A 135,564-nucleotide genomic window follows, 5' to 3' on the forward strand; every position below is an offset into this window, starting at 1 on the left:
TCTCGCTCTGTAGTATCGATAACTTTGGTGAAAAAGGAGGAATGCCAGGATAATACCCAAGTCAAGGAAGAGCGGATCGTGCATGGCAATGTATTTGTGGTCCACGTCTATGATCATTTTACCGTTGTATCTATGCATTCGTTCTTTACTCGGTTCGAATATGAGAAGGTATCGGTTCTTTTTTCGAATGGTACTGAGACAGATGATACTACCGTGATTAAAGTTAGAGGGGTGATGAGCCTCATCGTGGCTAAGGTTCCACATGGTGATTGGATGAAGGCTGAATACAATCAAATCACTGAAGATAATTGTTGAAAAAGAGCGAGGCAAATTCTAGAGTTCTCTCGGTATACATGATCCAAGATATTTTATGAAGCTTCTAAAACTATTTTTTCCATAGTAAATTAGAATAATTATCTAGATGGAGATATTTTACATGAACTTTCTAGAAACTAGATATTTGTAGCATGGTATGGCTAGGATCTTGCCAAGTGTCAGTTCATCCAACGGTTTTGAATGCCTCTATAAGGTACTTGTCATGATATACACATAAGTAGGAGCATGGTAGATGAGAGCTAGGAGAGTAAGAGCTAGGAGAGTAAGAGAGAAGGGTGAGTGCTAGGTTAGCCATCAATCAAAGTGTGTTGTGTACTCTGTACAATATTTTTGGTTTTGTAATAAAGAATATCTTTTTTAAGTAGTAGCCTCCCAGTTAGGTCTTTAGTTTCTAAGTACATAGTACATATTAAGTTGTGATTTATCTGAAGGTTGACTCTGTCACCCGGGATCACTGATCCATCTGAAGGTTGGCTCTGTCACCTGGGATCATAAGGGTTTGGGCTTCATCTGAAGGCTGGCAGTGCCAGCCGGAAGCCAACTTCATCCAAAGGTAGGCTCAGCCACCCAAAAGTGAGAAGATGGTTCTACCGTCGAAAGGACCCAGTGCACTAAGTAATTAGAAATTAAAAAGGACTGACTAACTCGCGTGAGTTGTGCTAGCTTAGGTCCTCAACCTAGTGGGTATTAGGGCCACCCCGATTCCCAAATTACTCTTGTGACACGATACAAAAAAGTTTCTCATTTGTCAATAAAATAATGTATACCATTTTACTTTATTCTACCTCTTCAAGTTCGATTCAAAACGGTTATTAATTGTACATTTGTTATTGGCAGTTGCCCTACTTGCAGATGCATCAATGCAAACAGAAAGAAAATGACTGGGTTTGATAAACAATTTGCCTTCCATCTCCGTTTTGGAGGAAAGCATGTTTTACTAAAGCTTCAAAGAAACTGTATTCTGAACATAGGCAGCGGGTCATTGGTACCCCTATCTTTAATATGGATGCAAGACTTGTTGGATTCGTTCATTTTTGTAGGAATACATTTGATGTCAAGCTTGCTGCGAGATCAGAAGTATTGTCTTCCAATCTGAATAAATGGCTAAAGGGTAAAGAGTTGAAAGTAAGAAAAATATTCAATTCCACAAAAATTCTTATTGTTTGGTTCCAAAATAAGTCATTTTGTTGTGTTTTGTGTTTTTTTGTTTATTTTCTCAATTCAGAGGACCACATCGCACCTTACATTAAGAAAAGGTGGCCCAGTTCGAAGAGTTAAAACAACATTTGTCTCATCAAAGGTTGGAGGAATAACTGGAACTCCCCTTTGCATATTATATTCCTAGTGTTGTTCCTGTGGCATACATATTTCATATTATGTGAACTGTTCAGTATGCATACATTTGCATATTTCAGTGCATGACTTGTTACTCTGCAAGCGAAGTGCTAGATGATTGAGATGTTTGGTTGTAGGCGCAACATGAACTGCAAGGAGGAAGCATGGGTGGCTTTCATGGGCCCCTTTTGGTGCCTTCCTCCTTTTTTTTCTTTGTTGGAGGGGGAGGGGGGATGGACCGTATGCATCTGTCACTTTGATAGCTGAACCACTTTGCATTGTCGATTGATAGACATGTGTACCCAAGTCATGCATATTGCACTGACTACCGAGGAAACCTGCATGGATTTTTATGAGGGCTTCCTTATATTAGTATAGAGAGTGGTAGTTTCAAGGGTCTTGTAGTGGCATTTAAGACGAGTATTGAGCAGTTTTGCAGCACTAATTTTCCTTCACGGGGATTCTCTCATGCGCAATACAAACTGCACATTGTGATCTGTCGTATTGAAAACAAACTACAATTTACGCGCACCATTGCCGCGTTTCTGTTGCTTTTGTTACATGTTAGATGGCCCCCATTTTGTTATGGTTAACATGCTCAAATGAAATAGCTTGACCAAACTAGTAGCTGATGTGCTTGGTTTTGTAAATCAAGTGACTTAATTAGAGTAAGCTGTGCGAGGTTTGCAATGACAGTCCTTGAAATCCAATTATTAAAGCTTGATGGAAAGAATTGGCTGAGCTGCAAATCTATGTGTCTTGGTACTGTAGGAATCTCTGTTGTTTGTTAAACACTCAAGCCCAGTTGTAATCTCGAGGAGTTTATAAGATTGATTGACCTAAGATGCTTAAAGCGCATCTACGTTTACCTTTTCTTTTATCTATATCAGCATTTGCATTTATTTCTGGGGCTAAAATGGTGTTGCCGCACCTGATAGCTCTCGTCACTAGACATTTACATGTCTTTGTACAACATTTTGACATAATCATATTTAAATTGAACAGAGTCCGATACATAAATATAACGGTAAGCTACGTACTCATATGAAGTTTCATACACACATATGACATGGTTAATACGACATGGTGTTAGGTATTGTGATAATTTAATTATTACAATGAAAGTCTAAAGTTGCATCAGTACATATTAATATATGGTTGATAATTGCATCGTACATGCATGTACGATTGAGGTTAAGCACGATGCCATTTCCTTTAAAGGCTCCTGATTAGATTGAATCACTTTTATCTTCTGCTTGTTAAGATTAAAACACATAAATAAAAGGAAAACGAGGCACAGTGAGTTAGGTAGAATCAAAATAATATAACTGCAGATTTGCAGATCGCTTTGATTTAGCACTATCTTTTAGTGAACCTAAATTGACTCTATTTAAATACACCTTTAGTAAATTTGCTCTTTTTTCTTGAATTATAGTTTAGCTTATCTTTGATGATCACTAAACAATACTCTAGTTTATAACAGCCATTTTACTTTGATTTGTTATCACTAACATAAGCCTACTGCTGTATTACAAGAAAGGAAGTTCGTTAGTACTGATGTATTGCAAGAAAGGAACTTCAGTAGTGCAATTGCTATTAATAAGTGAGGAGCATTGTTATTTTGTTTACAATATATTGGAGAACTGAAAGGCAATGGATATGGCATAAGTAATTAGAATTTCTTTCAAAGACTAAAAATCATAGAGTCCAGCCCTTATGGACGCAAACAATGTAGTTATTGTGAGGAGTTCAATTATTAGAATTGTCTCCATTATTCCATGGCATATTTAATAATTTTGTTCCAACAGTATTACAGTAATGACATGGCCTGGTCTTGTGATCTTGCTAGCAGCACTACAGCTGCATTATTGCTCTATACCAACATATCATGGTAAAGAAGACTAACTTTTTCAGCAACAGGGAGGGGCGCTTGTGAAAAAGATTGTGCAGCTTTTCTGGTACAATTGGATTTGGACTCTATCATTCACAATTTTAAGTTCAATATGCACTTGAAAGCCCTGCTGTGCAATGTGCATTGGTCACTGTCCTGGAATTATGCATCTGCATGCAACAACATTGCTAATGAAGATCTTCATTGGAATATTTCACCTATCAGTAGAGAGTGATCTTATTTGAGAATTTGGATATCGGAGGCAAGCAATATATCACATATACAAGAAAAAGAACCTAGCAATCACAATAAATATGCAGGTTCATGATGATAATCGCTCTTCGCAAATGAATCATGGATAAAAGAAAATAATGATTTCTTAAGCTATCAGCCTATCACATGTGCATGATTCATGGCTTGCTGCCATTAAGCACTCCACGGCACCAAGATCACAATGTTGCACGGCTAACTGTTGTTGAAAATACAAGATTAAACAGCTAAGTGCCAATGAGCAGTGAACATCTGTGCCGGTTCTGAAGGCCGAGCATTCAATGTGCCATGGTCCTGCAGCGCTGTCCAGGACCTTGGAAAAGATGGCATGTCAACGGAAGTGTGGGTGTGAGGCGGCATGCATGGGAGTCGTGTTGGAAGACATTGCAGCGTGTGAGGAGGGAGGTAGAGGCAGCAGCGTGCAGAGGCGTGGTCGGAGTAGGGCCTCGCTTGGCTCCTTTCGTTATCCTCCCGGCCAGACCAAGGCGAGCAACCTAGGCGGAGAGGATATTGGACACCTGGGGCTCGATCTAGCCAGAGAGGATATTGACCCGATGACGAGGGACCTTGATCTAGTGGCGATGGCTGCTACGGAGGCGTGCGGTGTCTTCTACAGATCGCGATGGGGAGAGTGGTGGGAGGAAATGGTGGTAGCAGGAGGTGGCGACTCATGGGAAAGAGGTGGTGGTTGGTCACTGGAGGAGGCGCACGTCATAAACGGGATGGTGACACCTTCTGCAAGATGTCAGGGGATCGATGAGGGCAACTGAGGAAAAGAGAACGGGATGTGAAATATAACGGAGAAGGACCTGATTGCAAGAACTTGCGATCCAATACTTCTCAAAGTATCTGGATGTATACATCACAAGAGTGAGATTAGACGGTTTGTACCCATCCATGGTTCAGGGCCTGTTTAGTAGAGCTTCCTCTTATCTAAATTTTTTGGAGGGAGTAATTCTCTAAGGAAAATGATTTTATGGCTGAAAGTGATTTTCTAGTAATTCTTTAGGGTAAACTCTATGGAGAAAATTATTATGTGTGAGAACTGAATCAGGGGAATCTATTTTTTTTAGATCCTATCATCTAGTTCATTTTAGAAAATTACTCTCACGGAATCACTCTGTGAGCTAAAAACTGAAAATTGCTGTTTGAAAGAGCTTCCCTGATTCTACTCCGGGAGCTCTACCAAACAGACTCTCAATCCAACATCTGTGACGCTGATGGATAACGTGGAATGGCGCCTTTGCGAAGAAACGCCCATGTTTGAGTAATATAAAGATTGGTTGACATCAATCAGGATAATTCTTGCATGGAAAATTTGACATGGTCTGTCCGAGTGCATTGTTAAGCATTCGTCCAGCTCCATTGAGAAGAAAATCTTGTGCATTTCATCTACGCTGCATAGTTTCCATCTCAATAGTTTCTCACGTATGGTTGTATTGTTTTGCTGATGTTTTTGATGCCATAGACTGCAACTATGTCTTCAGGCACATAGAAGATAGAAAGGAAAGACATAATTTATGTATGGAGTGTATGGTATGTTTATCATGTTTTGCTACAGAAATGTTCACTTCTGACTTGTAGGAGTAATTTTTAGTTTTCGATGTTACTTTATTGATACGTGTTGATATTTGGAGCTGCACTTCCCTATTTTCTAACTCTAGTTTGTGATTTTTTATTTACATTCCTTTTTGCCCCTATATGTTGCCCCCTGTATGTTGTACCATTGTCTAATTGAAAATCTATGTTCTGACAGGGGATGGTCGAATCGTCAACAGGGCAGTCTTCATAACATACTAAGTAAGAGGATTCTCTGCAAATCACTTCTCGAGTAGCAAATTTTCTTCCGCCATTCACATCTCATGATATTGTGCAAATTGATCCCTATTTTCTTATCCATCTTACATAGATCCCCTTCTTCCCCAAAATCATCGTTCACGTAGATGTGCGCCGCCACCTAGCCAGCGAGCTTTGGAGCACCTAAAGGGCTGGGAGCACTAGATACTCTCTCCAGCACCCTCGAGAGAACACAGATCAAGTCGTGCGAGCAATGTCTTTCGGACGGTGTGCTGCAACTCGGTAGGATCAGGCGCGTGATAGATCAGCGCTTTGTAGCTACACGTGGCCGGCTCCTCCATGCACTCCGCATGGTGGCGCCCCGCATCGTGGACCCCCTTCTTCCCCATTCACGTCTCATGATATTGTGCAAATTGATCCCCGTTTTCTTATCCATCTTACACAGACCCCCTTCTTCCCCAAAATCATCGTTCACGTAGACGTGCGATCGATCAGCGCTTTGTAGCTGCACACGGCCGGCTCAGCTCCTCCATGCACACCGCACGGTGGCGCCCCGCATCACGGACCGTGGCGGCGGGCATCAGGACACTGAGCAAGGAGCCGGACCTCCCGGTGGCAGCTGTAAAGGAACACACGTGCTGGCATTTGGCCACGATGTGGACGATGCCCTCAAGCCCAGTGCGGCATCGTGGGTGCCGTTGACTAGGACCGGTCCATGTATTGGTTGTTGCTCGCCTTCGACTCGGATAAATGTCAACTTGAACGAATCCGATTCATCATCTAGGCTACTTTCCTCGGACACATCTATCCTGCAACGCAATGTTACTAGCCCATGCAATGGGTTGCTCGTCTAGTTGCCCCCCCCCCCCCACCCATAGTATTTGTTGGATTGTGATCCAAATTTTTATTGTTTCATATAAGAACATCTTCGACTCATATTTCGGAACAGTTTGTATTAGACTCGAGCCGTATGTTTCTACTCTATAAATATATCTTGTAAGCTGCAAGGAGAGTTGAGACGCTCATTGTAATCCTCTGTATTGTACACATCCCTTATACAGTGAAGATCGCCGATTGGCGCCCGTGGTTTTTTCCTGCAAGGGTTTTCCACGTAAAAATCGTGTTTCATGCTTGATTATGTCATGCTTGATTTCTAACAAGAGGTACCAAAGCCAGATTGGATCTACATGAGTACACAAGAAAAAATAAATCGGTTCAGTTTCGCTGAATCGATTCCGCCATCGCCTCGGTCCAAACTACATCGCCTTCGTCTCGCCGAATTCACCGCCCTTCGTCGCTGCGTCGAGATCTGTCGCCGTAGCGCACCACCGAGTCCTGCGGATTTTGCGCCACGCTTCTTGCCCGATTCTTCTGCGGCTTCGTTGCACGCGCTCGTACGTGAGCCGTCGGGATCCAGCTGTTGCCGGTCTCTATTGCGCCATACGACTTCGCCAAGGCCGGATCACCTCCTCCCCTGTTGCATATCACCGAGTTTTTTTGCGCTCGAGCTTTGGGAGTTGCACCGTACTACATGTTGCATGCTCACGTCTAGAGGTGCCACATATCTGCCACCAAGCCAGGCCATCAATTAGCCAAGGCCCACGCTCTCTCACGTGAAGAGAAGGAAGCTGATCCTGTGCTCTCTCAAGTGAAAAAAAAAAGAAAAATCAAATTTTGCTACATGCACCCGAGGAAAGGTACAGGAGATTGGTTTATGGTTTGATTGCTGCATGTACACAAAGTGTACAGGATTTCTGCAGTTTATTGCTTCGTGCACATAGGGTTGTACCAGAGGGTTGCGGCTATTTTGTTGCTGATTATTCTTCATCATGACTTCTTTGAAGTATGATATTTCGCTGCTAGACCGAGATACAAGGTTTACTCTATAGCAAATCAAGATGCAAGCTGTTCTTACGCGTACTGATCTGAATGATGCGCTTGATAATCTTGGAAACAAAGATCAAAGGTCTTGGTCCGATGAGGATAAAAGAAAGGATCGTAAGGTTTTGTCACAAATTCATCTTTATTTATCAAATAATATTTTGCAGGAGGTTTTGCAGGAGAAAACCGCTGCTACTCTATGGTTAAAGCTGGAATCAATCTGCATGTCAAAGGACCTGACTAGCAAAATGCATATGAAGATAAAGCTATTCACGCACAAATTACAAGAGGATGGTTCTGTGTTGAATCATCTTTCGGTCTTTAAGGAGATCATTATTGACCTACAATCTATAGAGGTAAAATATGATGATGAGGATTTGAGTCTTATTCTTTTGTGCTTATTTTCCAGTTCTTTTGCAAACTTCAGAGATACCATATTATACAGTCATGATACACTCACTTTGAAAGAAGTTTATGAGGCCTTGCATGCTAAGGAAAAGATGAAACAGATGGTGTCTAGTGATGGCTCGACTTTCAATGGAGAAGATTTGATTGTGCATAGTAGGACAAAGGAAAAGAATTCATATAATAGCCAAAGAGGTAGAAGTTTGAATGGTTATAGGGGTCGTTCAAAATCCAAAGGCAAGGAAAAATTATGCAGGTATTGCAAGAAAGATAATTATGGTATATCTGAATGTTACAAGTTGAAGAATAAATAGAAAGAGGAAAGGTAAATCTAATGAAGAAGGTAAAGCTTCTGTTGCTACTTCTAATAATAGTTCTGATAGAGAGACTCTCGTTGCTTTTACTGGATGTGTTAGTAGTGGTGATGAATGAATTATTGACTATGCTGTGTCTTTCTATATATGTATACATAGAGATTGGTTGACCACTTATAATTCTGTTCAAAATGCTGGTTCTGTTAGGATGGGTGATAACAACTCACGTCCAATTGTTGGAATTGGATCAATTATGATAAATATGCATGATGGTATTGTTAGAATCTTAACAGATGTAAGGCACGTTCCTGGTATGAAAAAGGAATCTTATATCTTTGAGTACTCTAGATAATAAAGGGTATTATTAGTCAGGTAGATATGGTATTTTAAAGGTGAAAAAGGTCCCTTTATTGTAATGAAAGGTAATTTAAAGTCTGCCAATTTATATCATCTTCGAGGCACTACAATCACAAGTGATACCGCTGTAAGTCCATATTCATTATCAGATTCTGATGCTACTAATCTATGGCATATGCGTCTTGGGCATATGAGTGAACTTGGTTTGGCAAAATTGAGCGAGAGTGGTCTTCTTGATGGACATAGCATCGACAAGTTGAAATTTTATAAGCATTGCATTTTTGCAAACATAAGAGGGTGAAATTCAATACTTCAGTTCATACAACAGAAGGTATTTTTTATTATGTGCATTCTAATTTATGGGGATCATCTCGTAGGCCTTCGCTAGGTGATTCTCGTTATATGTTAACTATTATTGATGATTACTCTAGTAGAGTTTGGCCTTATTTCTTGAAGTATAAATCAGAAGCATTTAAAGAGTAGAAAGTTATGGTTGAAAGGCAAACTGAAAAGAAGGTAAAGAAACTTCGCACTGATAATGGGATAGAATTTTGTTCTGATGAATTTGATTCACATTGTAAGTCTGAAGGCATTGTGAGGCACTATACTGTTCCTGGTACGCCACAACAAAACGATATAGCTGAGCGTATGAACAGAACTATCATCTCGAGGGCCCATTGCATGTTGTCTAATGCAGGTATGTATAGACGTTTTTGGGCTGAAGCCATTTTCACTGTTTGTTATCTTATTAATTGATCACCAAACATTGCTATTGATAAGAAAACTCCAATTGAGGTATGATCTAGTTCTCCAGCTGATTATTCAGAATTGAGAGTTTTTGGTTGTCCTGCTTATGCTCACGTTGATAATGGTAAATTGGAGCCTAGATCTGTTAAGTGCATCTCTCTTGGATATAAATCTGGTGTTAAATGTTATAAATTGTGAAATCTTGCCACACAAAAGGTGGTGATTAGTAGGAATATTATCTTTAATGAATATGCTATGTTGTCTAATTCTCCTGTTCAGAGTCAGTAGAGTTCTAGCGTGCAGGTGGAACATTTTATTAATGCAAAAGGTACACCAGATGTTGTTGTCCAAAATACACTTATTTCTGAAAATTTATTTATTGATCATGATTCGTCTAGTGTTCTACCTTATTCTCCCGTTGTATAGCCTACATAATATTCTATTGCAGTTGACAGGCCTAGAAGACAAATTAATCCACCCAGGAGGTTAAATATTGTTGCCTATACTTTGAGTTGTGCAGAAGAAGTTGAAGGTAATGTAAAACTTTCGAATTATAATGAGGCTATTACTTTTTCTGATTGCAATAATTAGATGACTACAATGCAAGATGAAATGGAGTAACTTGAAAAGAATGGTACTTGGGATTTAATCAAATTGCTAAAAGAAAAGAAGCATGTTCGTTGCAAGTGGATTTTCAAAAGAAATGAGGGTATTTCTCCTATTGAAGCAGCAAGGTATAAAGCAAGGTTGGTTGCTAAAGGTTATAGTCAGATTTTAGGTATTGATTATAATGATGTCTTCTCCTTTGTTGTGAAGTATAGTTCTATTCGCACTTTACACAATATTGTTGCTATGCGTGATTATGAACTTGAGCAATTAGATGTTAAAACTGCATTTTTACATGGGGAGTTAGATGAAGATATTTATATGGATCAACGTAAAGGTTTTGTTATTCCTAGAAAAGAAGACCTTATCTGTAAATTAATAAAATCTCTTTATGGTTTGAAGCAATCCCCTAGACAAGAGGTTTGACTCCTTTTTGCTTTCTAATGGTTTTAAACGTTCTGATTATAATAGCTGTGTCTATTTGAAGATTGTTAATAGTTCAGTTATTTATTTGCTTCTTTATGTCGATGATATGTTGATTTCTACAAATGATAAATCAGAAATAGCCAAATTGAATTCACAATTGAGTAGTGAATTTGAGATGAAGGATTTAGGTGCAGCAAAAAAATTCTTAGCATGAAAATCATTAGAGATAGGAAAGTTGGCAAGTTATATCTTAGTCAATAAGGCTATATTAAGAAGGTCCTTCGTCGTTTTAATATGCATGATGTAAAACCAGTGAGTGCTCCGTTAGCTGCACATTTTAAATTATTTTCAACATTATGTCCTGAGTCAGATTATGATGTTGAATACATGTCTAGATTTACATATTCAAGTACAGTTGGTTCACTTATGTATGCTATGGTCTACTCTTGTTCTGATTTATATCATGCATTGAGTGTTGTTAGTAGATTCATGGCTAATCCTGGCAAAGAGCATTTGGAAAACTGTTCAGTGGATTTTCAGATATCTGCGTGGTACTTCTAATGCTTGTTTGCAGTTTGGAAAATCTGAAGATGGACTTGTTGGTTATGTTGACTCAGATTATGCTGGTGATTTGGATAAGAGGAGATCTCTCATAGGTTATGTTTTCACCACTGATGGTTGTGCTGTTAGTTGGAAAGCATGTTTGCAGGCTATTGTTGCTTTATCAACTACTGAAGATTAATATATGACTATTTCTGAAGCATGCAAAGAAGCTGTTTAGTTGAGAGGTTTGTACACTGAGCTTTGTGGAGATAATTCTTGTATTAATATTTTCTGTGATAGTCAGAATGCTATTTGCCTTACAAAGGATCAGATATTTTATGAAAGAACAAAACACATTGATGTGAGGTATCATTATATTCGAGATGTCATTACTCAAGGTGATATAAAAATATACAAGATAAGTACTCATAATAATCCTGCTGATACGATGATAAAGTCAGTTTCTGCTACTAAATTTGAGCTATACTCAAGTTTAGTTGGTGTTATAGTTTGAGTCATAGAGACTTTTGGCGTCGGTAATATTCATTATTGAAGGGAGTTCATTGATGATTCTTTATTTGCTACCAGATGGAATTCGTCTCAAGGTGGAGTTTGTTGGATTGTGTTCTGAATTCTTGTTGGGCCATACAAGGGACGCATTCGGCCCATGTTCCGGAACAGTTTATATTAGACTCAAGTCGTATGTGTCCACCCCTATAAATATATCTTGTATGCTGCAAGAAGAGCTGAGATACTTATTATAATCCTCTATATTGTATACATTCCTGATATAATGAAGATCGTTGATTGGTCCTCGTGATTTTTTTCGTACAAAATTTTCACGTAAAAATCGTGTTTCATGTTTGATCGTATCGTGCTTGATTTCTAACAATTTCCACGGGCAATGGCGATGTGCTAGGCGGCCAGAGAAAATCTAGGCAGGCTTGGGCTTCCGTGACGCGCCTGTACGTACCTAGCTTCGTGGGAGACGGCTACTTGTTCTTGTTGCCAATGGCCGAGATTTGCTGCGAGGAAGCCAAGTCCACGCCGGCCACCACCGCGACCGCAGCTGCAGTCTATGCCACGGCCGCCGCCGCCATGACGATCGCCTCCTCGGCGCTGGAGAGGAGGCGACGCAGGTTGGAGATGAGGCGATTTCGCATCGGGAGTGACCTCGAGCCACCGATCGCAAAGGACGTCCGTGCGGGCAAGCGGCAGAGGCTGGTGCGCCGTCGTCAGCCCCACCCACGTCGTCGTCGCTAACGCCGGCGACTCCCGGGCCGTCCTCTCCCGTGCTGGCGTCCCCGTTCCTCTCTCCATCGACCACAAGGGTCCGTATACAGTTTTCTCGCGTCATGGGGCATTGCGCCTCCCGTATCTACGTAACTTGTCCATGACCTTGACGTGCTCAATTTCTTGATTCGTTCAGCCTGACCGCCCTGACGAGCTGGCGCGCATAGAGGCGGCGAGCGCCCGCGTCATCTACTGGGACGGTGCCCGTGTTCTCGTCGTCCTCGCCGTGTCTCGAGCCATAGGTGAGCTCTAGTTTAAATTGCCTACGTCAAAAGTTCGTTTTTGCCACTCGCCGAATTCGGACTTACTGGCGTTTGGACGCGCAGGTGATGGCTACCTTAAGCCGTATGTGTCGTCGAAGCCGGAGGTGACGGAGCGCACCAAAATCGACGAGTGCCTGATCCTGGCCAGCGACGGCCTGTGGGACGTCGTGACCAACAAGATGGCGTGCAAGGTCGTCCGGGCCTGCTTCCGCATCAACGGTCCGCCGGCGCCGGCCACCCAGCCGAACGGCGCGCTCCCTAACCCCGGCCGACGCGGAGGCCGACAACGGATCCGCGGTGGTGAAGGGCATCACCAAGGCGGAGTCCGACAAGGCGTGCTCCGACGCGGCCATGCTGTTGGTGAAGCTGGCGCTGGCCCGGTGTAGCGCCGAGTTCCACCGACAATGTCAGCGTCGTTGTCGTGGATCTGCGCCGTGGGCTGTGATTCTTGGAGCAAAATCATATGCTCCATGATTGTTTTCGTTTCTTTAACCTTTTTTTATAAAATCTAAGCAAATCCCTCCCCTCGATTTTTATCATCCTTTTGATTTGATTTAGTTTTGATAGTTTCTAATCAGATGAATATAATAGTATTTTTTCTTCTCTCAAACGAGGAATTAAAAGGAACAATAAAATGTTAATCTCTGCCTACTGATAGTAGTATGTACCGTGGCACTAGGAAAACCAATCGATAAGCACACCTTTCCACTCGTGGATCAACATGCCGAACGTCTATTCAGGGATAAGCCCACATCACTCCAATAAAAGTAGATTAACGCAACGATAGGTACAAACATTGGTGCATCATCTCGCAGGAAGCTTGAGAAAGGGTTTACTTCTCGAGTAGTGCTGCTGACTAGTTTCTCGAGTTGCTTGAGCAATTGGGAGTTTCTTTTCACATGTCTTGATCAAAGAGGGTTCAATGAGAAAAAGTGTCATTGAGTGAAAGAAGTAGTTATCCAAGGTACCCTCAGTATCAAAATAAATGGTAAAATTGGATCTTATTTTCAAAGAAAAAAGGTGTTAGATAAGGTGACCTTTTGTCTTCTTTCCTGTTTAATATTGCTACTAGTACTCTTGCTAAAATGTTTTCGATGGCAAAACAAAATCAGCTTATTATAGGGTTGATACCTGATTATATTGAAAGTGTATTGCCATTCTTCAATATGCAGATGACACAATTGTGCTCTTGAAAGACGATGTAGAAATGGTAATCAACCTAAAATTGCTTCTTTACAATTATGAAGCCATGGCTGGTCTCAAAATTAACTTTCAAAAAAGTAAAGTTCTCATGATAGGTCAAGAGGAGGAAAATAAACTTTTCTATGTCGAAATATTCAACTGTGTCATTGGTGAGTGGTCTATTAAATACATTGGGGTTTCAGTGACTTGCAATAGACTTCAGGTGATACACTGGTTACCTTTGGATGAGAAGCTTATAAAGAGACTGGATGACTGGCAAGGTAGTTGCCCCTTACAAAGAGATTGGATGACGGGCAAGGCAGCTACCTTACCCTTGGGGGCAAGACAACCCTGGTCAACTACAGCCTGAGCAGTGTTCTCATTTATCACATGTCCATATACCTCTTGTCCAAAACTATTCATGCTAAGTTTGACAAAATTAGGAAGAAATTCTTTTGGCAAGAAGGCAATTAAAAAAAAGATATTATTTTGTCAAGTGGACTAAAGTTTGTAGTCCTAGAAAAAAGTGATCTTGGAATCCAGAATCTCAGCAAGCTAAATATCAGTTGTTATGTGAATGGTGGTGAAAACTTGAAAATGAAAATAAGCTGTGACAGTAAATTGTGGAGAAAAAAGTACATTAAAAATAAATATATTGCCTATTTAAAGTCTAATCCTAAGCATTTCCCTGTGTGGAATGATTTAATAAAATCGAGAGTTAAATGGTACACAAGCTCTTACACTCGCTCGGCTTGGCTCGCGAGAAACGCGATGGAAATCCGTTTCCTAAGCCAGTCTCACAAAACGATTTTGCACGATTGAGATCTGGCCTAAGCGCTCGATCAGGCAACGGAACACGCTGCAAGTACTTGCAGCCTGCTTCAGAGGCTTCATCTCATCCATGTGCTGCAGCGTCTTTGCCTGGATCATCTTTTCGAAGAGGAGATCGATGGTTTGCTAACTCGGATTAACCATGCTGATGTCAGTGGCTCCGATATTCATACAACGGCTCTATTGTTCTATCTCCTTCACAATCATGGGTACAAAGTTTCGTTAAGTACAATATATTCTATTCCAGTTTGAACACTCAGTTGTGTGCCGCCGACTCACGCATCGACATTCTTTCCGACTGCGCCGTCGTAGATCCGTGCATTGCCACTCGTCGCCACAAGCCGCTCGCGCCGCCGCTCGGATCAGCCCTAGCGGCCGTCGGCACGCTCGCCGTCTGCCGGCCAACCGTTGCCTGGCCGCTCGCCACAGTCGGCCCGCTCGGTCAGGTCCGATCTAGAATCACAGTTGGACCACATCTAGAAGGGCCACAGAAGACCCCTTGACCTGCTGACGTCACGGCAGACAACAACAGCGGCAACTGTTCATACTCATGGCTGATGTCATCAATGGTACTGTTCTCCATACTATTCACGGGATTTGTTCATCGCTGACGTCGGCAATGACGTCATTTATTTTCTGAACTTTCACCTTTTTATTGCTACACGCACCTAGCTAGCATATGAGGAAGTTTGCGCATATAGTTTTTGAGCTGAAATTTTTGTGTGCACCCACAGCATACCAGTAGTCTTATTTCCTTCGGAACCTATCATATTTTTTATCTATAATTTTTTCTTCAATATGTTATACGTTAAATTTAATATCAAGAAGTTTGATGATAATATCAGTTTCCTCATATGCTAGGTTCAGATGGATGCTGTTCTCAGAGAAGTTAGTATTTGTAAGGCATTGTGTGCAAAACTATCAGGCATGATAGACGACGCATGGGAGGAATTGGATCAAAAGTTAGTTTTGTTAAAAATAAATCTAATGGTGAGGCTCTGATCAGCACTACTAGTTTGAGGAATCGAATTGCTTGATTATTGATTCGACTTTCACTCTTTTATATATGTCAATATAAAGAGTGGTTTTTTAGTTATGATCCTATTGGTAGTGGTGAATTTATGATTGGTGATGAGCCTCTACTTGAAATTGCTGAAATTAGTTATGTTCAAATTAAAACTCATGATGGTACTGTTAGAACCTTTACAAATATTCACCACATTTCCGGAATAAAAAGAATTGGGTATCATAAAATCTCTGAGATATAAATATGTTGGTAAAAATGATATTATTAAGTTTTGGAAACATAGTTGTATAAAAGATGTTCGCATAATTTAAAAATTGTAGTTATATAATTGCTCGTGCATGTTACTAGTGGAGAAAGGAATGGCCAGCAGGAGCTGTACGTGGAAGCGAGGACAGGTTGGCCTGGATGGGTCCAATTTCTGTTGGATACAGAGTCACGTGGTTCACGTGGTAAAGGGCCCCTCTAGAACATTTCATAAAAGTAGTAACAAGGATTTTATAATTTAATAAAGCTTTTCTCGTATGCGAAAAATGGTGCTCTGGGTGCTCTATATAAATTAACTATGGCATTATGATAATAAGGAAAGCGCAAGTGCACATCTGTACCTAGCAAGTTTTAAGATGCAAAGCAGTATGACGGCAGCCTTTTTCTTGCAACCACGGCAGTGCTATGAAAGTTGTCTTCTTGCAACTGCTGCATCACCACGACCAAGTATTTTCTGGAGGTGGCGGCAGCAGCAGCAGTGCACCATGTTAAAGTGCTCGCAAGTGGAGCAACAGTCAGCACAAACATTACATTATGATAATCGTGATGAGAAGGTTGATGATCGCTTAGGCAAAAACCCTTGCAATTTTCACCCTTCTATATGGGGAGATTTCTTCCTTCACTACTCCAACCCAGCAGCTTCCTCGGAACAGCAGGTTGAGTTATTTCCGCTTACCAACAGCTTATCTTCCGATTTGTAATTAAGCTAAGGATTTTGATTGATAATAATGATGGAGTTGCTAGTGTTCTATAATTTTCATATGATTCACTAATCATAGAAAGGTTTAAGACCACTCCATACTTGTTAATATGCTCAGCTTAAGTACTGTTTTCAGCAGACATGGATGGCAGAACGAGCTGATAAACTGAAGGAAGAAGTGGCAAAAATGATAGCAAGTTCAGTTACTTGTAGCCTTCATCAGAGGCTACAACTCATCGATGTGTTGGAACGTTTGTGCTTGGATCACCTGTTCGAAGAAGAGATTAATGATGCATTGATTCAAATTAAGACTGCCGATGTCAATGATTGTGATCTTCACACGGTAGCTATGTGGTTTTATCTGCTTCGTAAACATGGATACAGAGTTATACCAGGTAAGATAGATGGAATTTCAAATGACTGTGATCTTTCAAAAATTTCAAACATTATCCACGGTTCGTGCTATACTAAGTCGATATTAGACTGGTGCAGCTGAGGTAAATACAGCGAAGTAGAAGAAAATCATCGTCAACTGAGACAAAAAACCACCCGAATCAATAAACCTTTATAGAATAACTTAGAGGGTAGAATGGATGAAACAAATTATGACTCCCATCACAAAAAAGAGAAGTCTAATTTTAGGTTGCATGCAGTTGAACTATGACAACTTTTGCCACAAGTATATTTTTGTTTATTGTGATTGACCATTTCAAAATGGCATGATAGAGTTGTCTCAATTTTTTATTATATTATAATTATTTATATTTCACAATATATTGCAACAAAATTACTGGTAAATTTGCATTAATTGTGTTAATGAACAATAGTTCTTTTTTACAAAGAGACTACGGTGCACGAATCGGTACTGCAACTTGCAAAGTTGAACTCTAATATTATGCAACTTCATCATCAGAAAGAGCTTAGAATCGTTACAAGGTGAAGCACTATTGTTATTTGAAATTGCATTCCATATTAACCTTTCCAAAAAAACGAATGATCAGTACTAATTAATATGGAGGGCTGGTGAACGGATCTGGGTTCGAGCTCCAGCGGTTGCCTCCGGAGATGCTTGCTCAGCACCTCTGTTGCCGGATGGGTGTGGGCCTCCTTAATGAAAAAAGAAAAGAAAAATTAATGTGGAGGCAAATATAGATTTTCATAATTTAATTTTGTATTCTTTAATTGAGTTTTCACATTGGGTTTGATGCACTTTACCAAAGATAATTTTTTTCTTAAATTTACAGCTGGTGGAAGGATCTAGCGATTGAATCAAGGTTCCCATTTGCCCGAGATAGAATTGTAGAGTGCTATTTATGGATGTTAGGAGTATACTTTGAACCATGTCATTCACGAGGCCGAATAATGTTGACAATGGTGATTGCCATTATTACCATACTTGATGATATGTATGATTCCTATGGAACTTCAGAAGAGTGCGAGTTACTTACCAAGTGTCTAGAAAGGTTTGTGCAGGCTTGCCACATGACAAGAAAGATTATTTATATCCCGACTTAACAAAAAATCATGTTAATCTTTACTACAAACTACGAAATGAATCACTAAATTAAAACTGATGACATGCTGTTATTAAATATATATATGTAGATCTTATATGTGCCACTAGAATATATATAAACTTATTTATATCTAGTTGAATATATAATAGGCCATTTCGTATATGAAACTATAAAATATTCTATGTTCTATATGGTATGTACTAAAGAAAGTCTTTGAACATGAATTTTGAGTGTCTATATATTCATCAAAAATTTTGACAGTGGAATGTATAATTACTCCTAGACACGATTCAAATCATATAAAAATCTACATAGTTAATAACACTTTCCTATTGTTATGGAAATATAAATTCATATGTTTATTAATGATTAATAATGTCCAGATGGGATAAAAAAGCAGCCCATGATCTCCCGGAGTGCATGAAATTTGCGCTCGGGAAAATCTTGGATAGCTATCAAACCATTGAACAAGAGCTGGCACATGAGGAGAAATATCGCATGCCCTATCTAAAAGCCTTTGTAAGTTACCTTTCCCATCTTCATATTTCATCAATTTATCTTTGATTATCGAAAACTATGTAGTTACTGTCCATAACGTATATTTAGTTAGCTGTATACTTGCATGTAGTTAAGCTGATGCTATCCGGACACTACTTAAAAAAAAAATAACCCTTCACTGTCGGTCTATAAAGTAGTTTCACTGCCGGTTTTGGAACTGACAGTGAGCAACAGACAGTGATAATCCTCGATTATTATTGTCGACCCGGGGACCGACAGTAAAAGGGTTATCATTGCCGGCTGAAGGCTTCAGTCGGCCGACTATCATTGCCGGTTGAAGGTTTCAGCCGGCAGTGATAGTCGGGCGCCGAATCTATCTTTTTGGGGCTAGAAAAATTTAAAAAAATATTTTTGCACTCGACGAACCGTCACGCCATCGCAAGTCACAAGTCACGCGATTTTTCGCACGTGCGGTTCATGGCACTCGAACTTGGAAGCTTTTGGCTCATGCAATACATACTTGCTATCCTATCGTAGAATTACTAGTGATAACATTAGTATATGCAATCCTTTTGATATCTTATGTTTGAAATTTCAAACAATTATTTGGATATCTACATGACATCAAATGAAAAAGTTTTCAACTACAAAGTTGTAGATCTCGTCGAGGGCTACAATTTTGATATAAATTTTATCAGTATTCAACTTCGTATGAAAAAATTATGAATTTTTTTAAAATAAACTGTCATCCACTATCGAGCATCACTGCCGGTTCGTGGCTAGAGCCGACAGTGATAGTGGATTTTCACTGCCGGTTGTTTTCGAATGATATTTTAGTGCCAATCCTTAATACGAAACGGCAATGATATTCTATCACTGTCGGCTTATAAGAAACCGGCAGTGATGGATCGATATATAAGCCTATTTTCACAGTAGTGGCAAAAGCATGTTTATATATATGTGAAGTTTCTCCGTGTACTGATTGACATAGATCTGCAGACAGTAGATATGGTTAGAGCCTTCAACATGGAGGTAAAAATGCGTGAAGAAGGCTATACTCCAAGATCAGTTGAAGAGCACCTACAGTTTTCAATATGGACTGGCGGATGTCACCTGCTCTCATGTACATCCTTCGTTGGAATGGACGATATAGCAACAAAGGATTCTTTTGATTGGGTTTCTACCATGCCTAAAATGGTAAAGGCACTTTGCATAATTTTGAGACTATTGGATGATCTCCAATCATATGAGGTAATATTTCTCATCCCTCAGGAAACCTCTGATCTTTGAATCCTAAAAATTAGCGCAAAATGTAATTTCACGTTCAATCACGAATTTTGCATCGAACAAAAAACATAGCTCTGTGCTCTAGCAATAATGTTCAATTATTGCTTGACATATACATTATCATCTACCTTTCTTTTTAGCAAAATTATAAATGTTCAATTACATAACTAATTTGTACATGCAGCGAGAGCAACTCACGCCACATGTTGCTTCAACCATCCAAAGCTACATGACAGAGCACAATGTCTCGATTGAAGTGGCACGCAAGAAGATACAGGAATTGAAAGAGGAGTCGTGGAAAGATTTTAATGGCGAGTGGCTGAATCCTGATAATGCACCGCCAAAGCAGCTCCTGGAGAGGATATTCAACCTCACAAGAACAATGGAGTTCTTCTACAACTTGGACGACAATTTCTCGAACAGTCAGAACCTCAGGGATACCATCCTCTCTTTGTTTGTGGAGCATTTTGAGGAATATATATGGTACCACTGAGGTTCTGACTGTTCTGCGCACATGATTGTCGATGAGGGTCGAAGCCATACTTATCAGTTGATCTGTGCACATGATTGTGATTTGAGCTACCGAGTATGTTTGGTGTGTATGAAATATTTTTTGAAAGAGTTGTCTCGAATTTCAGTCATGCAGATCGACCTACTATTTTGTGATGTTCACATCTCATATTGCTGTTATATATGTCTTTTGTTTAAGAAAAGGGTGTACACATATTTGACCAAAGTAATAAGGCTGTCATTCTGAATGGGGAGGCTGCATCATGTTGAGGCAAGCATCTAGACATAAAGTGTGTGCGCCTATCTCTAACAATCTAAACGCGGACACGTTCGCCGCTCCCGGTGATGTCCATGTCGGTTTTTGATTGTGAACCGTCGGATTACTTTATTAGCAGATCAGGATCATCTGATACAGTCTGTTCGCCCCGCACCATGTCACAGGCTTTCGGAGGCTTCGACAAACTTCTCCGCTCGCCCGGCCGCTGAGAAAATCCCCCGCTCGATCGTTTCTCTGCTCGCCCGGTTGCCTCTCCAGTGCTCTCCTTCCTCCTTGGGCTATGTTTGGAAGTAAGGGGAGGGAATCCCAGGGAAGGAGATCCCTTAGGGGGTTTTTGAAGGCAATTCATTTCCCTAGGGGGATATTCCCGTCCTGGTTTTTTTCCATGCGGCTGTTTGGGAACCAAGGGGATGGAAATCCCAGGGAACAAAAATGATCTAAAAAATCAGAAAAAATTCAAAAAAAATCAATAATATGAGAAACTCATTATGCATCTATCTCAGACATCACAAGATCATGAAAACAAGCACAAAGGTTATATTCCACAAAATCACATAATGTTGTATACCACAAAAGCACATAATCCTCAAAAGGCTCAGGTGATCCTCAAAAGCACATAATTCCAGTCCTCAGATTCATCACAAGATACAGAAAACATTGTTGTGATGATACATATTCATCACAAGATATAAGATCAGAGGCATATTCATCCAGTCCCCAGATTCATCAAGTCAGATTAGTGTCTTGTGCATAGGAAACTGCATCTTTTTCAGAATGGAGAACACACTGATGAGTTAAGAACCATCATCTAGCGTGTCGTCACCGAACAGCTGGGCTGGATCTGCATCATGAGGAGAAAATGTACAAAAACTATCATCATTATCGGATCCAATAATTATTGAAGTAGACAAACTAGTTCTTCCTTTCGGCATGCAAGGCATATATCCGAAGAAAATTACAATAATTGCTAGTGCTGGAATGGAATTATAATGGTGAAGCTATTTCTATTCCTAATAAATATTCAAATAATTGGACCAACATTGTCATGAAACTGCATAAGAGGTTTTAATATCTGAAATCGAATCATTTGTGACTAGGATTGAAACTAAGTAAGGACAATATTTGAAATAGGCGATTACTCTAAAAAGAAAAAAGTTTGCTAATTGCTAAATCTACTGACACTTTCTCATATGAAATAATAAGCTTGCCTCAAGCAATCATACGAAACAAAATAGCAGAATAATGAGCTGAAGCCAGCAAAGCAACCTAATAATTTTAAAGGCAAACACAGCTATACATCAAGACAGAAATGGATTTGGCCTGAAGCATGTTTAGTTCGATCTGTGAAACCTGACACTCATAGCTCAACAGAAAAGGCAAAAGGAAAACAAAAGCCTTTATTCCATCCTGTTTGCAACAGCTAGGAAGAAACTCGTACATCATCCAAATATAGTAGTTCTCCTTTATTCCATTGCTCTTGATCGAATAAGTCCTAACAAGAATAATCTTTTCACAAAAGTCAATAGTTGAATACGTTCATTAGAGGACAAGGTCTTATGCTAGTACTCTGTCAATTCAGAAGAAAACATCCTATAAATTCAACTTCCAAGTGAGGAAACTCTAGCCAAAATAGATAATATGAATCCGAAAACAAAATACAGGACAAGAGCAATTGTCTAAGGATGCAGAAATTTGAAACAGACAGTTGAACAGACAATTGTCTTAATGTGATAGCATAATTCCTAATTATCAATCAGTGAGATATTGAAAGGACAATGATTCATATGAAGGATAAGATGCAACATCATGTTTCATAGCAAATAGACCGATTGGTGAACTATCTGGTAGGTATAGAAAGCTATAGTTGAGTCTCATTGTCTCAATACAGTATCTATCTTATTAAAAAATAAGATTCATCAATTCTAACTTACAAATTAGTGTCTACTTATAAACTCCATCTGAGAATAGTAGAGTATAATATGGCTCATAACATACTACTCGGAAATTATAGTTGTACGATTTGAGTGCTTTACTCAGCAGAATGATGTCAACAGCAAAGTTTTCCTAAAAGTCTTGTGAGCCTTATCTCCTACATGGCAAAACCCAACTGGTCAAAGAAAAACTTGGTAATAAAATGGTAGGCTTCATAAGGTAGACAAAAGTTGGTGACAAAAATGAATTGTCTTTTCAGGATGTTGATGAGGTGGAGACGGGCTGAGTCGCGAGCGAGCGCCGCGAGGACCCCCCTGTTGCGGGGGAGGAGCCCCCCATCTACAGAGGTGGGACGAAAAATCCGTGTGAGGATGGCGTCGGTCGGGCCGTAGATACCCGTCCAATGGGCTTCCAAACGCGTCCTGAAACTGGCCCGTGGATTGTTTCCGGGTGGCCTCGCTCCTGGAAAAAAGCCGGGATCCTAGGGGGCTTCGGGCCTGCCAAACATTGGCGGCAAAAGGATCCCGACCTCTTCCTCCCCCATCCGTCGCCTCACCCTCCGCCTCGGCCTCCCGGGCTCCGAGTGACGCGACCGCGACCGCGATTGCTCTGAGGACGTCGCCGCTGCTCTCTCCCTACTGGCTCCCCCCAAGACTACCGCCACCTCCAAGCGCGCCTACCCCGGCTCCTCCGCCCACGGTGCCGGCTCGGCGGTTGCGGGCGCCACCACCAGGACCGGCGAGTACAAGGCGTCCCCCCGCCGCGCCGCCGCGCAAAGGTAATTGCTGGCAGGTACCTCCGTCGGCGCGCCGGATCCATATCCCATCGGCCTCCGCTGCAGCCCTCCTTCCCCAGCTCGCACACGTCTCCCTCACTGCGGGCGAGCACATGCGAGGTAATGCCCCCGACAACAAGCTGCTCGAGGAGCTGAGGAAGGTGCACAACTTCTTCCTCCGCTCTCCCTTCCGCGGCGCCCTCAAGGTCAACAACAAGCTGCTCGAGATGTACGCCAAGTGCGCCGCCATGCCCCATGCCCGCAGGACGTTCGACAATATGCCTGAACGGAACATGGACTCATGGCATATCATGATCGACGGCTACTCCGTGAACGGGCTTGGAGACGAGGCGTTGCGGCTGTTCAAGCTGATGAAGGAGTGCATGGCGCCGACCAGCCACACTTTCGTGCTCGTGCTCAATGCTTGTGCCTCCCCAAGGTGAGCGCACCGGGTGGAAGCCTGTTTTGATCGATTCCTACAGGGTTTTGCATTTTGATTTGGGGATTTTTGAACTACGTTTTTGCGGATCCGTATGGGCGGCGGCTCCCTGTTTGCTTGGTCTGAGAAATTTGTGCTCCTGGAATCTCCCTGTTTGCTTGGTCTGAGAAATTTGTGCTCCTAGAATTGTATGATATCTGGTTTCGCGCAGAATAACAAAGACGGGAGAGCATTGCAGTTCTATCAGAAGATGGAGGATTGTGCACCTAATAAAATATCTATAGTTGATGTTATCTGTGCTTGCACTCGACTTGGAAATATTAGATAGGGAAAGAGCATACATGGGCATGTCGTCAGGTCTGGTCTGCAAAATTATCTTTTTATTTCAGCATCACTTGTTGATATGTACTGCAAGTGTGGAAGACTGGACATTGCTGTCACAGTATTCAAAGCTCCTGCTGAAAAATCAATTGCTGGCTGGAACTCCATGATATCAGCTTTTGTATTCCATGGCCATGGGTTCAAATCTATAGAACTTTTCTGGAAGATGAATGATTCTAGAATGAAAACCACAAAAAACACTTTTACTGCTCTTTTGTCAGCTTGCAGTCACTCTGGACTTATTGATAAAGGGTGGAAGTATTACCACCTTATGTCAAAAATTTTTGGGATTATCCCAACACCAGAACACCATGTTTGCAATGTAGACATGATTGGACGGGCTGGTATTTGCTCCATGTGGAGCCTGAAAATAATAGCTATTATGTAACTGTTTCAAACCTTTATGCATACAAGATAAAAGGATTGACGAAACCCTGTGGTCATAGCATTGTTGATTAAACAGTGGATCAAAAACCATATAAGCTATACAGTGCCAAGAATGACCAATGCGAATTGTGGGTGCCATAGGAGATGGTTCAATACAGGTATATCCCTTTGTTGCATTGTCACTTTATTCTTGATATGATCTCTTACCTGTATACTGTGTCCTACTTGATCCCAATGAATAATTTATATGGGATTTTATTAGCTTTCCTGTATGTATAACTTTGCTCCAAACGAAACAATCAAACTTCCACCTATTTGAAATATTTCATTATATATTTATGTGTTTTCTTACTGCCTTCAGTGCTGAAAATATTGGGGTTCCGCCAGTCGCTGAAGTCATATGGTTTAAATAGATTAGATCAGTTCAATTTGATTCCTCAATGTCCTTTTTTAGAGATGTCAATCAACTGCTTGAGCAGTTAATTACAAAGTAATACAATGTGACTGAATGTAGTTGTTGAAAATGCCTATATATGATGTCTCCATCATGATCTCTGAATTTTTCATAATAGTTGCTGCTGCTCTAGCAGCCTAAAAAATTGGATTTTTCAGCATTCCTTTTTCCTGGATTTTATTTGGATTTTTTTCCTCGTCAAGACGGAGCTGCAGGACCCCTACAACGTGCTCGACAACTGGGACATCAACTTGGTCAACCCCTGCAGCTGGAGGATGATCACCTGCTCCACCGACAACTATGTCTTTGCCTTGTACGCTACGCTCCTTTATTCCTGATGATTCCGGAGAGGACCAACAATAGCTGATTTGAGTTGATCTTCGTATGCTGTGTTTGCAGAGTTCTACCTAGCTAGAGCTTGTCTGGAAAATTGTCGCCAGGCATCGGCTATCTCACCAGGCTGCAATCTGTGTAAGTTCATTGATCTCTTGTTGTTTACCCATAGCATTTTACATTTGACATTTCTTAAAGTGGATCAATCTGGTTGATTGAGCACTACTTCATAGGTTGCATGCACTACTGTATTAGCTCTCTCAGCCATTGGTAGAGCAAGCAGGAGGATGCCGGGGTGGGTCGGCGGCGGTCCAAATCTAGGAGAAAGGAATGAGCTGGGATTGTGCAGCAGTCAGTGGAAAACATGAATGAGGATGAACTCAAGTCTGCCATCTATTACCGGCATGAAGTTCGTCATGACCCACTGGTAAGGTGATCACCATCTTATCTCAGCTCTCCTCCATTGTAGTACATCATCTCTTATTAGGCACAGTAATAACTATGAAAGCTTTCTTGCTTTAGTTCTAGACCTTGAAGTGTTTAAGTTGTTTTCTAAAATGCCAAAGTGAATGTGGAAAAGTTAAAACTGCAATTAGCCTCCCTCAAACCAAAATTATATATTGGCCCATCTAATTTTGGTGACAAAATAATGTGATGTGTTAATTATAGTAGTGTGGTCACATGTAATTGAACCAGCATATCTATTTACAGTTCCATATCTACTTACCTACTAGGCAGATATCATTGAAATATTGCTCTCAAAGAATAATGGAGAGTGTTCCTTTCATGAAATGTTATCTATTTTTTGAACACAACAAAGAAATGTTAATTATATCATTTTGCTTTATCAACAATATGGTCCTCTCAGCACAACAGATGAAGCTAATGTTTTGTATACTAGGCGGATTGGCGCGCCTATGCCGCGCCCATTTTTTGTTGCACAGAGCATGACAAAAGAAGACTAAAAAAATTGGGTTCACTAATTTTGGTCTTCTCAATATTTATTTATGAATTTATCAATATTTAACACATTCATTTAATTATAGGGAAAACAGTAGTACTTTCATGCATGTACATAATTTTAATATTTAGATGGTAGTAATACGAATCTAAAAAAATTTGTGTCATATTTTTTTGAGTTATAGATATTTTTCTTTGCATTTTAGATTATTTCAGCTGATTTATCAATATAACTAATATTCATTTTGACAATTTTCTGGAATTTCCTGATGATGAAAATTATATTATATGTTTAAATATATGTATACATATGCGGGACCCACTGCTACAGTAGCTACAGTACTCGACCTCCGATTCTCGGCCCTTTAGGGCGTGTTTGGTTGGAGGCCCTATGTGGCCAAGCAAAATTTTGACCGTGCCCAATAAACCTGACCTCCATTTGGTTGGAGGCTAAAATTTTAGCCGGCCAAAATTTTTTTATAACACAGCTGGGCAAAACTCGGGTGGCCAAAATGGTCACCTTAATTTTGGTAAGCTAAATTTTGGCTTGGCCACGAATCTAACGGAGGCCAAATTTTGGCCGGCCAAAGCGAGGACAAATTTTGGACAGAACCAATATTTGGCTTGGCTACATGGGGCCTCCAACCAAACACGTCCTTAATATATGTAATGTAATAGATGCCTATGTAGGTATAGACAGAATTGACAAGGTGGATCGAGATAGGAAAGTATGAATTTTTCCTTTTTTCCTTTCTGAATTAATTATGGATATTGTAGTTTAGATGTACACTTCTAGCTTGAGAGATAATGCTACAGTTTTGTACACTTCTAGCTTGAGAGATAATGCTACAGTTAAGAAAATTATGAAAGTTCATCATCTTTTACCTGAAGTTCTTACAGCATTGATGTATCTGAGTAATTATTGGGCATGGAACACTGGTTTGTGGATCAAACAAATGGAACTCCAACCGCAGCTAACTGTAAGCATCCTCTGATGGAGAAAGGCAATCTGGATAATTTGAGAACAATATAACAGTATATCCATTGTCTTATACTTGCAAAGTAGTGTGTTTATTACAAAGGTCTAGATAAAAAAAAAAACAGGTAGTTAACTATTGAAAAATGAAGATAAAGAAAAATTGAATGTTTGTTGCTTCCTCTTCATGAGAAAAAAATTCAATTTTATTAGGCTTATGAAACTCAGATCTGAACGGTAATCTGAATGTTAACTTATTACCACCACTTCTGGCAAGAGTATAATTAAAATCAGGTACACTTTTGTCCTATAGTACTATAATCAAATTAGCTATATTCCAAGCAATTCTCTGATTCGAAATAAATTTGACGTAAACATTGTGTAAATTGCTCATGCATTGATCAGGCAACATTTGTTTAGAGCAGTAGGTTGGGGAAGCACTTTGTAAGACCGAAGAGTTTGAGCTGTCAAGTTATTTCGTAAAGTGAAACACTGGATTATTGACGTGTCAAAACATTTATAAATGCCATCATCTCAATAAAAAAAAGAGTTTGACATTTGAAAAGCAAAGTAGTCCTCAATCTTCACAGCTCAAATGATGCAATTAGAGAATGATTGGTACACGAGCAAATGTAACCATGTTGCACTAAACTGTGTGTAACAATGTCTGAGAAGTAAAATGTATTTCACCATCCCTTGTGTGGCAGCAACTGCTGGAAAGGAGTGCATAGGAGGGTATGCGCAGCTCAAAGGCTCATACGTCAAACCATAATTTGGAAGCATCCTTAGCTAAGATATCTTTTCTCATGGGCATGGGTGTATCTTGCCTTTTCAAAGCATCGTGCTGCATTACTTGCTGTTCAATTAATATTTATTACCACAGAAAGAGTCATCTCTACCCTTCTTTCACATTCGGTTCAGTAATAACCGATAGTGATAATATGTTACTATCGATTCATAAGTTTCAGTGTATATAAAAAGTCGAGCCAGCAAGAACCGGTAGTGATAGTGATTATCATGCTGGTTTATTACACGAATCAGAACCGACAGTGATATTAGTTCATCAAAATACGTGTCTTTAATAACCGGTAGTGATATAAAAAAATCTATACGTTTTCACACGCTCACCTGCTCGTCTTCTCTCGAGCACTTTTAAATATTTCACATTCGATCCCAAGCTCTCACATTCGACCCTTCCTATGAGTAATTGTTTAAATTGTATTCTAATTAATCATTAGGTGATCATTTACACAATCACGACCACAATAATTAATCAGAATTCAATCTTGGTAGTTTCGGCAAGTGTTTTATATTTAAGATCAGAACAAGAGCCTTTACAACATGATCCATCACATCAAAGTATAATAAAGAGCGAGTAATGAGATTGTATTACAAGTCTTTAGGTTATTATAGATTTTCATCCATTTACAGAAATATATGCTAGGATGACAAAAGCAAAACTTAACCTCCTAACTGCTTAGAGATACTACGCAGTGGAATAACAAGTCTATGGACAACAAAAGATGGGTGAAGTCATTTGCCCTGAGGTATCACCCTAAAACCTCGCCACTCGAGTAGTTTGCACTAATGGCCGTCACCTACATCGGCGGGCGTGAAGTAACCAAACACAAGCTCCTCCTCACCTGTAGTACATGTAAAAGCAGTGTGGGTACGAATGTACTCGCAAGACTTAATTCGTAATGGGTACATATAATAACCTGTCGGTGAATCAGGAACCGGGGGTCCCCGAATCCCGAGGCCAGGCCAGCAATCCGCCACGTGACGCCATCCCGCGGAGTCTCCTCCGCAAGGTAAAAAAGATTAAGTCCCGGGAGAGGGCGTTTGGGGCCACAGTCAGTGGTCCCCGAGTGCCCAAGTTCCCAGATGATCTGCGAAGTCTAAGTACCGGGAAGAAAGTGCTCGAGGAGGTATGCGGTGGCCCCCGAGCACCCGAGTTCCCCGACGATCAGGAAAGCTAAGTACCAGGAGAAATGTGCCCGAGGCCGCGAGCGGTGGCCCCCTGGGTGCCCAAGTATCCCGAGGACCCATTGAAGGAAGTTCCGGGAGAGAGTGCTCGGGGCTGCATGCAGCAGCCCCCGAGCACTCGGTCCCCCGAGGATCCATACAAGCGTGCCCGGTTGAGAGTGCTCGGGGAGGTGAACAGGGGAACCGAGTGTGCAGCCCCCGAGCACTCGGTCCCCCGAGGATCCATACAAGCATGCCCGGGAGAGAGTGCTCGGGGAGGTGAACAGTGACCCCCGAGCACTCGGTTCCCCGACGACTCAGAGAGCCCCTTGACAGTGGCCCCCGAGGAGCCCACTGATGAGGTGTCAGCCAGTCAAAGGCTCAAGGCCGTATTTAAAGAGCGCGCGTGGCCTGTCACCTCCAACTATTCCCGCCATGCTCGGTGTCAGTTCCTGCCACATTCTGGCAGGAGGGCGTGGGGTCATTGAATGCACGGGTCCCATCCCGTGCCATCCGGCCCGCCTCGGGATAACGTCGTTAGGGCCGAGGCGTTCCGTCTGTCGCGCTGCTGTGGCAGGAGAACAAGACAGGGCGGGCACGCTAGGCTGCTCTGCGGCTGCCCGGTGGGCCCTCTCCACGGCGCCCGTTGCTAGTGCATTTATGGCGACGGATGACCGGGCGTGGGACGCATTTTCCACCCCCGGTCACTTCGCACAGAGGTGATGATGATGCCCTTTCCATTTATGGTGTCTCAAAACTCGTGCCCCCCTCCCGTTCGGGGCACGCTATTGCCGGCGGGTATTTAAAGCCGCCGGCAGCATGGACAAAAAAAAAGAAAGGAAAAAAAAAGAGGAAAAAAGTTTTGGAGGCTTTGGAGAAGTTTTCGAAGTAGCGAAGAGAAGAGAAGATCGAGAGCACCCAAAGCCAGCAGATACACGCAGACTGAAGAACAAGGAGCCCCAGGCTCTAAGTTAGACAAACATTCTTGTAACCAGCAACATCCTTGAGGGACATTCTCAAGGCATTTATAGTATCCATACAGGAGTAGGGTGTTACGCCTCCGTGCGGCCCGAACCTGTCTAAACACCAGTGCATTTACTCCGTTCCGCACTAGATCATTGCACCCCACCGGCCGTCGCATTCATACCCATTTATTTCTCCGGTGAACATATTCAGGATCATCCCCCCAGCCGAAACTCTAAAAAGGGGTCCCTTAGGATCCCTGCGACAGGAGTTAACCCTCCGACATAACCCGACTCCAAGGATTATGCATCTGGATGAGTTACCAAGGAATTGGCCACAAGGTTAAGTAGATTCATATGCAAAAATAATTTTGACACAAAAGTGTGAGCATCTACACTTAACCACATATACCCTTCTATTCTAAAATCCATAACATAACATATCTGTAACAGAACCATCTTATCTTATCAATAGTCATCACCAATTAATTCCCAACATACCATACATCATCCCATTTCGGACTCTATGACTGCTGCAAATGGATAGAAGCATGCTCATGATCAAGAGCGCAGCAATTCGAATTGTTCTAACACCCTGCAGGGGGTACATCTTTACCCACACGACTTGGGTCCATCCTCTTGGCCTTCAAAATAACCTTTCTCGTACCCAGAACTATCCACTTGCACATGCCCTTATAGCACCGAGGTTACTATGAGCGTGTCCCAGACACCTCCGGCTCCCCGTCACCTTGCTTCTCCCATTCTTTTTCCCTTACGCGTCATAAGGCCGCAAGGCAAGCATCACCGCAGTGTACGATACTCAACTCATCCGTCTATTATATGAATATGTGGTAGTACGGAAAGTGCTAAGTCCAGCTACAACAACGGTCGTTTCTTAAACGACTCAGGCGGACCTATAGCATCCAAGACTCCATTCTCGAGCCATACCTATTTCCCGTCCAAATCTCGCCTCATTCTCACGATCTCATATCTTCCAGCAACATCATTATCTTTGTGAACATCAATAAGACCTAGGCTCGCGAACGATGGTTGAACCACTGCTCGACTTCTACCGAGAACCTATGCATTGCTAAGCAACTCGAATAACTTTTAAGTTAGACAACCACAGTGTTATGGCAAGGCTACAAGGATAGGGATCAGCAACAATTCAAGGTAGAAGTAATGCATGAACATAGGTTCTACCCACATACTTGACATAGGCTCGCTAGCATGCATAACATACATAGGTGATAATTTATCAATTTACATTCCACATGATCCAAAGTATAAGGTAGAATATGCTTAGATGCTTGCCTTATTGCTCCGGTGCTTCGCTCATGAATTCTGGTTTGGTGTCAGCTTCGACCACATGAACTATCAGCGTGTCACTCTCTAAACAATCAAGAATGCACTAAATAAACCAACAAATGATGGAAGAGGAAAATGCTTATGATGCATGATTGTGAGCGACATGGAAGGCATCACGTCTCGAAAGCATTCGTAAACGAAAACCAACGACACAAGCTATGAAAAGTTTGAACCTCATCTAAGACATCCTATGTTCACTAGGTACTAGACGGCTGGCGGTCGGACCGGGGATCTGGCGGTCGGACCGTACAAATCGAGTAGAGAAGAATTTGGTACTGAGTAGGCCTGGCAGTTAGACTGGATGTTTGGCGATTAGACTGTGGCTGGTGGTCAGACCAGCCCTAATGGTGGTCTGACTCTTGACTGTAGAGTTTAACTGATATTTTGAACCAACTTAGCCTCAACTGGCGGTCAAACCGGCCCTAGTGGCGGTCAGACCACTCACCACTAGGCCCTACTGGCGGCACTCAGTGAAGTTGCCTGCGAAGGCTTCGACATTGCCTTCGACCACAAAGGGTACCAAAACGCTCCATGAGACTAAATGAGTGTTTCTAGGGTGGTTTGGATGACATGCTACGGGCCAAACTCGAAGAACTCCATGAAAGAGATCTAGAACTCGGGTTTAGCTTGGGTTTCTCGGTTCAAACCAAAACGGCGATTGGCTAGAGCTTAGAATCAACGAAAAAAAGGTAGGGGAAGGCTCTCCTCGGTGTTGGGAAGATTTCTATTGGATTAGACAACTCCAGGGAAGCTCCAATTTGTAGGTCGGGCTCCAGGGAGGTGATTGAGCCCGAGGTGGAAGAACTCACGTGAAAACATCTCCGGCGAGGGAGAAGAGGGGGGAGAGCTTGGGGAAGCCTTCGGGAAGCTCAGGGAAGTCCGCTCTGTCGATCTCTGGTCGTCAAGGACGTTAGGGATGATTCTCTCCTTCTCTCTCTAAGGTTGAGTTAGGAAGAGAGTGAGAGAGAAATAAACGCGAGAGAGAGAGAGAGAGAGAGAGAGAGAGAGAGAGAGAGAGAGAACGTCGGTTGATGACTTAAGTAGAAAACTCTTTGTGCTCTGGCGGTTAGACTGCAATGGGCGGTCTTGTGCTCAAAACCTTTTGCGCCCTGGCGGTCAGATCGCGGGTGATCTCAGTTAGACCACGAGGGCTGGTTTGGTGCTGAACACCTTGTCTCCTTTTTCCTTTTTTCCCTTTCTCATTCTATTCTTCTTTTCCAAAGCCTAGGGGGTACTTCTAACTAGCTCTAGATCATTTTCGCTCACAGGTACAACTATACATGCGACGGAATTTGTGCAAAACAAAATACTAAGGTGATTATGCTCTCTTTACCTAGATTAGGATTTTGGGATGTGACAACCCTCCCTCCCTAAAAAAACTCTCGTCCCAAGATTCGACTACTTCAAGGGGAAGGTAAAGAGGGATTTGGGATGGTACTCACAATGTTCCAAATAGGTTAGGGTAATTGGAGCGGATTTGATCCTCACGCTCTCAAGTAGTTTCATCTTCCGTGTGGTTACTCTATTGCACTTTGACAAAGTTTATGGATTGGCATCTGGTCTTACGTTCTGCATCGTCCAAAATCCGAATTGATCGCTCGCAATAAGATAGATTCGGTCGTAGGTCTTAAGTTGCAACTTCAATGGCTTCGGTTGGGACTCGAAGATATTTCTTCAATTGCGAGACATGTAACACATTATGCACGACAGAGAGGGATGGAGGTAAACCCAATTAATAGGCAAACTTGCCTCGTCGGGCAATAATTCAGAAAGGACCAACATAACGTGGCGTCAACTTTCCTTTTATTTGAAAACGTTACGTTCCTCTGAGAGGAGAGATCTTGAGATAGACGAAGTCTCCAATTTTGAATACAAGCTCACGCCGACGACAATCGGCATAGCTCTTTTGATGAGATTGAACTGTGAGAAGATACTTGCGAATGGTTAGGACATGTTCTTCTGCCTCTTTGATCAAAGTTGGGCCCAGAAAAGCTCTTTTGGCAAACTCGGACCAATTCAACGGTGTTCGACATTTCCATAGAGAGCTTCGAAAGGTGACATTTTAATATTGGATTGGTAGCTGTTGTTGTATGAGAACTTCTACTTCTTTCCATACGTGAGAGCACAAGCTTGCAACATGTCTTCATGAAGGCTTTGTTTAATAATCAACCACTATCAGCAACGGGGCTATTTGGCGCGGCAATGCCACGCCATCTTTCTAGTAGTAGTGCTACCGTGGGTTGGTATGATGATAGCACCATCTGTGAAGTCACAGTGGGAACAATAATCTGCAAGATGGTGAACAGTAATTTGCACTGGTACTGTAGCAATGCAAATGCGAGTAGGAACGTATTGGTAAGAGAAGTACTGTAGCATCAAATCATGTCGTCCATCTCAGATCCAAGGTTCACGGAGGAGTGAAATCAGAGGATGTGGATGCAACACCACAAACTGCAATAGCAGAAGTGTTCTCAGTTTCATGGTCATTTCATAGGTGGGGCTTTTAGAGTATTGCATTACTGGGCATCCCTTTCGAGGCTGGCGAAGGTATACTGACAGCCACCATGAGCGATGACTTCTGTTGTTTTTAACAACCGGGCCGGGGGACGTAGATAGATAGGCCTATCAATGTATGCGGACGATCGAGCCACGTGGGGACCACAATTCACTATGGCCCGGGGGTGAAGGTGTGGGCTTAAATCAGTGCCCACACACGCTAATGCTTTATTTGTAGGTGTGTGTGAGCCATCCTTGTGACATTCCATGTTAAATCCTTGATCATGTAATGAAAATCATGAATATTAAAAACCTTTTATGAATTGGTTATATTAAAAAACCTAACGTCCATTTCAAGTTAATTTGATTAATGTTTAAATTAAAATCATGATTTAAATTGTGCATTTCGTAACATATCATATTTTGATTTTATTGGATTTTTCATTGGTTTTGTCATTTGAATTTTTACTTTGATTTGAATTGACCCTAAAGTTCATATTCAAATTTGCTCTTTTAAATAAATAGCAAAACAATGTTTAAATCTTAAAGCTATGGACCAAAACCTTATCTTACCTAAAGCCCGAACAAGCTAACCATCAATCGGCCCAGCCCAGCATCCATCTTTTCCTCTCTCTCTCTGGTTCTTTCTCTTTCGGCCCAATCACTCACTCTCTCTCTCTCTCTTTCTTTCGCTGACGAGCGGGCCTGGGGACTATTGCGTCATCCCTCACCTCCCGCTAGGAGCTAACGCAGCGCGCACGGCATCGCTCAGCGCCGTGCCCGTGTCCCGCTCTGACAAGCTGTTCCCGCGTCTCTCTTCTCTCTTGCTTTTGCTGCACCCGCGCCTCCTCCGTACGACCTGCGAGCGACGTCGAGCCACCTAGTGCGAGAATCTTCTGGAAGCAACCAATCCATCTCGCGTAAGGGTTACCTCTCAGTGCGATTGGTGTCCTAAAGTTTAGACTTCACCGTGCGCCGCCGCTTTGCTCAACTCTGGCGACGATTAACCGCCGCACCGCCATGATGGCTTGGACTGAGGATCTCCCACTCATGTTCGCCGTAACCTGTAGATCGTCCTAGCTGTGTATTCGGACCCGATCCGTTGATGCAGCTGCCACCCCTGCCTGAGTGGAGGCCGAGTGGGTCCCACAGACCCCACCTACCATCCTCTGTTTTGAACATTTAAACCGTTGAAAACATTTAAACCTTTGAAAATTCATAACTAATTCAAATTTAAATTCTAAAAATGTGAAACCAACTTCATTAATTTTCTAAAATTGTACTCTAACCAATAAAACTATGTTAAATTGCATTTGGAGTTCTTTTGGGTCTTCCATTTGAATTTGTATTTGAATTTAAATTCCTCTTTAGTATATCTTTATTTATTTCTGTCATAAATCGTAATGCATAGACCAAGACTACGTTGAAGAAGATCAGGAAGACCCGGAACCAGCCAAAGTTTGAGGAAGGTGAGGAAGAGTATCAAGCATGCCCTTTTAATCCATTGACCATATTTATCCCAATGTTTCTGCGTAGATGAATAGTATTCACAACTGCTTTACTTTAATTTACTGTTTTTGATTGATTAAGCCCTTGATTGCATGACCTGTTGATTGAGCCACTGCCTTGATTGATTGAATCCCTGTTTATACCATTGTTAGCATATGATCCTAGTATATATTCATGCTTAGGATTTATTTATGCTTACAGAACTGCTTAGCTTGCTTGCATGAGATACTGCTTCCATTTATGTACCATCACATTTCAATTATGTTTTGTATCTGTGATGGTTTTGTATCTCTTGGTTGTGTGCGTTGGGCGGGGGAAAATGGTAAAACTGTTGGCGGGGGTGAGATGGGAGGTACCTTGCGTACTGTGCCGGGGGATGATCTGGAAATCCCCAAGTGGAGCATCTATGGCAGATAGAGTGTGTTTTGGGTGGAGGTGGTTGAAGGTGCTTGCCCCAGCCGCTTAAGGACCGAGTCTTTGTGTTGTATACGTTCTCTGGCCTTATCATACTAACCACACGCCCTCTGTGGCGAGGCTTAGATATCTGACTGATTAGGGGAGGTATGAATATTGTTGGAGATCGGGGATGTGACAGAGGATGAGTTATTGTTCTTTTGGGAGGGGAATCCACTAGCCTTTGCCTTGCGAGGGGGTCGGGTGGTCACACCCAATACTACTACAAGGTCCTAGAGCTGAATCTTAGAATTCAGGGGGGATGATCCAGACCTGTTAGGCAGGATAGTACGCCCCCCTAGCTGGAGAGTCTCTCTATTATGGTACCCAGTTGCCAGGATCCCTTAGGTGACGTTGGGGCCATTTTGTGTGGGTCTAGATGTACAAGTTCCGCAAAGTCTTAATCTACACATATAGTCATGTCCACAGTTATGGACATGCCTTGGTTCCATCCTCATCGACTAGATTTTTGGGGTGTTACTTCTGGTTCTGTAGAAGCAAACACATATCTTCAACTCCAATTCTAGTTAGTCCATAATCAATATGCTCAAATGAAATTCCAAATCAATTCAAATCACATAAAGCTCATGCAAAACCGAAGATCATCAAACCAAATAAATACCAATGTCAATCACTCATCACAAATAAATCAAGGTACATTTCAATTTGGTTTCTCAGCAGGCTTGGAATGCCAATTGGACAGTGCACAAGCATGCTAGATTTGTGGGCATGGACTCGACGACGGCCTTCGAGGCCTGGGGGTTGTCGTAGGGGTGCCGACATGTGAGCACCAAGGGTTTTGGGGAAAGAGGAGGGGAGAGGGGGCCTGGAGATTTGATCGTCACCTGGGAGGGGATGGTGTCGGTGAGGGGTAGCGGGGAGGGGGCGGGGGAGGGGCGCTGGTGGCAGAGATTAAAGGCATCGGTGAGTGGCGGGGTCCCCCAGGCTGGATCTGGCATCTGTAGGGGGGTTCTGTGCGCTGGTGGCTGGCTCCCTGTAGATCTGGCTCCACGGGTGGTTCTCCTCCATTGGGGGCGGGAGGGCGGGCCTCGGGGGCCTGTCCGGTGCCCCCCCTCGCTGATGGTGGCTCAGGGCTAACGGCGGTGGCTGGCACTGTGTCGTGTCAGTTGACTTGGGGCCGGTGTGTGCTCTGCCCTCGATGCCTCGGCTGCTCCTCCCCTTCCTGGATCTCCGTTCTGGCCTGCGAGGGAGTGCGCTTGCCCGACCGCGTGCTGTGCTTGACGTGGTGCTTTCAGCTTGGTTGCGTCTCACTGCATCTTCAGTAATCATTAGCCATTCAGTGCCATGATGGCTCCTCGCCTTGCAGGATTCTCTTCATTCCCTCCGGTCCGGCCCGCGGGGGGCGTCGTGGCGTGGGGGCGGGCTTTGTGGCGACATGTGCTTGTGGTGGCTGGGTCTTCAAATGGGGGTTAGGTTCCCGAGCAAAAACATTGCCTGGCTTTTTGCTTGAGCCAACAGCGGTGACGCCCTCGGGTGCCACTTCCTCTTTGGAGGCATTTGTCGAAGGTGCTCCCCCCTTTTGTCGTGGGATCTCTCGAGTGAAAACCTTGTTCATGATGGGACTAGCGATGATGGTGCCTGGTGTGTCATGACCTCCCTGGAGGCATCGCTATGAAGGATCTCACACTGTGTTCTGGTGACCGATGGGTCATAGCGAGAGCCTAATTCAACGACGGTTGTGACCACTTCGGTCCTCTAAAGGGGCAAGTTGTTTGGCAGGGTCTTTGATCTGTTGGTGACACGCCTTTCTGCCCACGGGCGACCTCTGGTGGAGTTAGAGCTGTTATGTCGGAGCATCCAATGAGCTGTGCAATGATGACATGAGGTTGCCGCGGACGGGGCATTGTCATCTACACAGAGGCTGAGGTCTGCTACCAAAAATCGGAGCTTCTTGGGCGCAGTGTGCGACGAGCTTGGCAATGATGACTCGTTGGTGGACCCATTGGCGGACTCTGTGTGTGTTGTTTTACTGGTGTATTGTGATGTTTGGTTTTTGTTGTCAAGGAGCTCAAGTCATTTGGTTTTTCACCGGTTGGCCCTAAATCTACCGTGTAGTTGTTGTTAAGGTTTTCGAGCCCGATTTCCCTCATAAACTGTGTCAACTCTCTTCTTCTATAATAACATCGGGATCTCTGGTTTTGTCCTTTCAAAAAAAAGGGGTGGCAGGGAGGGGGAGAGCGAAGGGGCAAAGGCAGTGGAGATGTGGCAGTGTTGAGGGAGGGCTGGGCGGCTGGAGAAGATCGGGAGAGGGCCAGGCGGTGGAGGAGTGGAGGAGATCGGGAAGAATAGAAGGATGGAAAAAAACACTTCGGGAAGAAACTATTGGCATTGGTGGGTTCTTGTGCACTAGATTTCAAGGAAACTTGGGACGATTCACTCTCACTAGTTAGGTTTGCTAATAATAATAGTTGTCAATCTAGCATAAAAATAGCTCCTTATGAAGTATTATATGGGAGAAGCTGTAGGTCCCCAATATGCTGGGAAGAAATTGGTGAAAGAAGATATGTGGGACCTGAGATAGTAGAACAAGTAGAGGAAAAGGTACATCATATTCGTGAACATCTCAAATCAGCACAAGGTCGGCAAAAGAAACAAGCATATGTTAGATGAAGGGCATTGGAATTCCAAGTTGGTGATTTTGTCTATTTTAAAGTTTCCCAAAAAAAAGGGTACGAGACGTTTTGACTTACAAGGAAAGCTAAGCCCCCCGCCCGCTATGTTAGACCATTCCAAATTATGGGTAGGGTAGGACCGGTAGTATATCGTCTAGAGCTACCAACAAATTTGTCCGGAGTGCACAATATTTTCCATATCTCCATACTACGAAAGTTCCTTAGAACCCCTTCCGAAATAGTTGAACTTCCATTAATATAGCTTGAAACTGACTTGTCTTACGAGGAATATCCTATCAAAATACTTGATACTAAGGATCGAGTTATGAGGCGCAGAACCATACGATTTATAGAAGTACAATGGAGCAACGACAACGATGAGGAAGCAACTTGGAAAAAAGAGGAAGATCTATGAAAATGCTTTCCATATCTATTTGCAAATAATGATTAAATTTCTAGGAGAAAATTTATTTAAGGGGGAGAGGATGTAATACCCCATATTTTAGAAAGTGCTAATTATCTAATATTAATTACCACTTTGAATAATGAATTCTAATTAGACTTGAGAACTAATGATAAGCTAGCATGTATAGTACCTCACTAGCCATATTCTTCAGTTAACTAATAAACGTGCATGGTCATTTGTTTGTTACCTGCGTGCATTTGTGCCTGAATGTTTGTATGAACGGCTGCTAGAAAAGATTTGTAGTTTGGTCCGTGCATGATTGATGAGGTTATGCTGTCAGATAGAGAAGGATTTATCTTGCTTGCCACACTAGTTATTGTGTGACCTTGCTTCATAAGGCTACTTCTAATGCCTTTTATCTTAGCTGATATCTAAGAGGAGAGAGAGTAAGACATTGATGTTAAAAAATAAGTTTCCTATTGTCGGAGGGTGAACTCCTAAAGCAGGGATCTGGAGGGACCCCCTTTGAGATTCGGCCGGGGGGATGATTCTGGATCTGTTTTGCGGATGAAATAAATGGGCGTAAATGCGATGGCAGGTGGAATGGAATGATCGAATGCAGAATGCAGTAAATGCACTAGAGGTTTTTAGACAGGTTCGGGCCGCACTGAGCGTAATAACTTACTCCTGTGTGGATGCTATAAATGCACTGAGAATGTCTCTCAGGGATGTTGCTTGTTACAAGAATGTCTGTCTATCCTAGAGCTTCGGGCACCTTGTTCTTCAGTGGTCTCAGCTTATGTGTTTGTACTGGGGTGTTCTTCTGTCTTCGGTCTTCGTTCGGGTCGGAGCCGTCTTTCCGTGTCCACCGGCTCCTCTTAAATACTCGCCGGCGGTAGCATGCCCCAAAAGGGAGGGCACGAGTTCCAAGGCGCCATAAATAGAAAAGCAGCCATCATGGGCTGCTGCATGAAGTGACGGGGGGTTGAAAACGCGCCCCCGCCCGGTCTCGGACGTCATGATGGCGTTCTGCAATAGGCGCCACGAAGAGGGCCCACCGGGTAGCCACCGAGCAACCCGGCGTGCCCGTTCGGTCTTGTACGCCTGACCCAGCAGGGCGGTAGGCGGGGCGCCTTAGGCCTCTCAATGCTATCCTGAGGCACGCCGGATGATGCGGGATGGGATCCGTGCATTAAATGCCCCCACGCCCTCCTGCCAGAATGTGGCAGGGACTGACACCGAGCGTGGCAGGAGCAGTTGGAAGTGACGGGCCTTGCACCCTCTTAAATGTGGCATCGGGTCTTTCACTGGTTGACACCTCACCGCTGAACCTCTGTGGGGGCCACCGACGAAGGGCTTCTTAGGCCATCGGGGAACCAAGGGCTCAGGGGCCGCTGTTCACAGCCTCGAGCACTCTCTCCCGGAATTCACTGTTCAGGTCCTCAGGGAACCGAGTGCTCGGGGGCCGCTGTTCACAGCCCCGAGCGCTCTCTCTCGGAACTATCTTCCTTGGGTCCTCGGGGTACCCGGGTGCTTAGGGGCCACTGTTCGCAGCCCCGAGCACACCCTTCCCGGTACTCGGCTTTTCGGGTCATCGGGGGACTTGGGTGCTCCGGGGCCACTGTTCATAGCCCAAGGCACTTTCTTCCCGACACTTGGTCTTCGCGGATCATTAGGGAACTCGGATACTCGGGGAACACTGTTCATGGCCCCGAGCGCCCTCTCCCGGGACTTATTCTTCTCGCGCTTCGGGGAGATCATCCCCGCGGGTGGTCACCATGTGGCAACCTGCTGGTCTGGCCTCAGGACTCGGGGACCCCTGGTTCCTGTGTCACTGACAGTAGCCCCTGGGCCCATTGGCAGGCGATGGCCCAGAGCCTGCGGATGGGGCCCTCGTCTTCATCGAGGCCGAACCCAGCACCGATGCCACGTGGCTGATTCACAGGCACCGGTTCTCTCTAGCCTGGGCCTTCCGTACGGCCCAGCGGGAAGCCGAACGGGCGCACGCCCGCCCAACTTCCGAGGATCGTGATAACGAGGCGGGTGACGCGCGTGGCAACCGCGCAGATCGAGGATAGTGCACCTGGCAACCGCTGACAACTGCGCAGGCCGAGGGAGATTCACCCCTTTACGCCACCTTTGCGATCAAGCCTTCGCCTTCTTCTTCTTCCTTGCGCTCTAGAGCTTTCACCCTCCCTTTGGCCCGTAGCAAACCCTTCCTCCCCCACCGTTTCAGCACACTCCCCACCCCGAAACAATGCCGAGGGCAGGAAGCAGCCGCCGTGAGAAGGGGGTCGACAGCATACTGCCAGAGTCACGGATCGTCAACGAGGAGGGGGCAGATAAGGTGCGGAAGATGATGGTGCCCGAAGGCCAGCGGGAGGCCTCGGTGGTGACACCAGCGAGCTTCCCGCCTGTCACGGACCGACTGGAGCGTCTCGTCATCTTCGTCTCCTTCGTGGCGGCTGGACTGGTGCCGCCTTTCTCGACATTCTTCCTCCAGATCCTCGACACGTTCGTGATTCAGATGGCGCACCACAGCCGAACTCGGTGGTCATTTTGGCGATCTTCGCGCATTTCTGCGAGATGTTCATCGGAGTGCCACCGTCGGTGGTGCTGTTTCGCCACTTCTTCGTCCTGCGGCCAGCCGGGAAGAAGAGAGGCTTCTCCACCGCAGACGTCGCCGGCTGCTGCAACTTCCGGTTGTGGGATTGCTTGGCGGAGCTGTACATCCCCCAAGTGCTACGGAGCAAGTGGGATGATTGGCAACGTGACTGGGTCTACGTCGACGTCAGCCCCCACGATCACCTCACGCTACCGGAGGTGGCGTCGGAACCCAGAGGTCGATCTGGGAGACAGCGCCAGCGGAGGATGAGCGGATGCGGCCAATGCTGAACCGCATCGACGACCTGCACCAGGCAGGGTTGACATCAGTGATGGTGGTGGCGGATTATCTGCGTCGCCGCCTGGCGCCTCTGCGGGAGCGGGCCCGCCCCTGCTGGATGTACACCAGACCTCAAGACATCACCAGGACCCAGATCGGTGAGGACTGGGACCTGGATGAGGCGGCGCTATCGGGCTTACTCCAGGTGGTGACCGGCGTGGAAGATCTGACCCGGGCGGTGCTACCCCGGGAGTAGTTGGCGCTCTGTGCGGACCCAGGGCGGGTGGCACTGCAAGCAACGCTGCCCGAGTTCGACGCCCAAGGTCTAGTCGACCGGCCGGGGCGCCGGAACCCCGGGACCATCCAGATCCCTGGGGTGGATGAGGAGACGGGCGGAGCCCGAAGGACCGGCGGTGGGGATGCCGCAGGTGGCAGGCCATCGGCGGGCTGCAGGGAGGCTGCGGGCGACCGGACGCAGACCGGTGGCAGGGGTGCAGCGGGCGGTAGGTCGCACGCCGGCCGTGGGGCTACCGCAGGCAGCAGTCATCAGGTCGGCGGAAGAGGCGCCGCCGGTAGCGGAGCGACGGCCTCTGGGGACAAGGGAAAGCGCCCCTGATGTTCGTACCCTAGCTGTCATCCTCGTCATCACCGTCGCCTCCACGGCAGCGGTTGTCGGTGGGTGGCGCGAAGGAGGGAGGCCGGGGCGGCCAGTCGTCCGGCGCGGAATCCGCGACGGAGGCGAGGTCCAGGGCGCAGGAGCCCGGAGATCAAGGCCGGTGCAGGAGCGCGTCTACAGCGAGTGCCCAAGCCGGCCTGCCGCCGGAGACGGGCTCCATGGCGGAGGCGAGGCCCAGGGCACCGGAGCCCGGAGACCAAGGCCAGCACAGGAGCGCGTCTACAGCGAGTGCCCAAGTTGGCCTGCCGCCGGAGACGGGCTCCATGGCAGAGGCGAGGCCCAGGGTACCGGAGCCCGGAGACCAAGGCCGGCACTGGAGCGCGTCTACAGCGAGTGCCCAGGGCGCCGGAGCCCGGAGACCAAGGCCGGCACGGAGCTGCTCGCCAGGGAGCGGCTGGTGCACACGCGGGAGGACGCCATCCTGCCACGAGAAGGCTGTGGAGGCCTCCCAGGCAGACTTAGCCCGCCGGAACGATGAGCTCGAGCGGAGTCACGCCGAAGTCCACCGTCGGGAGGAGGAGGTCGCGATCCGTGAGACTGACGTCAAAATCACGGCGACGGCTCTGGATGCCCAGGAGGAGCAGTTAACTCACCGTGAAGCAGAGGCTGCCTCGGTGTCAGCGGCCCTAACTGCTCGGGAGGAGCAGGCCACCAAGTGGGAGGCCAAGCTGACTGCTCGAGAGCAAGCCCTTGCTGCCCTCGCCGAGCAGGTGAAGCGGGGGCAAGCCGAAGCCCCGGCGACCAGCGCCGTCCCGACCAGCGTGGCCGGATAACCCTTGAGGAGCGGCTGCAGATCGCGAAGGACGAGCTCGAGACTGTCACCGCCGAGCGGGCCAACGTCAAGCTGATGATGCAAGACATCCTTCGGCAAGCACGGAGGTCCGTGAGGGTGGCCGGGCTCGGGCGAGTCAACGTGGGTGAGAAGGGGATGGATCAAGACACCATCAGCCACATCACCCTCGGCTTCGAGGAGATCAGCCGACAACTGAAGGCTCTTCCCCGGGCCGTGCAGGAGTTGGCCTCCCGGGAAGGGCGTGCTCTGGCCCAAGCGGTGGCCGAGCACGTCCTGGCTTGTTATCGGAGCTGGGACCCCAACTTCTCGCTGGAGCCAGCCCGGCAGGGGGTGGTCGAGGCTGAGGAAGGGGCCGCTCGGGAGGCTGTCCAGGGCGTCACCGTCGAGGTGGCAGCTTGCTTCACACGGGAGCCATCACCGGTACCGAGTAGTGGCAGCAGCAGCGAGGACTCCTCGCCGCCTCCAGAGCCCGCCGACCTAGATTAGGCTTTTGTATTTTGTTTTCTTTTGACTTGTTGTAAATATGGGAGTGATCCCTCTGAATAGCTCCTTTTCTTGAATATAATGGAAGCCTTTCCTTGGGATCGCAACTCCAATGTTGTCTTGATGCTTGATGAAGTCTTTTCTCTTTTCACTTGGTGTCCTGAGGAGTACTTAGTCGGACCGAGCCCGACCTTTCCCCCACCGAGAACGAAGTCGCCCCGACCATTCATCACCCGAGTAGTGAGCCCTCTCTGCTCATTCAGCCCCTGAGCCCTCGCGAGTCCGCAGCGGCTAAGTCAAGAGACAAAGGCATGAACTTCCTTGCTCGGGAGATAGGTCGATCTAGCACGGAGCACGCCACGACCAGTGAACGCTTTCCCACTTTGCGACCACTCAAACAGGCAGACCGGAGACACGTGCGGGTAGAAATGCAACCCAGAGTCCCCACGGTCTGGTGGTGCCCGGGCTAGGATGGACCGGACCGAGCACCGACAGCCCGCCCCCAATGTCTAGGCTCCCGACCGCTCTTTGCTCAAGCGGTAGGATTACCCGAGAACCCCAGAGGCTCGGTAGTGCCCGGGGTACTGCCAAGCAGGTCGAACACCACAACCACCATGAAGGACATCGGTCAGACATTGCCATTCGTACGGTACACCTTTCTACTGTCTGTTCTGTCATTCTGGAAAAAGCGAACACGTGGGTAGCGTTTTGTGCGTGAGGAGACCATCTCGCCGAAAAGATTAGAATGTGAGGGCCTCGAGGACAACTCGGGAACAATAGATTGCTGAATATGTAAGAATGTAAATTTGTACGACTTTAGCCACTCACCAGACAGCTGTCAGCCTTTCGGCCGACCGATCCAGGAGGGGTATGCGCTCCGAGCTTGGGGTGCCCGGGAGCTTGGTTCCTTCGGTCGGAGTGGCTAAGCACTGGGAAGTATGAGAGGGAGCCCGGGGCCAGGCGGTCCCAACCACTCATGCCCGAGCGGTAGGACTACCCGAGGACCCCCTAGGCTTGAGCAGCGGCCTGGGCACTGAGGCCCTTGCGGTCGAGCTACTTTTATTCTCGGTTGTTGATCTGTAGCTTAAGAAAAAAGGAAAAGATTCTTTGTTTGGTGTGCTCTGTTAGTGCGGTACTCATTATAGACTGCTCTCATTTTTTACCCGAGACCTCTCGAATACCCAGACCGGCGAAGTATACAGACAGAGGCATAACCCAGAGGTCCTATGGTTCGGTGGCACCCAAGAAGGACTAACCAGACCGAGCACCGACAGCCCACCCCTGGGGTCTGGGCTCCCAACCACTCTTTGCTCAAGCGGTAGGATTACCCGAGAACCCCAGAGGCTCGGTGATGCTCGGGGTACTGCCATGACACCGAACACCACAGCCTACCACAACAGACTTAGGTCAGCGGCAGCTGCCTGCGCGCATACAAATCAGGATTCTTTTATAAACAGCAAAAATGAGAGAGCATGTTTTTCTCGCACAATCGAGCATCTCACCAGACAGATTAAACATATGGATTTTAGAGAGAAAGTAAAATTTGAAACAAGAACTGGACAATGATAATATATATTGACAATTTTGTACAAGACTGGGTGACTTACATGGTTAGTGGTAGCCCCCGGCCAACTTGGGCGGGGGGACCCCTGGCCAGGTTGGCCCGAGCACAAACATGCCACCTATGGATAGAACTTGCGCAGATGCTCGATGTTCCACACGTTTGGGAGCGGCTGCCCATCCTCTGCAGCCAGCCGAAAAGAGCCTTCTCGCGGGACACCGATCACGGTAAAGGGGCCTTCCCACATAGGGGACAGTTTATTCCTTCCTTCGCGCGATTGGATGCATCGGAGAACTAGATCCCCCACCTCGAGAGACCGGGCCCGGATGTGACACTGATGATAGTGCCGCAGGCTTTGCTGATATCGGGCTGCTCGGACGACAGAATGTCGCCGGCGCTCTTCCAAGTAGTTGTTGTCGTCGCACCTTCGCTATTCCTGTACGCCTTCGAAGTAGGCATGCACCCGAGGGGAGCCAAGAGTGAGCTCAAAGGGGAGGACCGCCTCAGCACCATACACGAGGAAGAAAGGAGTCTCCCCGGTGGCGCGACTTGGCGTGGTCCGATTGGCCCATAGCACAGCAGGTAGCTCATCGATCCACCCTTTCCCATGCTTTGCGAGCACGTTGTAGGTCCGGGTTTTGAGCCCCTTCAGTATCTCAGCATTGGCACGCTCGACCTGCCCATTGCTCCGAGGATGAGCGACAGAAGCGAAGCAGAGCTTGATGCCGAGGTCCTCGCAGTAGTCCCCGAACAGGGCACTTTTGAATTGAGTGCTATTGTCGGTGATGATCCTGTTCGGGACACCGAAGTGACTTGTGATACCGCAGATGAACTAAAGCGCCGTGTTCTTAGTAACCTTGATGACTGGAACCACCTCCAGCCACTTGGTGAACTTGTCGATGGCGACGTAGAGGTACTCATAGCCCCCAATCGCTCGGGGGAATGGACCTAGGATGTCCAGCCCCCAGACCGCGAAGGGCCATGACAGGGGGATGGTGTGAAGAGCCTGAGCTGGCTGGTGAATCTGCTTTTCATGAAACTGGCACGCCCTGCAGCGCCGAACCAACTTGGAAGCATCCTGGAGAGCTGTAGGCCAGTAGAAACCTTGCCGAAAGGCCTTCCCGACCAGCGTGCGGAACGACGCATGGCCACCACACTCGCCCTCGTGGATCTCAGTGAGAAGCTCACTGCCTCCTGCCCGGGTGATGCATTTCAGGAGGACACCGTCCGTGCCGCGCTGGTAGAGACCCCCCTCTACTATGGCATAGCGTTTGGACTGCCGTGCAATCCTCTCGGCAGAGGCATCATCCCCGGGGAGGAACTTTTCTTTCAAGTACCCTCGGATCTTGTCCATCCACGAGGCATCTTGAGAACCGCCGACAAGTGTAGCGCACTCGCCGAGCGGCGGCACCCTGACGGGGCTCCCCACTGAGGGCGCCGCCTGGGTCCCCTCAACTAGGCTCGAGGGTTCCCCTTCATCCTGGTCGGTAGGCAGGACGGATGGCCGTGTGAGCCTTCTTCAAAGACTCCGGTAGGGATGCGCGCACAGGAAGAGGCCAGGCGAGAGAGGTCATCGGCCAGAGCGTTGTCGCGGTGAGATATATACCGCAGCTCCAGGCCGTCGAAGTGCCTCTCTAGACTCCTGACTTCCGCCACGTACGCCGCCATTTGAGGATCCGTGCACTGGTACTCTTTCAACACCTGGTTGACCACCAGCTGGGAGTCTCCCTTGACTAGGAGGCGACGAATCCCAAGGCCCACCGCGGCTCGGAGGCCAGCGATGAGCCCCTCATATTCCGCCATGTTATTGGTTGCTCGGAACTGCACCTGCACGATGTACCAGAGTTCTTCACCCGTTTGGGAGGTGCGAACCACTCTGGCCCCCGCACCTTTCAGCGTGAGGGAACCGTCGAAGTGCATAATCTAGTACACGGGCGCATCGTGCCCGAGATATGCGGAAATCTCTTCTTGGTCGATCTCGGGGACGGTCGTCTACTCTACCACAAAGTCAGAGCGTGCCTGGCTTTTGATCGCCTGGCGGCTAACAAAGTGCAGATCAAACTCCGCCAGCTCCACCGCCCACTTGATGATGCGCCCAGTGCCTTCTCGGTTCTGGAGGATCGGCCCCAGTGGGTACGTGGTAACCACCGAGACCTTGTGCGCCTGGAAGTAGTGGCGCAGCTTCCGGGAAGCAACGAGCACGGCATAGAGTAGCTTCTGGGCTTAAGGGTATCTTGTCTTGGCATCTCGGAGGACTTCACTGACGAAGTACACTGGTCGCTGTACACGGTGGGCCCGGACTGCGGCTTCACCCGAGGGCTTATCACAGCCCCCGAGCTCAGCGACGTGGTTGGGGCTGGCCGAGTGCTCAGGCTCGACTCCCTGGTCGGGAGGTGCCAAGTGCTCGAGCTCGACTCCCTGGTCGGGAGGAGTCGTGAGGACTAGAGACTGCCCGGGGGCGGCCGGGAGCTGGGACCCAGCACCTTGCCCTGAGCACTCATCACGCTCCACCACCAGTACCATGCTCACGACCTGAGGAGTGGCCGAGACGTAGAGCAGTAGAGGCTCACCCTCGGAGGGGTTCACCAGTACGGGCGGCGAGGTGAGATATTTCTTCAAGTTGCGGAAGGCCTGCTCGGCCTTAGGCGTCCAGTCGAAGTGACCGGTCTTCTTCAGGAGTTTGAAAAGGGGGAGTCCTCGCTCCGCGAGCTTGGAGATGAAGCGCCCGAGGGCCGCCATGCAGCCGGCGAGGCGCTGAACTTCCTTGAGTCGAGCCGGGGATCGCATCTGCTCAATGGCCCGGATCTTTTCTGGGTTGGCCTCGATTCCTCGGCTAGAGACCAAGAAACTGAGGAGCTTGCCCGCAGGTACCCCGAAAACACACTTCTCGGGGTTAAGCTTCAAGTGGGTAGTGTGGAGAATGTTGAAAGTCTCAGCCAGATCTTCAAGTAGGGTGGCGCGATCTCGGGATTTGACCACGAGATCGTCGATGTAAGCCTCGATGTTGCGGCCAACCTGTGAGTCAAGGGTGATGCGCATAGCGCACTGGAAGCACGACCCAGCGTTGTGCAAACCAAATGGCATCGATACATAACAATAAGTTCCCACCGGAGTGATAAAAGAAGTTTTTTCTTCATCCTCTATGGCTATGTGAATTTGGTGATAACCAGAGTTTGCATCTAGAAAACATAAAAGATCGCACCCCGCGGTTGCATCTACAATCTGATCTATACGGGTTAAAGGAAAAGGATCTTTTGGGCAAGCCTTGTTTAAGTCGGTGTAGTTGATGCACATACGGAGCTTGCCGTTGGCCTTCGGGACGATAACTGGGTTTGCCAGCCACTCGGGCTGGAGGACTTCTCGGATGAAGCCGGCGTCAAGGAGCTTACTTACCTACTCCCGGATGAACTCCTGGCGCTCGGGCCCTGCCGCCGGACTTTTTGCCTCACCGATCGTGCGTCCGGGTGCACGGCGAGGTGGTGCTCGATCACCTCCCTAGGGATCCCGGGCATATCGGACAGTTGCCATGCAAACACGTCGACGTTAGCCCGGAGGAAGGCGACAAGCCCGCTTTCCTATTTGCCGCCCAGGTCACCGCCGATTCGGATGATCTGGGAAGCATCTTCGCCCACCACGACCTCCTTCGTAGGAACGGAGGCGTCGGCGGCGAGTCGGGGTTTGGATGAAGAGGGTCCTGGGCCCCCTGGGTAACCCTCGACCTCGGGCCGAGTATAGCTGCTCAGCGTAGGAGACGGCGCTGCCGGTCTCGGCGGACACGGAGATGGGGCTCGCAGGGCTCGGCATCTTGACCGTGAGGTACGCGTAGTTGGTGACCACCATGAACCGAGCGAGCGTCGGGCGCCCGAGGATGGCGTTGTAGGGGAGGGGGAGTTCCACGACATCAAAGATGACGTTCTTCGTCCAGAAGTTATCCCGGCTCCCAAATGTCACGGGCAACTCGACCAGCCCGAGGGGCAGGGAGTGCCCGGGCGTCACCCCGTAGAAAGGGAGCAACTTCTCAAAGACCTCCCGGGAAAGGAGGTTCAGGCCTGCACCCCCGTCAATCAGCACTCTGCTGACCTTTATGTTGCAGATGATGGGGGACACTACCAAGGGTAGTCGCCCCACGCCTGCAGTACTTGCGGGGTGGTCGGCCAGGCTGAACGTGATCGGGGAGTCCGACCACTTCAGGGGCCTTGCGGCCTCAGTGCTCGGGGTCGCCGAGCACACCTCGCGCCACATGGTCTAGACGCTGTGGCGGGAGGAGAGCGTGTACGTGCCTCCGTCGCTGAAAGCGATGGTGTGCTCAGGCTCCTAAAAACTGAGCTCTTGGTCGTCGGGGGCAGCTCTGTCGTCGCCATCCCTGCGGGGCTCCTCGCGGTCCCTCTGGCGTTGCTCGATGAGACTTTTGACCGTGCGGCACTCCGTGAGGTCAAGCCACTTGGTCTGGTGGATCTGGCACCACTTCCCCGGCTCAGGCCTCGCAAGAGCGGGGGCCCTTGCGGGAGCAAGAGCCCTCGCGGGAGCCGGAGCCCTGGGAGGGGCTCTGGTCGGAGCCCTTGCGGGCGCGGGCCTTCTATCGGCGGCCGCCCGGCGCGCTGGCCGACGGTCAGGCTCCTGGGTTGGCCCATGGGCGAGGCCCTAGGCCGGCTCGATGGGGACAGCCTCGTGCCTCCTTCTCTTTTTCTTTTCCCGCCTGTTGGATTGGGAATGATCTGGTTGATCGGCGGCAGGATGCTCAGGGCGTGGAACATGGCACGCCCGAGCCTCCGCCGCCTTGGCGCACTTGTCGGCCAGCATGAAGAGTTCCGTGGTGGTTTTGACGTCGTGCGTGCCCAGCTTCTCGAGCATTCGCTCATCGCGGACACCCTGCCGGAACGCGATAATGATAGCATGGGGGGTTATCCGCGGGATGGTGTTGTGGACCTGGCTGAAGCGCTGTATGAAGCGCCGCAGCGTCTCCCCCTCCTGCAATTTGATGACATGGAGGTCGCACTCCAGGCCGGGGCGTGTGAATGTGCCCTGAAAGTTTGCTACAAACTGGTGGCAGAGGTCATCCCAGGAGCCGATGGATCCTGGGGGTAAGTTCATAAGCCAAGTGTGGGCAGAGCCCCTCAAGGCAACATGGAAATAATTGGCCATCACCTTTTCACTGCCGCCAGCCGCTTGGACAGCAGTGGTGTAGATTTGGAGGAACTCGACGGGGTCGATAGACCCGTTGTACTTCTCCGGCAGTTCTGGTCGGAACTTGGTGGGCCATTTGACCCGGCGGAGCTCACTGGTGAAGGCGCGGCAGCCTATGCCGTACCCTGCTACGCGGGCAGCGCCCTTGGGCGGCAAATGCCAGCAAGTCGGGGAGCCCCGGCAATCATGGGTCGGCATGGAGGAGGCCTGGTCCTCAGCTTCAGCCTCATGCCAGGACTCCTGTTGGCGCTCGAGGGTAACACGCGTATCTTCGATGGCCCTCCGCTCGTTGAGGTGCAAGCGGAGGTCCTGAGCTCCGGTAGTGGCTAGGGGGGCGGCACTCCGCTTGGAGGTCACCCGGCCAGTTCGACCGCCGCCTGATGATGGGTCGGTCTTGGCTGCGCCGTGGTGGGAGGTAACCTGGGAGCTTTCGGCCAACACCTGACGGTGGGCCGTGCCCACCAGAGCGGACGTGTCCTGGAGCCAGTGACCTTCTGGGGTTTCCCCCGCCGCCGGGACTGGCGGGTGCCTGAGGAGAGCTTGCGCCGCAAGCAGCGCACTCCCAGGACTGGCCTTGCCAAAGGCGAGCTTACGCCGCAACAGCGCCCGGCGCTGTCCAGACGTGGATCTAGTGGCAGGAGTTTCTACCGCCTGCTGAGGGTTAGGCGATGCGCTAGCGACGGCGGTGGCGGCTCTGCTGGGCCCAGCACCATGGTCCCCATGAGAGGGGAGCACCGTGCGTGCGGACCGTGACTGTTGCTGAGGAGCAACAGCGACTGGGGCCTCCTGCGCGAGGGGCTCCATTTCCTCACTGGAGCTGGAGCCGGTGCGTTGGAGACGATGGCCACCTACCATTTTTTCTGCAGGAAAAATGAACAAATTCAGGGATGCAACCCCCCTACCTGGCGCGCCAGGTGTTGGAGGGTGAACTCCTGAAGCAGGGATCCGGAGGGACCCCTTTGAGATTCGGCCGGGGGGATGATTCTGAATCTGTTTTGCGGTTAAAATAAATGGGTGTAAATGCGATGGTAGGTGGAATGGAATGATCGAATGCAGAATGCAGTAAATGCACTGGAGGTTTTTAGACAGGTTTAGGCTGCACTGAGCGTAATACCCAACTCCTGTGTGGATGCTATAAATGCACTGAGAATGTCTCTCAGGGATGTTCCTGGTAACAAGAATATCTGTCTATCCTAGAGCTTCAGACTCCTTATTCTTCAGTGGTCTCAGCTTCTGTGCTTGTACTGGGGTGTTCTTCTATCTTCGGTCTTCGTTCGGGTCGGGGCCGTCTTTCCATGTCCACTGGCTCCTCTTAAATACTCACCGGCGGTAGCGTGCCCCGAAAGGGAGGGCACGAGTTCCAAGGCACCATAAATGGAAAAGCAGCCATCATGGGCTACTGCGCGAAGTGACGGGGGGTTGAAAACGCACCCCCGCCGGGTCTCGGACGTCATGATGGCGTTCTGCAACGGGCGCCGCGAAGAGAGCCCACCGGGCAGCCACCGAGCAGTCTGGCGTGCCCGTTCGATCTTGTACGCCTGACACAGCAGGGCGACAGGTGGGGCGCCTTGGGCCTCGCAATGCTATCCTGAGGCGCGCCGGATGATGCGGGATGGGATCCGTGCATTAAATGCCCCCACGCCCTCCTGCCAAAACGTGGCAGGGACTGACACTGAGCGTGGCAGGAGCAGTTGGAAGTGACGGGCCATGCGCCCTCTTAAATGCTGCATCGGGCCTTTCACTGGTTGACACCTCACCGCTGAACCTCTGTGGGGGCCACCGGCGAAGGGCTACTTAGGCCGTCGGGGAACCGAGTGCTTGGGGGCCGCAATTCACGGCCCCGAGCGCTCTCTCCCGGAACTATCTTCCTTGGGTCCTCGGGGTACCCGGGTGCTCGGAGGCCACTGTTCGCAGCCCCGAGCACACCCTTCCCGGTACTCGGCTTTTCGGATCGTCGAAGGACTTAGGTGCTCGGGGGCCACTGTTCATGGCCCCAGGCACTTTCTTCCTGACACTTGGTCTTCGCAGATCATCGGGGAACTCGGGTACTTGGGGACTACTGTTCATGGCCCCGAGCGCTCTCTCCTGGGACTTACTCTTCTCGTGCTTCGGGGAGATCATCCCCGCGGGAGGTCGCCACGTGGCAACCTGCTGGTCTGGCATCAAGACTCAGGGACCCCTGGTTCCTGTGTCACCGACACATATGCATATATATATATGTTTCTAGTTTCTTGAGATCTCTCAAAGCAATTAATTGTCTTCTAGTTATCTAGGATTGCTCAAAGAGCTAGTGTCTACCATAAGAAACAAGCTCCTTCTCTCTTCTCTTTGAATTGCTTGCCACATCAGATTTTTGCTTTGGTGGATATCTAATTAATATTTAAGACATAAGCTAAGGTAAAGCATTGGGAGAAGACTAAATAAGCTATTTGTTGTGGGGCCCAACTGTCATAGGAAATAACCAATACTACCGGTCACCTGCTTCTTCTTGCACCAATAAAATAATCGGCGTTGGCTGAGAAAGTGAGCCGGAGAGGAGGAGACAAGACTGGTTTGTCGATGTATTTTCTTACCGCAAACGTGTCACGGCTGCATTTTCTCCTAGCGTTAGGGTGTTGAAGTTTTTAATTGGCCGAGTTGATCCATTTCACTGCCCGGTCGAATGACTGCACGCCCGATGACCCTATAAATAGGATCGATCGTCATGTATAGTCCGCACATCCCAGAGTTCGAGTCAAACAGCTGAAGGCATTGGTAGTGAGCAGTACTTCGGTGCAGTGATTGGTGCCGTTGTACAAGTGGCTCGCACGGTTATACAAACATAGTTGAAGAAGCTGCAGAAGTGCTGCCGGAATACAGCTAGAAGAAAGCAGCTGAAATAAATATTAGTCAGGCCGTACTAATTAATGCAAGCGAGCTATATGATGTTGCCCTATTTAGGGCCTGTTTGGGTAGATGAATCATTTCTAATTCTCGTCGGATTCTCTGAATCCCTGCCAAACGGTAAAAAGCGAGAAACGTTTTATCAAACATCTTAAACGTTTCTCATTTTAACACTACGAGAAAGAATCACCCAAAAAGATATTTCTCACTGATTCTAGTTCATAGTTGTTTTTATGGAAAATTTGGATTTGAAACGGCTAGTAACCAAACGGTTTCAGCAAGTGATTCTGATTCAATAGGGAAACGTTTTTAAGTATCTGGATCTGAAACGTTTTTACGTGAATCGATCTCTACCAAACGTGCCCTTATATTATGTTACTTTTATAGTTATTGTGTTATTACATTTTTTATGCCTTTTGTATTTAGAGTTGTTGTGCTATTTATAATTCGCGTACGTTTTACATTCGTAGTTGTGGGGTTGCTTACTTTTCACGTACGTTTTATATATACAATTGTTCTGTTTGCTACATTTTGTGAGCTTTTTATATTTAAAGTTGTTATGCCATCTACATTCCGCATGCATTTCTATTTATGAAATTATATGGTCTTCGTATTACTTGTCAAACTGGTGTTGCGATGGTAATAATATTGTATTGGTCACGGTTCAGTTATAGGGTTGTCAGAGTTCTCCACAAAAATAGCTCTTGTTCTGAATAGGTACTAGGTGATGGATCTGTAGGAGCGATTAGTACTTAGTAAGTCAAGAGATGTATTCCTTAGAGGGGTAGAGTGTGACATTCTAGTTGATATTGTGATGTTCGAATATCCCTCTATAGAGTGTAAAAGTGTGAAATTTTACCCCTCTGACTCCGAGGTAGGGAAGCTTGCAGTCACTTGTGGCATCAATTAAATATTTGTTTTGCTAATACATATACTCATTTATTGAGTATGATTTATCACACTCACCCTTGTTGTATCTACCTTTTTACAGCTTGAAAAATATGAATTAAGCTAGGTGGGAAAGAAAACGACTAGACGTAGCAAGAGCTTTATATATTTGTTTTCACTCGCATGTAAAAATTGAGCTTTATTTAAAATATTACTCAAATATAAATAAAGATGAAAAAAAATGGTTGTGATTCACTTCTTGTCTATATTTACTTTTAGCTTTATACCGTTATAAGTTAACTTTTATAATTATATAGTGACCGTCGCGTCTGGACCTGGTCAGGGGCGTGACACTGGCAATAGCAACACGGGCGTGCACACGCGCACCCACACTTGCATGCACATGTGCAAGGCCACCACACAATGAACAGGGGCACACTAGTGCCGGCCACTGTGCTACCCTAAGTGAGGATGCGCTCGCTAGGGAGCCGAGGAGGAGGACCCGAACCACCACACAGCCGTCGCTACTATAAAAGTTATTTTTTAAGACACTTAGATTTTATTTCTACAGGCGGTTCATAGGACCAACTGCCTGAGAAAGTGGCTGCGGCCCCTTTACGACTGAGGACCGCCTGTGAAAACTAATTTTCACATACGGTTTCTTATGTGAACCGCCTGTGGAAATAGCTTCATTTCCACAGACGGTTCACATAAGGAAACACCTGTAAAAATGGTGTATTTTCATAGGCGATTTCTTATGTCAACCGCATGTGAAAATGGAGTATTTTCACATGTGTTTCCTTACATGAATCGTTTGTGAAAATGGAGCTATGTCCACAGGCGGTTCACATAAGAAACCGCCTGTGAAAATTAGTTTTCACAGGCGGTTGCTTATGTCAACTGCCTGTGAAAATAGCTCCATAAATAGTGCATCGTCTCAAGTAGCTCACAGGCTATACTGTTGTCCGAACAGTAGAGCTCTCAAGTGGCGGCAGATTTGAAAAATAGGGGGGAAGGTTTTATTTTTGAATTCCTTGGAGGAGCCAAATAAAGTATGAGTATCTCATACCTAGCTTGCATTTTTTTTTTAAAGTTTAGATTTACATTTAAAACTAAATTAGGGTTTAAATGTGATCTAGAGATGCTCATGGTTCTTACCATTTAGATCATCAAATTAGCTCAAATTTGTTGCCAATATTGATTTAATTGTGTAGATTCATATGATTCTAGCATTATATTTTAAAAATGTAGCTAGAATTTGATATTTTTTAGCCTTAGGAGGTTTCATCATGAATGAAGATTTTTCTCTAGATCTAGATCTCTAGGGAGAGGGAGTAATGAATTCACATTATTTTGAGCCATAAATTTACGCCAATGTAAATTCAATTGTGTAGACATATTATAATCATAACAAGCCCATTTTTTCCTTTTTAAAAAAATCTTTTAATTCTGATTTTCAAATTAATTAATTAATTAATGTATCTAATTTTGTGGTTGAAGTTAAAGATGGACAGAGCATGGATGTACGATGCGCCGAGACATGGAGAAATATACATCAAAGGATTCTTTGCTTTTATTGAAGCCGTTGAGAATGATGCTTTGACTAAGAAGACAAAGAAAATATACTGTCCATGTTCTAACTGTAAGAACCAGAAATTGTGGGACAAATCAAGCATAATCAAATCACACTTGATCTTGAGAGGTTTTGTTGAGGATTACAAATGTTGGTCCAATCACGGCAAACAACGTACAAGCGAACCAAACGAGGACATCGATGCTGATCAAGTGGATGGTGATGATGAGGGAGCAGTCGAAGGTGACACTGATGTTATGATAGATGATGATACTGATTTTGTTCTAGAGGAAATGCTGCACCACGCAGACCGCATATTTTAAGGGACACGAGAGGTTTAGATAATTTCGAGGCATTACAGAAGGCATGGAAGTAACTTTTGTATGAAGAATAGAAGGACTGTGATAAGGAGTTTACGGTGTTGCATTCGGTGCTTGAACTTCTAAGGTTAAAGGCCAGCAATGGATGGTCCGATAAGAGTTTCTCGGATCTGTTGAGTCTCTTGAGAAACATGCTTCCGAAGCCTAACTCCTTGCCCACCACCACTTATCAGGCGAAGAAGCGTATCTGCCCGTTGTCATTGGATGTGCAAAAAATACACGCGTGTCCGAACCACTGTATCCTCTACCGTAAAAGCCTTGGATAGATGTCCAGTGTGCAATGTGAGTTGGTACAAGAGGAATGATGATTGTGAGGACGAAGATGTTTCTGCCAATGCGAAGAACAAGAAGAAGAGTAATGCTGGTCGTGACGAAGAAGACACTTCTTCCAACGCGAAGAAAAAGAGAAGAAGTCCTGCGATGGTGATGTGGTACCTACCAGTGATCTCCCGCTTGCAGTGTTTGTGCTCGAACCCTAGGGACTCTGAATCGATGCGTTGGCATTTCGATAAGCTCAAGAAGGATGGAACTAAGCTTCGACACCTCGCTGATGCTAGCCAATGGAGAAAGTTCAGTGCCATATATCTAGAGTTCGCTGAAGAACCAAGGAATGTAAGGTTCGCGTTGAGTACCGACGGAATGAATCCTTTCGGTGACATGAGCACCTCACATAGCACTTGGCCAGTGGTCCTGGCCATCTACAACCTTCCTCCATGGCTATGCATTAAGCGGAAGTACCTTATACTGTCCATTCTTATCGAAGGACCGAAACAACCTGGCAACGATATAGATGTGTTTCTAGAACCATTGATGGAAGATATGGTGGAACTGTGGAACGAGGGGGTCCCAGTGTGGGATGAGTTCCGACGACAGTACTTCACGCTGATAGCCATGATTTTTGTTACCATCAATGATTATCCCGCCCTTTTTTCCCTATCGGGACAGGTTAAAGGGAAGCAAGGATGTGCAGTGTGCTTGGATGAAACTGCGTCTGTGTACCTTCCGTACTCACAGAAGGTAGTGTACACGCGACACCGACGATTCTTACTCAGAACTCACAGATACCGCAAGATGAAGAAACATTTTGACAACATGGTTTAGGAAGATACTAGCCCAAAGCCTCGCAGTGGGGCACTAGTGTTTCAAATGGTCAGTAGCATCAAGGTTGTTTATGGGAAGCCATCGAAGGGTAAAAAGAAGAAGAAAAGTGAGACATCGACCATCACGGTGTGGAAGAAGATGCCGATTTTCTTTAAGTATTTGCCCTACTGGAAGGACTTGGACGTCCGTCATAGCATCGATGCCATGCACGTTGAGAAGAATGTGTGTGATAACATGCTTGGCCTTTTACTGGACACCGGGCAAGACAAAGGATGGAATCGAGTCACGTAACGACTTGGTGTATTTTGAAATCAGGCCAGAGCTACACCCTGAAGATAGACCAAATGGAAAAAATTATCTTCCCCCGGCTAGCTACTCTCTGACACCTGAGGAGAAAAAGGCACTATGCAAGTACTTACGTGGGGTGAGAGTCCCGACTGGCTACTCATCCAACATTAAGAACCTAGACTCGATGAAATATTTGAAGCTAATTGGCATGAAGTCTCACAATTGTCATGTGATGATGACGCAAATGCTCCCTATTGCTATCAGGAGTATCAAGGCAAGATACATAAAGGTGGTCATCACACGGTTGTGTCACTTCTTCAACGCAATTGCTCAGAAGGTGATCAATGCTGAAAAACTGGGTGCTCTACATAGTTACTTGGTAGAGACTCTGTGCAAACTTGAGATGTGCTTCCCTCCTTCCTTTTTTGATATCATGGTACACCTCTTGGTTCACATCGTGAATGAGATAATTGCGCTAGGCCTTGTATTCTTGCATCAGATGTATGCGTTTGAGCGGTACATGGGCATTCTCAAGGGCTATATACGGAATCGTGCTCACCCAGAGGGTTCCATGATCAAGGGCTACAGTACCGAGGAAGTCGTTGAGTGTTGCATCGATTACATAAAAGATTCTAATCTGATTGGTGTACCTGTATCTCGACATGAGGGGAGGTTGTCTGGGAGAGGGACCAAAGGAAAGAAAAGATTCATCGATCATGATTACAAAGCAGTGGGAGAAGCACATTTCACTATCTTGCAGCAATTTCAGTTAGTGGCGCCGTACGTCGAGCAACACCTGGATGAGCTCCACACAAAAAATCAAGTCCGCTCGTATGATTGGATCTTGAAAGAGCACAAGCGTCGCTTCACCACATGGTTCAAGAACCAAAACCTTCCGGATAGTGAATCTGTAGATAAAAAATATGAAAATGTTGGCTTGTGGCCCATTAAGTTTAGTTACGTCATGGCAAAAGTATGACATTAATGGGTACACGTTTTATACCAAAGCAAAGGACAAGAAGAGCACGACCCAAAACAGCGGCGTTCGGATAGAACGCTATGACATAACAGAGGAAAAGGTTCATAGATGAAATATGGGAACTCGACTATGGAGTGAATCTGCAGATCCCCGTCTTTCGGTGCAAATGGGTTAAACACCCAAATGGCGTGGCGGTGGACAACTACGAGTTCACAATTGTTGACCTCAGCCTTATAGGGCACAAAGATGACCCGTGGGTACTCGTTGATCACGTCGCACATGTTTTCTATATAATCGACCCCGCGAATGAAAAGAAGCATGTAGTTGTTGCTGGGAAACAAAGAATTGTTGGAGTTGAGAATGTGGAGGATGAGGAAGAATACAATCAGTTCGACGACGTGTCGCCTTTCGGAGATCCAGAAAAGATTAAACTTGTAGAAGCAACCCTCGATAAATCTGTGATGTCCTACATGCGCCTTGATGGCGTAGGCAAAACAGTTCAAGGCAAATAGTACCATGTTATTCAAATTATTTTCCAATGTGACAGAACCTGAAATTTGTATAAAATTAGGATAAACTTTAATTTGTATCAAGGACTTGTATTCATGATGTAAGACAGATTATGCTTTAATTTATATTTAGGGCAATTATATGCTTTAATTTAAGATGCTTTAATATGTAATAGAAACAAGTTGATGTCCGGTATTTACACAATAACACAGGTCGGTGATGAAGGGGAGCCTGTTGCACCTCGTGAGGCTTGCGCCAAATTCCGCAACAGTTGCAAATTTCTTGTCAAGGAGTATGTCCCAATCACTATAACTGATTGGCGGTTGCTGCCGGATGAGACGAAGGAGTTCCTTTGGGCAACATTGCAGAGAACCATTTGATTCCTCTCGGGAACAGTGGAAGCAGCCAAACAGAATGCATTGAAAACTATGGGAAAGAGCTTCCAGGACTGGAAGAGTGAGCTGAATAAGGAATTCGTGAACAAGAACCTGGTACCCTTTAATAAATATGGAAAGATTACGCCAGACCAATGGGCAGAGTTTGTTAGGCAGAAGACCACACCTGAGGTTATCAAACTAGGTGAATCGTTCAAGCACCTTGCAAAGAAGAACAAGCACCACCATCACCTGGGCCCGTTCAGTTATGCCCCCAAAATTCCTGATTGAAGGAGGCAAGAATAAGAGGCTGCCCGGGCTGGATAACCCAACCCTTTGGAAAATTGTGACGAGTGAAGCAGGAACTGAGTCTACGCTCGGTCACAACGAACTGAGTCTGGGGACTTAGCCTTTAATAGCCTCGAGACCTTAGAGGTGACCCAGACCATCCAAGGAATTGCTAATGAAGGGTCTCTAGTGCCCGACAGGGAGAATGACCTGCTTACCAAGGCCCTGGGGAACAAGGAACAACCGGGTTGCACTCAAGGCATCGGATCAAAAGTGGGCTGGAAGCATGGATTCCCAGACGCCACGGGCCAATACAAGACCCGTAATAGATATAAGAAGACCCTAGAGGAACAGATATAAGGACAGGTTAAGGTCCAATTCATGAAGATGTGGAATGAAAAGGAGAAGGAAAGGGCGGCACTAATGCTGATAGAGCAACCAACCAGCCCAGGCTTTCGGAGCAGCGTCGGTCCACGCATGTCGATAGCCAGAGATATCATGTGGATGATATCACAGAGGCTACCCCTTGCATTCTACATGTTCCGGTCGACAAGGGAGACTTTACTATCGAGGCTACCACTGGCCAAACCATTCCAGGCCGTGTGTTTCACAATCAAGATATTCCAGCCGGTTACGCCAAGGTACAAGTGGACTCGGTGCAGCCAGTTTTCATGAAGTACAAGCTTAACATCAGCACACCTGAGGGTATCGAGATTCTCAATGAGGCTGTTGGTAACTTCATTCTGTGGCCCAGACGGGATATCATCTTTAGCCGTCAGAAGTCATAATCGCCAGCATCACGGCTGTCCCAGTGCACAACATCTCTGCCTCAGGCACCTCCGCCCTAGAGCCAACCCTCTCCCCCTCAGGCACCTCAGCCTCAGAGCCAAGTCTCTCTGCTTTAGGCACCTTAGCCCCAGAGCCAAGCCTCTCTGCCTTAGGCACCATCGCCCCCGCGCCCGCTATCTCCGCTTCATGCAACTTCGCATCGTGCTTCACCGTCTACAACTCTGGTACTTCTGCCTCCAGCGTCTCCGACTCTGGCATCTGTGCCTCCAGCATCTGCGCCTCCCGCACATCCATCACCTAAGCATCGGAGAGTCCCTAAAACGATTACCCCATACGAGAAGACTCTACCTGATCCGGTGAAGAGGTGGCTTCTGTTCTCAAAAGAAAAGGCATCATCCGCTCAGGAATCTCCAGCGAAGGGCGATCTTGCGAGAGAGACCGGCAAAACATTAAGTATCCCTCAGATGGATTTATTGCCTACACCGGATGTTCCTGAGAAATATGAGCATGGCAAGCTATTTCTGCCATCATTTCAACTCCAAGAAGGTCCATGGGAGATGAGGAAATTCCACGAATGGTACATGAGGGAATGTCACGTCGGGTTCTCTGTAATCACTGCTTCTGTCCCCGCTAACGTTTATCTAAGCGGAGACTCCTATCTCATGTTGGATTTTAAGGACATGCACACTTTATTCCATCGTGAAAAACTCGACATCAATCTCATAAGCTTGTGGTGCCTGTAAATGCCTATAATCTACCCCTACGTTCATATATCTACCAATGTATGTTATAGAAGCTAATGACTAGTGACTTATTCTGTAGGATGCAATTTAATGATGTGGAAAAGTTGAAGAGGCCTGTTGGATTCATTAATCTGCAACGAATTTCCCAGCCCAACATGGTCGTGAACTTGAGGACTGATGACCCCCAGATGAAGGGGAAGAGTAAAAAGGATAAAGCAAGGGTCCTAAAAGACTTGACCAAATCAAAAATGCTCAAAATGTTAGCCTACATAGGAAGGGCTATGCTAGAAATGCAGGAAAAGGACTGCATCTTGACTCCCTACAACTTTAAGTAAGTGTGATACGTCATGAACCTAACATAAGTATTCAACTTAGTTGATCGATCAAGAATCTAACATAAGTATTCATGTAGCGACCACTATATTTGTATAATGCTAATGCCGAAGTCAAGCAGACTCGTGGTCCTTGACTCAGCCGATTTTCAACAAAAATCCTACCAAGATTTCATTGACGTTATACAGAGGTAAAAGAAATCCCCATACATAAAATTCTTATAAATCATTTATGAATTGATAATTAATTATTGGCATTTGAATAGGGCCTACAAATGGTACGTAACGAAAGGTGGGATACACGATATGGCCAAGCTGGATGCGATGGCGGTCCGTACACACTTTCTGGTAATAACACACTTCTAATGCTTGCATCTTGCTATTTATGACGAAGAGTCTTATTGAATTAACGAATACGTTGCGTTTTTATTTGAAGTGCCACAAGCAAGGTTTCAATAGCGTTCTTTGTGGATATTATGTTTGCGAGTTTCTTAGGGTAAATGGGAGGTACACAACGAACCTTGAGGACGTAAGTCATCATTGCGCATGCACATTCTTATTTGGTTATGTTTTCGTTGTCAGTAGTATTTTAACTCTTTTAGTTGTGTTTTCAATCCAGGCACAGATGGTCCAAAATAAAACCGACCAATCTCTCACAGACAAAGATATCCAAAACGTCCAACATGACATGTGCTGGTTTATTATGCACGAAGTCATCCACAAGAATGCCAAATTCTTTGATCATGGAGGCGAATTAGCTAGCCATCCTAGGCTTTGTGAGTGGGAGAAGAAAGACTCTTAGCAATATAGGCTTGTGACGTTGTGAATATTATTGTACTTGTGTTAAATATTGAAATTTGTGAAATCTGTGATGCCATGTGATGCTATTGATATCTGTGATGTTATTGAAACTATGTGAAATCTGGAGGGAATAAAATATATTCTAATTATTTTTTTAAAAGAAATACATACCATAGGCAGCTGGCTTAAGGAACCGACTGTGGAAATACATTTTCACAGGCGGTTGACTTAAGAAACTGCCTGTGAAATCCATTTTCACAAGCGGTTGACTTAACAAACTGCCTACATTTCCACAGGCTGATGACTTAAGAAACCGCCTGTGGAAATACATTTTCACAAGCGGATGACTTAAGAAACCGCTTGTGAAATCCATTTCCACAGGCGGTCAGTTTTGCGCCTGTAGAAATCATTCATTTCCACAGGCCTTTGTTCCCAGGCGAGTGCGCTAAACGCTTGTGAAAAGGTGTTTCCACCCGGCTATGTAGTAGTATTATGTAGTAGTGCGCTAGACTGGAGGGGTCTGACATGACACACATGGGCTTAAGGGTGGTCGAGGAAGAAGAGTAGAAGAGGGCCAACATTCGGGACTACGGATGAAAACGATTCAAAAAATCGGTAAAGATCTCAATCACTTTCACTTTCATATTTTCTCTCACAAGCAAATACGATAATAATAGTATTAGAAACAAATACGGCATTGGTATTACCGGAAAATCAGAAAGTATCATATGGGACGGAAACATATCAAAATCGATCGGGAATTGATAATTCAGAACGGCGTGCATGATAAATTATAGTCAAGTGTTTAACACAAATAATAAATTCATACATGATATATATGATTGACATCTCATAATTTACACTAAGACCCGACTGACTACATTACAAGGATATGTTCAAATGTTAGTAGAACTGTTTTAATGACATACAACCAATAGAATAGCATATGTCTAACATAAATGACAAGATTATGTATAGGGTAGATGTAGAGACGATGTGAGAAAATGAGTGAGATGTTGGGTGGCCGGTAAAGAAAGCCGTAAAAGTAGTCAGAAACGGTAGAAAAGTGAAAATGATCGGAAATTGCCCAAACCATTTTCAGTTTTATATTTTTTTCTCGGAATCAAAATTGAAAATGATAAATAGGAAGTTGTCAGAAAGAGATACAGACTATCATTTTTCAGTTTAGATGAAAATGATCTCCAACCGAATGGGAATTTCTATTTTTGTTTTCATCCCTATCCGGGGCACACCACCACTGCCTCCTCCCAAACCCTACAACACGCAACCAGGCACCAACTATAAGGATCGGCACCAACGGGCGCAACATGAGGATAGGAATCGGAGGAGAAGCGAGAGGACAACAGGAGTCAGGTGAAGTAGAGTAGAGGGTGGAGATGGAGGGGGTTGAGTTGCAGATGGGGAAGAGGAGAGGGGTCCCCGGTCCCATTTGTATGTGAGGAGGGGAGCAATGGTGACACCATGGTGTGCCCGAGCCACGCGCGCACTAGCTACCTTGAGCGGAGAGGCCATTGGATACCGCCACCACCTCCTAGTGCTGCCCCCTCACCCTCCTCCTCTCTCTTTGCCCTATCATCAGGGGGGCGATGCAGGCAAGAAGATGGCCAAGCAGGCCCAACTGGGTTGCTCCACCCGTGGGCCTTGTAGTGGCCTAGTTGACTGCCGGCCTATTCTTTTCCCTTTTTTCTCCTTTTCTTTTCCAATTTTTTTTCCTTTTTCAAATTTTCCTTTTACAAATCCTCGCAATTTCAAAATAAAAGGAAAATTCATCAAATTAGATAACAAATGATACCATCAGATTCATATGTTAAACTATTTTTTATGATCATGTTTTTACCTAATTAACAATATACCATAACAATATGTAGATTTTGTGATAAAAAAAAGGGACAACTAGATTCGTATTTTAAAGTTTTCCTATGGTCTTGTTTTTATTTAATCAATAATATAGTATAACAAAAATTAATGATCATGGTTCAACTTTGGAGACCGCACCAACATAAGCCGCACCTTACGAAGGGAGCACACATTCATAGTGGCCTCTTGCAGCATTAATTAAGCTACCTTCCCAAAACATGTATGGTATTTTTTAGATGAAGTAAGTATAATTTTCGGTCTCTATACAAACAAGACGTCAAAACATTTTATAAATGTAAGCACCTGTGCCGAGTCTGGGACTCAAACACAGGTGGGCAAGTTCCACCGCAAGGACCCGAATCAACCGAGCTATTCTCAGTTAAAAAAAAGTATGATACTTGTAATAGCCAATGGCCAACATGCAGAGGCGGACCGACGTTGAGGCTTGGGGGTGCACAGGACACCCAATGATTTTTTGTTTTTTAGTGATCCATCGTATGTAACAGGTCTATAGGCCACCCTCTAGCTTAACAAATGGGACACCCGAACCTCTAAACTAATAAGTGGGACACCCGGTTATTTTTGTTCTGGGTCCGCCACTGCCAACATGGGCAACTTGATCAACAGCATGCTTATACTTATTGCACAAAATCAGAGAGGCTACCTCTGTTTGTCACTCTTGGAACAAGCAGATCCCAGCATGCACGCAGTTGCAACTTTGGCATAATGTTTACTGCGGTATCAAGTTGTCAAACTATATATGACATGGCATTGTTGGATTGTCATTCAGATGCATGCTGCAGTAATTTTGTTTTACTTGGAACAAAATTCAGCTGGGTGAAATTCAAAAATAAAAAAAAGGGAGAAGGTTTGTTGCTACTTGCTTTTCTTGAGAGTCGAAATCAAGTCCTCTATACTATAGTAGACCAACTGAGCTAGGAAAAAGGTGACTGTTTGTTGATAGCAGGAAATGGCAAGCTGTAGATATTATGTGTCTTCGGCTTTAAGAGCGAGTTGAAACCGTAGAGGCACTGCTGTCATTGCGGCGATCTGCTTGGCGACAAGAACTCAAAGCTGCTGCTGATTCGACTCATGTTTGATTTTGAATCAGAAGTCGGAACGCTCCTGACTAGGAAGGGCTGCGCGGGGGTCAAGGTGCGACAGCGAAGCTCGGAGCTCGTCAGGAGCTTGTCGAAGGAAAGGTCCGATCTGAATTCAAAGGAAAGGGAGCCAATTATTGGAGAGAAAAAGGAAGAAGTATTGCCGACTATTGTTGCTAAGGTCCTCAAAGACGAAGTTCCGGTGGTTGGTTCGAATGTGGGCAGCACCGCATCCACATTATCAATGAACAGTAGTATATCTACAGTAGCAGCAATGTACGGTGGTGTGTTTGCAATAGTAGCGCCAAAAAACAACAGCAAAAGCCGAACTACAGCACTGTTCGAATGTGAGAATGATTAAAGGGAAGGTGTCCTTGCTGCCTGGAACAAAGCCACAACCCCGGTGTTACCCTCTCAGTCTCTATCATTCACAAAAGAGAAGGTTGCGGCGGCTACGTATGTATGATCTTAGAGGGGCTAAAGCTGAGAAGGTGAGAGATGAAATATTTAATGAAGTGAAGCCTATAGTGTCTATCCAGAAAGAGTGGAGAATAAAGCCAGTTGAGACACTCAGTAATGATGAGGTGGACATGCTAGATGACGAAGGGTCGCCGGTGATTAAAGATGGCACTCCACCTCCTGAAGGTATGGATATAAATATGGTGTTTTCATTGCCTTTGGAGTTTCGGGTTCTCAATGAGGGAGTCACACAATTATGTCTTGGTCCTAATGAAGCTATTTTTGAGAAGCCTAATGAATCAAGTCGACACTTGAAACCATTGTATGTTAAAGGGCATATCAATGGAACGCCGATATCTAGAATGTTGGTTGATGGTGGAGCTATGGTGAACTTGATGCCATACTCAGTTTTTAAGAAGTTGGGGCGAGAGGACGGTGAGCTTATGAAGACTAATCTGATGCTTAATGGCTTCTTGGGTGATCCTACAGAAAACAAGGGTGTTATTTCTATGGAGCTTACTGTTGGAAGCAAGACTTTGCCTATGGTTTTCTTCGTTGTCGACGTGCAAGGTAATTATAGTGTGTTATTAGGGTGCGATTGGATACATGAAAATCATTGTGTTCCTTCTACCTTGCATCAAACTTTGATACAATGGATCGGCGATGATATAGAAGTTGTTCAAGTGAACACATCGGCTTATGTTGCTTTGGCCAATGCTTCAGCTGATTGGCAGCATTTTTGTAAGATCCTGTGTTTGTTAGGTTTAGATCTTTTTGGTTATGATTATGTAAGTGTCACTAAGGATGGTTTTGTACCCATGTTTGTACAGCCAGCTTCTGCAGCTCGGCTTAGTAACATGATGTGACAAATGAGTAAAGAAAATAGTTTAGAGTGGTTGCAAAAGCGTATGGAACAATATTGATCAAATAAGAACGATATTTGTGAAGCTATTGAAGATCTTGTTGACATAGAAAAATTAGGACAAGGTTTATCGTTACCTGACCCATTAGAGGAGGTTGATATAGGTGATGGGGCTGTTCCTAGGTCGATGTTTATAAACAAAAATATGTCTGTTGAATATAAGGGTAAAGTAACTAAGTTGCTTAGGGAATATGTTGATTGCTTTGCTTGAGAATATCATGAGATGCCGAGACTTAGCTGAGAGATAGTAGAGCATCAGTTGCCTATTAAATCTGGTTTTAGGCCTCATAAACAACCACCTAGAATATTTAATCCTAATATGTATGATCACATCAAAGAAGAGATAGGCCAATTACTAGTAGCTGGTTTTATAAGGCCATGTAGATATGCTGATTGGATATCTAATATTGTCCTGGTTAAGAATAAAAATAGTGGTAAGTTGAGGGTATGCATTGATTTTAGAGATTTGAATAAAGCTACACCTAAAGACGAATATCATATGTCTATGGCCGACATGTTAATCAATGATGCTTCGGGACACAAGGTAGTTAGTTTCTTAGATGGCAATGCTGATTATAATCAAATTTTTATGGTTGAGGAAGATATGTCAACAAATGACCTTTAGATGTCTTGGGTTTGTTGGCTTGTTTGAGTGGTTTGTTACAACTTTTGGTTTAAGGAATGCCGTCGTTACGTATCATAGAGCTATGAATTTGATCTTTCATGATTTACTTGGTGTAATATTGGAGATCTACATTGATGATACATTTGTTAAATCGGATGGCATGGATCATCACTTAGCCAATTTATGCCTAACCTTTGAGAGGATGTGTCAATATAGTTTAAAGATGAATCCACTTAAATGTGCTTTTGGTGTGTCGGCTAGCAAGTTTCTAGGATTTATAATACATGAGAAGGGCATTGAGATAGATCCTAGCAAAATAGAGTCTATTAGAAAGGCGGAGGTGCCGTAAAGTAAACATGATGTTTAGAAATTTCTAGGAAAGGATAATTATTTGAGAAGGTTTATATTAAACTTGTCAGGTAAAGTTAGTGCATTTACACCTATACTTCGGTTAAAGAAAGAGACCGAATTTACTTTGGAGCAGAACAACAGCGAGCATTTGAAGAAATTAAAAAGTACTTGTCTACACCTCCTGTACTTAGGGTGCCAAAAGCCAAGATACCGTTTTGGCTATATGTTGCTGTTGAAGAAAATGTTATTGGAGCTGTTTTGACACAAGAAGTGGATGGTAAGGAGTGTGTGATCACATATTTAAGCTGACATCTCCTGAAAACTGAAATAAGGTATGTGTTTATTAAAAAGTTATGTTTATATTTGTATTATGTTTGCACAAAGTTAAGATATTACTTGTTATCTAGTACTTGTGTAGTAGCATGTCAAACCATTTTTATGAAGTATATGTTGCAACGGCCGATTTTAAGTGGTACAATCGGAAAGTGGGCTTATGCATTGATAGAATATGATTTGGCTTATGAATCTTTAAAATCTATGAAGGGCCAAATTGTAGCTAATTTATTGTTGACCATCGAATTGATGATAGTAAGGAGGTAGTCGGCTATGTAGCAACTGATCCGTGGAAACTTTATTTCGATGGCTCGGCTTGTAGAGAGGGACAAGGTGTTGGTATTGTTCTAATTTCACCTAGAGGTGTTGTTTTTGAAACATCAGTGCGTCTGGAATATTTTTGTACCAATAATCAAGCTGAGTATGAAGCTCATTTGTTGGGTTTACAAATTTTAGTGTCCATGAATGTAAAGCATGTAGAGGCCTTTGGTGATTCATTCTTAGTTATCCAACAATGTTTTGATGGATCACTAAATAGATACCTAGAAAGGTGTTTGGAAATCATAGCAACTTTAAATGACTTCATTATTAGCCATGTGTCCAGAAAAGAAAATACTAGAGATAATGATTTAGCACAATAAACATCTGGTTATCAAGTTAGTAGAGGGAAAATTTTCATGATGGAAGAACCGGTGCTAGAACATGCTGCAATCCTAATGGGCGAACCAAGTGATTGGAGGAAACCCATAATTAGCTACTTGAAAAACCCTAGTCAATATGTAGATAGAAAGCTTCGGTGACAAGCATTGAAGTATACATTTGATACATGGTGAATTGTATCGCTGAACTTTAGAAGGGATGCTCTTAAAATGCTTAGGTTCGGATCAGTCTAAAATTGCTATGGGTGAGGTACATGAAGGTATATATAGTACACATCCGTTGGCTCATAAAATGAAGTGGTTGCTAAGAAGGGCTGGGTTTTGTTGGCCGACTATATTGCAAGACTGCATTAGGTACTACAAAGGGTGTGAATCATGTCAAAAGTTTGGTGATATTCAATTAGCATATGCTTCTATGTTACATACTATTATTAAACCATGGATATTTTGTAGATGGGGTTTAGATTTCATCGGCCAAATACACCCTACATCTTCAAAAGGGCATCGTTTTGTTTTAGTAGCCACACATTATTTTACATAGTGGACAGAAGTTGTGCCTCTTAAAAATATGACTCATAAAGAGGTGATTAGTTTTGTTCTGGAGCATATTATTTATAGGTTCGGCATACCACAAACTTTAACAACAGATCAGGGATCGTCTTTTATATCACATCAAGTACGTGAGTTTGCCGAATCACTTAGATTCAAAATCCTTAACTCTTCACCATACTATTCTTAGGCCAATGGACAAGCCGAGTCAAGTAACAAAACTCTGATTAAGCTTATAAAGAAAAAGATAGAGGAACACCCAAAGAGGTGGCATGAGGTTATAGCTAAAGCATTGTGGGCTCATCATGTATCTCAGCATGGTGCTACATAGGTGTCACCATATGAGCTAGTATATGCAAGAGGCCGTTTTACTTGTTGAGGTAAATCTAGGTACCCTTAGATTGGCAAGGCAAAATGATTTGTCGGCTGTATATTACCATAACTTGATGATGGACAGAGTAGATGAAGTGACATGTGAGAGATTGAAAGCTTTGAGGGAAATTGAGAAAAATAAATTGAGAGTAGCGAAACTGATAATAAAAAATGAAGGAAAAATCGTTTCAAGTTGGAAACTTGGTATGGAAAACAATTTTTCCTATAGGTCAAGAGATAATAAATTTGGAAAATGGTCTCCGAGTTGGAAAGGGCCATACAAGATATGCAAAATTGTCCCTAGTAATTCTTATTTTCTACAAAACTTGCAAGGAAATGATTTATCTAGGGATATTAATGGGAAATACAACTCGAAGCTGTTGCTGATTCAACTCCTGTTCGATTCCGAGTTGGAAGTTAGAACGCTCCTAACTAGGAAGGTCTGCATGGGATCAAGGTGCAATAGAGAAGCTCGGAGCTCGTCAGGAGCTTGTAGGGGAACTTCTCGGAGCTTGTCAGGAGCTTGTTGGAGCTTGTCAGGGAACTTCTTGAAGCTTGTCGGGAAGTTGATCCCGAGTAGAAACTCGATCATCTACGTCTACTCGAGGAGGAGATCGTGTGGAAGGGATGTCCGCCTGTCGAGTTTGGCTACTTCCTCTACATCGACACGTGCAACATTCTACCGATCTGCTCTAACTCTTATTCTATTGCATTGCATATCTAGTGGTAACAATCCATGCTCCCCTACTCGGCTTGGAAGTTTTGAGATACGAATCAAACTTTCTATAATTAATGTGTGCCGGGATGGGTTTGGTAGGAATTCTACTCGGATAGGACTTTGGCAAGAGTCCTAGTCGACTACAAGCAAAGACCACCTACCGTGTATATATATACGGGGATGTCCGATTCACAAGATAATACAAATCAATCGCCCTGAATCATTCTTTTATTTCTAGGGTTTAGTTTAGTTTAGCTTTATCATCTTTGTCGATTTGCTCATAAATCGAGCGCTTCCATGTAAGCGAGATATACTTTGTTGATTATCTTGTAAATCAACTGTGTGCTACTACATAAGTGTAGCAATCTATCTACTTTCGACCTTCACCTGTTGGAGGTTTGTGTGTTGCCGTGGGCAATTTTTGTGCACCAACACTGTTAACGATTGTTTTTTTAAGCTCCTTACTGGTTTTTAACACCGTTATTTCTCATGGGCCAACCGAAGCGCTTTGTTTTCACATTAGTTTCACTGCGCCCACCAGAGCCCACTACACTACTACAAAACCGGCCATATATGCTGGCCCATCACTGACGGTACCTAATGGGTCAGTAGTGATGGGACATCACTACCGGTTCATAAGACGTGCAGGAAGAATCAGCCACCATAGCTTATGAACCGACAGTGATAAGGGACATCACTGCCGGCCAATGGCTTGAGCCGGCAGTGGTGTCCAGCTCCATCATCACTGGCGGCTGAAGCCACCGACCGGCAGTGATATATGGACATCACTATCGGATGGTAGTATGAGCCGGCAGTGATATGCACAATATAAAATAGTGGTCCTCCCCCAAGCCCGAGCACAACACTGTGGTGCCAGCGACCTTCCTTGCCCTTACCGACGCACCACCGTGAGCCCTCTCCATCCAATTAAATTGCTCTGTGAGCTTCACAGTGCCACTCCCAGTCTTTTGCGTGTGCTAGTTCAGTCGTAGCCATCGTAGGCCCAGTGCTCCGCGCACGGTTGTCAGCCGCCACTGTGAGCTCGCCCACCTCGTCAACGAACTCCGGGCCGTGAGCTGCCTCTCGCAGAGCCAAACCCACGGTGAGCTTCACCATAGTCCAGGGAACCTCGCCGCCCCCTTCCCTTCCACTCTTTCCCTCTGCAGCACGCCACCGCCGTTGGCCTAGCTCCACCGCCCACAATGGTCGCCACCGGTCATGCTTGCCATTGTGTATGTTGCCGCTCAAACGAGTTCGCCATAGTGCGTTGAGCATTTTGGTACCCCTCCCAGGCCAAGCTCCGTCACCGTTCACCACAGGCGACTGGTCCAAGTCGGTGCTCCTGAAAATACAGAAAATACCGAAAGGATTATTAGTTGTATTAATAAATAGGATGAAATAATATATAGTTTGTAGAAAAATATCTAGAGCTCAGAGAATTATGAAACCAAGTTTGTTAGTTTTTTTTTGTCATGATCTATATAATAAAAATACAAGCATGCATGAAATGTCCATTGAAGTCGTACCTCTATTTCATTAAATATGGTGTAAATTGTTAATCCATATTAAATCTTGAAATATCCAAAATTTGTCAATCCAACTTTGTTAATCTTATTTTGTCTTGCTCTGTACAGGAAAAATATATTTCAAGCACTAAATGCTTGTTTAGCACTAATTCTTTGTTAATCTTGATTAAGCCATTTAAACTTGATTAATTTCTACAGAAATTAATAAAAATCATAAAATGTGAAACTAATTTTTTTAGTCTTCTCTATGTATACCTTACACATTAAAAATACATTTTTACATGTTGAGTACTTCCCTCATGTGAAACTAATTTTTTGAACTACCTCACTTAATTTTGGATTTAAAAACAACAAGCATTTAATTTGGTTAATTAAGTGGGAAATGAACTCCAATTCATGTGATTCTTCTTCTACTGCATTCATAACCTCGTGCACTACATCTATCCCAAATTTTATATCATTTGGATCACATCTCATGACATTTCATTCATTCTCATTTTGATGCACTTTATCGCTCTTTAGAGAACAACGTCACGAAGTGTCACGAGGTGGATCCCGAGGGTGAATGTGCTGTTTAATTTTGATAAGTTATTTCTATATGTATGGCATGCATGTAAGGGTTGAATAATAATGAAAATTTCTAGGGATGACACCAACAAACACTCATTGGAAGCGGACGCGAAAGCATAAAAAAGGCGGCTCCTCCAACCCGGGCCAATTGCTAGTAGGAGATAGCGAGGTAATTTATTTGTTGGTGATTGAAAAATCTTCTAGATATTATAAATATGGATTTACAATAATGATATAATTGTATATGGATAGAAGATGGATGTACGATGCGAGCCGTGTGAGCGTAGAATACAAGATCGGTGTGGAGTATTTCCTGGTAGCAACCACGGCGTACAAGTCAAATACACAGTCTCAATACATATGTTGTCCATGCGTCAATTGCAAGAACAAGAAATATTTTTTCACCACCCAGCAGATACATTTCCACTTGATGCCAAGGGGCTTTATGTCTGGCTATACCTGTTTGACCGAGCACAGTGAAGCTGAGATCGTACAGGAAGGGCAATACATTGGCAGAGAAGACGAAGACTTGTGCACCGATATGCTGGCTGACGAATACACCGATATGCCGTCTGCCAGAGATACGTTGGTCGATGATGATCTAGAGCAGATGTCGACCGATGCCGACGATGATGATCTGGAGCGGATTTTGTGCAATGGGGAGGGGAACCTCACCAATGAAAGAGAGTTTCAAAACTTCCAGCGTCTGGTAGAGGACTCTAAAACACCGTTGTTCCTGGGTTGCGAGAAGGAGCACACACAGTTGTGTACTGTGCTTTCACTGCTATAATTGAAGGCAAGCAACGGGTGATCTGATACGAGCTTCACAAAGTTGTTACTGTTCTTGAAAAAAATTGCTTTCAAAGGAAAATATGCTGCCATAAAACATGTACCAGGCCAAGCAGATTGTGTGCCCATTGGGGTTGGAAGTACAAAAAATACATGCATGTCCAAATGATTGCATATTGTATCGTGGAGAGCATGCAGACCTGGAAGCGTGTCTCGTTTGTGGTGCAGCATGATACAAGCATGACAGTGATGATATCGATGGTGAAGGAAAGAAGAAAATGCCTCCCGTCAAGGTGATGTGGTATTTTCCTATAATCCCCTGTTTGGAGCGTTTATTCGTGAACAAAAAGCATGTTGAACTGATGCGATGGCACGCTGAGGAGCGCAAGGATGATGAAATGCTGAGACACCCTGTTGATTCTACGCAGTAGAGAAACATCGATAGGAAATACAAGAAGTCCTTTGCAGAAGATTTGAGGAATATAAGATTTAAGTTGAGTACGGATGGGATGAATCCATCTGGCAACATGAGCAGTAGTCATAGCACTTGACCTGTGACTCTATGTATCTACAACCTTCCTCCTTGGTTGTGTATGAAGCAAAAGTACATTAGGATGCTGGTGCCAATACTAGGGCTGAGGCAACTTAGCAACAATATCGATGTCTACCTGAAATCATTAATGAAAGATCTTGTAATATTGTGGAACGATGGTGTGCAAGTATGGGATGAATACAAATGAGAGAACTTCACCCTACGGGCAATGCTATTCGTAACAATCCAAGATTGGCCAGCCCTTGGCAACCTACGGGCCAAACTATCAAAGGCTATTGTGCATGTGTACATTGCTTCGATGAAACAGAGAGCTTGTGGCTGAAGAATAGTAAAAAATGGTGTACCTAGGTCATCGTAAATTTCTTCACAAGGATCACTCATATTGCAGTAACAGGAGAGCTTTTGATGGGAAAGTTGAGACTCGATCACCTCCTAAGCATCGCACTAGGATACAAGTATATGAGATGGTAAAGGGACTTAGGGTTATCCTTGGAAAGGGACGCGGGAGTACACTGGTTCCAAAATCTAATCTTAGAGATCCTATGTTCAAAAAGGAATTTGTTTTTTTATGACTTAGCTTATTGGCTAGATTTGGTAATTCGACACGCAATCGATTGCATGCACATTGAGAAGAATGTATGTGATAGCTTGATTGGTATGTTACTAGACATACCTGGCAAAACAAAGAATACACTCCAAGCACAGAAGGACCTGAAATGTTTGAAACTTAGATAGGATCTACATCCTGAAGATATGGAAGAAGGCAACAAATATCTTGGTCCCGTTAGCTACAGTCTGAGCAAGACGGAGAAAATTACAATGTGCAAGTGCTTTCATGGAATCAAAGTTCCATCCGATTACTCCGCCAACATAAAGAGACTAGTAAACATGTAAGATTTGAAATTAACTGGCATGAAGTCTCATGATTGTCATGTGATGATGACACAGATGCTTCCAATTGCAATTAGAGGTATTCTACCATTGAAGGTTCGAAACCCAATCATAAAGCTATGTTCATTCTTCAGCGCGATATCACAGAAGGCCATCGATCCGACCAAGCAAGATAAGCTGTAGAAAGATGTGTTCGAGACTCTATCACAGTTTGAGGTATGTTTCCCTCCATCATTTTTTGATATCATGGTGCATCTTATCATTCACATTGTGAAAGAGATACGGATTCTTGGCCCCATGTTTCTGCATCAGATGTACCTTTTCGAGAGGTTCATAAGAGTTTTGAAGAAATATGTTTGTAATCAAAATCGGTCGGAAGGCTGCATGGCCAAAGGCTGCGGAACCGAGGAGGTCCTTGATTTCTGCGTCAACTATATGAATCTCAAATCGATTGGTGTACATGTATCTCATCATGAGGGGAGGCTACATGGGAAGGGACGATTGGTGCAAACTCATTCCGCACTAATGACCCTGTTTCATTAACGCAAGCACATTTCGCAGTTCTGCAAAAATCAGTTGTAGTGGACTTGTATGTAAAAGAACACCAGAAGATGCCACACACCAAAAACCCAGGGAAGTCCGATGTTTGGATCGCGCAGGAGCACTGAGATCATTTTGGCACTTGTTTACATATATAGGTGATGGATAAGCAGATACTGTATGCTCAGTTGAATGTGTTGGCTCACGGACCGTCAACTACAATCCTCACATTCCAAGGATATGACATAAATAGCTATACATTTTATACAAGACCTCAGAATAACAAGAGCGCCAACCAAAATGGCTATCTAGATGCCTGCGACTGCAATGGAAATAGGGAGACCTACTACGGATTCATAGAGGTGATCAAGGAGCTCGACTATGGAGTGTTAAAGGTTCATCTTTTCTGGTGCCAATGGGTCAGATTCCTAGGGGGCGTGAAGATCAACAAGTACGGTAGGACTACAGTGGACCAAAACCTCGTTGGATACAGTGAAGAACCATTCATACTTGCGAATAATGTTATGCAAGTCTTCTATGTAAAGGACCTGGACCCGGCTAACAAGGAGGAACGCCACGTGGTTCTTCAAGGAAAAAGAAGGATTGTCGAAGTGAAGAATATCGTTGACGAGGAAGACTAAAATCAATTCGACGTGCTACCTCCTTTCGGAGAGGACATCGACCTAGGTCCCATGGAAGACACCGACAAACCTCCCTATATATGTCGTGATCATAATCAAGGGTGAATTGTTAAATCAGATTAAGTAGCTTTATTTGCATATTAATGAAAGACATGAATTTTTATGTATGAATTTGTTTTAGATACAATTATATCTTACTTATGTTATGGAAGCTTCAATTTGTAGTTTATGGTGGAAGATGTCTTCATTATTAAGCATATTGATTTTTGATTTTTAATGAATTTGAAATAGCACAAGCGCAATTGCTATGTATTACTATGTATTAATGAAGGTGTCTTTACTATTGATTTACATTAGGTACAGTTATCAGCATATTTATTTTCAATTTTTAATGATTTAATATATTTATGTAAGAAATTAAGATATATAGGAAGTTCCAATTATATTTTTTAATTAATTCATGGGCTGGCAGTGAATCATTCATTCACTGTCGACTTGTGTGTCGGCAGTGAAGGTGGGATTTTCACTGTCGACTGATGTTATGGGCCAGAAGTGAATCCCCCCCGTTCACTGCCAGCGCACCCTTTGAGCCGACAGTAAAGCACCCCCTATATAACACAGCTCCGCCTCCACCCTCTGGACTAAGAAAAAGTTTCCCCTTCCTCTGAATTGCCTCTCATGCCGTCCTCAAGCGATGGCGCCTCCGCCTTGTCCTCGTCCACGCCGCCGGAGGACCATGAGCATGCACCGACAACCTCGAGCCCACCGTCCCCGCCCTCCTCGACATCGTCGCCGTCCTCCACCCTGATGCCATTACCATCCTCCTCCCTGATGCTATCGCTGTCCTCCTCCCCGACGTCAACCCCGTCCTCCTCCCTGACACCATCGCTGTCCTTCTCCTCGACGCTAATCCCGTCCTCCTCCCCGACGTCGTCGCCGTCCTGCTCCCCGGCGTCGTTCATCCACCTCCCTGACGCCGTTCCCGTCCTCCTCCCCTACGCCAACCCCGTCCGCCTCTCCGACGCCATCCCCATCCTGCACCTTTTTGTAGTAGTGCTAGCTCATGGCTGTTGGTTCTTCACTTGTGCGCCTTTTTGTTTCTTGCTCTTAGATTTGCACTTCGAATCATTGCATAGGTTCCACAAAATTATTTTCCATACCCTGTAATTTGTTGCATTAGGTCTCATAAATATTTGAAATTCTTGCATTCATGTTAAATGCTAAAGGTAAAAAATATTTATTACAGGTACAAAGTTTGGACCTGTATAAGAAATAGAAAAAAAAAAAGAAGCAATGGAAAAAGGAGCTAGCCACGATGGGCTGCTTGCTCACGCATGGAAGCTTATCTAGGGCCAACATGGGCTATGGCCCCTTTCTTGCAATCTCTATAGAATATATTGGATATCAGGTCCAACAGCTAGTCAAACTTGGAATTTATTTTATATTTTATATTTTTGAAATTAGTAGAAATATGTGTCTGACGAGGATATATAATTAGTATTATATATTCTATATATTCCGTATATCCATAAAGGTTTATATGAGGATCGTCCATATCTTACTCGATACGGGATTGATCGTAGCCGCCACGGAGTAAGGTATGGAGATAAAATACAAGAAAACTAGTTGTACCGAACAAGGAAGTTATCTCTTATTCGGTAAGGAATCCTAGATATTCAGGAGTCCAACAAACCAAGTATGTTACGCCCGGAGGAGTTCGGGTAGATTACGCCCGAGTACCCCTTACTATTTAAGGCAAGGAGAGGGGTACGTCCAAGGAGACTCAAATCAACTCATCTTAAACCAGCACAAGCAACTCCCCCCCCCCCCCCCCTTCAGATCTCCGAAGTCGCCAGACCCTCCAAGACTAGTCAAGTAGAAGACAACCACCCATTGAAGATCCACGACAGAAGCAATCCCCTAGTCGACTAGATCTTAAGCCTTAGACACAGCCAAATCGCCTAGTTCTTAGGACTAGACACCTCATATTTTTTCATTGTACTTTGTGATACAAGAATAATCAAGGTGAGACACGAAGTTGAGCTATTACCCAACTCGAGACCTGAACCTGTATAAACTCTATGTCTCTGCTTCGGTATATTTCTGGCGGCCACGCAAGTATCCCTATTTCCCTTATCATAAAATAATAGGCAGTCGTGCACAAATCCTCAACAGCGTCCATTTTCAAAATTAAAAAAGGCTCTTATCGGTCGTTGAACGGGCAATCAAACCCGTTCAACTGGCGATATCTTGACGTGACACACCAGCGTAGACAGCGGAGGGTAGCAGATGTGGGCTAGAAGTGGAGAAATGGAGAGATATTTCTCTCCCACCAATAGAAGATTCTATATTTTACGAGGAATCAAATTATTTTGAGGAATTCAAGTTCTATGAAGAGGAGAGTAGAACCCAACATTTTTTATTGACAAATAGATGTGGATAAAAGACATCTAGGGTTATTACAAAGACCGTGGTACATGATTTAGGATAGTAGAATGCTAGGGATAGAACATGGATTCTACTGCATGGACCGGGGATATTCCCCACTTCTCGCAAGAACCGCTTCACACTCCTCCTCTTCCTGGCGATGAAGAAGAGCCTGACTCCTCTGAAGTAGTTTCTCACACCTTTGAAATTCATCCTCCTGCCTCTTTAATTCCTCCTTTCATAGGCGGCGTTCCTCCAACTGCCTTTGTAGCACCTCAGTCCGCCGCTTGTATTCCTATTCTCGGCATTGACATTCCTCATGACGCATCTGACGTGCCTCTTACCTCTAGTGTGCTTTCACCATCCTAAGGACGTACTTTCCTTTGGTTTTGGCCTCTCTGATCCATCGCACATTGTATAGCGGTCTCACCGTGTCGATTCATTGCTTGAAGCCACAAGGCTACCATTGATAATTGTGGTATAAGGAGTGTAGTTCAGAATATGTATTTGTAAGGTTCGAAAGAGTGAGAAAGGGGAACACACCGTAAAATCAGGGTTTGTTCCGGGACTCCTGAAGACCCTTTGGCCAAAGGTCTCCCCATCGAAAGTCATCATCATATGGGCTCGGTGACCATACGGGCACAACGGACGCTCATGCCAGTGCAGAACTCCGAGGAGGGTTTTTCTCTCTAGGAATCCATGGCAATCTGGTAAGATATAACAACCCAATTTTCACATTTATAAATTTATATTAAATAAATAAATTAGCAAAAATAGTAATGAAGCAATTGTATAGAAGTAGTTAAATCAGACTTAGAATTAATTTAAGATCATCATAAATAAAAAGAAAACTGAGAAGGCGTTGGGCTCAAGGTTGTTTCTTTTTTCTGTTTTGTCGCTCCATTTTGTCCTCCCTCTAGGCTGAGCCCACTGTTTCTCCCTCCTCGGTTATTGTATAGTTATTTCAAATGACTATTTGGATAGGACATTTGCTTGGAGTCCTCTGCTGCGATGCTGACAGAGGACTGAAGTTAGAAAAAGGAATCAGACATATAATACAAACAAAGTAGAATAATATGTCAATAATGTATGATATAAACTAGTCTCTAAATATGTCCCCACTTTGGGATGATCCCCTAAGAATCCCCTAAGCGGTCCCGTGCTCTCACGTGGTCCGCTGTGTACGTTAGAGGGTCTGGCGGGGTCACCGTCCCCGTAGGCCGACTGCTAGGAGCAAGCATCGCGTACTCCTCCTGCAACTGTTGCATCGGTACGGGAGGTGCCCCACCTAACTTGGACGACCCAAGTACGTTGTCCATAGGACCCGAGCTTGAAGGCCTCCATGTTGCACTTAGAAGAGTGCTCAATGTAGCGCTTGGGGTACGCCGCCGCCTCCTCTTCCATCTTAAAATTGGCAAACCCTGCAATGCATATCAGCACAACATGCAACTGTGAACTTTACTAATTGTAGAATATATTTTAAACAGAATTACCTATGTCTGAGGGAGGGACGCACGATGATTACCCACTGGCATCTGCGTAAAATGGCCTAGAGGAATTGGTGCCGAACTACGGAACGTATGCCGGACGTGGGGTCAGGGGAGACCGAGCCATGAACATCGAGGAGGGGTGAGGAGGCCAACAGTGGGCGTCGATGTCGGGTGGGTAGGCTAAACAATGGGTTGTGGAGTAACAACGTCAGTATTGAAGCGACAAGAGAATATCTTCATAGATCCTCCAGAATGACGAGTAGTTGCTACCAGATCCATTTTTAGGCTTTCAAATCATAGTACGAAATTTGGGTTGCTATACAGTATCAACATAATGCATACGTGAATTTTATGATGGACTCATATCCACATTGTCCTGTCCCAAAAGCAAAAGTCCTCTCTCTTCTACTCCATCCTATGCGTCACAGACACCATTGACTACCTCGTGCAAGCTCAAGGTGTATAGATGCAGGGACAGATCTTAGGGGGGGGGGGGGGGGTCTAGCCCTCCTATTGGTTGGAACTCCATTGGGGAGAAGAGATGGAGGGGAAATAAGGAGGAAAAAAAAGAAGAGGAGGTGGAAGAAGAGAGCCCCCTACCCACCAGCTCTGCGTTCGCCACTTGTGCACTTTGACTACTTGAAAACCAGCTCTGCCTAGCCAACGCCGAGACCTGCTTCTCCCTCCTCCGCCTCTACCGCACAACTAGCGCCATCTCAAGAAACATGTTTGCTTCATTGGCCTCCTCTGTCTTGCTGCTCGTCCTCTCTCTGCATGCACACGCCCTTCGCTCCGGCCTCACCGCCGACCACTCCACTGCATCAAACGTCCTCAAAGCCTATGCCGCCTTCACCCACACCGTGGACCACGGCCAGACCTTCCGAGATTGTGTTGCAGTCGGTGCAGCCTCCTCCTTCGGGTACGACTTCATGGTGTCAGAATACATCAAGGCTGGGGACATTCCATCCGCTTGCAGGATGTTCGACGGATTGCTCAAGAGGAGTGTAGTAGCGTACACCAGTACACCACAATGGTCAACGTGCTCATTAAGCTCGGGTCTACGAGGGACGCGGTTGAGCTGTATGAGGGGTGCTAGCTTTGCTCGGTCGCCTTCTTCACCATGATGATTGCTGGGTTTGTCCGCAACGAATGAGAGATGGAGCTACTGCACGCACAGTGTTTCACGAGATGGAGGTGAGGGATGTTGTCTCATAGGCTGCATTACTTGATGTGTACGCTGAGTTGGGCGAACTCGACAGAGCTCAACGGGTTCTTGATGCAATGCCTGAGAGGAAAAAGGTCTCCTGGGGTACTTTGATTGCAACGAATGAGCATAAAGGAGATGCCGCAGAAGCATTGAGGCTGTACAGTTAAATGCTCGCCGACATTTCATGCTTGTCTAGGGAAGAAGTAGATGAGGGGTAGAATGGGTATTTTAAAGTTTGACTGACGGTCAAACCTCACAGACAAATGGCATTTAAGGGCATAAAGATTAAGAATGGTGACATTCAGGGGATATGCGTGTTTCCAGTGACATATTAGAGATAAGGGCAATTTACAGTGGTATGTGAGGAATTGTTCTTTTTTCTCTCAGGAATAGCGACTCGGGAGTCCTATTGCCGTTGCTGAATGAAACAAGCATTCAGTGCACTCAAATCTCTACCAAGTGCGTGCATGCTTCTTAGTAAATACAATTTCTTTGAGTATCTTAATCAAATATTTCTTTTAGAAGTGGAAACAAACAGAATACTAAGAACAATAATACAAGCAATCTAATGCTTTCAGAAAGAAGGGGAAAAAAAGCATAATCAAGACTCCATTGACATTTGGTTTTGAAGATGCCTACCCATGGAGTTCGCCTTGAGAGGCATGTTGTGTACTCTAGTGGCCCCTGAATAGCAAACTGCGAAATTTTATCTAGTGAGATGCTAAGCAATTAAGCAAATGTTCAACATCAAAGGGGGAGATTGTCAGATGCTTACCCACACCAGTTGGGTGGTAACTCACCAAAAAAAAAACTCTAGGTGCATCTAAGTGTCATTTCCACATAGGACAATCCATACTTGCAATATGTAAATGATTCTCCATACAAACATAAATTCAAAGTTGTGAAAAGTAGACCCAAAACATCATCCACAATTATATGTTTGTTAAACAAACAAGTTCATGCTAACATTGGAAAGATATAGTGATAATAAATTGTCAAAGTTTCCAATAAAGTAAATAGATCTCTTGGAAAATGCTACAAATCTCTGTCCCATAAACCATTGATAAGCGTTAAAATGACCCATTACTCCGTTCCTGCAAAACACATAATGAATATAAGAATATAGTCAACATGACTATAAGATAAATACTCATCGAAAGATCACATGTGATCGAACTTCACTATACATAGTGAAATATAGTGACTGAGCAAGTCTTTTATTTTCTAGATAAACACAAATTATGATCTTCAAATATTGTCCCAATCAAGACAATGCCAGAGAGATAAGTGTTAGGGGAACAGCAGCATGCAATATCGTGCATGTGCCCGTGACCTGCGCACGCCAGGAGGCCGCGCCCTTCACGCTGGAAATTCTGTCTTCCAGGAAATTAGTTTCCTTGTATAGGAGATTTGTTAGCGCCTGTTTAGCTGGCCCGTTTGGCATGTAATCGCATCCTGTACTACATATATGCCCCTGGCATCAATCCAACTGTCAAGCGCAACATTCTATTTCGCCTTCATGGTATCAGTTTAGATCGATCTTATCTCCACCTCCTTCCGCCTTCTTCCCGATGTTCCCATGGCGCCGACTCTTACTGACGCCGAGCAGGCTACCGCTGTCGAACAGGAAGCCACCATGGCCAAAGCCGAGCTCGAGGCCAAGGCAAACCTCTGGGCACATGCAGTTGGCGTCTCCAGCATCAAACTGTTGGTTCCCCTCACTCTAGATCTTCAATCCGGAAACTACTCCCAATGGTGTGGACTCTTCGAGTTCGCCCTCGATGACCACATTCGCGCAGCTGCTCCTTCTTCCCCCGATGTGCAGTGGCATCGTCTTGATGCCCTCGTCCACTCCTGGTTGTACGTAGTCATCGCTGTCAATCTTCTTTCCATGGTCATGGACTCCACAGCGACTGCGCACGACATCTGGCCGCGCATTGAAGGCCTGTACTGTGACAACACTGTCACTCATGCCATCTACCTCGACCAAGAATTCTACGGCCTCATGCAGGGCTCTCTGTCCATGGCGGAATATTGCCGCAAGCAGAAAACCCTCGCCAATGAGCTCACTGCCGTGGGCACACCAATCATCGACAAAAGCCTCGTCCTCAACACTCTCCGTGACTTAAGTCGTCGGTTCACGCATATGCACACGTTGCTATCCATGCAACGTCCAGTGCCGACGTTTCTCACTGTGCAATCTGCACTTCTCCTCGAAGAGCTCACCATGGGGTTTGAGGACTTGGCACCCTCAGCCCTTGTTGCGCAGATCGGAACCTCCTACAAGATGGCATCTGGAGTCACCTCCACGCCCTACACCAGTAGGGCTTCCTCTCGTGGCAACACCTCCAACAACTGCAGTGACTCCGGCTCGTGCTCCAGCACCAACAACAATTTCAATCATCGTCGCAACAATGGAGGAAATAGAAACCATGGTGGCCACACCAACGAAAACAGCGGTGCGCGCAATACACAGGCACAGTCCAGCAGCACCAATCATGCATCGTGGCCCTCCTTTTAGCATCCCTGGGCCGGATCCATTCATATGTGGCCCGATTAGGCACTGAGGCCTAATCAGGGCATCCTTGGCCCATGACCTGCTGGAGCTTTCATGGCTACAGTACCCCAGCAGGCACCCCCTGGTTGCTGGTCACAGCCCGGCAATGTGTACCAGCCCATCTACACTCCTGGGCCACCAGCGTAGCAGCCTGCTTCGTGGGATCAGCAGCAGCTAATGCTAGCCCTCAACATGATGACTCTGATACCACCATCTTCCAACTAGTACATGGACTCTGGCGCATCCGCACACATGACCTCGGAACATGGTAATCTCTCCTCCTCTCCAATTTCTTCAGGTGCCCCTCCCTTTGCTGTTGTTGGTAACAGTTCTCATATTCCGATCACACACACTGGTGCAGCCTCCATTAATTTCCCTCGCCATTCCTTCCACCTTAATAATTTCATCGTTACCCCCTCTCTCATCAAAAACCTAATTTCTGCTCGTCGTTTCACTATAGATAATCATTGTTCTGTTGAGTTTGACCCTTTTGGTATTTCTATGAAGGATCTTCACACCAAGAATGTGATCATCAGGTTCAATAGCCACGAACATCTCTACCCTCTTCACTGGCCGCCACCAGCTCCCCATGCACTTTCCACCACCACTTCGTCGTCTACATTGTGGCATCATCGTCTTGGACACCTCGGCAACCAAGCTTTATCCCATCTTGCTAGTGCTTCGCATATTTGATGCAATAAAATAGGTGTAGACCCCTTGTGTCATGCCTGCCAGTTGGGCAAACACATTCGTCTACCCTTGTATCCCCCCATTACTCACACTATTAGAGCTTTTGAGTAAATACATTGTGATCTTTGGACCTCACCAGTCCCCAGTATTTTCATTTACAAATATTATCTCGTTGTCCTTGAAAATTTTACTCACTACTTGTGGATGTTCCTGCTTAGACTGAAATCTAATGTTTTTGACATTCTTCACAATTTCTTTGCTTTTGTCGCCACTCAGTTTTCATCTACCATTCACGGGATTCAGTGTGACAATGGCGATGAGTTCGACAACCATGTCATGTGTCTCCATCTTCTCTCCCATGGCATTGTAGTCCGCATGTCATGTCCACACACCTCCCAACAAAACAGCAAGGCCGAACATATTATTCGAACAACCAATGACATCCTCCGCTCGCTTCTTTTACAAGCTAGCATGCCATCGCCTTATTGGGTCAAGGCACTTCACACCATCACACATCTTCTAAATCTCCCCCACAAAATCATTGAACTTCGGCATTCCCCACCAGGCCCTTTTTGGTTCATCTTTCGATTATTCCCACCTTTGAGTTTTCAGTTGTAGATGTTACCCCAATTTATCCAGCACCACCCAACACAAACTTGCACCTCATTCCAAGTCTTGTGTCTTCCTTGGATATCCCACCCACCACAAAGGTTACCGCAGTCTGGATCTTGTCACAAACCGCATCATCATCAGTCACCACATCATCTTTGATGAGAGCTCGTTTCTCCGAACAGCCTAACCCTCCTGTGCTAGCCGATTTTGATTTTCTTTCTCTGTGGCTACTCATGCATCAGTTCCTCTGTCGTCACCTATTGGTCGAACTCCCACCTCAGCTGCACAGCTGACATCCACACCCTCACCAAGTGGCACAATAGTGCGACACATGCCCGCATCGCCCCCTGCGCAGCTGCCCACGCTTGCATCACCATCTGTGCGCCCGCTCGCGTCACAACCTACAGCGCTACCACCAAACAACACCGCACCACAAATACAGCTGCATGCTCCTATTCCTCACGCCGCTCAGCCGCTACTGCCACTACCGCCCCATGCCATGCTTGTGCCTCCAGTTCACAATGAGCATACAATGACGACTTGTGGGAAGCACGGTTTCCGGTAGCCTCTTGATCGGATGAACCTGCATGTCGTTGTTCCATCACCGATCCCGCACGCATATTGTACTGCTCTCAGTGATGACAACTGGCACCTTGCTATGGAACAAGAGTTCGCTGCTTTGCGAACTAATTAACAACACGTGGGACCTTGTTCCTCATCCTCATGGTGCTAGTATTGTTTCAGGTAAATGGATTTTTTTACACAAGTTGAAGGCTGATGGCTCCTTGGATCGATACAAGGCACGTTGGGTTCTTCATGGGTTCTCTCAACAACCCGGTGTGGACTTTGAGGAGACATTCAGCCCCGTTGTCAAACCGGCCACTGTGTGCACCGTCCTCACTATAGCGCTCGCCAACGAGTGGTCGGTTCATCAACTTGATGTCAATAACGCCTTCCTCAATGGCACGCTTGCTGAGACAGTATACTATCAACAACCCTTTGGCTTCATCAACCCCGAGTGCAGTACGCACGTCTGCCGCCTCAACCGCTCACTTTATGGCCTCAAGCAAGCTCCCTGGGCTTGGTTCAGTAACTTCGCGACATACCTTGTCTATCTGGGATTCATAACATCTAAGGCAGATCCCTCGTTATTCATCTATAGGAACGACCACAACATCGTCTACCTACTACTATACGTCGACGACATCATCCTCATCGCCTCGTCGCCAGCTATACTCTGATGTGTCATCAACTCTCTTCATGATGAGTTTTCCCTCAAGGATCTCGGCGACTTGCATTTTTTTCTTGGCATCTCCGTCACGCGCACCACCACCGGCTTCTTCCTCCACCAGCATTAGTACACTGAGGACATCCTCGCCCATGCTGGCATGACGAACTGCAAGCCGTGCAATATGCCCATCGACACTAGTGCCAAGCTCTCCTCCGTCGGAGACCCTTTGACCAATCTGACTGACTACCGTAGCATTGCTGGCGCACTTCAGTACTTGATGTTCACGCGTTCGGACATCGCCTACGTTGTGCAGCAAGCCTGTCTCCGTATGCACGACCCGCGTGAGCCGCACGCCAATCTGCTGAAGTGTATTCTACGCTACCTCAAGGACACCATAGACCATGGACTACAGTTGCATCGCACTTCAACGACCTCATTGACCACCTACACGGACGCTGATTGGGCCGGTTGTCCCGACACTCGGAAGTCTACTTCGGGGTACGTCGTATTCCTCAGTGACAATCTCATTTCATGGTCCTCCAAGAGCTAGCAGATGGTCTCTCGTTCTAGCGTCCAGGCTGAGTACCATGTCGTCGCCAACGCAGTTGCTGAGTCTTGCTAGCTTCGCTAGCTCCTCACGGAGCTCCACCGACCTCTTCACCATGCCATTGTTGTTTTCTGTGACAACATTAGTACAATCTACCTCTCGACTAACCCTGTCCAACACCAGTTGATGAAACATGTCGAGATCGACCTCCACTTTGTTCGGGAACGTGTCGCACTCAAGGAAGTTCGTGTTCTTCATGTGTCCACAAGTTCTCAGTACGCCGACATCTTCACCAAGGGTCTTCCGACGGCCATATTCAAGGAGTTTTGTTCCAGTTTGAACATCCGCCCCGCTCCCGTTCTAACTGTGGGTGGGGGAGATTTGCTAGAGCCTGTTTAGCTGGCCCGTTTGGCATGTAATCGTGTCATGTACTACATATATGCCCCTGGCATCAATCCAACCATCAAGCGTGACATTCTATTTCGCCTTCAATAAGTATGATCACTGTTACTCCATTTCGCCGTATTCAAATATATCCTTAGTTAGTCAAAGAAAAAATGTATCCTTAGTCATATACTACCATAAATTGTGAAAACTAAACCACCAAATTCAAATAACAGAGTCTGACTAAGGTTGTCCGTACAAGTTCCTAATGTATACAAGTGTGGCTTTCAGTTTTACATATTCTATGCAATACATATAAATAATCAAACATATACTAGCAAAGTAATGCATCTGCATAAGTCATATAGATACGTGGGTAAAAACATGGCTACATGCCTAATGTATTCTAAAGCACAGGAGTCTCTTCAAATGGACAAACAAAGTAAACTATACAAACAAAAATGCAAAAAAAAAAATACTTACTGAACAATTGTGCAGGCGATGTTGGACCGAGGAATCAACTGAACATGGGCATAGGTTTGGGAGAGAGAGACAGATGTCAGAGAACCATAACAATTAAAGGGCCAGATTTTTTTTCTTTTTAAAGGACAACAAAGGAGGGATTTATTTTTCAAGCATAACAAAGGGATTTTTTTTTTACGAGGGAAAATCAGAGTTTTTTTTTAAGGATAGCAATGGACTGAATCATTTTTCAAACATAACACAGAAGGAGTTTTCTGGTAGAAACAGGACAGGACGGCACAAACAATCCCAAGAATTATACTGATTCACCAATGAAGATTATGATTACCTGATGTTTTAATGCCAGAAATTGAATAAAATTATCGTTTGTCAGGCTTCACTGCAAAAGGAGAAGCAAGGATAGGTCATCAAATTAAAGGAAAGAAAGAATCAACTATACATGGGAATTCATGGGAGACGAATTTGTTACCTTTGCTCTGAAGCCTCACTACCAAAGTTGCTTTCACTGTCGGTAGCCGGCAAGTCGCTTTCAATGTCGCTACTGATCTGACATGTATACATGGCAATTCAATGGAAAGACGAAATTTTTACATTTGCTGCTTCATACGATTGGTATGCTGTCTTGACAACTCAAGAGTTGGATGGTTGGGATGGATCTCAATCAAATCCCTGATCTTGGTCTCTACATCCTCCACCTCCCTGATCCGGCAGTTGAAACAGTCAACTTTGACAGTGACATGTTTAAGGGAAGTCAGGTTCTCCAAGCCAATATAAAATCCAACACCTTCTCTCTTCCGTACCTCGAAGTATAACCGAAGTCTTTGAAGCCTTGGCATCACTCCTTGACCAAACACCAAACAACATCGTGAAAAGTGCTTAAACTTAAACTCTGCTAGAGAGCGGAAGGGCTCATCCATACGAATCACCAGCCGTTCTTCAGTGATACCATCCCGAGCTACTTTTAGTTTAAGAAAGCGTAGCAGAGGTAAAGCTCCAAGCAGTTGAAGATCATCCTGTCTTAGCACCTCGACCTTGATGGATAAGCAGGAGAGTTCAGAGAGGGTGGAAAACCACCGTGGCAACCGAGACAAGGTCACACATTTTTCTGTTTTAAAGTTTTGTAGATGTGCAGGGCACCTCCATTGATCTGACATGCAATCTAAATCTATGGAGCGTAAATCTATGAAGCGTCGCCCTCCAATGTATTTGAGAACTAGAGTGCGCATGTTGTGTAGATTCGATAGGCTCCGGAGAAAAGTCTTCACCTTAATAATACTATCTAATCTCCGTATTCTCAGCACCCTCAGTTGTGTAAGATTGCCTAGCTCAGCCAGAGTGTTTGGTGACTTAAGCGCATCAAGCCATCCCAACTGTTGTAGGGACATTAAATTCTCAATCCCATCTGGCAATTTCGCCCCCTGCCAATTAAGAATCAGATTCTCAAGTTGTCTTAGCCGAGCAATACTTGCTGGCAGTTCTCTTACGAATGCGTCCTGCAAATCCAATGTCTTCAGAAGTTGTAGGTTTCCAATTTCTTCTAGAAACTCTGCTTCAAGCGCACCTTCTAGTCCCAGATATCTCAAGTGGTGCAAACTCCCTAGATCCTTAGGATCAATATCCCAGCTGAGAGAACATTTCAAATACAAAACACGGAGAACTGAAAACCTTGACAGAGGTGGCCACCGTTGGAAAGCATCACCATTAAATACTATGAGTGACCTCACATGGGACATGTTCACATTTGTTGGCTGTGTCACTTGCTCTTCCTTGCTATCTTCTTCATTGCTATCTACCTGGCTATCTTGCAGTGATAGTCGCCGAATCGTGCACTTTGGAGATATGAGCTGTGGGCCTTCTGATATGATGACAAAATTTCCTTGTGCTGAAAGGGAAATGATGAGATCAAGTATCATATCATGCACACGGCAAGCTGTTGCACTGCCATATTCAACCTTGCCTACCGGCTGAATCATGCTTCGATTAACAAGCTCACTGAAATATCTCTCTCCAATTTCATACAAATTTGTCTCCTTTTCTTCAACAATGAAACCTTCCGCTGCCCACATGTGTACCAACCTATCTCTTGGGATCTCATAATCCTCGGGAAACATGCTCAAATACAGTAAGCAGGGCTTAAGATAGTAAGGTAGATCATTATAACTAAGAGATAATATCCCTCGCATGCTCTCCAGAGTCTTGTCTTTTTCAAGTCCAGAACCCATGGAATTGTATACGCAGTACCATTCATACTTTGTTTTGTTTCGTAAACTAGCCAACATGCTAGCTATAGTAATGATAGCTAATGGTACTCCACCACACTTCCTCAAAATTTTCTTTGCTACCTCCTCCACTTCAGAATGAATTTCCGCTACCTCAATAAATATCCTTTTACAAAGTAGCCTCTTGGAGTCCACATCAGAGAGAGGATCTAGTTCATATTTAGCGCCATCAACAGAACACAAAGTAGCCACACCAACATTACGGGTTGTCACAATAACTTTGCTACCAAGATTGTTGCCAACTAGAGCACATCTGATGAATTTCCACGTTTCATCATTCCATACATCATCAATTACAATGAAGTACCTATGGTTTTGCAAGAGCGTCAGATGCATGTTTGGTAAAAGTTTAAAAAAATCCTATAATTATAATAGAGCTCTTCATCTAAAAAATTATAATAGAGCTACAGTACAAAACAGTTAAACAATTACTTGGCATGATAACATTATAACATTAAAAATTTAGGATTTAAGATTTAGCGCACTTAAACATCATTGATGTGAAGTTCTGGAGTTCAATGGAGTGAAACCCATTTAAACAGAGTTAAATGGATGAATTCAACTGGCTACCGGGAGGAGCTGCCCAGGATGCGCTGCGCCGGACAGGACGCTCGCACCACGCCACCTCTCCCAAATCTTCCTTATCACTACCATTGTTAACCTTCTCCATGAGGTCGCACGAGTCCATCCTAGTGCTTGCAGATGGCTGCCACTGGCAAGCTCCAACAGAAGCGGCCATGCGCCCATGACTACTCTGTTTTCCATGCCAATAAGGCCTAACTTGTTGCACGATTATGATCAAGGATCCAAGCACCAGATACGGTACTTGTATGTGGCTGCTATGTGTAAGAGGTGCTACTCCAACATTTAAGCTGATTAAAAGTATGTATAGTATTAATGTCTAACTAATTAGTTAGTTATACTTTCTTCAAAAACAAAATCATATATTAGGCATATACTGACATGCATGTACCTCTTATCGTTGAGGATTTCCCTGATGCTCCTTATAAGTTCATCCAGTTCCTTTTCTCCAGCATTGATGCACGTGTCTTTGCTAACTTGCCGTAGTATGCTGCTGAGAATCTGCTTCATGTTTGGCTTCAGCGACACCGAGACGAAAGCTCGACAGTCAAATTGGCCCCTAAGCCTTTCATACACCAAATTGGCAACGGTCGTTTTACCCAGGCCTCCAACTCCAACAATTGAGACAACCATTAGCTTCTGTTTTTGCACATCTGTCCCTTGGGTTAGCAAGTTGGAAATCTTCTCTGCAGGGCCATCTGTGCCAACAAGCTTCGCTGCTTCTTCAAAGAGAGCTGGCACGCGAGGATCGATGGCCGTTGTGTCAGGCTGCACTGCAATATCATTAAGCTTGTACCTTTTTCGCCTAGCGGCGACGTCATGGATGCGGCTCTTGATGTCTTCAATGTCATCGACGACATGATAACGAGTCTTGGCCTTTGTCAACAAGCCGATGAGCCTATTATGGGAGCCGCTGATCCTATCGAAGAGCCTTCTGATCAAGCTATGCGGCTTGGCACCCACAGGAGCATCTTCGATGCGCACCATGAAAGTGTCAACGCTGTCTTCAATGTCATAGGAAAGCTCGTTCAGGTCCCTCGCCCAGAGCTTATCCAGGTGACCAATCTGATGAGCCGGCAGCTGAGACAGCTCCTTGAGGGCAGCCTGCATGCTCTCCATTTCGGCTTGCAGGAACTTGATCTGCCCCCTGACCCCCTTCTGCAGCTTGTATTCATCGGTGAGGAGGCTGCCCAGCTTGGGAAGGAGTCTGCCCAGCGCCGCCATCGCGAGCTCCATGCATGCCTTGCTCATTCTCTGGCTGGTGGTGGCTACATAGAAGGATAGATCACAGATGGAAGAAAGGAAAGATCACAGAACCAGAAGGAAAAAACTGTTTGGATCATGTTGAGGGTGGTGCTTACCTCTCCTAGCCGAAGGTGTCCCAGGTCTCGCGCTTCCGCTGCAAGCCACCGGCGGTGAGCGGATGGATCGGGGAGGGAGCTCGTCGGAGGAGGAGCTGAATCAGGGAGGATTTGGTTAGGCAGCGATTGATGAGAGAATGGGTGAGGAGCAAAGGAGAAAAAGAAATCCCCACCTAACCCTGCGAGGGAAGCAACTGCGAAGCAGCCGCAGTCCTTTTCCCATTGCCGTGAGAGAATGTCATAGTGTAGCCGAGAAAAAGAAATCCATTCTAGCCCCATCTCGTCGGAGGAGTACGTCCAAAGAGAGGAGGAAAAAGAATCGGGGTCATTGACCTGGATGAGTCGGGATCGCGTTTCGTATCATTAATTTGTTATCCTAAAAAGGTATACCTCTTCTTATCATATTTTTATTAGATGTCAATCCACGTCCCACGATCCCGTTTCTCAATCCAATCGACCCGAATTTCCAGTGCCTATGAAAAAAAAACTAAGAATTATTTTTTAAAAATTGCACCTCAAAGCAAACATCACAAGGTTATTTGTATACAAGGAAAAACGGATGGCCTCTCGCAAAGCACTTCTTTAGGGTCATTAGCTAGACCGCGGAGCCTCTATAACCCTTCGGAAAATTCGAGAATGTCCAGATACTCCAATTGAGGTTTATCGGGTTCCAGGAAAAAATTTAGGAGTTGTCCGTTGATTGTGTACGATGCTAGCTCATTTGTCGTCCAGAATAATCACATCTCCCTGCTCTTTGGCCTCTTTAACCATGTAGAGTCCTTCCCATTTGCTCTTCAATTTTCCAAGGCCAAAGAGCCGTACCCTTGAATTGAACAAGAGAACCTTATCTCCCGGATGGAAATGTTTCTCTTTGATGTGCTTATATATCATGCCAACACTTGGTTCCTGGACATGAACGATAGCACATGCTTCTTCAACGCAGAGGTGCTCGATTTCCAGACCAAGATTACCAAGTGCTCAGGGCTCAGCGACCGGATGTACCTCCCGCCGGGCATCCAGGCACGCCCACCACGGCTGTCTATGGCGGAGGCTCGCACGGAGGCCGAGACCGTCATGTTCGGTAGCCTCGACGCGCTCTTCGCGGCCACGGGGATCGACCCACGCCGCGACGTGTGTGTGCTCATCGTCAACTGCAGCCTCTTCAACCTGACGTCGTCGCTGGCGTGCATGGCCGTGCACCGCTACAGGATGCGGGAAAACGTCAAGTCGTTCAACCTCGGCGGCATGGGCTGCAGAGCGGGGCTCATCGCCGTCAACCTGACCAAGGGACGTGTCCGCCGTGGCCACCGCTGTGGTAGATTGGCTTGGACTCAGAGAGGGGAGTAGGAGGGGTTGAGATTCTAATAATTTGGTGCTGTTTATTTTAAATTGTACAATCTAGATTTTAACGATTCAAATTTTAAGTGTGAGAATCAAAATCTGGATGATTAGAATCAAAATAAAAGAACAAACGGACCCTTATTACCTGATAGATCATACCTATGGTAGTTTTGTAAGCCATTCTATAAGCCCCAAGAGCATATGTATGCTTAGATTTCCATCCTCTATCTTCTATAAGATGTTCTACCAAGAATAAGTCACTACTACAGAAGAACACATCACTGTCGGCTTTAAAACCCCCTTCACTATCAGTATTGGAGCTGACAGTGGGTAACAGGCGATAATAGTCGAGGATTATCACTGTCGGCTCGAGGGAATGGCAGTGAAAGAGTTATCACTGTCGACTGAAGGCTTCAACCGACAGTGATAATTGAGGAATCACTGCCGACTGAATGCTTTAGCCGGTAGTGTTTTGCCTCTCCTCCATCCCTATGCTCCCTCTCTCTGTCCTCTCTCGATCTCCTCAAGCTCTCCGTCTCATGCGTCGACGGCATGATCAGTTCATGAAACTCGCCGACTGGTTGGATAACATGTTCCATGAAGAACCCGATGACCTATTCTTAAATGGCATGTATTTCTGTAGGTTGTAACACACATATGCGTTGTTTGGAGCGTTGCGTTTGAAGAATTAGTCCTTGAATACGTATAGAAATTGAAAAGAAGGCATCGATATGTAATTTCATACCTCAAGATCATTGAACATGATAGCGTCTCCGTTAGGGCTGAATCTGTGAATGAAAGTAAGAACATAGAACCCACAGATTGTTGTCGGGTGGCTGCCTAATACACTTCAAGAGGAAATGATTCGTCAATGGAATGAATTGAACCTTTTTATCCAGTAGAAAATGCAAGTCATGAATATTCCCTACGTATCGAAAAGTCAGTTTTTACATCATACTACTTCCTGTATGGACGGTACATAACACACTTTTTGCAGTATCTTGTATAAGCTTTGTACGTGAATATGAATACCAATTAAACTTAGATGCAGTCGACGTGAAGATTAAATGATCGATTTTACTTGTTTAGCATGTCAATGACGTCTTGATAAGTCATTTTACCTCTCTTTTGTGAGTCCAAGACAATGATCTTGCTCAAACTTGGGTAGATGATAAGGAGGATGTAATAAAAACTGCAGGAATATGCCACCATAGCAAATTAGTATTAGAATCAAGTTGCAAATAAAAGAAGAACACCCTGGCACGCAAACACGTACTCAAAGTTGTAGGGTAAGAGTACGAAAGTCTTGTGTTGGTGGTGAAGCAGACACTTCAATAAATGGTCCTAGGTAAAATCTGGATTCGACCGTACAATTCTCTAATTGATAAGCCCAGGATCAATGAATCCTACTTTATTATCTAATTCTTGTTTGCACACTTGAATCTCCATTCTACGAAAGAGAGAAGTTAGCCATACAATTTCAATGTATAAGAACATATAACGTGAATTATATGCATAAGTCACCTACAGAGTCCACACTCTGATTATAGCCACAAGAAGGGTATCTTCCTTGTACATTTCATACAAGCACTTGAACTTCACCCAGAAGTAGTCATCCCCGTTGAGGAAATATTTATCTCTGTACCTTACAGGGAACGCTTGTATACCCTGCCTGAATTAATCTAAGTACCAATGATGTAATCGACACATTTGAGTTGTAAGGTTTCTTTCTATATCTGGTTTGAGTAAAGGTTTGCCCAACTCAAATAGCCATATAACATCTGACTTTGATATATCTGCTCCAACAATAAGCCGTGCTAGTTCTTCTGCTGTTAATCTAGAAGAAGCCAGGAAGTTCCCAATGCTTAGAGAATCCTAAACGATTGGACCTAATTTACTCCTAGCCTACTTCTTACTGATAGGTTCGTAGTCAGTCGGCAGCTTACTTGAAGCCACCCCCGTCTGTTTAGCTTTGGCTATATTCATGAAAATTTTCATGGTATCTTCAGGTACAATAGGCTTCGGTGGAGGTGGTGGAGGGTGGAAATGAGTCGTGACACTATTGTCCACTATCCTTTTGTTTTCCTCAGTAGTGAGTGAATAAACATCCCTGGGTTCCGCCACCTTAGATGGCACCGACTTCTTAGATGATGTCGTCTGCTTGGATGCTATGGAACTTGATCGTGTTTTCCTAGCGATGGCTAGCTTTTTGATGGTTCTGGCTTCTTGAGCAGTGGACTTCTTCGAGGCGTTGGCTGAGGAGGTGGACTTCTTCTAGGAGATGGTTGACGAGAGGGAGATCTACAAGGCAACGACGGCCCGAGGTGTCGTGAAGATATAGGTTCTTGAGAGCTTAACCTGGTGGAAACACTACGTAGGCCTTCTCCCACGCGATGAATGTGTGCTCGTTCTGTCCTAAAGTGTTGGCCCACTCCTCTGCGTGATAGTCCACCTCAACATAACGGTACTGGTCAATTGCCTCATTTACTTTGACCATGGCGTAGCCCTCCGGTATTGGACGTCCGTGCAAATGTTCATGGGATCCACGAGGATAAGCCATGACGAAAGCCACCTTGATGGTAATGTTCCTAGCACTAATATGTAGCACACGGTGTCCGTGTTGTGATGAGGTCCATGGGATAAGTGATGGGGTCAGTTCCCGAAACTCCCGTGGACACACAGCTACTCCGACGACCACCGGGGCTGGAGCGCGCAACATTAGGAGACGATGCCGGCCATTCCTTTTCGCTCACAATGGCGCCCCATTCACGCATGAGGGGCTTGCTGTACTGCTTGTGCTATCTTTTCATCTGTATATTCCCGCTCTTTTTTAGCACTTGTTCAAGCTTTTCCATCATCCTAGCTTTTTTGCCTCTCATTCTGCATCTCGCTTTGCTTGGGATCTCTTTCTACTCTTGTAACTATCGACGTCGCTTGAGAATTCATATTTCCAACCCATCACCCCAATGCCTCGTGTGCGACTACCATGCTCCTTGTTTCCTAGTGCCAAGGTGAGCTCATCCCTATCCCTGTCTAGCTTGCAAGAGCCTTGTGCAGATTGCTCGTGGGCTTCCGTAAGCTTTTTTTGCAAGAGTTTGCATCACTTCCTGGTCTTTGGAGGTCACAAAGCATAAGCTTCCATCAGACTAGTAAGAAGCACCCCTCCCAAGAAGGAAGGCATCGATCGTTCGCTCCAACCCTCTGTCTCAGTCGTGACACCTCTCTCTCATAGTTCATCTAGCTGTTGTTTCCACTGTCATTCTTTCCTCACGTACCCACAACTACCGACTTTGTGGGGGCTAGAGGTTCTTCTTCGAGTTTGCTTTGTTCACCTCACTCAACCTCTATGCTTCTTCCGACAACTTGTACTCCACAAAGACTTGCCAATGATCTTCCAGTTGTAGCTATTTGTGGAAATCTGGCGTTATACATTTCTGCACATATGTTCTGTTCAGTGTGCCCTTCCAATTCTTAAATGAAATTCACATGATCATTAGCATCTTATGCTTAACTACTTCCATATCTGTCTCTTCAGGGAAGTCGAACTTCTCTAATATCTTGGGCCACAAGATGTCGTTCTTGATCAAATCAGGAACCACGTGTAGATCACCTCGTTCTCCAGTCCACAATGTGTAGCTGATGGGCATGTGATACTTAACAGCAATCCCACATATTGACTTGTATGACCCCAGAACTCTCTCTGGTGCAGTTGGCTCCCCTGCTGGTGAGACCTCCATGATCACAAATCGTCCCGTAGGCATCTTCGAGGGACCTCGGTCACAATGTCGCTCCTGGGATTGCTCAGACATCTACAAATAAGCGAAAAATGTGTTGAGAACCTATACAATCATATACACAACAAATGCATTTATCTACTTATGAAATACCTCATTGCCTCCACTAGCATCTGTTTGGCCCAGGTTGAGGTAGGTACTCGGGCTACCTTCTTCAATGTTTAACGGCGGCACATCTCCTTCCTGCACCTGGGCCAAATCAAAGGAGCCACCTTCTTGAGTGTTTTCTATACAATCGCAATGAGCGGTTGGTGATGCCATCCCTTCCTGAAAGTTGTGCATACAATAGCCACAAGCAGTTGGGTATTATACGGATAGAGAGCTGAGGAAGGAAGGAGATAGAGAGAAAGTTGACGAGGGAGGGAAAGAGGCTGTCAAAATATTATAACTAACTAGGAGGGAGTCAATAGATAGAATGTAGAGAGATACAGTATGACCACATTTAACAAAAAAAAAGTATATTATCGTAATTCATTTGTGTTTGTACATGACTCGTAATATATAATTGAATAATACAAAACTATTCAAATTATCATTAACCGAACAAAGACACATAATTAAATAATACAAGCCCTTTGCAACCTTAGATAAAAGAGGACAATATTGTGTCACACCCTGATTTTCAAATTTTGTAATTCTCTAAAAATTTCCTAGATTTAATTTGAGTTTAAACAAATAGCATAGGATAAAACATAATTTCTAAATGTTAAATTCAAATTTGAATTAGGATTATTATTTGTTTGAATGCATTCATGCTGGAGTTAGGCATTTAGGTTTTTGTTTGACTTATTTGAATTGTTTGCTTGAGAATAGAAAATAGAATTGGAAAAAAAATGAAAAAGAAAAGATTAAAACTCCCTCCCGGGCCGCCCTTCCTCCTTCGGCCCACTCTCCCATGCCGGCCCATTCCTTTCCCCGCCTCATGCCACTCCTCCTGGGCCGCGTCACTTGCCTGAGCTGGCCCAGCCAGCAGCACGCGCCCGCGCTCGCCCGTGAACACGCCTTCCGCCGTGCCGCCTTCGCTCGAGCCTCTGCCATGTGGGTCCCGCGGGTCAGGACCATCTCCTACCTCCGGATGGAGTCCGAACCGATCACGAGACCGTTGCGTCGCCGCCCTCTTTCTTGGCATGCGTGCCACGAACTCCACGATCCCGTCGCCTATATATAGCACCCGATGCCCCTCCATCCCATCTCGCCAAAAGCCGTTGCCTCCCGTGCTCTATTTCGCTGAATCACCGAGAGCCTGCTGCCGCCGCCATTAGAGCCGACCGAGCTCGCCAACTCGCTGATTTTGTCGCGCTTTGCCGCCGACTAGCCGCCTAGAAGCTCCTCCATCGACCTCCGAACTCGCCGGTACCTTTTTCTTCGCTTCCCGGCCGCTGGAGACCCCTTCCCGACGAGCTTCCGTGCGCTGCCGCCTTCCTTACTGCCGCTGGGCCTCTCCCGTGCAGCGCCACCCGAGGTAATACCTCAATCGGAATCCCCTTACCCTCCTGAAGCTTATCTGCCGCTCGCCGTCGAGGACCGACATCGGCGACGAGGTCTACGCCGATCTCCAGCGAGATCGCCGCCGTTATCCCCTCGGCTCAGCCGTGTTCATCCTCTCAGCAGCCCCTCCCTCTCCGAGCCATTAGATCCGAGACGCACGGCCCAGATTAGATCATCCTTTATACCCCTTTGGTGGCCAGTAGTGGTTCACCACGTGTCACCCTTAAACCAGTCAGCATCCCATGCCTCGTCACCCTTCCACATGTGCGACACATCAGCTTCTCAGCCCATGTGTCATGCCTAGTCAGAGCCAGTCAGCCGCCACGCAATAAAAAGATGTTTTCCAATAGAAAAAATAATTACAGATAATTCCTTTAATTGGTAATTTTGCAGAAAGACCCCTGGACTTTTCTGAAATAACAAAAAGAGCCCTATCTTTTTACAGTTTAGTCCCTAGACTTTTCCAAAATTACAAATAGGTCCCTCTATTTTTACAAAAGGTTCCCTATAATTTTCCATAATTACAATTAAGTCCTTTTCTTAATTAAAATAAACCCTAATCTTGTTTTTAGCATATCTTTTCCATCGTAGCTCCGTTTTAAGTGATTCTTGCACCGATAGATTCGTTTCTCCGAGCTCTATCTTTCTAGATAGGTTTTGTCTTGTTGTTTCTCTAGTTTGTGCTCTGTTCTTAGTATATTTTGTTTGTGTGCTTTGCCGGTTATTGTGCGATTAGTCGTCAATGCCCTGGATCAGTTTGAAGAATATCAAGACCAGGAGCAAGAATACACTGAGCAGCAGCAAGGAGAAGGCAAGTGTCTTGATCATATTGAACCTATGTTTTAAATGTTTTGTTTTACAAAAATTGCATGCAGTGTCAATATGATGGGTAGTCACCCATGTTAGGGTTTTCCCTAGATATTCTCTTATCATCCCTTGGAACCTAGATGGTTTATGGTCAGGTGTCTTTGTGGGTAAATTGCTTAGCCATGCTTTTGGGATATTGGGAAGTGTCATAATTTTGACTAATGAACATATGCAGTATTGATGGTTAATTTGTTAATGGTCTAGCAACATGGAACCTTAGGCCTTGAGCAAAGTGGTTATGATGTTGGTTTAGTGTTTGCTTAAGTAACCTAAGTAAGGACCGGTTCGTGGAGCGACAACCCGAGAAGCTCCGTACAAACACGAGACTGATATGGGAAGGCTTAGCCAATTAATTAGGGTTCTTCCAGTGTTGTGTGGGCCAGATGGGAGGCGTGGATGAGGGAAGGTAATTCTCAGAAACTACATGGCACAAGAGGGGGCTTCTAGGTGGTAGCACCTAGCAGTGAAACCTGGAGTGTTGGTGCAGATACTGGGAGAATTCTTTGTAAAGGCTTCGTAGTGATCTCCTGGCAAAACACCACTGGCATGTGTATAGTGCTTGGCCGGCATTGCAACATGGAGACTTTAGTCATCTGCTTGCAGGTGATGAAATCACGACTCGTGGGAAAGTTGTACAACCTCTGCAGAGTGTAAAACTGTTATAATAGCCGTGCTCACGGTTATGAGAGACTTGGATCCTCACATGATTAGTTGGTGATGGAATGGTTATGGTGAGGTTATGAGTTTGGTTAAGGTTCTGGTACAGGGAGTACTAGATGGTTATGATTTTGGTTATAGTACAGGGAGTACTAGACGGTTATGGTATGCAAGGTGGGGAGCCTTGTATGCTGGATGCTGAACTGTATGGGTTACATTCACTTAATAACTATCTAATGCTTTTGAGTCCAAATATGTTTTCTTTTCTTGCATTTATGAAAAAATACCGTGTGTTAGCCTATTCTTGTTGAAAGCCTGCATATCATTATTTTCCCACACTTACTGAGTACTCCCTGTGCTCACCCTTGCTATCTCCCACAATACATATGCTGCTCAGTGGAGGACTTTCAAGACTTTCAAGATGACGACCTGGTGTTCTAGGAGTGTGTCTTCCAGTCAGTGCCTGTGGAGTGTTTGGTCGCCGATGCTTTCGTTCCGCTGCCGTCGTTTAATAGTTATAAATTGGTTAGTAGAGTTGTTTAGGTGAAGACTTTGTGTAAGAGTTTGACGATTGTAAGTTAAAGTATTGCTTTTGTTTTTTCACCTATGACGTCCTTATGTGTGTTAAACATCCTGGGCACACATAAGCCGCATCTGGTTTTGGCCGTTAAAACCTGGTGTGACATATTGTGATTACATAATTACAACTCATAGTACATCAAAAATAATTCAACACTCATAGTACATAATTAAATAATATAAAACTATTCAAATTTCTTGTAAAAAGTTAAACATGTATGAAAACAGCATTAGCATAAGATTATGGATATAATTATATATGATTGCAAGCTTGACTGGGATAGTGAAAAGACGTGCAAGATGCATGTGTAATAACCATCTCAGTCGAGCTTTGCACTCATATGTATGGTCTCCAATTTCATCATGTGCAAAAAGAAAAACAAGTATGAAAATAGCCTTAGAACCAAAATCTAGTTGGCTCCAGGGCTAAACTATGCCCTACACCCTAACTAGATATGCTCAAATTATCTTTAACAGGACAAAGGCACACAATTCAACAATTAGGGTGTGCTTTGTCACCTTACTGGCCTATATGTTGTCCAAGATCCTGCTTTCAATGGAATTAACTCTTAACTAAGATCGCAGTATACCACTTCCTCAAAGACTGGTAGAACCTTATGAAAAAAAATGCACAAATACTGGTAGAGCCTGGCTAAGGTAATGTAGGAGAGAGGGGGAGCAGAGAGGTGGCACAGGGGAGCATCACAGATCAGAACAGAGGGAGAGGGAGAAGCAGTCGAGTGGGTAGAGAACACGACACAACACAACAGGGAAGAGGGCAGATGTGAGGGAGAGGGAGCAGAACAATAGAGGAGATTAGAATAGAGGGAGTGGCCGGAGAAGCAGCCGAGTGGGTAGAGAGGACATCACAGTAGGGAAGAGGGCAGACATGAGGGAGAGGAAGCAGAACAGTAGAGGAGACATATAAGCACTACTTTGCGATCTTAGTTACTAGCTCATAGCATGTACGTCATCTCCAAGGTGGCAGACAGTAAAAACTTGGACAACATATAGGCCGGACAAAGGCAGTAGACAGTGCAATCTTTGTTGCATTACTAGCTCAGAGCCTGGTTTGAAACTAACAGTTCATCATCGAGCATCTCAAATTAACAGTTCATCATCGAGCATCTCAACCTAACGGTTCAGCATCGAGTATCTCAAATTAACAGTTCATCATCGAGCATCTCAAACTAATAGTTCATCATCGAGCATCTCAAAATAAGAATTCATTTCCCATGTCCTTGGAACAAAACAACAGCAAAGCATCAAAAACAGATCCTGGCATCATGTGTATTTCAAGAAGTAGACAACAGGAACAAAACATGTGCAATAGTGCTCTCAGAAATTGTATAACAATTGGCCCGAGGACAAAAGAAGTCCTGCCCCCTAATTGTTCTATTGGATACATCATTGATTGGGCAAAAGACAGCAGGAACAAAACATGTGAAATAGTGCTCTTAGAAATTGTATAACAATTGGCCCCAGAATAAAAGAAGTCCTACCCCCTAATTGCTCTATTGGATACATCATCAACTGGGAAAATTTCAAAGCTCTCAGCTAGTAATTAGAACCTGACAGTTCTGGAAGCATCATCATGGACAGTGCTACTATACCAAATCAGAGTGCACAAGTTCTGAATAGAAGGATGCAAAAACAAGTACTGACAATCAGAAAATATGCCCAATCTCAAATTGACATATACCAGGAATCAAAAAAACTAGCAGCCCACTGGAGAACCAACACACCATTAAGAAAATATGCCCAATCACAGCATATCTCAAACTATCAGTTCATCATCGAGCATCTCAAACTATCAGTTCATCATCGAGCATCTCAAACTATCAGTTCATCATCGAGCATCTCAAACTATCAGTTCATCATCGAGCATCTCAAACTATCAGTTCATCATCGAGCATTCTCAATTTACTTGAAAATCAAATCAAATCAAATCAATCTGCATAGCATATGTGTACTCCCATAGCATTTGTTCTTATCAATTTGCATAGCATATATTCCCGAGCTCAGATTAGGAGGACTATACGATGATATTTTGCCGTATATTTGCACCAGCATATACTCATATACATAAAAGAAAAGGAAAAAAAAAGGGCAGCTCGGTCGGCCTTCTACCTTTTGGGGCCGGCCCGGCCTTTCTTCCCTCTCCTTCTTCCCTGCCACTGAGCTGACCCAGGGCCCGGTTCCTTTCTCCTTATCCCCTCAAACAACCCCGAGCCACACCAGCCCCTGTTCTTCTTTTCGCATGCGCCGCCACCTGCTCTCCCCACGTTGCGTCGCACCTCACTACACCGCACCGAGCCGCACTGCCCCTCTCTCAGCGGTGTGGGCCCAGGCCACCTCTGTGCCGTCCCCAAGCCGGCATCACCTCTATCTCTTGCTTCCAACCGGATCCGATCGGGACTCCTCTTCCCCCAAATCCTAACCGCCTCTGGGCTTTATCTCTTCCCGGGAGCTCGGGCCGCCTCTATAAAGGCAGGAAGGGGCTCTCAATGAGGGGAGAGATTTTGTTCTGGCCGAAGCCTTGCCGTGTCAAGCTCTTGCTGCCTCCATCACTGAGGAAGGAAAAATCTTTGGGGAAGAAGAGGGGAGATAAATCTTTGGGGGAGAGAGGGGAAAACCCGGTGAAGCTCTGTTGCATCGAAGCTTCATTGCTTCTCTCGAGCCCGCCGGTCTCCTACATCCTCACGTCGCTGCCACCACATGAGCTCGATGCCGTCAATGGACTCTCGCCAGGATTGCACCAATTGTAAGCCCCCATGTTAAATCTCCCCTCCTCCTTTATGTTGTGTGCATGCCATCGTGCAGCCTTCTACTTGCCGTCGTCGAGGTGATATGTATGCTCCGGCAGGCTTCATGCCATGGCCGGTGCTGATAAAAATGAGGCCCCGGTTGCTGCGATCTCTCTGTTGGTGCAATGTGCTTGTTGTTACTTTGATTACCAGAAAAATGTGGGCTATTCTCCTTCAGCCCCATGAATTCCAATGTTCATTGATAGTTGACTGCGGAGTATAAGGTTTGATGCTCGGCTGATGAGGCTTGTTCTTGCTTGCCCTTGCTTTGATCATTGCTTAATGGTGCTGCCTGATACTGTTCACTGCTGCTGGTGCTTGGGCATATTGATTCATGAGATGTTGATGGTCAGTGCTTCATTTATAGCCATGCTGCTGATATCCTATCATTTGTTAGCTTTGTATTAGATCTCTCGTTGCCAATCAGGATTGATGTTGGGCATTGGCTTCCTTTGCTGTTGTCAGATGATGAAGCCTGACATGGCATTCCTAGTAAGAGCAATGTTTAGCCCTTTGTGATCTGGTGGTGACTTGATAAAGTTGCTCCTTTTTGCATGTTTGATTGCTATGAGGTTAGTTATTGTCGATGGTCACCTTTCTGACCATCACACCGCCTGATCATGCGGCTTGGCCTTTGTCTCTGATGGGCCTGATGTGTATGTGCCCTCTCTGTTCGGTGATGGCTATCTTATGGTGAGTTGCAATATTTGCCTATGTTGCTGGCTGTTAACACTATTTTATTGCCTTTGTGGCTCCCTGATTGCCGGCTAACATTGTTACCCTGCCTGTGTGGTTATCGCCTTTGTGGCTCACCAAAATATGTGCCTTTTTGCCTAGAGCCTCTGTGGCCCAAAAGTGATCATCCACGCCTTTGTGGCTGTTGCTTGTGTGGCTTTCGCCTTCATGGCATGTTGCCTTCAGTTGGCCGATGAAAACAAGTCTGAGGCACCCGAAGAGGGAGTTAATGAGTCAAGCACGGCGTCAGAGCTCCCGGTTGTGGCCACTCTGCCACTTCCGATCGAAGCTACGCGTCGTGCCGCGCTCCTAGCCCACCTCTTCATATAAACATAATTCTGAGGCCTACGTGGCCAATGATGACCCTGGATACATAAACAGTCCAAAAAGCTCATTCTAGGCTGTTATCCCATCTTCTTTACTGTTTTTTTTCTAACGCTTACTTTGCTTGGTCTGTGTTACGTGTGACTACAGCCTTGCAGACTCAGAGACGACCTCGATAGGACGACCGCCAGCGCAGCTTAATCGGAGGTAGCCTGAGGACTGGCGAAATTAACCGGTGGGCTTCATGAAGCCTCAGGAACCAAGACAAAGTAGTCGCTGAAGAATATGAAAAAGTCAGATAGCGTGTGCGTTGTGGAGTAAAATGTATAATGAGAAACTGTATGTTTTGATTTTGACATGAATGAATAAAGTTTACATGTTTCGATTATTACATTCTCCTATCTCTTGTATACTTTGTATATTGGCATGTCCGCAAATATTACATACATAGTTATACAAATACAAATTCAAACGCAAGTTTTGAATCCGTGAAACAAAATGGCACGCCCAGTGGGACATGGTTCTCCTCCCATCTTTGCTGCGCTGTGCTGGTTGCCACGACGGTCTCCCGAGTCTACAAGTGCTACTTGCAAAGAGGTCGTCGGGAAAATACTAACCAAGAGACGCTGCTGTTGCAGGTGGACTCGTCCTTGCCCACGACTCAACTCCCATGACCTGCAATTCGCAACACTCCTGCCCGTGGTCATCTTCGAGTACGAAGGGGAAGTATATTCAAAGATGACACAAGAGCTCACTAAAGCTTAGACGATTAAGAAGTCTCACAAGAGAGCTTTTGCAGAAATCAAAGATGAATGCCAAAGCATTATTGTTGAGGCTAACACCATGTTGGAGGGATCTACCCTCGGTAAGAAATCAGAAGCCGAGTTGGTCGTATCTTTAGACGCAGTTTGTAAGAACTTGTGTCAAAGCATTGCCCTTGCTCGTCAAGTCGAAAGGTCACACGCACACCGGAACTACCGGCGAAAAATCATCAAGGCCGCGAGGCTTAGGCGACAAATTGCCTCTCGCCTCACATCAACCGATACTATAGAAGAGGCAGCAGCTCCAAGTGAAGCCATTCCCCACGCATGGACTTACCATGCATCATGAGCTAGGCTCCTTGCACGAGAAGTTGTAGTTGAAGAGTTTCTGTCTCGACGCCACGGAAGTAGGCGTAGACTCTACAACCCCAGTCTTGCTGCTTGCCAGCACTGAGTGCCTTGTTTTCACGTCGGTGTGATGTCTGACCTTTCTTCATCTAAGGACACAAATCAGTTCGTCGTGCTTCCAAGTGAAGTGCTGGCGCCTTGTCCTGATGAATTACAAACATAAATGCAACAACTTAGAGACCAAATGAACGGTCTCGAAAGACAGCTTTGCAGTACTACTACACAAGAAATTCCACAGACTCGTGGCAATCCCCGTCCTGCAAATAATCATGAACAATAAGATAGTCACGCCAAGGCTCCTCGACAAAGAAGTCCTCCATATACATTAGATCGGCCACGCCAAATGCGGCCACCCACCTTTTGGGATCAAGAGCCGCGTCATCATGATCTTGCATATCCAAGAAGGCCCTCTAGGCACGACCAGAGGATCCTCTACGAGGCGCATTCCTCCAATCGTGAGGTCCCGAGGCGTGAGGCTCCTGCACGACCGGCACATCGTCCTGCTTCACCTATGAGATACCCCGCCCCGTATACTCTCAATGAGAATCAATGGAGGCGTGAGCAAAGAAAGAGAAATTGGCAGGCCTGGTTCCGCGAATTGCAAGACCTCATGCTACGTCACATACAAGTCTGTGTCCAGGCGGATGGTCAAGTCCACCCAGAAGATGGAAGAGTTATCGTTCGGGTAACACCAAACCTCGAGCAAAATCTGAGGTACAATTTCCTCTTAGAACGCCTAGCTCCAAAGTCGCGTCAAGCTCAAGACACTAGCATCGCCCCTGTTTCAACAGGGCCTGCCACGCAATAGCAAAGGGTCAAGTCACCTCAATCCTCTCTCATCATCGTTACTAAAGAAAATAAAGAGCCAAGAACATAGGATAAACCCGCAACTGTCCCCGATAAAATAATACCTCCAACTACTAACGAAGTGCCTCAACAGCCGGTAGAACCAAGCTTGAATGCTTCGGCAAACTATGATACTACGTCCGAAAGATCTAAGAAGTCCAATGACAGAGACATCATGATGTGCGGCACCATTGGGATCTTGATCCCCGAGGAATTAGATTCTGACTGGGAACCTCTTCCTGTCACACATGAATTAGCATACTCCTCCGACGAGGAAATTTTGCCAAACCCAAAGGCTTGCTTTGGCAGGTCCTCACAAGCTACTGCAAGACTACAGAAGGAGATCATAGTTGCCCCTTGCTTTCCCGTGTCCGGGAAATACAAATCATTTGAAGGGGGGGGGGGTCTTCTTTGTATGACCACCTCGACATATATAGAAGTATTTCTTTGCATTTACCGCAAGATAAAGATCAGTTACACATGGTGGCCACACGCTCCGGCCTCGACACACGTTTAGATATGAGCGCTCTACGACAAATGGAAAGTAGCCCTGTCACATCCGAGGATGAGGGACAATACAGTCTCGGGGCCCATACATCAGACTCACTTGAAGCGTGCTGTCAGTCACCACATTACTCCCAGCTAGCACCTTCGGCATTGTCCGGAGATGAAGGAGATCCAGAAGGTCTAAACGTTGCGCTTGTGAACATGGCCAACGAGAATGAAGGCATTCATGAAGAACTACCCGCAGGTGCGGGTATAGCTCCATCTACCGTACCCCTAGTGGGTACAAGCAGTCAACACCAGCAAGTACATCCATCACATCCGAGCGCTCAAGACGAGCATAATAGTGACCTTGGAAGATAAGTAAGCGAGCTGTTAGCAAGACTGGACCAGCTTTGTGCCATGATGTTGCACTTCACGTTAAGAGGTGCACCACCACCACCACCTAGCGTACTACGGGTTCCACAAGTTGACCCATAGTTTGCCGAGATTGAAGCCGCATCCCAATTACGCAATCCTCCTCCGATGGGGGCAAGGGGTGCGCCTAGCCATCAAATGGGTGCCACTCCTCCACACATCATGGCCGCACCGGCAAACTTAGTCACACATACTGCGCCGACCTTAACACTAAGAGACTATAACAGCATCACAAAAGACGTGGTGGATAGATGAATGCGTCAACTGGCGACCGAGCAGGTCCCGAGACCATTAGAGAGTGAGCTCGACAAGCCATATGATGCATGGCACGATCGAGTCGCATTCCCCGTAGGTTGGCATCTGTCAAAGTTCCGTTTGTTTGATGGAACTGGTGACGCCTCTGAGCATCTCGTCTACTTCGAGTCTGTGTGTGGAGACACAACGAATAACCCATCAATACTACTACGCCAGTTCTTAGCTTCCTTGATAGGAGCTGCCTTCCACTATTATAGCCATTTACCTGCGGGTTCGGTGCCCAGTTGGGTCGCTATGAAAGAGCTATTCAAGTCACATTTCATCACTATGAGGAAAGACATCTTGATTCTAGAGTTGTCTCAAATCAATCAAAGCCGGGATGAGAGGATTGAAGATTACATCGTCCGCTTCAGAAAAAATTATGTTCATCTCGCAAGAGAGATGCATCCCAAAGACACCGTGCAAATGTGCATCCACGGCATGCTACAACACTGGTTGGTCAGCATATCACGACGCGACCCCAAGACCTTCAGCTCACTTGGTGATGTCGTTGTGGCTACCAAGCTGGACTTCGAGAAAGTACCACACATTATGGAGATGTACAAGAATGCTGGCTTCGTCGACAACACTAGACGATTCGGGTCTTCAAGTAAACCTGCCGGAAATAGCAACAAGGTGAAATCACCCATTGAGTCGAACACCACGAGTACTATTCCAGTCTTCAGCTCGAAAAGTGAGCGGCCAAGACCAACTTTGCATCCTAATGTCCGGGAGATGCTAAATAAGCAATATGTCTTCCGACTGGACCGCGTCAAAAGTCTCTTTGAATAGATGAATGAGCAAAAGCTTGTGAATCTACCTACTCTAGCAAGACTCGAGTAGGTCGTCGTGACTGAAAATTCTCTGTATTGCCCATACCATCGGTACGTAGGGCATGTTATTGAAGATTGCATCACTTTCAAAGAGTGGTTAAAAAGAGCGGTTGACGAGAAGAGGTTATCCCTCAAAACCTGAAGCCACGAACCTAGATTACCATGCCGTTAACATGGTAACGGTGAAGCATGATGAATCATCATCCGTCCACACAAATAAAGAAGAAGAATATTAGGTGCCCTTCACCCAAGTAGAAGATCAGTTCAAAAAACTCCGACTCACGTCTGTTACTCATCGCGTGAGGGGGAAACAATGGCAGCAGGTGCCACAAATGCATCCTCCAAGAGCCCAACAACCAAGCTATCAAGCTAGTCCTCCTTCAGCGCCGGTGCAAATTGCACGACATGATCCAAATCAACGACGTATGCCTCCCCGATTTGTTCCCAAGACGGAGGGAGACGAAGCTTTCCCGCGGAGAATCACTATGCTGCCTACACTAGGTCAGTTCTTCCCTAAGACCTGGGGGCAGCCAATAACATCAAGTGATGAACACTCTCTCGACACTACTTTGTCCTTCGAGGTGGTGCCATGTAATGCCATAGCCACGAGTGAAGAAGACGAAGACTCAAATTTGGGAGTTGCTATTACTTCCGAAGAGCGTGAAGCCCTAGAAGCATAAGCTACATCCATCGAAGAGGGTGAAATTGAAGAAGTTAATATGAATTTGAGAAGCGGGAAGGAACTTCCTGAACCATCAAAGCCTCAACAGCCTCAAGCTGACAACAAGACTGGTTGCAACATTTGAAACTTCCCATTCAAGAATCCAAGACTTCATCGTCAAAGGTGCAGGCTAAAGAAGACGATGTGGAATACAACGTCATTGCTCATTTGAAGCGCATTCTAGCGCTATTGAGCGTCTATGATGCATTGATGCTAATGGCAGACTTGCGAGAGGCCTTAATCAAGGCTCTGCAGACTCCTCACATATACGAGACGGCTATGGCCAAACACCAGCTCCTCATTACTCTTGTTGAAACCAATGAGATCTCATTCTCCGAAGAAGAGAAGATGGTCGAGACCAATAATCATAATCGACCACTATACATTAAAGGAAATATTGGGAGTGCACATCTTCATCGTGTGCTCATAGACCCTAGCTCGGTAGTCAATCTTCTGCCTATTCACAGTTTGACATGAGCCAGGTATACGATGGATGATCTTGAGCCAACTAGTGTGGTCATATGTGGCTATGACAACAACAGGAGCAAGGCATTGGGCTCCATCACCATGAGATTGCAAATGTCCCACTTTAGCTTTAAGGTGAAGTTCTTCGTCATCGAGTTCATGACGTCATACTCGGCGCTATTGGGTAGACCTTAGATACACAAATACCAGGTTGTTCCCTCTACATTGCACCAGTGCTTCAAGTTTGTCGATAATAAAGGGAGCAACACTGAATCATCGGTAACTTGTTCCTGTACACGGTGCAAGAGTGCATCAAGCAGATGCCAAGTACTTCTTCCCCAGCGCCGGTGGAGAAGAGCGTTTGGGTCACTCTACACCGGCAGTAGATGTTATGATCACACCCGACCCAATATCCTCTAGTTCCGAGATGGAGTTTCTAATCACACCATGCTCAAGACAACAAGGCTCTTTCACTCATGTTCGCGGTAGTAAGGACCGAGGAAGGCCTCAATCATACGCTCCCATGTCACGACGACAACAAGGACCGGGGGCAATCAAGGAAGACAATTTGAGCGCGTTCTGTAGTTGGAACTCCGCATCGCCCACCTCCACGACGCCCCTAATCATGGGGAACTTGGAGGCCTCTTCATCAACATCATTAACAACTACTACCCTAACAAGGTCAGAAGTTAGGCCCTTGATTGAGGTGTCTTCCACTAAAGCTGAAGGGAATACGCCTTCCCCGATACTTTTTGAATATAATGCTAACACAGAAAAGCCTCTTGTGATAGCGCATGAGGGCTCAACAGATGCCCCGCCAATCGCTACACAAACACTCCAGGCATTTAATAAAGCGATCGCCCTACACCCCTTGAGTAGAAAGAAGGAAGAGTGAAGAAAATAGTTGCCAAGATAGAGAAGGTGGCCTCGAGCTCCCCTCTTCTTCCGCTTCCACACTTTACACTTCAGTCGCTACATCGTTAGAGGTATGGGCTATTCCTGATCCCCAGGGATACACAAGCTCGACCCTTTTTTTATAAGGTTCCACATACTCAGTGTTGTAACCTTGTACTGAATTTTCTAAATTCTGAAGTGGATAAAGAGGAAGTCATTGGGACTTTGAGGGTTGCACCAGGCATGGTCCCCTTACTCGAGAAGTCCGAAATCAAGTTGCAAAGAAACCAGCGATTGCCATCTCCTCCCAATGTGTGTGAAGAATGGTTGAGCCAGTCCAAGTGACTCGTAAAGAAGGGTCGTCTCCCTCATACTAGGTACGAACTCGGCTACCGTCCCTTCGCCTCGTATGAGAGCAATGAAGAAGATGATTATGATCCCGAATTCATCACATGTAATGCTATTTGTGCAGGTGAAGACTGGGGCCATGATGATGATGATGATGAAATGTCTTCCGATGAAGACGACTTGATCGAGATATATGAAGTCCCTCATCAGCCCTGATCGTTCTATGCTGCTGCTAATGCGTGGTATGGCTTGAGAGATGAGCAATACCTCTTGGCCAAAATACACAAAGTGATGCCAGTTCATCATGGGGAAACCCTCAATGCTGCCCCGGCTCCTTACCAGTTGGAGGACGGCGGGCAGCAGACTGTATATGAGTTTGTAGAGATTAATCTCGAGAGTGAGAATGATCCTCACCCCACTTTTGTAAGTGCTACGCTCTCACTCGAAGAGCGCGAAGATTATAAGCAATTTTTAATGAAATATCGAGATTATTTTGCATGGCCGTATAAAGAAATGTCGGGTCTTGACCCATATGTTGCTACTCATAAATTAGCAATAGATCCACAATTTTGTCCCATTAAACAGCATTCACGTCGTTTCCGCCTGGAATTACAGGATGACATCATTGCCGAGGTTGATAAGTTGATTAAAGCGGGGTTCATCAAAGAGGTGCAATATCCTCGGTGGCTTGCTAATATTGTACCAGTAATGAAGAAGAATGGACAGGTCCGGGTCTACGTAGACTTTTGTGACCTGAATTGCACTTGCCTGAAAGACGACTTTCCTATTCTGATCACCGAATTACTGATTGACGCTACTACAGGTTTTAGAGCCCTCTCTTTCATGGATGGGTTCTCCGGCTATAACCAAATCAAGATGGATCCACACAACGCCATCGACATAGCATTCAGGACCCCGAAGGGTAATTTTTACTATACAGTAATGCCCTTTGGTTTGAAAAATACAGGTGCTACATACCAGTGCGCCATGACGATCATCTTTGATGACCTCATCCACCAGTCCGTAGAATACTACATCGATGACTTGGTGGTCAAGACCCGAGAGCGTGAGCATCATAAAGAAGATTTGCGCGTCGTATTCGAGAGACTGCGCAAGAACCAACTCAAGATGAACCCACTCAAATGTGCCTTCGCCGTGCAATCCGGCTTTTTCCTAGGCTTCATCATCCGCCACCGATGCATTGAAATCAAGCCTAAGAAGATAAAGGCGATCCTCAAGATGCCTCCACCGGAAAATTTAAAAGGACTCAAGTCCTTGAAGGGAAAACTAGTGTACATAAGACGCTTTATCTCTAATCTGTCAGGGCGAATTGAGCCCTTCTCCAAACTCATGAAGAAAGATGCACCGTTCATTTGGGACGAGCAATGCCAAAACGCCTTTGACAGCATCAAGCAATATTTGCTTCATCCACTCATGCTGATGGCCCCTATCAAAGGGCGGCCTCTCATTTTATACATTGCAGCACACATGCTTCTATCGGTGCCCTTCTTAGGCAGATTAACGATGAAGAAAAGGAAGTCGCATGCTACTATCTAAGCAGAACCATGGTCGGAGCTGAATGTAATTACTCCCCCATTGAAAAACTTTGCTTAGCACTAATATTTGCGCTCAAGAAGCTACGGCACTACTTGCTAGCATATGAGGTCCAGCTTATTGCGAGAGCAAACCCTATAAAGTACGTTCTTAGTCAACCCGCCCTTGTAGGTAGGGTCGGAAAGTGGGCATTGCTAATGATGGAGTATGACATCACGTACGTTCTGCAGAAAGCCGTTAAAGGGAAAGCTTTAGTTAACTTTCTAGCGGCGCATCCCGTTCTGGATGATTCACCCTTAGTCACGAAACTCCTCGATGAAGAAGTATTCACATTCTTCTCGATGAAGCCGAGTACGAGGCCCTCATCTTCGGGCTTCTTCTCGCATTATCCATGGAGATACACATTCTTCACGCGTATGGAGATTCTCAGCTCATTGTGAGAGAGGTTAATGGAGTCTATGAAGTGCGTAAACCTGAGTTAGTCCCATATTGGGAAGCCACTCACAAGCTCATGGAGAAATTTGAGCTCATACATATCATACACGTCCCTCGAAGTAAGAACGCTTCAGCGGACACTCTTGCAAAGCTAGCTGCAGGCCTTGTATTACCCGAAGGGCAAGCAGAAGTGAAGGTCGAAGAGAGATGGCTTCTACCAGCCGTGCTCGAGCTCCTCCCCGAAGACCACGAAGTGAACACCATGGTGACTACCAAAGTTGATGAACAAGATTGGCGCAAGCCTTTCTTAGATTATTTTAAGCATGGTGGTCTGCCAAGTGACCCCATTTCAAGACGCCAATTGCAAAGGCGACTCCCTTCGTACATATACAAAGTGGGAGTCTTGTATTGATGATCTTATGGGCATGAATGCCTTTTCGATGCCTGTCCCGCAGCGAGGCCGACAAAGCCCTAAACGAAGTACATGCAGGTGTTTGCGGTGGTCATCAGAGTGGGCCAAAGATGTACCATAGCCTTAAGCTTTCAGGAGGCTATTGGCCCGATATGATGACTGACTGTATTCAAGTGGCATGGTCTTGCTATGACTGCCAGATATACGGGGACTTCAAGCATCGTCCCTCAGTTCCATTACACTCGACTATACCCTCTTGGCCCTATGACGCCTAGGGTATTGATATAATTGACAAAATGGAGCCGCCCTCTTCTAAAGGGCAGCAGTTCATTCTCGCCGCCACTAATTATTTCTCCAGGTGGGCGGAAGCAATTCATTTGAGGGAGGTGAAATATGACAATGTCATTAACTTCCTCGAGCGTAACATCATCTATCATTTCGGAGTTCCTAATCGCATCACCTCCGACAATGGACTATCTTTCAAGTCAAGTAAGATCTACAAGTTCGCTGAAAAATACAAGATTCAATGGAACTATTCCACAGGGTATTACCCTCAGGCCAACGGCTTGGCTGAAGCTTTTAATAAGACCCTCATGGGCATTCTTGAAAAGATAGCCACAAAACACTAGAGGGATTGGCATGACCGTCTATTCGAAGCATTATGGCGTATCGGGTCACCGTTTGTACCCCCACACAATCAACACCCTACTCACTTGTCTTCGGCATGGAGGCTGTTTTACCACTAGAGCTGGAGCTTCCCGCGCTATGGATTGCCATACATAGTGAAATCACACAAGACGAAAGAGTTCACCTTTGACTCCAAGAGCTAGACGCCCTTGAAGAAGAACGCCTCAACGCTCTCCAAAATTTACAGTTCTATCGACAAAACATGATCCGAGCATATGACAAGCTTGTAAAACCTCGTGTGTTCAGGAAGGGCGAGTTAGTACTCATTTTGAGGCACCCGGTCATTCTCACTGGCAAAAGCAAGGGTAAATTTGAGCTGAACAGGGAGGGGCCCTACGTTGTAGAACAGGTCTATGACGGAGGTGCCTATCAGCTCATTAATCAAGAAGGCATTCGTCCAATGCCCCCTATTAATGGTCGCTTTCTTAAAAAGTATTTCGCTTAAAGCTGTCCTCCATTCCCCATGGATCAACATTGAAAAGGGAAAACTCTGAGGCTCAGTACAAGTTTTATAGAATAAAGGGTGTCGATCCACCCAACAATAATCATTGCCTTTCTACCTATTGTCGTGTTGCGATTTCAGGGTATGGCTACTTGCAGGACTCACCTCCAGAAATGTATGAAGTTTTATGATAGTTTTAATCTGTGATAATAAACACACACTGCACAAATAACACATGTGTCTCTGTCTACGCTTGGGCGTCAAGGCTGACTCATTCTGCCTCTAAAGCGACCAGCCGTTGTTAATCCTGTACTCTTCCACCCCAGCATAAGTTCACCCGGGGATGACTATAGGAGAAGAGCAAGAGAGGGCTACCTTCCCGACACAAGTCGTGGGTATGTGTGCAGCTTCTTGCCACCCCGACGTGATCAAAACAAGGGCCTTGTTACACCAAAAGTTGCCCGCAAGGTTTAGTACCACAGAGCATGAATGGTGGGATATCAAAGGCATTCGCAATCCCAAGATCAAGCTCAAGTACAAGCAAATTCAAAGACCCAACGAAGGTTAACTAATGTTTAAAACACCCATTCGAAGGTGTCATCCAGTCAAAATCCTCCCAATTTTAAGGGAGAAGTACCAAAAATGTGCAAGTAAAGCCATCATCGATAGGTGGCATGAAGACTGCGAATGCCAGAGAGTAACCATCGTTCACCACCCTCATAGAAAATAGAGGCAACAATGCTACATCTCGCTTCCTACCCATCTTTGATCCATGCCATTCACAAATATAGCCCCCCAGGGAGTATGGGATTGTCAGCGTGCTCTAGCTGAGGAGGCATTTTTGGGGAACCCCCATCGTTTTCAGAAGCACTTTCAAACATATGTTCTTCACACGTACACTGATGTGTCAAACAATTAAATGCAATTGTCATGACTCTTCATCGTCTCCGGAGGAAAGAGTCTCTTGTGGCTGTATCTTGGGGTCACCTCATAGCTCAGTGACACAAGAAAAGCCCATATTTCAAAACATCAAATGCATCAAACAGGATTGTTAGTATGCATTTCCCCTTTATTATCAGATAACCATGTTTTCACAGCTCTTGCAGCTTCATGAAGTAGAGAAGTACACCATCTTTGTGTTTACGGATCTGTGAAGTATTTGATTTCACTGGCTGGCACCTCCCAAGGTCACAATGGAGCCCTTTAATCATTCATCACCCTCACTAGCTGGCACCTCCCAAGGTCGCAGTGGAATCAAGGATCCTCTTGGAAGTGGCACCAAGTTTCGCCGCAACTGAGGATTTTTCGGGAGCAGTGAAGTGTGCCAGTGCGGTCCACGTGGAACTGTGACACCCTTCAACCCTATTGGCTGGCACCGTGGCTGTTACATGGTTGCAATAGAGTTGATAAAATTTCTCAAGAGGTCCCTACTGGCTGGCACCTCCCAAGGTCGCAGTGGAGTCCTCTGTGTGTTGTGACAACGCTGGCTGGCACCTCCTAAGGTCACAACAAAGTCATATCCTTTTCAACCAATACTGGCTGGCGCCTCCCAAGGCCGCAGTAGAGTTGATATGCCTCTTTTGAGGAGTCGTGCGCCTGTTCGCCGCATGTAAAAATTGATCAGTCTTGGCTGGCTCTTCACAGCGGATGCAGCGAAAAGCTCTGGGGTGATACTCGGCAGCAGTTTTATTCCTTCAAGTTTATGGGCACTAAGTCGAACCCTTCCTCCAGTTCCTCGTGCGAGCTCAACTTGGTGGGCGGCATTTGTACGATGATATTTTGCTGTATATTTGCACCAGCGTATACTCATATACATAAAAGAAAAAGAAAAAAAAAGGGTATCTCGGCAGGCCTTTTGCCTTTTGGGGCCAGCCTGGCCTTTCTTCCCTCTCCTTCTTCCCTGCCACCCAGCCAACCCAGGGCCCAGTTCCTTTCTCCTTATCCTCTCACGCAACCTCGAGCCACACCAGCCCCTGTTCTTCTTCTCGCACACACCACCACCTGCTCTCCCTGTGTCGCATCACGCCGCGCCGCACCACACTGAGCCGAGCCGCCCCTCTCTCTGTGGTGTGGGCCCAGGCCACCTCTGTGTCTTCCCTGAGCTGGCATCACCTCTATGAATTCCTTTCTCCTTATCCTCTCACGCAACCTCGAGCCACATGAATTCTGATGTTCATTGATAGTTGATTGCGGAGTATAAGGTTTGATGCTCGCTGATGAGGCTTATTCTTGCTTGCCCTTGCTTTGATCATTGCTTAATGGTACTGCTGATGGCTGTGCTGCCTGATACTGTTAACTGCTGGTGGTGCTTGGGCATATTGATTTATGAGATGTTGATGGTTAGTGCTTCATTTATAGCCATGCTGCTGATATCCTACCATTTGTTAGCTTTGTAATGGATCTCCCGTTGCCAATTTGGATTGATGTTGGGCGTTGGCTTCCTTTGCCGTTGTCAGATGATGAAGCCTGACATGGCATTCCTAGTAAGAGCAATGTTTAGCCCTTTCTGATCTGGCGGTGACCTGATAAAGTTGCTCATTTTTGCCTGTTTGATTGCTATGAGGTTAGTTATTGTTGATGGTCACCTTGCTGACCATTGCACCGCCTGATCATGTGGCTTGGCCTTTGTCTCTGATGGGCCTGATGTGTTTGTGTCCTCTCTGTTTGGTGATGGCTATCTTATGCTGAGTTGCAATATTTGTCTATGTGGCTGGCGGTTAACACTGTTATATTGCCTTTGTGGCTCCCTGATTGCCAGCTAACATTGTTACCCTACCTGTGTGCTTATTTGGCTGGAGCCTCTGTGGCCCAAAAGTGATCATCCACACCTTTGTGGCTGTTGCTTGTGTGGCTTTTGCCTTCGTGCCTTCAGTTGGCCGATGAGGACAAGTTCGAGGCCCCCGAGGTGGGAGTTAGTGAGTCAAGCACGGCGTCAGAGCTCCGGTTGTGGCCACAATGCCGCTTCTGGTCGAAGCTACGCGTCATGCCGTGCTCCTACCCACCTCTTCATATAAACACAATTCTGAGGCCTACGTGGCTAATGATGACCGGGGATACATAAACAGTCCAAAAAGCTCATTCTAGGCTGTTATCCTGTCTTCTGTACTGCTTTTGTTTCTAAAGCTTACTTTGGTTGGTCTGTGTCACGTGTGACTACAGCCTTGCAGACTCAGAGATGACCTCGATAGGATGACTACCAGCGCAGCTTAATCAGAGGTAGCTCGCGGACGGGCATAATTAAACTGTGGGCTTCACGAAGCCTCGGGAACCAAGACAAAGCAATCGCCAAAGAATATGAAAAAGTCAGATAGTGTGTGCGTTGTGGAGTAAAATGTATAATGAGAAATTGTACTTTATGATTTCGACATGAATGAATAAAGTTTACATGGTTCGATTATTACATTCTCCTGTCTCTAGTATACTTTGTATACTGGCACGTCCACAAATATTACATACGCAGTTATATAAATACAAATTCGAAAGAAAGTTTCGAATCCGCGAAACAGAGGACATCATGACATACCTAGACCAAGGGGGAGGAGACGGAGGGGGACGGGATGACAGGGTCGTCGTCATGGGTGACAGCAATGGAGGGGGAGGAGATGGTAGTGACTAGGTGCTGCTCCTCAGCGAAGGCCTCGGGAGAGAGACGGGGATGGCGCCGAGGTGGAGCACAGGGGTGGCGTCGGGGAGGAGGACAGCGATGGCGTCGAGGAGGGTTGGGACGGCGGGCTCGGGGTCGTTGGTGCGGGCTCGTGGTCCTTTGACGGTGTGGCGATGACATGGCAGAGGTGGCGATGCTTGAGGATGGCTTGGGTGGCAATTCGGCAGAAGGGGAAAATTTTTCTAAGTCTGGAGGGAGAATGCAGCTCATCGGTTATACGGTTATATAGGGGTGCCCTTCACTGCCGACACAACATGTGTGCTGGCAGTGAAGGGGGGATTCACTGCCGGCTCATAACGTTAGCCGGCAGTGAAACCCCCACCTTCACTGCCAGCACAAATTTGAGCTGGCAGTGAACTTCACTGATGGCTCAAATTTGTGCTGGCGGTGAAGGGGGGATTCACTGTCGGGCCATGAAACCTGCCGGCAGTGAACCCCCCCCCCCCCAGGCGCGCTGTGAGGCACAAAATTTTTTGGTTCTGAGCACAAGCGTCGGAGCTGCGACATCTGGCCCTAGCTGGGCCAAACAAACTAGCCGCCATGCTACTCAAGTGTATTCGATTGTGATCGTACTATCTACATTCTTTTGACCCCCAATCCTAATACATATTTAATTTAATTTGAACTTGGTATATACCAAAATTAAGTTTGCTATATACCTAAATTTCATGGTTAACTGTTGTAATTCAATAAAAATGGAAAATAAATATTGTTGGAGCTTGATAATTAGTTTAAAAAATATAATTGGAACTTCCTATATATCTTAATTTCATAGATAAATATTTTAAATCATTAAAAAATGAAAAGAAATATACACATAACTATAGCTAATGTAAATAAATAGTACAGACACCTTTATTAATACATAGTAATACATAACAATGATTACAATTTAGCTACTTTGTCTTAACGATTTGCCCTTCATTATGATCACGACGAATATAGGGAGGTTCATCAGCGTCTAACATGAGACCTAGGTCGACGTCCTCTCTAAAAGGAGCTAGCATATCGAATTGATTGTAGTCTTCCTCATCAACAACATTCTCCACTCCGACAGTCCTTCTTTTTCCTTGAAGAACAACGTGGCGCACCTCCTTGTTAGCCGAGTCTGGGTCCTTTACATAGAAGACTTGCATAACATCATTCGCATGTACTAATGATTCTTCGGTATATCCAACGAGTTTTTGGTCCACTGTAATCATACCGTACTTGTCGATCTTCATGCCCCTGGGATTCTGACCCATTGGCACCGGAAAAGAGGAATCTTTAACACTCCATAGTCGAGCTCCCAAATCTCTCCTATGAATCCGTATTAGGTCTCCCTATTTCCAATGCGGTTGTAGGCATCTATATGGACGCCGCTATTTTGGTTGGCACTCTTATTATCTTGAGCTCTTGTATAAAAATGTATAACCATTTATGTCATATCCTTGTAATGTGAGGATTATAGCTGATGGTCTGTGAGCCAACACATTCAACTGAGCATACTCTATCTGCTTATCCATCACCTATCTACGTAACCAGGTGCCAAAATAATCTCGGTGCTCTCGCACGATCCAAACATTGGACTTTCCTGGGGTTTTGGTGTGTAGCATATTCTGGTGTTCTTCGACATATGGGTCCACTACAACTGATTGTTGTAGAACTGTGAAATGTGCTTGCGTGAATGAAACAGGGTCATTAGTGCGGAATGAGTTTGCACCTATCGTCCCTTTCCCCTATAGCCTCCCCTCATGGCGAGATACAGGCACACAAATCGATTTAAGATTTATGTAGTCAATGCAGAAATCAATGATCTCCTCGGTTCTCCAGCCTTTGGCCATGCAGCCTTCCAGTTGATTTCGGTTAGTAACATATTTCTTCAGAACTCCCATGAACCTCTCGAAAGGGTACATCAGATGCAAAAACACGGGGCCAAGAATCCGTATCTTCTTCACAATATGAACAATGAGATGCACCATGATATCAAAAAGCGATGGAGGGAAACATGTCTCAAACTGTGATAGAATCTCAACCATGTCTTCCTGCAACTTTTGTAGCTTGGTCGGATCGATGGCCTTCTGTGATATCGCATTACAGAATGAATATAACTTTATGATTGGGTTTCGGACCTTCGGTGGAAAAATACCTCTAATTGTAATGGGAAGCATATGTGTCATCATCACATGATAATCATGAGACTTTATGCCAGTTAATTTCAAATCTTTCATCTTTACTAGTCTCTTTATGTTGGCGGAGTAACCGGATAGAACTTTGATTCCATACAAGCACTTGCACATTACAATTTTCTATGCCTTACTCAGACTGTTGCTAGCGGGAGCTAGATATTTGTCATCTTCTTGCATATCTTCAGGATGTAGATCCTGTTTGAGTTTCAAACATTTTAGGTCCTTCCGTGCTTGGAGAGTATCCTTTGTTTTGCCAGGTATGTCTAGAAATGTACCAATCAAGCTATCACACACATTCTTCTCAATGTGCATGACATCGATTGCGTGTCGAACCACCAAATCCGGCGAATAAGCTAAGTTATAAAAAACAGATTTCTTTTTGAACATAGGAGCTCTAAGATTAGAATTTGGAACCGATGTACTCCCTCATCCCTTTCCAAGGAAAACCCTAAGTCTCTTTACCATCTCATATACCTGTCTCCCAGTGCGATGCTTAGGAGGTGATTGAGTCTCAACTTTCCCATCAAAAGCTCGCATGTTGCTGTGGTACGAGTGATCCTTATGAAGAAATTTACGGTGACCTAGGTACACCATTTTTTGGCTGCTCTTCAACCACAAGCTCTCTGTTTCATCCAAGCAATGCACGCATATACGGTAGCCTTTGATAGTCTGGCCCCATAGGTTGCCAAGGGCTGGCTAATCCTGGATTGTTACGAACAGCATTGCGCGTAGGGTGAAGTTCTCTCTTTTGTATGTATCCCATATCTACACACCATCATTCCGGAGTATTACAAGATCTTTCATTAATGGTTTCAGGTAGACATCGATATCATTACCAGGTTGCCTTGGCCCTGGTACTAGAAACGGCATCATAATGTACCTTCGCTTCATACACAACCAACGAGGAAGGTTATAGAAACATAGAGTCACAGGCCAAGTGCTATGACTGTTGCTCATGTTGCCGAATGGATTCATCCCATCCGTACTCAACCCAAATCTTATATTTCTCACATCCTCTGCAAAAGGCTTCTTGTATTTCTTATTGATGTTTCTCCACTACATATAATCAGCGGGGTGTCTCAGCATTCCATCATCCTTGCGCTCCTCGGCGTGCCATCACATCAGTTCGGCATGCCTTTTGTTCGTGAATAAACGCTCGAAATAGGAGACTATGGGAAAATACCACATCACCTTGACAGGAGGCCTTTTCTTCTTTCCTTCACCATCTATATCATCACTGTCACGCTTGTACCGTGCTGCACCGCAGACGAGACACGCTTCCAAGTCTGCTTGCTCTCCGTGATACAACATGCAATCGTTTGGACATTGAAAGTGCATCTAGGCCCCCTAAGTGGGTTTTGGCTTATTGATGACAAAACGATTTTCTGCACTTCCAACCCCAATGGGCACATAACCTGCTTAGTCCAGTACGTGTTTTCTTGCAACACATTTCCCTTTGGTAGCAATTTATTCAAGAACAGTAACAACTCTGTGAAGCTTGTATCAGACCACCCATTACTTGCCTTCAATTGTAGCAGTGAAAGCACGGTATGCAACTTTGTGTGCTCCTTCTCGCAACTCGGGAACAACGGTGTTTTAGAGTCCTCTACTATACGCTGAAACTTTTGAAACTCTCTTTCATTGGTGAAGTTTCCCTCCCATTGCGCAACATCTGCTCCAGATCATTGGCATCGGTGTTGGCCAACATCTCCTCTAGATCATCATCGACCAACGTATCTCTATCAGGCGACATATCAGTGTATTCATCAGTCGGTATATCGGTGCACAAGTCTTCGTCTTCTCTACCAATATATTGCCCTTCCTATACGATCTCAGATTCACCGTGCTCGGTACAACGGGTATAGCCAGGCATAAAGCCCCTTGGCATCAAGTGTGAATGTATCTGCTGGGTGGTGAAAAACTACTTCTTATTCTCACAATCGATGCATGAACAACACATGTATACTGTGTATTTGACTTGCGCACCGCAGCTGCTACCAGGAAATACTCCACACTGCTCTTGTACTCTGTGTTCACACAGCTCGCATCGTACATCCATCTTCTGTTCATCTACAACTATATCATTATTGTAAATCCAAATTTATAACATCTAGAAGATTTTGCAATCACCAACAAATAAATTACCTCGCCATCTCCTATCAGTAATTGGCCCGAGTTGGAGGAGCCGCCTTTTGTATGTGTTCGCGTCTAATTCCGATGAGTGTTTGTTGGTGCAATCCGTAGAAATTTTCATTAGTATTCAACCCTTATATGCATGAAATACATATAGCTATAGCTTATCAAAATTAAACAGCACATTCACCCTCGGGATCAACCTCGTGACACTCTGCAATGTCGTTCTCTAAATAGCGATAAAGTGCATCGAAATGACAATGAATGAAATGTCATGAGATGTGATCCAAACGACATGAAATTTGGTAGAGATGTAGTGCATGAGGTTATGAATGCAGTAGAGGAAGAATCACATGAATTGGAGTTCATTTGCCAACCTAATTAACCAAATTACATGCTTGCTATTTTTAAATCCAAAATTAAATGAGGTAGTTCAAACAAAATCACATGAGGGAAGTACTCAACATAGCAAAATGTATTTTTATAGTGTAAGGTACACATAGAGAAGACCTAAAAAATTAGTTTCATATTTTATGATTTTTATTAATTTATGTAGAAACTAATCAAGTTTAAAAGGCTTAATCAAGATTAACAAATAATTAGTGCTAAACAAGCATTTCATGCTTGAAATATATTTTTCCTGTACAGAGCATGACAAAAGAAGATTAACAAAATTTGATTGAGTAATTTTGAAGATTTCAAGATTTAATTATGGATTAATAAGTTACAACATATTTAATGAACTAGAGGTATTTCAATGAACATTTCATGCATGCATGTATTTTTATCATGTAAATCATGACAAAACAAAAGTAACAAACTTTGTTTCATATTTTTTCTGAGCTCTAGATATTATACTACAAATTATAGATTATTTCAATCGATTTATCAATACAACTAATATTCCTTTCAGAATTTTCTGGATTTTCCGATCGCTGTTGACTAACTTTGACCTATCGTCGGTAGCGAACGGCGGTGGAGCTTGGCTGGGGAGGGGTACCAAAATACTCAACGCACTGTGGCGAACTCGTTTGAGAGGTCAACGGTGACATGTACGGCGGCAAGCATGGCCAGCGGTGACCATGGCAGGCAGTGGAGCTAGGCCAAAGGCGGTGGCACACTGTAGATGGAGAGAGTGGAAGGGAAGGGGGAGCGAGGTTCCCTAGACGGCGGTGAAGCTCACCGTGCGTTCGGCTCGGGTAGAGGCAGCTCACGGCCCAGAGTTCGTCGGGGAGGTGGGCGAGCTCGAGGTAGCAGCTGGACGGCTTACGCGGAGCACTAGGCGATGCGGGCTACGATCGAACTAGCGTGTGCAAAAAGATTAGGTGTGGCATTGTGAAGCTCACCGAGCAATGGAATTGGACGGAGAGGGCTCAGAAGCGGTGGTGCGTCGGTGAGGACGAGGAAGGTCGCCGGGACCAAAAAGACGGTATTGTGCTCGAGCTTAGGAGAGAAAGGACCACTATTTTATACTATACATATCACTGCCGGCTCATACCACCAGCCGGCAGTGATTCTCCAGTATCACTGCTGGTCTGTGGCTTCAGCCGGTAGTGATGATGGAGCTGGGCATCAGTGTTGGTTTAAGCTATCGGCCGGCTGTAATGACCCTTATCACTGCCGGTTTATAAGCCACGATAACAGATTCTTCCCGTACGATTTATGAACTAGCAGATATCACATCACTACCAACCCATTAGTAACCACTAATGATAGACCGATATATAAGCTCATTTCTGTAGTCAGGAGTTTTCATACATACACTTGCAGTAGATAGTAGAATCACGGGGAAGCCAAATCGGGCGTTGAAATAGGAAAGGGAGGGGGTCCCGTGGAAAGCATTGCCTCGTTCACGGAAAATAAAATAGAACGACGTACGGGCAAATTATAACCATATAGATTAAGTTACTACAGTTGTATGACAGGTACAACTATATTTTAATCATATATAGTTATGAGTCTGGAGGAGGGTGTAGGGGTCAAGGAAGTGTTAGTACAACCACAGTGGTAAAGAGTTACAAGTGCATGGTATAGATGCGGGAATTGAAGTGCAGGAGACAAGGACAGGTGGTTGTGGCGGGAGCTTGGCGAGTACCAACCAAATCAAGCATCCGTTGGGAGATCAGAGACTATATATATATTGTGCCATCGTGCGCTAGCATACGCGATCCCTCCCGATGACCATAAAAATTTCTCACAGCTAGATTTAGAGACTTCACAAGTTCAACTGTGGTGGAAGACCCATCTTCGATCTGCGTGCATAAGTAGAAAAGGACAAAAAACATCATTGATATATATAATTGACCAATCAGAATAATGTGTTTTGGAGGTGCTGTGTATTTGTACTAATAATTCATATGAAATTGCTGCATTCTCAACAAGGCCTACATCGTCGTACTACAATTGAGAGAATGTATTTGTGCCAAAGTGTTGTAGTTAGAGGACTTTTATATAAGGTCCCTTGAGGTAAAAAAAAAATCTACGTACAATCCTAAGCAATGATGGTAAAAACAAAGCAAATGGGAGAGCACCGTACGTACCTGCGCCGTGATGGTAATGTTGAGCGACGACTCAGCGAACGGCACGACGTTGGCGTTGACGATGGAGAGACCGTGCTTCTCCAGCTCCGTGAGCAGCATCACCAGCAGCCCCTTCTTCTCCCGGCACACCACCCTCAGCAGAACCGTCGTCCCCTGCATGTCCGCCTCGATCTTTGGGCTCACCGCCTCCTCCTTGTCATCGCGCTGACCGCCTCCAATGCACTCCGCCGTGTTGCTGCCGGCGCTCTGGTCCTGCAGGGCCTTGAGCCTGCTCCGGAGGTGGTGCACGTACTCGATGGTGCTGCCCAGGAGGGACACCTTGTCCGTCTGTGGACAATCTCTGACGGCATTAGCCACCTTATTGTGATCGCCGACAGAGCATATCTAGGTAGGTAGCTGGCTGGTGGCTCACCTTGGTGATGTCGGGGATGATGGACGCAAGCGTGGCCAACTGCTGCTGCATCTTCTCCCGCCGTCCTCTCGGCGATGACATGATCCTGCACGCTCGAGGTCGCTTTCCTTCCACCTCTCTTCTCCTGCCTTTGTTGTTGCGCCGACAAGTTCAACGAGTCGTTGGCGAAGGAGAACACGCCGACATTGCTTCCACCTGCGCTAACGACAGCCGTCCGGAAGTCCCCCTTTTTCATGTCCCCGACGAACGAGATGCCCGTCGGGGATTGTTGTTCTTGCTGCTCTGGATGAGGATGGCTCCAGAGCTCGTTGGCGAGGGATTCGGCGAGCTGCTGCATGCTCAGCGGGTCGACGAACTCCAGCTCTCCAACGTCGTCGATCTCCTACGTATACACCCAATGAAACATCATGCTTCAATTTATTCAGTTTCAACACCTCTCAGCTGCAAAACTACATGGAATTCGAATGCATTGCACATTGATTAGCCTGCAGATGGCTATCCTTCATGATGATTTGGATTCTTACCAGTTCTGCCAGCCATTGATTAGCCGAGGAATCCATCTCAGTGGGATATATTGACTGCAATACTGGACGAAAACCATGGCATAGAGTCAGTGTCGTCCAAGCTTATGCATTGGAGCCCAGACCTTGCACAGAAAATTAGTTTGTTGCCTTGGCCAAACACAGAAAATCTCGACATACACCACCGCGTCGACGACAACAAAGAAGACGACGCGAAGAAGAATGGTAATTTAATTTCAAGAAAGAAAAGTGAAAACTCAAATTAAGTACTGGCACTGGAATTTGGGGGCCGGCCATGCTCGATACCTTCTTGTTGGTGTCTTGTGCTGTTGATAGTACCGCAAGGAGACGAGGAGCCTGCTGCAGGTTTTTTATGTATACGTTGGTAAGGCACACAGTATTGCAGCAGAGTTTTGCATGACAAAACGAATTTATTAATTAGTCTGATGCTTCTTAGATGTGCTAACCTTAAACTACTGACTAGAGCTAGGGTGGGTAGCCTCAATAAGCACGATTATATTGAAATCCTAATTTTGGGATTCCGATCCATGCTACTTACATTATGTGTTTCTAACTGTTGATTTACATTTATTATCCGCGAACTACATGTTGGATATAAAGGCACTTTTAGGTTTAGATTAATCCCTAAATAAATCAAGAATACGAAATTATAAAGTAGCCTAATCATATACGAACACTATGTGAAAAACAGATAAAGGAGATACGAAATTAGTGACGGGTTGTAGTTGTGACCCGTCACTAACGACGACTCATCAATGACGGGTCATTCTAGACCAGTCACGGTTACGACCCGTCACTTATGACGACTCATCAGTGACGGATCATCTTAGCCTATCATTAGTGACATGTCAAGTTGTGATCCGTCACTAATGATCAACTCATCAGTGACGGGTCATCTTAGGTCAGTCATTAGTATGGGTTAAGTTGTGACCCATCACTAATGACGACTTTGTTTTTTTAGACAATGGAATAAAAGCTAATCCTCTGCCTCTGTAGAAGCACCAACCCGTCACCTATTACAGAGTTACAGTTAACATCATACAAACCCGTAATATGAATAACCAAATGATAAAATGCTAGCATAGGTTTGAATGAACAAACTTAGTAAGTATAAACCTTAGTCATCCTCTCCCATTGCACGATCTCAAGGGCGACAAGTTCTGGAGCTTGCTCTCCCGGTCACCGGTGCACGTTAGCACAACGGGATAGAATAATTTACTAGTGGTGGCGTAGCAAAAAAGAAGAGGCAAAACTCTAATTTGTTGTATTGTTGCTGTGGTGACAATGGGTGGTAGGTATATATAGAGAGAAAACTGTGCAGCTCAAACGTGATACGATTGTTTTCTGTATGTAATTGTGTTGATCATTTTTCCACACAATAAAAGTGTAAAATTGCAAAAGAAGAATGCACCTGCGTAAGCAACTGGACCCAATTTCAACATACTATTCACTCAAGAGTTGTTCGCCCCGGTCATAGCCCAGCGAGGTGAGACGAGTGAGCACGCGCATGTGTTCTTCTAGTCCTCATGAGCTAAGGGGTGAAGAAGAGAACTTCTTTTAAGTTGGTTTCCGTCCACCTTCACTAATAACTACAGTCTCCTTTCACATGTTGGACTTTTGGGATTTATTAGGAATATTTAAATACAATGGCCCAAGCCTATATATTTTAACACTACACACCTTATATATGAAATTCTGAAAGTAGTTGGACCTGATGAAAAATCCGAACATGTAAAACTGTTAAATTCGGTGCACGAAAATAATTTGTTTAGCATATAAGAATGAAAACTCATAGGAGATTATTAAGTTTCATATTAACCTCGTTATTTACAGATGGACAGGGTGTGTTTAATTTGGTCAAAATGATGGGCAAGTGCAGTTTACCAATGCAACGCTTTCTGGAGAAGTATATTGGTTATATTTTTGTCTTGTTCCAAGCTGACGTCCCTGTCATCTTATTGTTGAGAGGGAAAAATGCACAAACCCCCCCATAAGTCACTCCATTTTTGAGATTCCCCCCCATAAGCCATTTTGTTGCAAAAACCCCCCCAACAGTAATTTAGATTTGCAAAAACCCCCCCAGCAATTATTTAATCCAGAAAATAGGTTTTCTTTAATATAAAAAATATGTAAATTCTTTAATAATTTAGATAAAGGTTTTAAAAATGATTCCTTTGGTGAAATAAATAAAATGAAATGTTTTTAATAATATTAATCTTATATATATATGTTTTTCAATGATAAAATAAATATTTTAATTATGAGAAAAATTTAGAAAATCTAGAATAATGTTTTAATAGGTTTTCTATATTTTTAATTATGGAAAAATGGTAAATAATTAGAAAATAAAGGGAATTTTTAATTTTTCTAGGTTTTCTATGTTTTTAATTTTAGATAACACATAAGGCAAACGTATAAGTTGCAATGGTATAAAGGGAATCTTCTCTAATTTGTCCGGCCGGCCTACCCATTGGCATGGCACTTGGCCGCATTCCAGCGCTCGGCCTCTCTTCCGTAGATGCAGAGAGTTCGGCAAGATTTAGCATCAGTCTCCATTGATTTGTCGTTATTTGTGAACACTAATAATAAATAAAATTATATTCTTATTACTCTAAGGGACATAATTAAAACATTTATTTTATCATTGAAAAACATATATATAAGATTAATAGAATTAAAAACATTTCATTTTATTTATTTCACCAAAGGAATCATTTTTAAAACCTTTATCTAAATTATTAAAGAATTTACATATTTTTTATATTAAAGAAAACCTATTTTCTGGATTAAATAATTGCTGGGGGGGTTTTTGCAAATCTAAATTACTGTTGGGGGGGGGTTTTTGCAACAAAATGGCTTATGGGGGGGGAATCTCAAAAATGGAGTGACTTATGGGGGGGTTTGTGCATTTTTCCCTTGTTGAGACCAGCATGCATGTGCATGTGCATGTGCATGTACTTTCTTCACTTGAAGAACTCCCAGTTGGACTATTTCAGAATAAAAATTAAGTGAGTGTTGCCCGTCCTTTCTGATTACATAAATTTAAGTTGTAGTGTACTTAAATTTTTAGTTGATTGTTCAATGAATGTTTGTTTACATCTTGTCCATTGGTTTTTATGAGATGTACATGTAACTAGCTAGTCTCGGGTTGAACTGAAATTCATTTAGTTGATTATACTAAAAGTTGTTTAAGCAGACTGCGTAGTTGATATCTAGTTTCTAGAAGACTATTGAGAGAGAGAGAGGCGAGAACGATGATGTATAATTTCTAGAAAACTCAGTGAGAGAGAGAGAGATGATCTACCTCGATCGAAGAGAATCACGGCAATATAGAAGCACGTATGTGTGTGCCGGCTAATCCAACCTGAGGCTTTCTTTATGCAGAAACAATGAACACTCACTGCGCATGTTGCAGCCTCTTTTTCTGGAAAAAAAAATTGATAATTAATTCCAGCACACCATGCTGCATGCTGACAACTTGTTGTCGATCACCTATGTTAAGTTCATGCACTGACGATCCATACCTAATTGCCAACTAGCCAGCAGATTAAGAAGGCACACACAGTTTGAGGCAAAACCAGCAGCTCTGATCCATCAGATGGATTTTCATTTGCATTATTGCAGCTCTGTTCACTGTATCTCATGATCATCCAAATCTAGAGCTGCATGATGGTATATACTTTTGTGGTCAGTTGACTTTGTATTAACGGCCGGCATGGCCAACTAGCTAGATCAACTGCCTACCTATGGCACGTACGTCAAAGCTTTTCGTACCATCATGCAATTTTTCAGTAATTCTTCTCCTGCCTGTCAAACAAATTGAAGCATGGTTAGGTACAACTATGGCATGACATCTTAATTTGGGCGTACTTGTTTCTTTGAACAAAACTTATCAGCTGGTATATATTAGCCGGATGAAATCATTTCCATCTTTCTCGGCACTTTTTTTTTTTCTGTTGTGTAAGACTGCATCTATGCATGCATGTTCTGTAATTTTACAAAAACATTACGGTAGCTGAAGGATGCCATAAAAAATAATAGAAAAGGGAACATAGATTGAATGGAGTCTGCTTACTAAACGGGTGCTCTAACCAATTGAGCTACAAAAGCTGAATTGTTGAAAGTTTTATCTACAACAAGGGCATAGTTCGTATAGCCCTGCAGGTGCATTAGATGGTCATAAGCTAACGGCTAACAAAATTGCCCTCGATTTATTCAAAAATTGAAAGACTAACTGATTCAACAATTTTGTGAAACCTAATTCAACGGCTGTGATATACTAATAATTCAATCTTTTTAAAACTGGTGTGCAACATGTTGTGATACCTATTTTCACAATTTGAGATCACATGTTCAATATTTTGTGAGGCCTATTTTCAACAATTTGAGATCACATGCTCAACATTTTGTGAGGCCCATTTCAACAAATTGAGATCACTTGTTCAACATTTTGTATTGATATGTTGAAATAGTGTATCTGAATCGTTGAAATATTTCATCTAAATTGTTGATTTTTTTCTATAAATTCAAAATGTATCGTTGTTGGATCTTTTTTTTTTGTTGCATTAATTACGAGCAACAGCACTATTGAACGGTTTTAAAAATAAACACCCGAGTTGAGAGAAAAATATATTCAATGTGTGAAGACAAACTCAATCTCGGCCTCTGCCTCATGCACCCATTCGGCTGCCTCATCCACTCATCAAAACCCAAGAAACAAGGCCCAGCGCATTGTATGATATATAGGAAAAAATCCTATACGTATGATTCGCTATGTAGAGAGCTTTTAGAACCGTGTGGCGATGTGTAAGTTGGAGGGATGAGTAGGATTATTTGCAAATCAAAATCAATTTCTCTCATAAACCATTAGTTCGTTTTCAAATCCGTTTGAACTATCGTGTAGTTTAGAACAATGGAATAAATGAGATCCAATATGAATATATTTTTTATTCTTGAATTTTAAAAATTCAAAACGTATTGTTTTAACATTTTTAATATATTGTTTCAACATTTTCAGATAAAATATTGAACTAGCGTTTAAAAATTGTTGCACCAAATTTTGAAAAATGTTGAAACTAGTGATTCAAAATGTTGAGCGTATAAAAAACAAAAACAAAACTGTAAGTACCAATACGAATACATTTTTCATGAATTTTTCAAAATTTCAACATTTTGAATGTATTGTTTCAAGATTTTAATATGTCCTTTCAATATTTTTAGATAAAATGTGGAACTAGCATTTTAAATATTTTAACTAGATTTAGAAAATGTTGAATCTACTCTTTTGAAATGTTGAAGCTATAAAAAGCACAAAATAAAAAATAATAAAATAATGAATTACTAATGCTGGTTCCGAGGGTATCATCAGTTGATAGCAGACTATGCACCTCAATGCTGCTGAATTGTAATACCCTAAAAAATTTAAAAAAAAAACTAGGCGGATTAGTACATCAGCAGAGCATAACAAAAGAAGATTAAAAAATTGATTTTAACAATTTTGTCATCTCAATATTTATTATAAATTGATCAGTATTTAACACACTACGTGAAAACAGATAAAAGAGACACAAAATTAGTGACGGGTCGTAATATGACCCGTTACTTATGTTAAAAATGACGGGTCGTAGTTGTGACCCGTCACTGATGACTTGTCATCAGTGATGGATTATTCTAGATCAGTCATAAGTGACGGGTCAAGTTACGACCTGTCACTTATAACTCATCATCAGTGACGGTTCATCCTATACCAGTCATAAGTGACGAGTTATCCAAGAGAGTCGTTAGTGAAGGGTCAAGTTTTGGTCTGTCACTAATGACAAGTTTTGACATGTGAGAACAGATTAAGGAATCTTATTAGTCAATCATTAGATCATTAGTCAATCAGTTTAATGAAACATTGATGTATTAGCCCATCAACTCTTCAGTTTTTTTTACGTAGTTATGATATGTCTAATATATCCTTCATAATGTATCAATTATAAATCTAGCTAGTATTAATTAAAAATAATAACTATATAATTTCATGTATCCAATAGTAAAATTTGCATTGATTTGCAAACCATAAAATGTGTAGTAAAATGATAAAAACGAATATCATTTTTCTAAAGCAATTTGATTTATAGTAGTGTATTCACAAATATTTTTTATTTTTATTTTATTTTTCTCTTATTTTTTCTCACCTCATAAACACTAGAATATGAGCCATTGTATATTTCTGCTCAAATTTGATGTAAGGGATGACGGCTATGGACACAAATACGCGTTGCTAAAACGGTGCAGAAACTTTTGAAGACGAGAACTCAACCTTTCAAGCTATTTTTGGCCACAAAAAATTCGTTGAACCCAACAAAGTGGGGGAAAACAGATATAACTTTTTTTTAGATGTTCATAGAATCAAAAAACGTCGAAATCGAAATCCGTATGCAAAAGTTATGCTCGTTTAATCGAAGACACTTCAGATCAACTGGTTTGTGTGTGTACAAAACTCAAAAGTGACAGGTCATAATTGTGACCCACCACTTATTAGAAGTCAAAAGTGATAGACTTATGACCTTCAGCAAAAATGTTAAAAGGATCAAATATCCTGCTCCCTTTAAAACGTAAGCAAGGGTGAAGTGGTAAGGTAGAGACGCGCGCAAGGGTAGGTCGTGAGTTCGATTCCCACGGTACGCGCATTATGAAAACAGCTTGAAAAATACTATAGGACATGTGGTGAGTGATAATGGCTCTGTGTTGAGTTGGCTCGTGTGAAATTTTTTTTTATTATTTTTTCGTGTCAAAAAACGTGAAAAACCGTTCATCAGTTATAAGTGACGGGTCATAACTGTGACCTGTCACTTATGAGTAATAAGTGACGGGTTAAGTTCTGACCCGTCACAAATGATCTCATTGGTGACGAGTCCTTACCCGTTAGCTATGACTGGTCATCAGTGACGCATTCGGTATGACTGGTTCAGGACCTGTCACTATGGTAATTATGACCCGTCACTTTTAAGCTTTTTTCATGTAGTAACACATTCATTTAATTATAGGGAAAATAGTAGTACTTTCATGCATGCATATAATTTTAGCATGTAGACTACAGTAATACGAACCAAACAAAATTTTTTTCATATTTTTTGAGTTTTAGATATTTTCCTATGCATTTTAGATTATTCCAGCTGATTTATCAATACAACTATTATTTCTTTTGCTATATTTATGGAATTTTGAAAAAAATTATGTATACGTGCACATACAAATACGTATATGTATACCTATACACATATGTATATGTACCTGTACATATGCACGGACACATATCCCTCCAAGTCTTGGCCCTATAATATATGTAATAGATTAATAAGGTGTTGATCGGGACCCGCAGGAGTGAATTTTTTTTACTTTTATATCCATTGCTTGGATGTACGATCGGAGGCCACAGATGCGTAGATCTCATCGAAACGATTCTATTTCACTATTTAAACATCTCATTTAGACACCGGGTGAATCCATAGCGAACATAATAAATTTAGACCGTTAGATGAAAGAAAAAAAATCATATACAATGTGATGGGATATGTCTGCACCCCGATCCCATCCGCTATCGCCCAATGCCACCTTCCCACCCTAACCTAAGTTGTCGCCGCCACTGCGCCATCCGCTACCTCTGTGCTACCCGCGTCATGCCCGATCACCCGCTGGTGCGCCACTGGCCGGCCAAGGCCAGTGGGAGTTGATGCAAGGAACAGAGCAGGGGAAAGAGAAGCAAGGAAGAAGAAAGGGAGAACGAAGGAAGAAGAAAGAGACAAAAAGGGGGATTTCGTGGAAATCACTGAATTCATCGCTATTTCATGATCTCTAACTAGTCCCTAGATGATGGTAGATTAAGTTGGATAAAAAGATTTGCCGTCGGAGTTCAGGTTTGGTTGGTCTGGTTGGTATGTAGCGACTTAATTTGAAATTTGAGGTTAATTGGTGTCAAATCCGTCCATAAGTTTCAAACAAAAGTTTTAGGTCTCGTCAATGTCTTTCCAATGGTGTTGAACTCATTCATTTTGGATAAGCAGTTTAGGAGTAATTGATAAAATTGTGCGGTTGTCCGACAAGTTTTAGCCAACGCAATTTTCCATTCATCGGTCTTCGACCTAGCTAGAGGAAGTTCTCTCGCAACGTCATATACGCAAAGTGGTAGATATTTTTTCGTAAACTTCGGTAATGCCCTTTATAGTGGGTTTTGGGCATAGGAATGTATGATTTTTCTTATATGTCGTTGCTATATTTTGGTGATAAATATGCGCTTGTTCAAGTGGTGCCGCTCCGGGATACAGTTAGTGCCCGCCCTCATCGCCAGTGAAGGTAAGTGAATGTAGTGTTGTGCTATGCTTTAACTTATTATTGGGTTACTTCCATCCTTTTAATGGCATGACATACAACTATCCTAATAAATTGAATGCGAGAAGGTTACCATATTATTTACCTTTCTGTAGTAGTGCTAGCTCATGGCCGTTGGCTCTTCACTTGTGCACCTTTTTGTTTCTTGTACGTAGATTTGCACTTCAAATCATTGCATAGGTTCCACAAAATTATTTTTCATACCCTGTAATTTGTTGCATTAGGTCTCATAAATATTTGAAATTCTTGCATTCATGTTAAATGCTAAAGGTAAAAAATATTTATTACAGGTACAAAGTTTGGACCTGTATAAGAAATAGGAAAAAAAAGAAGAAGCAATGGAAAAAGGAGCTAGCCATGATGGGCTGCTTGCTCACGCATGGAAGCTTAGCTAGGGCCAACATGGGCTATGGCCCCTTTCTTGCAATCTCTATAGAATATATTGGATATCAGGTCCAACAGCTAGTCAAACTTGGAATTTTTTTTATATTTTATATTTTTGAAATTAGTAGAAATATGTGTCTGACAAGGATATATAATTAGTATTATATATTCTATATATTTTGTATATCCATAAAGGTTTATATGAGGATCGTCCGTATCTTACTCGATACGGGGTTGATCGTAGCTACTATGGAGTAAGGTATGCAGATAAAATACAAGGAAACTAATTGTACCGAACAGGGAAGTTATCTCTTATTCGGTAAGGAATCCTAGATATTCAGAAGTCCAACAAACCAAGTATGTTACACCCGGAGGAGTTCGGGTAGATTACGCCCGAGTACCCCTTACTATTTAAGGCAAGGAGAGGGGTACGTCCAAGGAGACTCAAATCAACTCATCTTAAGCCAACACAAGCAACTCGCCCCTTCAGATCTTCGAAGTCGCCAAACTCTCCAAGACTAGACGAGTAGAAGACAACCACCCATTGAAGATCCATGACAGAAGCAATCCCCTAGTCGACTAGATCTTAAGCCTTAGACACAGCCAAATAGCCTAGTTCTTATGACTAGACACCTCATATTTTTTTCATTGTACTTTATGATACAAGAATAATCAAGGTGAGACACGAAGTTGAGCTATTACCCAACTTGGGGCCTGAACCTGTATAAACTCTATGTCTCTGCTTCAGTATATTTTTGGCGGCTATGCAAGTATCCCTATTTGCCTTATCCTAAAACAATAGGCAGTCGTGCACAAATCCTCGACATCGTCCATTCTCAAAATTAAAAAAAAAAAGGCTCTTATCGCTCGTTGAATGGGCAATCAAACCCATTCAACTAGCGATATCTTGATG

The 135,564-nt window shown here is 44.8% G+C and overlaps 3 protein-coding genes, 1 long non-coding RNA gene and 1 pseudogene across 11 annotated transcripts; 4 read left to right on the forward strand and 1 right to left on the reverse strand.

Annotated features, from left to right (window-relative positions):
* Positions 1-1,289: 1,289 nt before the first annotated feature.
* On the forward strand, positions 1,290-1,827 carry LOC133904088 (uncharacterized). The gene is made up of 3 exons (XR_009907393.1): positions 1,290-1,461; positions 1,564-1,636; positions 1,752-1,827. It is a non-coding gene; the product is annotated as an uncharacterized LOC133904088 (long non-coding RNA).
* A 10,092-nt stretch (positions 1,828-11,919) lies between these two features.
* On the forward strand, positions 11,920-13,283 carry LOC133903266 (probable protein phosphatase 2C 9; annotated as a pseudogene).
* A 2,841-nt stretch (positions 13,284-16,124) lies between these two features.
* On the forward strand, positions 16,125-20,551 carry LOC133903267 (alpha-terpineol synthase, chloroplastic-like). The gene is made up of 7 exons (XM_062344573.1): positions 16,125-16,424; positions 16,608-16,959; positions 17,296-17,404; positions 17,713-17,931; positions 18,369-18,504; positions 19,483-19,734; positions 19,955-20,551. The coding sequence occupies exons 1-7, from the start codon at positions 16,125-16,127 to the stop codon at positions 20,261-20,263; spliced, it is 1,677 nt and encodes a 558-aa protein (XP_062200557.1). The 3' UTR covers positions 20,264-20,551.
* Positions 20,552-28,818: 8,267 nt separating this feature from the next.
* On the reverse strand, positions 28,819-92,120 carry LOC133904089 (disease resistance protein RGA5-like). 8 transcript variants are annotated; one of them, XM_062345566.1, is made up of 7 exons: positions 91,996-92,120; positions 91,823-91,917; positions 90,853-91,729; positions 88,070-90,186; positions 87,929-87,979; positions 87,601-87,638; positions 81,953-82,190 (listed from the first exon to the last, which is right to left on the reverse strand). In XM_062345566.1, the coding sequence occupies exons 1-4, from the start codon at positions 92,043-92,045 to the stop codon at positions 88,188-88,190; spliced, it is 3,021 nt and encodes a 1,006-aa protein (XP_062201550.1). In that variant the 5' UTR covers positions 92,046-92,120; the 3' UTR covers positions 81,953-82,190; positions 87,601-87,638; positions 87,929-87,979; positions 88,070-88,187. The 8 variants fall into 8 exon arrangements, with proteins under 8 accessions (XP_062201554.1, XP_062201553.1, XP_062201550.1 ...); XM_062345570.1 differs by lacking the exons at positions 81,953-82,190; positions 87,601-87,638 and adding an exon at positions 28,819-28,837; XM_062345569.1 differs by lacking the exons at positions 81,953-82,190; positions 87,601-87,638 and adding an exon at positions 65,168-65,583.
* A 614-nt stretch (positions 92,121-92,734) lies between these two features.
* On the forward strand, positions 92,735-93,169 carry LOC133903268 (3-ketoacyl-CoA synthase 1-like). The gene has a single exon (XM_062344574.1). It carries the CDS (start codon positions 92,735-92,737, stop codon positions 93,167-93,169), a length of 435 nt encoding a protein of 144 aa, XP_062200558.1.
* Positions 93,170-135,564: the final 42,395 nt, after the last annotated feature.

The sequence above is a fragment of the Phragmites australis genome, chromosome 21 (genome assembly GCF_958298935.1).
Source record: "Phragmites australis chromosome 21, lpPhrAust1.1, whole genome shotgun sequence".
Classification (NCBI taxonomy): Eukaryota; Viridiplantae; Streptophyta; class Magnoliopsida; order Poales; family Poaceae; genus Phragmites; species Phragmites australis.

What these genes read in the sequence shown, in the direction of transcription:
- LOC133903267 (XM_062344573.1), top strand. Translation starts at nt 16,125, where the DNA reads ATGCAAAGCAGTATGACGGCAGCCTTTTTCTTGCAACCACGGCAGTGC. An exon ending in GAGCTTAGAATCGTTACAAG is followed by an intron (nt 17,405 to 17,712) that starts GTGAAGCACTAT and finishes TTAAATTTACAG; the next exon opens with CTGGTGGAAGGATCTAGCGA. An exon ending in CTTACCAAGTGTCTAGAAAG is followed by an intron (nt 17,932 to 18,368) that starts GTTTGTGCAGGC and finishes AATAATGTCCAG; the next exon opens with ATGGGATAAAAAAGCAGCCC.
- LOC133904089 (XM_062345570.1), bottom strand. Translation starts at nt 92,045, where the DNA reads ATGGGAAAAGGACTGCGGCTGCTTCGCAGTTGCTTCCCTCGCAGGGTT. An exon ending in TGCTTCCCTCGCAGGGTTAG is followed by an intron (nt 91,918 to 91,995) that starts GTGGGGATTTCT and finishes TCCCTGATTCAG; the next exon opens with CTCCTCCTCCGACGAGCTCC. An exon ending in GAAATCCTCAACGATAAGAG is followed by an intron (nt 90,187 to 90,852) that starts GTACATGCATGT and finishes GCAAAACCATAG; the next exon opens with GTACTTCATTGTAATTGATG.
- LOC133903268 (XM_062344574.1), top strand. Translation starts at nt 92,735, where the DNA reads ATGAACGATAGCACATGCTTCTTCAACGCAGAGGTGCTCGATTTCCAG.